Genomic DNA, 144179 nt, shown 5'->3' on the forward strand with positions numbered 1-144179 from the left:
CCTGCAGGGCCAGGCAGGAACAGCACAGCCAGGACAGAGCTTTGGGGATCTCTGGGGCTCCTGAACACATCCCAGTCAGGGTGCAGAGCCCAGGACAGGGAACTGGGACTGACTGGGAGCAGGTTTGGTTTCCGTGACTGCTTTGAGAAGTCACGCACGAACCCCTGGCAGTCAGTGGAACACAGGACCAAAATCTCTGATTAGATTTTCTGCTGAGTAGGGGGAGGACCAAAAACAAAGGCAATTCCTGTGTAGTGCTCCCAAAAGAGCCAGAAGTGCCCTGCGGAGCCAGGCTGCTGCCCAGGGTGAAGGGCACACTCCATTTCTCAGGAATATCGAACATGTTTGGCAGTCAGGTCTTTTTCTGAGCTAAGAGTGAACTGTTGCACTTCATGGATGGTTGCTAGTGCAGATGTCTGGGGTTATGAAAGAGCAAAGACAGATTCCTGATCTTTAGGCACGGCAAAATGGAGAACGGAGGAAAAGAGAGCTTCTCTCAAGTGTAATAAGGAACAAATGTGAAGCAACTATTTGAAAATTGCTTCAAAGCTACTTAAGTCAATGAGAGGTTTGATTTCCCACTCATTCCAGTAAGCTTTTAATCAGGCCAATAAAGGGGAGACAGAAACAGACTGGTGGAAATTAGAGAGGTGTAATCAAAACACGTGTATCCATTTGGAAATGGGACATAAAATGGACTTTTCCCTTTACACCATGTTTAATGCTCATGCTTCTGAAGATATTTATTTAGAAAACCAATCAGATTCTCGTTGGCAGTGAACATAATAATCTAATAAGTTTTGCAGACTTATATGGAATGGTAGCTATAAAAGACACCACCTATAAATTAAGGTTCAAAAGGTGAGACAGAAACAGAATATTAAATAACAACACCTTTCCCTAAGTTGAGTTAACTGTTCCAGCAAAATTTATTGCCAATCTGGCTACAACATCTGCAGGACTAAAGGAATTGTTAGAGAAAAATGAAACTTGTCTTCCTGCCAAAGTTTGGAGAGGCTTAAACAGAAATTAATATCCATAAGAGATCCTGGAACATTTTTGAAAAATTATCTGCCTGGCAAATCCTGCTGCTTTTCAGAGAAATAAAAGCATTTTAAAAGGCATCTTTCACAGTGCAGCACAAACTTGCTCCACAGAAATGATGGTGCTTTGATACAACTGCTTTCAAATGCTGTCCCTGTGGTAAGGTAAATTTATGCTAATCACTCTTATTTCTGTCAAAACAAATCGGATGCATTCTCTACAGAAACATACACCAGGCCCTTGTATCCTCCCAGAACGTGGCACATATTGGTGCTGAAGGTAAGGGATGTGGATGATAATGCAGAGGCACATCCACATGAGCAGGTTCAAGGTGACACTTGAGGACAGTGCTCTCCTCTGGGTCATAAATCCTCTCTCTGGTTTGTATTCTGGAGAAGAGCTACCAGAGCAGCTGAGATGCGCTGCAAAGGCCTAAAAACTCATCAACACTCACCCATTTTTGCCTATAAAATATCCAGCTGCTTATAGTTAAACATGCTAATGGCTCTTCCTTTCAAATTCTGGAATTCTCCATTTCCTTTTAATTACTAGATTGTAAGAGATAAATGGCACCAAGAATTCAGTCACTTGATGAGACGCTGCTTCTCTTTTATCACTGAAATCTGATGCCTACAGCCTCTACTATTTGTGATAACACACCATGGAAAAGAAGATAATCTATACTGTTACATTTTTAAATCTGAATTCTCTCTCCTCTCAGGGCACCTCTCAGAGAACTGGGCTCTTTGGGCTGTTCCTCATTAGCAGGAGGCACATGTTGGATTACCAAGCAACACTGCACATCACTGAGGGAGATGCCCAAATTCCTGCCTTGGGGTGCAATGCCAGCACTGCCTGCACTGTTGGAAAACCTGGGTTTAAAATGGCAAGGCCCAGAGAAGAACATCAGTTGCAAACTGAGATCCCAGTATTGGGCAAGGGTAAGGGGCTGAAATGCTGAATTCATGACCTAAAAAAGAAATTTTCATTAAGCAGTAGTTGGTGGAGGACCAGAAACCAGGATTAAATCAACTGATGGATGGCAAAAGACACAGCATTTGGACAGCATGGACTTCAACACACGGAGCACTCTTCACTCCTGCTCAATCAAACTGGGAGAAATTCTTGCACAGCATTTGAGGATCGCCAGGACTGTGAACAATGATTCCTGTTCGTAATGCTTTGGTTGTTATGACACCTTCTGGCTGTGGATTTCAGCTAATTACAGTAATTACTTTATCCACAGCATCTTGAGCTCTGGTAAAGGCACCACCATCCCATTATCCATAAGCATTTCTGCACAGGGCAAGTTCGAGTCCCCTGTGCCCACAAGGACCGACATGTTTGGATTTTTCTTGCCAATAGAGCATCAGGGATAGATCCAAGGTGCTTCTTGATTCTGGGATTTCAAACTTGCACGGTCCTCATCTGTGCATAAGTCCCTCATGCATATTTGATTGCTGCCTTGGGTGGCAATATCCCTGCCTTTAATGTATGTGCACATTGTGCAGTTGCTGTGGGAACTGTAACTTTGAGGTTTCACAATTTAAAAAAACAAAATAGAAAGAATGTATTTATAGCCTTTATTTATTTGGCTTATGAATCAACATGTTAATATTGATGCAATGGAAGAAGAAAGGAAAACAAACTTCTAAACAGAAAGCGCAACATCAAACACTGATCTGTTTGTTTCCCACTTCTGCAAAGTTCCCATAACAGCAAAATCACAGCAGAAAGGGAAAGAATTATAAACCAAGGGCCAGACTAAAGAGAAGAAAGCAAGCTGCAGAGAGGTGAGCAGCTGAATTAAGCTCTTAGAGATCAAGTTTTACCAGTCACAGGTGACACTGTGCCCAAAGATGCTGTGACACATCCCCAGGTGTTCTCCCGGGAGCCTCGAAGCTCAGCCTGCTCCAGCTGCTCAGGTAATCACAGCACTGCTTTCCACAGTCATCCCTGAGGTCTGGCTGGGCACAGAACGTGGATCTAGGTTTGCTTGTAGGTTTGGGCTTATCTGAGCTGCCTTGAGGGGTTTGTCACAGCAGCAGCCACAGCCCAGCACTGCCCTCACTGACCGTGGGACTGGGACTGGAGCTGGTCCAGCCGCAGCCTCACCACAGGGCGAGCTCAAATCACAGGAGTGCTATGCAGGGATAGAAAAGTCCCCTCTCAGGTGGCTCTGTGGGGTGATCCTGTTCTCTCAGAGTCTGTGGTGAAGTCAGAAAAGCAAAGCACCATGATTAATTTATTACACCAGGGAATTTCAGGGAAGGATCCAGCTAGATCCCTCTCTCCCTCTCAGGGCCAAGCCACTTTAGCACTTCCCTCTCAGATGTCCTTTACCTGCATTCCCACCACAGGAGTTACAGCCACAGAAAATGCCTGATTTCAACAAAATGGGAAGGAAGGGAAAATCTTTCCACTCTCACTTCACAGAGGGCTGGGATTGTGCCAGAGACAAGGAGCTGGGCAGAGGAATGGGCCAGCAGCTCTGGTGTGTGGATAAAGTGGAATGAATGTCCATGAGATCCTGATTGAACCACATGTAACCAAGAGCCATCAAGCCCTGGGCACTCTGGCTAATTGCTGTGACCAATTAATAAGTTGGAGTCCACTTAGTGAAGCCAAAACTTCCCCATGCAGCTCTTTGCAGAAGCAAGAAATGAACTTGTCTGCAACACTGCCTGAAGGTGGAGAGTGGTTACCAGGCTCAGGGATGGAGATGATCATGGCAAAATAATTGGTTTTCTTCTCTGAGATACTCTTGGGATACATAAAAAAAAAAAAAAAAATTTGCCTTCCACTGGTTCACCAAAGACACACAGTAGATTCCTAACTTAGAATATTAAGGGAATTTTTTTTTTTGTCCAGAAAAAGGTTCTGCCATAAAGCTAAACATGTTTGAAACACAAAGCAGTTCAAAGCAACAGTGGTACCTGAGACACTAATATTTACTCCTACTGTGACAGCTCAGCACAGAGAAATTGGCAGAAAGAATTGTGCTGTAAGCACGAGTCCATCCTCTGCTTTCTGTGTGATTACAGCTCATTTGGGCAGTGTCGTTTTCTCCGGCAATGAAGCCCTTAATAGCAGCCTGAGATTTCTGAAGGCTGACCCCGTGCTATTTGTACCCACCTCATCTCCAGATACAGGTCCTTATGAATAAAGCCACTTAGAGGGGACATGATAACTTAATTCTGTGATTAATGATTTGGATTCTGCTGGTAAACAAACTCTTTCCACTGCAGAGGGACAATGCTGGAGCCAAAGAAAGGGGCAAGAGTACACTGGCCCTTTCATCTGCTGACTATTAAGTTTTCTGGGATGTAATTATTTTTTTTCTTCTCTGATCCGTGTGCTCTGGTATCCATTTAATCTGCAGACTGTAACTACATTTTACAGAAGGTGAAAAATGAGGGATCTGATGTGTTCCTACAGGCTGGATAAAAGTGTGGAGCTGGCTCCCAGCGCGGGGCTGCTCCCCACAGCTCGTTCAGATATGAACATTATTGCCACTGTGCTGAATGGCTTCCACTTTATTGCATAAATCTGTCAATTAGGATTGCAATTAGCATCCCTGACTAATCCTGCCCATGCTGGGAAGTTGCAGCACGTGAGTTCCTCTCCAAAGGGGATGGTTTTGTTTCTTCATTATTCCATTTTAATGCCAGCTGACAACTGCAGCAGTGGGGGATAGGACAGAAAATCGAGTTTTCTTTTAAATGGGAGGTGAAGGGTTGATTAGAAGAGTTTCAGCACAGGTTGGGGTCTTGCTCGTCCTGTATCACATGAAATTCTATATTCAAATTCACATTATGCATCAAACCCTACAGATTTCCTTTAAAATGAATGCTCCAGATTTTCTTTAAAATGAATGCTCCAAAGTTGCTCTGAACTTCCTGAAAGACTTTGTCCCACAGCTTTGTTCTCATGGTCTCTGATAGCACAGCTCTTGAAAGTCTCATAATAATGAAGTTATTCTTAACTGTGTAAACACACTCTTCCTCACCATCATATTCTTCTATGGCAAAGCCGTTTTATACTCTCTTAACAGTGCAAACAGATTTTTTATTTTAAAAATAATACTTGTAAGCATTTAATGTGCTAAGATTTAATGATGAAAATAATCCAGTCTTCATTTGTGACTAAAACATAATTCAAAAAACCCCATGGAACAACAAAAAGTCCATTTGAGCACTGTGTTTTGGTACAACATCTGGAAACAAGGGATTTCTTTCTCTTTCTTCATGACTTTCTTTATGCCAGTAGAGGGCACAACTGTTTAAATCACATTTATTTCACACACAGTGGGACATAATAGAGGCAATTTAAAAATTCATGGGAAAAAAACCCCCATATATTTCCAATAATGAAAATTTTGTGGCATTTTCCTATATTATCCAGGAACTGCTAATAGCAAAAAGAATGTTATTTAAATGATTTTGCATTCCACAACTGCAAGAGTGTTTGAGTGTTTTTGTCGAGTTCACTATCAGAAAGCAAATTTTTGGGCAATGGGATTAAGGGAACAAAAGATAATGAGATGGAATTGCATGAATAGAATAAAACCAGTATTAATTTAAACCCAAACCCCATTAATTTGCTGCTTTTAAATAACAGGAGTTGGAATGTTTGTGACTTTTTAATCAAATTTTACATAAAACTTGGTAAACTTTCTGTACAAATCACCTCTGCAATGGGAAACAAAATCTTGGGGTAATTTTTCATTGTATTATTCCACCTGACATCCATGTAAAGGGAATTAGAGAGGCTTGGGATAAACCATGGGCTTGAAAATGACAAAACAGCAGTTCTACTTTTCATGCATAGCTTAGGATCCTTTCATCCCAGAGTTTATTTCTGGAAAGGCTTTGAAAAATCCTCAAGTCAATAGATTAATAGCTTACCTGGAATTGCAAGGAAAAATTAATTAACAGAAAGAGCATCCAGTGGGACAAAGTTTAATAAAACACAGAAAAAAACCAGTAACTTGTTTTCTTCCACTTTCTGGCCAACATCTCTAAATTTTTGGAGCCAGCTCTGAGCAGGGTTTCAGTGAGTAGAAAACCTGATATTGGATTGATTCTAATGCTGAAATTAGAGATGTTATCTTCCAGCCAGCCAGCACTCTGCTGTCAAGGAAAGTTTGACAGAATTATTGAAGAACGTGGAAAATTGCCAGCCACGGATGGAATTGGTGTTTGGGAGAGGGGCACAAGAAGAATCAACAGCAGGGACTGGGAAAATAATATATTATCAACTTGAATTCTCTTAGAACCTTCCTTTTATTTTAACATTCTCCAAGTATTTTAAAGTCTGCTTTCAATGTGTTAAGGTTCACTAGTGCTCTACTCTGAGCTGCAGGAACATTCTGGCTAGAGGTCACCGACTTGCTGTTTTCCTTATTTTTCCTGCTCAAAGACATTTGCACAGGGTCATTTGTATTCGTTACTAATGCAGAGTTCTCCCATCAGGGTATTTATAGATCTCAAAATTATTAATATTTGATTTAGGGAAGTATTCTTAACCTGGACAGGCATTAAGGCGTGTGTTTTCATGGAGACAAATGTAAATAGTGGCTGAAATACTTCACCAAAGCCAAGCTCCTGGGGCCCTTTCTTTGCCTTATTTATCTCTCAGGTAGGCTGGTTTTCATTTTGTTCCTTTCCAGGTCACTGTTATTTATGCTCCTTGTTTTATCTGGCTGCATCTGATCCTGCTGGCAAAGGATTAAATGCATTTACCTTCTCTTTCCCTCAGACATGTTTGGGATGCCTGAGCTAACTCATGAATGAAACTGCATAATGGTGAAGCCTGAACCTACTTTATTATATTAACATTTAAAGTGTCAGATTATTTTAAAGTTCTACAGAATTGCTCCTTGGCTGCATGGAAGGTGCTGTGGAAGAAATGGCTGAAGGGATGAAGACAGCTCCTGGTGTTTGGCTGCCATGAATTCCCCAGCTAGGAGGGAAAGCTTTGGAAAAAACTAAAATCCTGCATCACACTTGCAAGCAAATATTGTCCCATTACAGAAATCACTTTAAAAATATGAGTTAAGCTCTTTGGAGTAGAATGAAAAATCCCTGTGAGGCCAAGAAGAGAAGGAGGAGGAGCTGCTGTTTCCTCCTCTCCTCACAGTGCCAGTGATCACATTTCAGAGCACTTTTCAGGAGTATTTCTTTGCTGGTCAAGTATTTCCTAACCACATTTCGCTGGCAATGCCTTCCTGTGCTTTGGTTTCTGTCTTCACCACCTGAACAGCAAATTCAGAGTCATTTTTTGGATTCATTTATCCTCTGTGGGTTCCCCTCCTCAAAAGTCAGTTTGAGCCCAGGAGAGGAGTAATTTCTCCTCCAGAACCTCCTGCCCTGTTGAGAGCTCCTCAGCACTCTAAACAAAATATCTCATTTCTTTAATAAACTAAGCTGAGATTTTGGTGGAATTAAAACCTCTCATTAATAAAATGTTCCATATTTAGCAAACTTGAATAGTACATCAGGCAATTTGTTGCAACAAAGGATGGCAGGGGTGGTGGGAATACAATTTTGTCTTTAATTGGATTTGATTAGGAAATTTACACAGCCCATCACTCAGCTTCCAGGACAGCCATAAAATGTCTTTGCCTTCCACTGAACTGCTGGCCAGGCCTCCAGGCATCAGCCTGGTTCCTGCTGAACACTTCAGCTCAAGGTTGCCAGTTAATGGGTAATGATAAGAACTGATCCCTTGCATTTTAATGGGTTTGACAAAATCAGGCAGAAGTACAGCAAAAAATGACTTGAAATACAGGGGAGTGATGGTATTTTAATGTCTGGTAGCTGCAGATGTTCAAATTACTGTAATGCTATTAAAACAGTAGCTATTAATACACAAATATTTCAACAACACACAAAAGCAGAGTCAAAAAAACCAAGTCTGAAATAATGACAAAACTAAAATTGCCTGTTTATTGGAATTAGCCTTCAATCACTTCTTTCCAATGGGCAAGAGGCTGCACATCTGACAGCACCACTCTCATTGCTCTCCCTCCCAGAGTTCATAGATTGCTTTTATGCCTCCATCTACCTATATGTGAAATCATTTCCCCATTTTAATTTTCTTTCTCTGTGATTTCAAGATATTGTATATCAGTTTGCACTTGCTGGGCACTTAACCTTCCTGTTATCATTTTCTTTCTGTGAGATGCTCTCCAGCACAATTGCACATAATCCACTTTCTTTGATGGCTTTTGGAATAGTCACTGTGGCCTGCTGCAGGTCCTGCCTGCATAAAGGACATTTCCATCCACAGAACACCACTGGGGTTATTACAGAGGTGTAAACCCTGAAATGCAGATTCTGTCAGGGCAAAGTGAGGCTTCCAGTGCTGCTCTTTAATCCAGCCACAGAATTAATTTCCTTCATACAGCCAGAGCCACTCATTAAGCCTCCCCTTCTGGCCCTTCCCTCCTGCTGCTCCCAACACCAGTTGCACTCTCCATTTATTAGCACGAGCAGCAGCTCATGGAGGCAATGAAATGGGAATTTTAAGATGCTTGGTGATTTAATCAATTGGGTTCGATGCCAAAAGAAGTGTTACCATTGAATTCAGGAAAATTGGACCAGAGCTGTGCCGGCTGCTTCTGAGAACAGAATTATTTTAAGGTAACACCTCCCAAGTCTGTGGGGAGCAGGATTATCCAAAATCCACCTGGCCATGGGCACGAGGAGCACGGCTGATGTTGGGGTCAGTGTTGGTGACCATGGACCAGGCAAGGGAGTGAATTCAGCACCACCACACCAAGGAAGCTCCCCTGGGCTTGTGATACAGATGAAAAAAACCAAACAAACCAATGCCCAGTTGTTACAGCTGACCTCAATGTTGAAATAAATGCACAATCCCTTAACTGTGCCTGCAGATCAAGGCCTCAGATTAGTTGGTATCAGTGTCAGCTTAAGGAGAGAAGTGTCACTTAAAAATTAGGAAGATTAAATTGACATTAAGCAGTTTTCTGTAAATAAGAATCCCATAAATATTACTGGAAAGAGTCGATTTTCTACTCATTTAACTGCATCCAAAGGATCCTATATTGTGACCATATATTTTTGCCATTGACACAATTATGCCTGAAAGTGTGATGGGAAAAGGTGAGCTACTCTAACCTTTATGCCTAGAAGGACTGAAAACTAAATTTTCAAAAGGTTTTAAATTTATTTTTAATATTCTACTTTCTAGGCTGTTTCGGTTAATTGAAACTGATGGTGATTGTCAGTGGTAAGGTCAGACTAATGGTCTTTCACTGAGCCCCATTGGCAAAATCCCACTTTGGTAATGTCCTAGAGATGTTTTACAAACCAAGTTCTGCTTAAGCTTGAGGAGAGTAACTTGATATTTCTGCCAGTGGTACGAGAAACTCTTCAAAAACTAAAGCAGCTGGGAGAAAAACACTGATTTATTCTTTTTTTTTGTTTGTTTTTCTGGAAGAATTTATGGTGTATCTGAGTCTCCTTGTTAATGGTGGCTAAATTCCCATCTCAAATTTGAAAAAACAAGGTTTGTCAAAGCAGGACACAAAAGTTATGTGGGCAATCCATGTGGTGAAAACATGAACATGGAAAAACTGCTGGGAAAAGGACACAGCAACTAAAGCAGAGAACAGAGAGAGGGTGTAGTTAATAGGAACAAGAGCTCAATTGATATTTTAAGTCTACAGCTGCCATGAGGATGGACAGGGTTAAGCCAGGTCTTCAAAACAAATTATTAATTGGGAAGTTTAAATATGATCTTCATGTACCTGCTTACACCTGTGCAGGGTGTTTTTTCCCACTTTGATTCTTAGGAAGCTTTAATTAGACAACACTGGAGTCAAAGCATTGCTGTTCTTCACATTTAATTTCAGAGAGCTGTTGACAGTGATGTCTGAATGACAAGTGGAAATGGAAAAAAAAAATCATTAGCTGGAAGGAGCATGAGACTGATAATTCATTTGTTATTATTGAAGGTGAATATTGCAGTGGGTTCAGAAGCCCCAGATGGCAGAAGGGCAGCACAGGCTCAGGGGCTGTGTGAAAACATTCCAGGTAACCTCAGAGAATTCACTGCCTGCAAATTGCTTCCCTTCAGTAAGTATATGGTGATGCTGCACCTTTGCTGTGTGTTCTGAAATGAATACAGGAAAAGCACTTACAAACCCACTATTTCTGCATGCCTGGGTTGCTGGAAAATAAGTGAGGGGAAGAGTAGGTTTTGTCCTTTTTAACTTGTCATCCTAGAGTCATCTCTTCAACCTCACAATCTCATAAAGTGCCTTTTTGACAAACTTAAAATAAAAGTATATTTTATGTGGCCGAACTTGATACCTATGATAGGAATTTGAAGACCTTGACTTAACTGAAATTGAAAGAATATATTAGTTGGCCAAAGGAGTCCAAAGATGGGGCTGGGCTGGAGGTGACAAAGGACACCAGGCAAGGCAAGATGCAGGATGCATTTTTAAAATTTGAACAGCCTCTGTGGTTGGTCAAGCATAAAAATACAGGCTATCCTTCTCACGCTGGCCTTCCCAGCTAAAGTTGCTATTTCCATGTGCTATTTCCATGTTCAGAGCCACAGGTCCCCGACCTTGTCAGCTCTCATAAGACTGGGGTGTTGTGAGTACGTGAGCAGCACAGCTCTGAGGGAGCCAAATCTGCATTTGGGGTTTGCTCCTGCCCCGTGCTCAGCCACTGCCCCACACAGGAGTTCACAGCCCTACCTGAGCTACAGCTTGCTGGGGAACTAAGGCTTGACCCCAGTCCTAGCTAAGGCTTAGTGCAATAATAGCCTGAAGTTAGTATTATCTTCCAGGCAAAAGCCCAAAGTGGAGTTTCAGAGATGTGATGGAGTTATCAGATTGTGCTACACCAGCCCAAACAGGCTGGGAGCACCCTCCTGCTCCATGCCAGGGCTGAGCTGGACCTCGCTGCTAAAAACCTCTGTGCTCAGCTCATGGTAGCTCATTAAATCCCTGTAATTCTATCATCTCTATGAGTCCTATTAGATCACACTCTGCCAATTAAAAATGCATCTTGTTTTCCTGAGATAATTTATTTTTTGACATCCCTTCCTCAGACCAGTGGCACATTTCATTACAGAAGTGGCTGCACTTCTGTGCTGGATATTTCTTAATTATAAACCTGCACATGCATGGAAAAGTAAGGACATCTCTTCAGGTCAGGGTTCCTGCACCAAGTCTGGGTCAACAGATGCTGTGTCAAGTCTCTACTTTCCCCAGAGGAGATGTCATTGTTTCTCAGCCAGCACATTTCAATAATTCATGACACAACTGGACAGGAAGGGAAACGGAGGTGGCACTGACTTAAATCTTACTTGCTGAAGAAGCAAATTGTTTTCCTCACATCTTTCCTCCTTATGCCATGAGAGCAGAGCTTCACCACCCTGTCCAGAATTCCTCTGTGTACAAAACAACAGCCATTAAGTCCCTTCTCCCTTCTGGGAAGATCCCAGCACAGGGAGGAGCTGGAGCTGCTGCAGAGAGCCCAGAGGAGGCTCCAGGGGGATCAGGGGATGGAGCAGCTCTGCTGGCAGGAAAGGCTGGCACAGCTGGCATTGTTCACCTGCACAGGAGAAGCTTTGGGCTGAGCTCAGGGTGGCCTTGCAGGGCCTGAAGGAGCCACAGGGAACATGGAGAGACAATTGACAAGGGATGGAGGGACAGGACACAGGGAATGGCTTCACACTGCCAGAGTGGGTTTAGATGGGATATTGGGAATAAATCCCTCCATGTGAGGGTTCTGAGGCCCTGGCACAGGTGCCCAGAGCAGCTGTGGCTGTCCCTGGATCCCTGGCAGTGCCCAAGGCCAGGTTGGACACTGGGGCTGGAGCACCTGGGACAGTGGGAGGTGTCCCTGCCATGGCAGGGGTGGCACTGGGTGGGATTTAAGGTCCCTTTCCACCCAAACCATTCTGTGGTGCTATGATTGACTCTCCTACATCAACACTTCACTGCGGCTCTGACACAAAGTAATGTCTGGCAAAATTTGAGTTAAACTGAGGCACAGGGAGCTAATGCACACTTTATTATAACACACACTTCACTGTGCTTCGGGATGCTGAAAGCTAATACAGGTTTCAGGAAATTTAGTACTACCTGCTAAGAAAAAAAAAGAAAAAAAAAAAAAAAAGGGACTCAAAGGAATTCTGCTCAGCCTTAATTACACCACACAGCTCTAATGCTGCGATCAGCTGGAGCCAGATCCAATAAAAGCTCCATCCGGCTCTCGCACAGCGCCCTACGTGAACCTGACTCTTTCCCTGGGCTTGCAGCCCAGAAACGAGATGCAGTTTTTATTTAAGCCATAATGCCTCAACTTTCCCCGGCAGCGCATCCTCCCTGAGCGGGTGGGTCCAGCGGGGCTCCCGAGGGAACCGCGGCCGCCGCCAGCGGAGCATCCCCGGCGCCGGCGGGCCCGGCCGTGTCCGGAGGGGCTGGGCCGGGCTGGGCTGGGCTGTACCGAGCTGGGCTGTCGGCCCCGGGGCGGTGAGGAGCCGTGAGGAGCGGTGGGCGGGAGATCGCGCCGGGCCCGCCCCGCCGCCGGGAGCGCGGCCAGCGCCGCCGCTCCAGAAGAGGCGCCGGGAGCCGCGGGAGCCGCAGGATTACGGTGCTGGCTCCGGGGGAAGGACAGCGCTGCGGCGGCTGGAACGGCTCGGCTGCAGGTGGGCAACTTCGGGGAACAAAGTTGGGGAGCGCAGAGCAACCCCGCATCCCTCGGGGGGGATGGAGCGGGGGAGCGGCACCGGGGACACGGACACCGCTCCGGGCGGGTGCTCGGAGGATGCAGCGCCAGGCACGGGCGCTCGGTACGTGCCGCTGCCCGCCTGGGTGATCCTGGCAGGTGCATTTGCGAGGCTCCTCGCCCACCTGCAGGGAGCTGCTGACTCCCCCAGCCCGCCTGTCCCGGGGGCCAGGGCTCCGCCAGGTGCCCGTGCTCCCCGGGGCTGGGGATGCGCTCCGGGTCCGAGCGTGCGGCTGCCGGCGGTCTGAGCGTTTGCACGGGGTTTGGGCTTTTTTCCCCTGTAAAATTGTTCTGAGTCTGGAGTTGCTCAAGTTCTAAGGCTGAGCGGCTCTGGTTTTGATTTTAATTAAATGCTAATTGTCTCTATTGCGAGAAGGCGCGCACAGAGCTCGCCCCCCGCTCTGGTGGCGGCGGGGCTCTGCCGTGTTGGTCTCTAACATCCCCCGCACCACGCCAGTGAAGGCTCGTTCAAAAGCTTATTCCTTTCCCTCTCGAATGAGAATTTCTCTCTTTCTGCACGTCCCTCGCGGCCGTTCGGGTTCGAATGAGTCGTGGGCACGGCGGAACTTTGCCGTCAGGCGGGCAGAGCAGAGCGAGCCGGCCCCAAGTTTCAGCCGTGGCTCGGCACAGCCGCTGCCTCCGCTCCCCGCAGAGCCCCTGCAGCGCCCGCCGGCTCTGCTGCTCCTTCTCTGAGCGCTGATCTGCCTTCTCCGGCAACTTCATGGCTAGTACCAGGCTGGCTGCGAGCTGCTGGTGTCCCCAGCATCGTGTTGTGTCACCTTGTTGCCAGTCCAGCGTGGTGCCTGCTGTGTTTAACCCAAATCCAAGCAGCATTTTGTCGGATGCGCCGGAGGGAGATCAGCCCGTTCCTGATGGGGAATGATCCAGCGATAGCCTTGGGTGGGAACGGGTTAGTTAGGGTTATCTTATTGGTGCCACTGGCACGCACACAGAATCAATGCTGATTTTTATTTGTCGTGTTTTACACGGGGGGAAGAATGTCAGTATTTCTGTTGAGTGCAAAAATCAAAACCAAGAGCTCATGAAGGACAAGAAACTCTCCAAAGTATTGACTGCTGTATTTTGCAAGAGAAACTTGAACTCCAGCTTAAGCTGCATGCCAGGCTTGTTCAGTGATTTATTTTTGAAATGTATGTGGGAAATTATGAACAAAACTAAAATCAGGAATGGAAATACTGAACTTGTAAGTGCTGAAAGTGTGTTAGTACCCATGTGAAATTGTTCCAGAAAGTTGTTTATCATGCAGGAGACTTCCCATAGTAATCTGGCAAATTCACTTGAGGGGAATTACTGGTGAAGGTGCTTAACTCTTGCCAAAACGCTGCTGACTTGGTGTTGGGGCTGCAGCTAGAGGTGCTGTGAGCTCTGTCCTGCCACGCTGGCTCTTTCCAGGGCTCCCAAAGATCCGTGCTACTTCTGCTTCTGTCTCTCGCTCCCCAGCAGGGGATGGGTGGAAGCACTGCTGGAAGCTGTGCTGTTTTCTGGAATAAAGCAGTGGGAGGTGCTGCTTGGCGCACAGGATCTGTGACAGGCTGCCAGTGGCTGTGGGGTTTTTCCACAGTGGGTTTGGTGGATGTCACCTCCATGGATAGAACAGGTAGGGGATGTCTAGCTGATCTGCAGCTTGGTTTTTTCTGTCTTAAGGAAGTTAAACTACTGGATTTTGGGGGGTTTGGAGTTGCTATGGGGTGGTGGCAAGCTCTGATGGTGACTCCTGTGGCTCTGTCACTCACTCAGCTCCAGTGTTGGTCACCTAAGTTGGGGTCTTGTCCAGAAATCTGAGCATGCACCCAGCTGGCTGCACACCCTGCAAGCCCTTGAGCTGGATGTGAAATATGGACCTACCTAAATTTGTTCTTTAAATTCCTAAAGATCACGTCACCGTGGCTAAGGAGCAGTGCCATATTTTCCTGTCACTTTTCTATAATGCTTCTGAAGTTTCCACCCACAAATGCTTCCAACCACTTGTGCAGGGGCGGTGGTTTTGGTTGTTTGTTTTTTTTTCTGAGCTAGCTTTGCTGTCTTTGATGTTGTTTATGTTTATGTTCTTGTGGGAGTTTTCCCATTGCAATACCACAAGAACATCTTAATGTTGTTGTGATACAGCAACAGGAGGTTTCTCCAAATAGATTCAATCTTTTTACTGTTCTTCCTGGAAGAGGCTGAGTCTTACAAGTGATATAATCCAGTGGTTTTCTATGTATGGAAGTGATCATCAGGATTTACTTTGATACCAGAAGACACAGATTAACTGCAGTCTGCAAACAAGATTTTTTTGTGTGTATTCACAGTGGTGTGAGGAATTCACCAAGCCTGCAGGGACAGGGAAATGGTCAGTGATGAGGAATGACTGGGGCTGGAGGTGAGCATCCCTCCTGACTTTGGATGACTTGAGAAATAATTATAAGACTGGTCTTGGTTTACTAGAATATCAAGGAAAAAGGGAAGTTTGTTCATTTGTAAAGTAATTTTTAATCCTCCTTGGTGCTCAGCTTGGAGCCAGGTCTGTCTTGTTCTGCTGTCAGATCCATAATCTGCCAGTTCATGCTGGGAAACCAGGGAACAGTGGATTAGAGTCCCCTGGGATGCACTGAAGTTGAACACTACTGGAGATAGAAGTGATGAGAAATGACTTTTTCAAGGGACCTGTGTGATGCAAGCCTTGCTTTAAGCTCCTGTTGTGCATGGGTGATGTCAAGATGGGTTAAATGGCAGGATACTCTGAAATTAACTTTTGTTTGGAGAAGCTTAGGAACCTGATGTTTTGGTTCTTCAAAGCTGAATGTGCCACAGGAACAGGCTCTGGAAATGGACTTGCCTTGGTGCTCTGCTGCTGCTGTCTTTAAAATATATCTGCAGTGACAGCAGTTCTTGTTCCAGGTATTTTTGGTTGGTTGGTTGGTTTTGCAGCTCTACAGCTGAAGTTTCCCTCTCTCAGCCAAACCAGGGAGAGTTCAGTCAGTGATTAGCCCATTGAAAAACAACTGGAATGCAGAAAAATGAAATTGGAAGAGCTGTAGTTCCCTCCTGTGCCTACATCTCCACCTTTGATTTAGTGAAGCTGTTTAGAATTGTAGCCCAAACTTTTCAGTGGAGATTTGATAGTCCACATTTTGTAGGACGTGGTGTAGGAAAATGAATTGCAGGAAAAAATTAAATAATTATCAGTGATACGTTGTGATGTGCCTGGTTAACCAGGCAAGGATTAGGTAAAGGCTGCAGGTTTGCATCAGCTGAGAAGTGCTTTCCTGATTCAGAGCTCAAAAAGCCACACAGTTCTCTGGTCCACTGAGACAGATGAAAACCAGATCAGAGCTGATGGCCTTTTAAACAGAAATGTACCCAGGAGAGCACTGCTGGGGTAACAAGAGTGGGAAGGGGGGGAAAAAAAACCTTTGAGCTTTGACTACAGTCAACTGAAATTTATTGTATATTGATTTATTTTTTTTTTAGTGTGCTGTCTAATACAAAGAAAAGACTTCATACAGAATGAGGGGAAGTGGCAGGAGTTCAAAAATCTTATAGATTCTCAGTCTTCTTGATTCAGTGAAGGTGGTGGGCAGCTGGTGAAATAATGGAGTTAGGTGGTATTTTATTAGTGTAAAGTTAAAATCTGCATGTTGAAATTTGGTCAGTTGAAATGCAGGTCATAGTGTTTATAGCATTGGCTTTATTTTTCAAGAGTAGTTAGTTTTATACCCCTAAAGTTTCACTTTCTGAGTGTAATAAAGTATAATAATATTATTTAAAATAAGTAATAACTTTCATTTGGCATAGCAGATGTAGGAATTTTTCCTAAATGATAACATCCAGGTATTTTTCTCTTGAAAAAATTATCTGTTAATTATTTTAAAGAATAATTAATTGACTGGCAAAGGCGTTGTGCTTCCACCTACGGGAGGCAGCAGTGGGAGCTGCTGAAGTTGTGCTCAGCCCTGGACAATCCCACCTGCATCTCATTCTCTTCTGGAGAAACCCATTTAATGGGAACAGCCAGGATTTGAAACCTGGACATGTATTTTAGTGTTTTCTTAATCCTGGTTACACACAGGAGGAATTTTATCTGTGTTTGACTGAATCATGAAATGCTTAAAATCTGGGCTGCAGAGCTGCCAGGCTGGGGGCTCCCAGAAAATGAGCTGTGGGCTGTGAAAGGAGTGAGTGGTGATAGGAAGAGAAAAGAAGGGTGCCCAGACTTGTCTGGGGGGGTTCTTTTTGTCAGGCAGCTCTTGGTTGCTGGCAAATACAAATAATGCATTTCTGAGCTGCGTTTGAGGGGGAAGCACTGCCTGTGATGGCAAGGGGTGAGCAGGAAAGTTCTGAAAAAAGTCTTTTTGCAGGGGAAATCTGACTTAAAGACAGTGCCACCAACCTCCCTGAGACCCTGGGGACCCTTGTGCTCCCTGATATTCTGTAGTTCCAGGATGGAGCAGGGCTCCTGCAGGCCCTCACCAGGTGTGTGAGCAGCTGTCTCTGCTTTCCTGAGCCCAGCTTATTCACAGAACGAGTCCAGAACTGCTAAACTGGTTCAGCTGTTCCAGATTCGTCCCTCCACACTGGGTTTAAATGAAGTGAACAAAATAAAGCTGATTTTAACCCTAGTAAGTCTCTAGTGTAGTGCACAAAGGAAGCTGTGGAGTGCAGAGCTGTTCTGGCTGAGTGAGGGGTGATGGACACAGCACTGCAGGAGGCACCAGGTAAGGGCAGGTCTCCTACCATTCCTGCAGATCTGTTCCTACAGAGCTATTCCTATATCCTTTTCCCTTGGTTTTGAGATGCATGGTTGAGGAAAGACCCATGTGTACATTCAATTTTAACAGAGAAGTGAGAAATCGTGAATTTTACTGTAGCTTTGAAAAAGTGGTTTGAGCCTTGTTGAAGCATTATGGTTAAATCCAGATTCCTTTTCCACCAACATTACAAGTGGTAATGAGCTACCCTGGTATTAACTATTCTAAAAACTCTCGCTATTCCTGGTTTTTGTCCCTGACTCTCTGAAAAAAATAAAAAAATCCTACTGCTTTTCTAGCGCTGCTGAAATCACAGTGCCATGTTCCTGATGTGGGAAGCATATTTCACTTCAATAGGCCTTGACAATTCTGAAGAGTATTACTGCTCAACATGTTCAGGCCTTTTGTGAAATGTAAAATATAATAAATTACAGCTGTTTGTAGCTGTAAACCTCTCATTGGAGTAAACTAGGGGGGGAAATCAACTGGTTTTCCACAGTCTGGCTTAATGTGAAGCATGTCCAGCATCCCTTTTGCTTGTGCTGAGGTCAGGACAGTAATTTCCAGTGTGCTGCAGTACTTGACTACATAAGGAGCAATTCCTGTCTAATCCAATCCAGGGTGGATCAGTAAATGATAAATTCTGTTTAGCTTGCAAGCATACAGATTTTCATAGTTCATTTGCAGAAGGATCACGCATCTCTGCATTTGAAGACATTCCATTTGTTGAAGTTGGCATCTCTTAGCATTCCTGGTGAAATGTGCAAGATGAAAAACACTGTTCTAATGACGTATTACTGTGGAGTATTTTACAGGGAGAAACCAGCAAATTCAGCTGGTATGATTGTTGCAGAAACCTCTGTTTATTCCCCTGGATATTGCAAAATATTTTGATTTTATCCTGCCTTCTTAAAGCTGGGTGCAGTCACCTGGATGTGTCTGTCCCACCCGTCCATCTGTCCTGCTGCTTGAGGAGAGTTGGATTGTAAACCCATGAAAACAGGGTTTGTTTTTGCCAGACTGGTGGGAATACTTGATTTTTGTGAGATGCTGGAGCAGGTAATATCCCTTGTTGTGGTCCTGGGTGGTGCAGTTTTCACATCAAAGGCTCATGACTAAAATATTAGCGTTTCTATGATGACTTTTTCTGTGTTTAATAGGAAATCTTTGGTGCTTGCTGCTGCGAGTGGGGTGCAGCTTGTTGTGTGGGCAAAGCAGAGTGGGAGGAGAGCTCTCTGCAGCACCCTGGGTAATTTAACATCTCAGCCCAGTGTGTTGGTGTAGCTTGTAAATGACAATAAAAAGAAAAGGCTGTATATGCATGTTTGCTCTGCCAGGGTAATTTATAAAGCAGGGTGTAATTGGGAACATTTCTGCCAGGTCACTGCTTGACCACCAGCACCTCTTTACCTCTGAAGTTTGTGTGCTCAAGCACAGGCTGCAGGACAATTAAATAATAAATGACCTTTTTTTCACTTTTTAAAAACAAATGTTCTAAAGAAGGAGGATGAAGAACCATTAGCATGTCCCCTGACATAGATGATTTCATTTCCACTGTTAGGATCAGCAGAAGACCCCAGGTTTCTATGGTTTGCAGTCCTCCAAGTGCATCACTTGAGCATTTAAGAGCATGTTTTCAGCAGTGTGCACCTCCTTGGGATAAAGATTTATTGATGCTGCAGAGCTGTTGTGTTTGTGTGAGAGTCAGTGGTGTATGAAAAGCACCTGTTTGCACACTGAGCTTTCCACCCCACAGAAAATGTTTTGTTTTTTTAGACTCAAGATCTCATCATTGATCCTAAGAGAAGATGTACCTTCATTTACCTGCCCTAATGTCTTCCTGCTAAAGGTGGTAGAAGTTGGCTGGCTAAATTCATGCCGAAAACTTGAGTTTTGTGTGTTGGAGTGGAATTCCAGTTTACCTGGACCTGTGTTAGCCCAGGGCTGAATTCACAGCCCGCAGGAGCTGTGTGCCATCCCTGCCTGCCTGCAGGGGAAATGCACTGAAATGGGTTTTTATCCTTCTGGGCAAGATGAGGAGCAGCAGCTTCTCATGTGTAACCCTTTGCCATTCTTGGGCATTGACTTCTTTTCTACTCTTGACTAAGCAAGAGTTAGCTTTCCTTCTAGAATGAGCTAAATTAATGTAAACCAGAGTTATTTTCCTCTTCGCCTCATTTTTGAGGGGCTGCATTCTCACACAACACTATTCCTCTCATTGATTGTCACATCTTTCCTGGTCTAAAAATTCTGTTGAAATTATAGTGGAGAAAGCAGTGAAGCCTTACAGAGAACTGTTTGTAGAATCAAATGCAGCTCTTGGAGTGGTTGCATACATGTGGTAGTTTTCCTTTTAGTTGTGGAGCTTAATCTGGTTATAGATCTTTCAGTTTTTCAATTTCTCACTGTAATTTTTGTAGCTATTTGATTCTGAATCTCACATTGACTATTTTTGCTATTGTATTGCTAAAGAAAATAAAAATTGCTATGGCCCTGGTGAAGAGCAGTGTTTTTGATGCTTTAAAAGCTGTAGTTTATAGTCTCTGAGCATCTCTTTTCCTCAATAAGCTTAAAATGCAAACAGAAGAGGTGTTACATCTAACAGTGCTGTTCTTCTGCTACTGTTAAATGAAGGATAAGTCAAGTTTCATGCCCTCTGCTCCTGGAATAAGAGACTGTGGATTTTGCTTGGCACTTTTTTCTGCAGCAGGTTCTTCCCTGCCACAGAGCTGTGCTTCACACACTGAAATCCCAAGTTTAGAAAGTTCCAGTCTTTCATCAGGTGCACTTGGAGACTGGAAAATTACTCTGCAGATCTGTCCTCCTGCAAAACAGGTAAAATAAGCTGGACCTTGATGAGGAAAGGCCCCTGGCTGCAGAGGGGAGTGGTGCCAGCCCCTGGGGTGTTTGCTGGGTGACACCCCTGGAAGTGGCGGTGGTGGCACTTGGTGCTTTCCAGAAGGCACTGAGGTGAAAGAAAGGACTTCTCCAAGCTTTCTTCAGCACCTGCCAAGGAGGACTGGAGTGTCTCTCTCCTGTTTGTTACTCCTTCAGTTCCCAGCTTGGATGGAACTTCATCAGCCTGTTTTAAGTCCTTAGGGCTTTGACCTCGTCCCTGTCCTGTCCCATAAATGGCCTTGCTGAGGCCCATTGTGGGTTGATAGGTTTATTTCCAGATGAAGAGTCTGAACAGCCCTCAGTAGTTGTGTTTGGTGACTGGAATGGCTGCAGAGGTTAAACTCCTTTCTGAAGCTCTTCTACTTTCAGAAGTACCACCATAAAGCAGCTTCTCATAGTCGGGCTCCACTTAGAAATGTGAAATAATCTCTGGCTCAGAAGATGGGCTCACTGTGCCATTCCCCAAGTCATGCAAGGGAAACATCAAGGAAAGCAAACATGGAACTCATCTCCTTACTAAACCATACCTAACTTTTCCTGGACAGATTTTTTTTTTTTTTTTTTTGAGGGGACTTGGTTTTTTTTCTTCTTTCCTTGCTCAAAGGGCAGGATGACTCCTGAGATGTCTGTCCCAAGTGTAACTTATCCTGAGCACTGTTTGCCATCACTTGCTGGATGTGCTCCAGAGTTAAGAAAGTTGCATAAGCTCCTTATCTGGAGCTAAGCAGCTTAAGGAAGTTGCAAAGCTCCACCACCACGTGCTTCTCCTGTGGAGCTGTTTTAACACAGTCCTCTCTTCCCCCAGCATCTGAACATCCTGATGGTGCAGATTTTGATAACCTGCTCAGTTATCTCCTCCTGAAAGAACGAAAAGCTCCCAGACCTTTGTGCAGCTGTGGATACAGAATGAAAACATAACAGTAAAATGTGTGAAACAGATAGAAAACTGTGCTGTGGTTTGGGATTAAATCTGGAATTTTCTCCAGTCTGTTCTCCTTCTGAGATGGGCTCTTGATTACTTCATGCAGAATAGGCATCAGTTCTGATCTGGGTCATTGAATCCCTTTAATTCCTTACCTGGTACCTGCTGCCTTTTTGAGAACCTTGGGCATTGTCACAGTAGGTGTTTCCAGCCTGAAAAATTGTATGCCTCAAACTTGTAAATCCCTAATGACATAGACATAATTACTTCTAGTGTCCAAGGATGTTCTCTGTCCAGCAGAAAATAGTCCAGAGTGACTTTTTTAAGAGAACTGGGCTTGGAATTTTTATTTGGAGCATATAACAACACCCTGAACATAAAAATGATTTTTTTTTCTCTGCAGTCAACCTAGCAAAACAAGCAGAAGGAAAAAAAAGTCTCCTGTGTCCTGATGCTCCTTTACAATATTGTAAAAAGGGCCATCTTCTGCCAGCCCTTGGCTCCCTGCAGCAGGGAGAGAGGAATCAGCAGTTCCTCTGTATTTTCAGGAAAATTTTGAAGTGCATTATTCCCCAGAATAAGTGCTGCAGACAGTTAAGTGCCTGTAATTCTAATGCAAATTTCTTTTAATTCTAGATTGGTAAAGATCCACATTTTTCTTTTCCAAAAGGCTCAGCAGCTTGTCCAATAAGCCTAATTAAAGATGGTAATGGACATTCCGTTCTCAGATTGATTTATTCCTATGCAAAGTGATTTGAACTGGTTAAATGGCACCTGTGCAAAGGGGTTGAGATACAAGCAGGGATGGCAGCAGAGAGCTGATGTGGTTTTCTTATTGCCACAAAAGAAATGTTAATGTTGCACTGATGGAAAACCCATTTACTCTTTCCTTTTGTAAAGTTTAACTCACAATGAACTTACAGAGAATCCCAGAGTGGATTTGGGTTGGAAGGGACCTTAAAGGCCATTGCACTCCCATCCATGGGACATCTTCCACTGTCCCAGGCTGCTCCAAGCCCCGTCCAGCCTGGTCTTGGACACTTCCAGAGATCCAGGGGCATCCACAGCTGCTCTGGGCACGCTGTGCCTCTCTCCAGGTGCAGGAAACTGCAGTTATGGGCACACTTGTTATTTGTTATTTATCTGGTTCCTTGCAAACCCTCCTGAGGGATGCATTGTTCCACGAGTTTTCTTTGCATTATGTGGAGGATTTATAAAAAAAAAATGCAGCCTTTTGTTTCACTGGGATATGTTTTATGTGCCTGAGACTTTCTTGACTAAAATGGTTTGGTACTTCTAGAAACAAAATCCCAGCAAGGCTGTATCATCAATGGGCAAAGCTCTATGATTGTGTTCTTCTTCTCCATAAGTCAAATATATGGAGATCCAATTAATATTATAGGAAAGTGAAAGAAGTCTTGAAAGTCTCCTTTAATATTAGGCTTTGAAAAATCCTGCTTCTCTGATTCATTGTGGTCAGGTGAATTTAATGGTCTGCTTAGTCAAAAAAGAAAAAAATAAAAAAAGAAGAAAAAAAGCTAAAGGCTCCAAGAGCCTTTGTAGAATTAAAATTCTTTTTTTCTGAGTTAAAACACACATTGCAGGCACAGCTTCAAGTACTCTTGTGCAGGATTTTTTTGTTGATGAGTTTATACTTTGTTCTTGTGTTAATGGTACCAGTGCAAGCCAGGCACAGTGTGTTCTTCAAGGCTCTGATTTTTACCTTCACTCCTGTACAGTGAAGGATGCAGAGGTGTCCCAGATATTTCAGCAGCTGCAGCCTCTTTCAGGCCATGTGAAAAAAGATGTGACTCCTCAAATTCCATATTCAGCTTAGAGTAACTTCTCCCTGTGAGGAAGATGAGAACCCATCCAATATATGTGACACGCACAAATATCCATTCTTCAGAGAGGATCTTTCCTCCTGATGATGGTAAAAATGAAATGCAGAAGATCTGGAGTTCTCTGGGAAGACATCTGGAAGGAGTTCAGGGATGCTGCTCCTAGATCTGAGAGGTTTGGGGAGAAGTATTGGGTAGGACTGTGTTTTAGCACAGAAAAATTCAGATTTAGTAGTGGATTGAATTTATGTTGCACATCTCTAGTCTCTGTTTCTAAGGGACCTCTGGTGTCTTCTGGCCTCTTCCTTTGCTGGCTCAAAACACAGGGCTGCTGTTAAACCACATAAACAGTTTCCACTCTGTGCTTTAAATCAAGGTGCTGGTGGATCTTGCTAAAGGGAATAAAGCAGCTTTGTGTGCCTGTAGCCCAGTGCACAAGGGCTGAGCTCTCTGGTTCAGTGGGTTTATTGGTTTTTAAAGAATTATGAATTTAGTTTGAGGTCATTTCTGGAAAAGCACTTTCTCTTGGTCTGTAGTACACGATTAATGGCGAGAGCAACGCCAAGTGCATTAAGACATGAAGTGAACCTTGGAGATCTGAAAGAAAAACAGCATCTCCTCAGGCCTGGGGCTTGCTGCTGCTTTCCTGTTAGACATGGTGCAAAAGAATTGTTGCTTTCTGAGGGAAAGTGATATTTGGGAAGTGGAGCTTTTTGGTTAGTAAAGCTCCCAGTGTAACTTTTCTGGAGTTGTACCTCAAACTCACTTCGGTGCCGTAATTAACCTCACAACAGTATCAACATCATCATTGTGAAATAAAGCTCCTAAACCTCAGAATTTAAATTTGTGCTTGTTTCTCCATCCCCCTGCATGGGCTCTCTCTGCGTCACCCTTGTGCAGATTTGTTTTCCTGCCAGGGCAGAATGCCAGGGCATTTTGTATCTTGGTACTTTCAGTACTTTACAAACCAATTAACCTCTCTCCCCATCTTCCTTTCCTTCCTTGTTTTTCAGACCTTTGTCAGACAGAGATTTTCTAATTTGAATTTAGTTCCTAAGTCAAGAAATTGATTTTTTCAGCTCTTTAGATGCTCTTAGGTTCATCACTACTGAACCTTATCTTGCTGTAGCTCTCTGCTCCTTCCAGTTTTGTTTGGGTTTTTGGAGTTTTTTTTTTAAACCAAAGCTGTCAAACTTGCCCAGCAAAGCCAGTGGAGTCTTTATCACACCTAACCTTGTACTGATATTTAAAGAGATCTTGTTAAGTAGTTTAAATACTTGGTTGTTTGGGGTTTTTTTTCTCCCTGAAAGTGAGGCCTCATTACATGGGAAGGCTAAAAGAGGTGTTCCACAGTTGTTTGGCTAAAAATGCTGGTTTTCTTTGCTGTTTTTGGTGGATCAGCCACATTTGCATGCATTAATCTTGGGATGGGCTGTAACATTCATCTTTTAGTGTCAGTAGAAGAAAACTTACTGGAATTTAACCTCTAATTTCTGCTTTTTCCAAATCATGGTCTTATGCTGAGACTTATTTTCCTGAAGAAACAAGGAACGATTATACCCAGATAATAACTGTAATGTCTAGATTGTACAAAACTGAGATGAACTTTCCCTTCCTTTCCATCTCAGGATACTGGCCTCCTCCAGCAGTGAATTAATGAAGCACGTGTATCTAAACTAATGCTGGAGTGAAGTGGATTAATGAAGGGGAGCAGGGATGTGGGCAGCAAAACACAGAGAAAGTGAGGAGTGGAGGAGGTGGTGAAGTGTTCATTAAAATGAAAATAATAATTGAAAAAAACATATTCTGTGTTATTAATAATAACCATAAAATGGTTTGATTCTCTTGCTCTCCTGTCATGTGCACTCCAATCAGCCGCACTCATCCCCTGAACATCTCTAGTGGGATTCTCATGGTTTTGTTCTGCCTCCTGGTTGGGTGTTTCTTCTCTTACAATCTCACTTTTTGATAAATATCTCTGCTGCTGGTTTGAAATTTGGCTGAAATGCAGTATTCAATTCTCAGGCAATGTATCATAGTTTCCTTTGTTAAAAAGAAAAGCAACTTTTTCACAAAAATATTTGAGCATTTTATTCCTATTCATAAGAGAGGAAGCTCTCAGACTGAAGAACTTTTCAAGTGAAACTTCATAGACATCAATGCAGATTAAGCTGCCTTGGTCTCAAGAAGTAGAAGGGGGAAAAAAATGTGCAGAAATGGGTTCAGCTCTAACCATTCAGCTGTGACTTTGAGCTTTTCTCTCCTTTCACATCAGTGCTCTATGCTGCAGGGGATTATTTTCCTGCATGTGACTTGGAGGGAGATAATCACAGACAGGATAGATTAAGGGTACCTGTGGCCATATCTCCCAAAGCTCAGTTCCTTCCTGAAATTGGTGAATATTTCTATCAAGCTCCTCCATTCCCACTCTCTCTCTCTGTGTGTGTGTATATATATTTGAAAAGAAAAAGCTGGAAAAGCTGTATATAAATGTAAATTTCACATTTTTATTCCTCTTGTTTGCTTCCCTGCTTGAAGCATCTATCCCATTTTTCTCTCTGACTTTATTACTTCTTGGGAATGAATTGTTCTTTTCTGATTAAACACAGACAAAACATCTCCTTACCTGTTGCATGTTGGGCTGTAAACAGATGTGGTGCTGGAGCATCAATTTTATGTCAGCTTTGGTTTGGGGAGTTTCACTGATGTTGGTCAGAAAGAAACAAATGTGTAATAGTAATAAAATATCAAATTCACACCATGTGTAGGATCCATTTAGAGGAAATCATCTGCCTTTGTGTCATGTAGTACATTTATTTGTTTGAGTTTTTGATGGATTAGACTCCCTAATGTTAAAAACCCAAAATAAAACCAGCCCAGTCATCAGACATCATCTGCAGGGCAATGGAAAAAGGCTGTCCTGTCTTGCTCTGAGTAAATTGGCCAGAAAAGTCTGCATTAAAATTCATCATTTAAGAGTTTAAAATCTGCTGTCTTGGAGGCATTTTCCATTTAAAAGCAAAGTTGAGGCCAAAGTTTTTGTGGGAAGTCCCAATTCATGGTGGCATTTGGGTGGGAGAGGTGCAGCTTCTCATCTTCACATCTGTTAGGAATTCTTTTTAATTTCTATTGAGAAAAAGAAGTGACTGTACTGCTTTTTCTGGAAAATTCCTGCCTAATGCAGTGCACAGGTCACGTTTTGAGGTTGGATTGGCTGTTTTAAAGATGTGGTGCTGTATGGGGGGATCTCTTCCTGTATTGTGTTGATCATATGACAGAAATGCCATTTAAATGGAATAAATTTTCTTGGCACTTTAGCATTAATGAGGCTTGGGAAGAGGAAAGAGAGGGTGAGAAGGAAGAGGTTTTTCTGCTATTCTCTCTTCAGTACACATTAAACTGATACATACATATATATATATATCTGTAAATACATGTGTGTATGTGTAGGTAGCTACACATTTTGCTGTTTACCTTAAAAGGTCTCTGGAGTTTTTCTGTCCCAAAGTGTCTGGCTGTTTAATTTGTCAGCTCTAAAGGATTCAGCACAGAATGATTTCCTCACGTGTTGCAGTCTAAGTTGTCAGTGTAAGGGAAGTTCAGTGGGTTGGAAATGTTGTTTCTGCCTGCTCTGATGGAGTTTGAGCCTCTCCTGTTGTGAGAGGGACCAGGCAGGCTGGAGTGCTCATTTTGATGAGGATTTTTGGCACTAAGAGCAGCAATAGGGAGCTCTGAAAATCAATGTAACTTCTTAGGAGAAGTTAAACACTGCCCTGCTGATGTCAGTTTTGGTACATTTGGATGTTGAGAGTATCTTTGTGTTGAGTTTTACCTTCTTTTAAGTTGCAGAGTAATATTGTCAGCAGTTTTTAAGTGGAGTGTCAGTGTTGCTGTTTTGTGGTGTTTAATGGGCTGTCTATGGTTGGTTTTCATTGTCTCATTTTTAATTTGTTTTCAGTCTTTTTGTTGGGAGGGAGTTGAGGACAGGCTTTAGGTTTGTGTCACATTTTTTGTTCTGTTTATTCAGGTGCTTGCTGGCCTGTTGTCACTTTGCTCCCTGGATGCCTCAGTTCGGGATCTGCTTGAATTTTATTTCCTGGCATTTGCTCAGGTGTGGGATCTTGTCCTATCCTGTGATTTTGAGTAGAGATATGAGGGAGAACAGCTCATTCTGTTAAAAAACACGTTTGAGGAAGACTGTTTTACCATGGGATGTAGCATCATTGGAAATTCAGCAGCCTGTAAATTTTTGATGAGGAGGGAACTGTTGACAAATTGCTACAGGTGACCCTTGGAGCCAGGGCAGCCAGCATGCATCAGCATTCCTGGGGATCCGTGTGGGATGAGGGTGTTAATTCCAGCTGGACACCAGAGAGGCACAGAGCAACGTTGTTCTGGCCGAGGATTATCAAAGTGGAATTATGTATGCAGGGGAAAGTGATGAGTTTTTATTGGGGCAGCCGTGCAGGATGAAAGAGGCTTTTGAAGCTGTGATTTGTAGTGGATGGCACCGAAGGTGCTTGCAGAGAAATGCTGATTTTTGTGCCTCACCAGGGACATCTCTGAGTGTGCTGGTAAAGGTTCTGGACTCGGGAATGAGGGATGGGTCATGAAAGTGCCCTGGGCTGGTCCCAGCAGGAAAGGGGGGATCCTGATCCTGCCCCTCCCAGGTCCTGTGAGGGTGGGCAACCCTGGCTGCCCCTGGATCCCTGGCAGTGCCCAAGGCCAGGTTGGACACTGGGGCTGGAGCAGCCTGGGATGGTGGAAGGTGTCCCTGCCATGGCAGGAGGTGAAATGTGACCTTTAATGTCCCTTTCTACCCAAACCATTCTGATTCCAATGGTCACCCCTCTTTTCAGGGACTAAGAACTGACCCAGCAGCAGAATCTCCTCCACCCCATGGCTCCCTGTGCTCCTGGCAGCCCTGGAGAGTTTGGAACACAAATGCAGACATGGGAGTCATTCATCTTATGGAAATAAAAATCAAGTCTCACCCTTTCCCCCCACTGCAGCTGCACAAGCCAGAGTTCACCCAACTTCATATGTGATTTTTTTTTAAAAAATTCCAACAGCTCTGATTTATTTATCATAATTCTCCAGCCCTGCATTGTTTTGAAGTGATTTGTGACATGCTGTCATGTGGGTTCACAGAATTCCTGACCTCTGGAAATACCTGCCTTGGGATGCCTGGTTGAAGGTGTTGACCCATAATGTTGTTAAAAGGGGGTCTGGAATTGGTATGTCACAGGGGAAAGCCTCAGGCATAAAAATTACAACAACAGGGGTCTGAAAATCGCAGAGGAAATACTTGATTTTTGTCAGGTCACTCTTCTGGGGAAAAAAAAAAAGAATTTTTCAAGTTGATTATTGATTTAAAATACTGTTCTAAGAAAGGAAGAATTAATGGGCAGAGCATGGGTCGTGTCATCAAGGGTGCATTGCAATTTTAACATTTTTGTGTTCATCAGCATGGGTTTAAATGCACAAGTTTGTGCTGTCACTGGTTGGGAAGGCATTTAATAATCACTGAAGTATAGAGATGTATCTGTACAGAGTAATAAATGGAAATATTTAAAGTAGCAGCTGAAGTTGGCTTTTGGCACTGCGTGGTGAATATGATTATCTGGTTTTCAATTTTATTAACACTTGTGCAGAATCTCAAACTTTTTTTTGTGCTAAATATGCAAAATTCTGGGTTGCCACAGGTAAAGAATTCTTCCTGCAGGTATTTGGTTTTTAGCACTCTTCTTTCCTGTGTGTTTGGGAAGTACAATTTTGGTGCTGAAGGAAGGTTTTGGTTGGAGCCTGGGAGTGAGTTTGGTGTTAAACACAAAATCTGTGTGCGGATGAGATAAAGCAGATTTCCACAGCAGTTGAGTGTGTGGATATCTCACTAAGTAATGCAGAAAAGGGCAATATAATTCTGATTTAATTAAATAGCTGCATGAAAAATTAATCTGCTCTAGCAGTGTAACACCTTCAGTGCACCAAAACTAAAAATAGTTTCCAGGACCTACACGTGGCATGAGATTTGGGTCACTCTGGTGGGAATTGGTCTTCAGTGTTTGCTGGGTTTTGAGTTGCTGTTGCTTCAGACTTACTAAATTTAAATTGTATCTCATAACTGATAAAATGGCAAGAGTTTAAAGGGAGTCTGGTGAACGTTTCCCAGAAAACTTTGGGAAGAAAGCAGAGCTGGTTCTTTGGTGAAGTGTTCCCATGGATGTGCCAGGATTGATGGAGCTGAGCTGTCTCCACAGGTGCTGAAGAGTAAAAAACCTCTGGCAGGATGTGAGGGGGCTGATGGTCTTAGAGCAGGATTCCCGAGGAGTTTAAGATAAATACCACTCCTTAATTATTTTCTTTTTGCTACTGCGCTGCTTTTGCTGAGGTGGAATAGCTCCTGTGGTAAAGGCTGAGCTGAGCTGAAGGTGTTTTAGTGGTCACAGCTCTGGGGTGGCAGAACTGCAGCAGGGAGCTCAGCAAACCCTGCTGGTGTGTGCAGGGGCTGGGCTCTCGTGAGGAACCAGAGAGAAAAAGCAGAAATGTTCTGTGGCACTCGCTGCGGGCAGAGTGGCCGTGCAGTCACTGCAAATGTTCCTTGCTGCGCTGGGAGCAGCAGGGACTGGAATGGGTTCCAGGGCCAGGGAGGGTGTTCGGCAGCAGAGACACCTCTGTGAGCCGAGTTCCAGGAGGTTTGGATCAAGTGCAGAGGATGGACGGGCTGGGCAGGCCGGGGACCGTGCCTCAGAGTCCATAAATGCAGCCAGACAGGAGAAGCTGTAATAAAACTCTCCACAGAACAGTTGCCGCTTCTTCCATATTAAGCTGTTGTAAATTAATTTTGTATAAATTGATGCTTTTAACTAGGCCTCTGCTAATGGCACACTGGAGAGAGCTTTAATCCTGCTCAGTGCTCGGGAAATGGAGAAGTTTCTCTGGAAGTTCCTGGCTGGTTTTTGTGCTTGCAGTTTGGTCAGGAGGGTTTGGCTGCTGCCAGTGTCCCTGCAGGGACAGGAGGCTGAGGAAGAGCCAGGGGCAGCTCACAGGGGCCACCAGGCCAGCAGCTTCCTAATGAGTGCTGCTGCCCTGGAACAGGCATCTAATGAGACCCCAGAGGAGCTGGAGCAATCCCATTTTTCCTTGGAGCACCATTTTAAACTCATCTCAGGAGCAGGGCACAGCATTGCTCAGCAGGTTTTGGTGTACTCTGTGCTTTGCCTTGCTGCTGAGGCTTTTAACTGGTCAGTCCTTTTTTTATTTGCAGCCTTGCAGGTGTAGTGGGTGCGTTTGTGTTTCTTTCAGAAGTGTGCTGCCCCTGCTGCCTCTGTGCTGGCCAGTATTGCCTCTGTGTTTTGTTTTCCAAAGCCTCTCCAATCTCTCACATGAGTTTACTCTGATATCTTACTCTCCAGCCTGGTGGATGGTATCAAATTGAATTAACTCTTTCCTTCAACTGACAAAAATCCCCCTGAATTCTTAAACTGGCACTATCTCTGCTTCAGTGCAACAAATGACAGGTTCCAGTTTGATTTTAGTAAATAATTAGTGGCCAGCTGTGGCATTGCACAGTCTAACCTTGCCTGGATATTTGCAGATAACCTTTAGCACTTTGGAGTTGGGTTCACCTCCACACAGATCCAAGTGAACTGGCTGTGTTAGTATTGAAGCAGAATCTGGGGATTCCTGGGTATTAGAGAAAGATTGGATGGATAAATCAGGTCCACATGGGACATACCACAGGGGTTTAATTCTCTTTCATTGGAGTTTTCAAAATCCTGTGACTGTAGCGTTTTTCTAATTATTTTTTAGTTGACCATGGAGAGGTAAGTGCGGCATTGCCATGCAAAACTGGAATATTTCCATCATGGCACTGGTGCCTTCGGGCTTGGACAGGGACAGTGGGAGGCAGAGGTTTGACTCAGTGGTGAGGAAATTCCCAGCTCAGCTGTTTCCTGATGGAAACCTGGTGGATTGGGTCACTTCTCACAACTGCTGATTTCATCCTGAGGGTAGTTGGAAATGGATAGCACTCCCCTCCCTGAAAAATAAATAAAATGAGCTGCTTGAGCTCATTGTGGAGCATTCAGCACCTCATCTTTCTATGCTGTGCTGTGGAGATTACTTCAGCATTAACTGGAGGGTAAATATCCTACTTTATTCAGATGAGTCCCTGGCACAGGGTGCCCAGAGCAGCTGTGGCTGCCCCTGGATCCCTGGAATGCCCAAGGCCAGGTTGGACATTGGGGCTTGGAGCAGCCTGGGACAGTGGGAGGTGTCCCTGCCATGGGCAGGGTGGGAGTGAAATGATCTTTAAGATGCTTTCCAACCCAAATAATTCCATGATTTTATGAGATTTTAATAATTCCCTGCCTTAGCAAAGGTCTGCTGACCTCTAGTGTCAGGACATCACTTGATTTTCTGTGCTGGGCTTTGTGATCAATACAGAAAAATAAGTTCTGGGTCTCCACAGCTCTCCTGAGCTCCAGGAAATTCTGATTAAATTAGACTCGATGACTCTACAGATTCCTTCTGCTCAAACTCCAAGTTTAAAATGAACTTGCCAGCCAGCCCTGACAAGTTCCAGTTCTGTATATATAGAAATAAAAATTCCACCTTTAGGGAACTACTTCTTTTTATGTTTGACTCTGTATAGTAAAAATTAAGGTCACTGAATAAAATTACTGACTCTTGAACCTTTCCAAAACTTTTTATTTCTTTCAGATGTTCATGTGTATCGCTTGCTATATTATATGATCTGAAAGTTCAGAGGTCTGGAGGGTTAATTTTATAGGAAACAAAATGAAGCTGAATTTTTTTATATATGTGTGCTCCCATCCTACTTAATTTTTTTAGCTGGTAGTTTGGGTTGTTTTTTTCTGGAAAACCAGTTGTTTCCATCAAGAAAATGGTTGGAGCAACTCATGAAAATTGACTTTTCTCTGAAAGTTGAAGAAATTCATAAGAAAGAAATGTAATTTCTGTTAATTTTTCCTGATGTTTTTCTCACCACTTCACAGCTTTGCTTTTTTACTGCCTTGAAATAACTTTGGCTTCTGAAAACAGAGCACTACCTAATAATAGGAAGCTCTCTGATTTAAAAATAAAGTTCCATTTCCTTTTGCATATTCTGTGGCTATTACTTTGTTTCTTTACAGTCTTTTCCAGCCACATCAGGTGCTGTTTGTCTTTATTCTTCCTGGCCTTTACATACAAAGTGCTGAATTTTGGGGGAGCCAGTTTTTTAAGTCTTATTTCCAAAACCCCCCAGATGTTGTGGCTCTGCCCCTTTGCTTCTGTAAAGGGAGACATGAAATGACTCTTAAGAGTAATTTTATAATAATTGACACTTTATTAATATTAATATTTTAATATTAATATTTTGCAAATTAAATTTTAATATTGATATTTTGCAAATTAAATTTTAATGTAATATTAAAATGGGACGTTTTGATCACAAAATCCAGAGGCAAGGGGCTGGGACCTGAGAAACAGCTGGGGCTGTGGAGGAGCTGTGAAGGTGACAGGGATGCTCAGCGTTGTCCTTGGATTTTGGATCCCTGCATTAGCAGTGGATTTCTTTGATGCAGGCTATTTCTGTCTCAGAAAAAAATTGGAATATGTATATTACAAAAAGCCAACTCACTGCAGCCTTCCTAATACAATATTTGGGGATTTTACCATCTTCATCTTTAGATCATCGGGGTAAGAAAGAAAAGGTTACAGTGAGGCTGAGCTGCTGTGATGTTCAGAATTTTTTTTTTTTTTTTGTTTTTTTTTGGTTTTTTTTTTTTTTTGTTTGGAGCAATGTCCAAGGCAGCAGCTTTCTCCAGTACCAGGCATTGACCAGGGCTCTACAAAGAGCCTGATCCCACTGCCTTGGCCAGGGGCAGCTCTGCCTGCCCTCTGCACATAAAAACTTCTTTGGGCTCCTTTTCTTTAGAGGAAAGCGATGAGCTGGGGAGGAACTTCAATAAATTCATACTTTGGGTGTACATCTGGGCTTGCATCTTTGTAAAGAACAGATATTATTGAGCACAAGGATGCATTTATCTGGCTTAGAGCTGGAAATCTCAGCACTCCTAAGTGTGCTGCTTTTAAAATGAAGCAGTGGTATTCAGGATTAGATCCTAGATTAGCGAAACCTCACAGAACACAGGCAAAATGAAGTGTTTAAAGTCATTTAAGTCTTACAGTGTTGGCTGGTACCTACTATTTTCTCTTTAGATATTAAAATTTATTAAAATATAATGCAGCCAGAGGTTGAAATGTATTTTTATGATTTTATACCCACATACAAAGCTTTCAATTTTTAATTTTTTTTTTTCAGCTTCTACCAAGGCAGTTTTTTTCTGGCCTGAAATGGATCTATCACGTTCTGCTTTGCCCAGAGCACTTAGAGAACAAAACCAAATCAATTTAGCTTCCCCATATTTTTCTTTTTTTTCCTTGCAAGACTGCAAGAAAGCTGACACACAAGAGTGACCTACTTTAATATTGATGCTCACCTCCTCCCCTCTCCCCTGCCTGCCCTTCTGCTCTGGGCAGCTGTGGAATTCCTGGGTTCCAGGGGCTGGGATGGTGATGAATGTCACCCATGGATAACATTCCCTTGGCAAGGCTTTGTGGGTGCCCCTTGGAAACACAGGGTGAGGAATGGCCAACTGCAAGCCTACAGCTTCAACAAGAAGCTTTTTATGTTCTTTGGTTTCTTTTTTGTTGTTTCAGTTTGCCCCTTTTTTGTGGGGTTTTCTTTTGATTCTGTTAGTTTGGGACTTTTTTTTTTTTTTGTGGTTTTGCTTTACTAAGGAAAGGAAAAAAAAAGCAAAAACCAAACAGAAGAGGAGAAAAGTAAAAAAGTAAAGCCTTGAGGTGCAGATCTCCCACAGAACAAGTTTCTTTGTGACCTCACTTTTTATTTGGCTCAAGTTTGGACAATGCTCTGAGGCACAGGGTGTGTCCTGTGCAGGGCTAGAGTTGGATTTAGGATCTTTGTGGGTCCCTTCCAACCCAGGATGTTCAGAACTAACCTGTTGCCAAAGCACTGTTCTGAGGTTTTTACCGTGCAAGATGAACAGAGTTTATTGTACTCCCACCGCTCCTTTTGGAAACCAATAATATTTTAGTTGTTTATCACCAACATTTTTCAATATGAGATCTGTGAGAACCTGGGTGAAGCTCCTAAAATTGTACCCAGGGAGTGCCCTGGGGTGGGATATTCCCATTTGAGGTGCCTGGGAATTGCTGCATCCCTGCTGTGAGCCTTCCTCTGTGCCAGCTTTGCTGGGGATTCAGTACTTGATATTTGATAGAGATGTGAGGGCTTGGATTTGCTGATTTTCTGGTTTAGAAGCACGTGGGAAAAATGAGAAACCAAGAACTTCAACACTGGATGGATGGAGGATGCCACTGCCAGCTCTGTGTGGATCCCAGGAGCCAGGGATGGCAGGATGAGGAAAAAATACTGTCCTTGTGGCAAAGGGTGATGTGTTTTGGAGGAAAGTAAATTCTCATAGCTGATCACAGGCTGGGGATGTATCAGAGAGGACCCTCTGTTTGAATTTTTTCTGGGGAGCTTAGAAATTCAAACACTTGTTCTACAGCAGTATTAAACCCTTAATTCTAATTTAAAAAAAAAAAAAAAAAAAAAAAAGGTAGTTCACATGCAGACATCAAGTTCAGAAAGCTCAGATGTGGCTCCCTGGAGTTAGCGGTTGTTTGCTTGACCTTAATATGGCCATGAAGGAATCTGTAGGCTAATTCCAGAAGGAATAATTTAGTCTGGGCTGTGTCCTGCCTGGCTCCCCTTCCTCTGAAGAAAGAGGATGCTATGGAAGTGACATGCAGAAAATAAAAAGGCCAGAGTTGTCCTGCAATTAAACAAAAATTACTGTAAAGCTTCTTTAGGAAAAAAACCCAAGTGAAATAATGTCATAGCCAGGTTGGTAAGGCTGGGCACAGGGTTTATCATCTGGCCAGTGACAGAGGTAGAAATTGCAGTAAAATTGGCTCATTGCACCTGGTGCAGAAGTCCAAAGATGAATTAAAAACTAAAAAAGCCACTAGTGACACATCACACTCCAGTGCATCGCAAAAAGGATGGGTTGGACATGGCTTTAATTAAATCAGTCACAGGTTTGTGTTGTTGCCAGCATGGCTGGCACAGGGCAAGTGCAGCACAAGCTGCTGCTCCCAGATGTGTTCAGCTGCTGAACTGTGTGTGGTTGCACCTCATCTACTCCCTTCCTTTAAATCCACTGTATTTCACAAATTAATCAGTGCTGGAGCTTGGTGGGAACTGCAGAATCAACTTTGCTATCAGCTCTGCTCCTGCTGGAGAATAAAACTTCCAGCACCTCATGTACATGAAAAAATGTGAAATATGGATGCACCCTTGTGTTGGGGGATTAAGTCCTGGGAAAAAAGGAACATTAAAGGATATGCCAACTTGGTATTTATCTAAAAGTGTGTTATCAAGGAAGCCAGTTCCTAAGGACCATCAAGGCATTGAGTTTTATGTCTGTTCTTTTAACAGGTTAAACCTTGCCACCTGAAAGACTCAAACACACAGTTCCTGTGAGACAGCCAGAATTACTGAATTCAGGAGGCTGAAGATGCTGCTGCTGCTGTGGGAGCAGCTGTTCCTGGTGTCATTTGTTGGCTGCCTTGCAGGTAACAATAATCTCTAACTTGTCTTGTAGAACTGTGCATGAGTTCCCAGATTCAAGGTTTCAGCTGCGCTTGAGGAGGAGAACTCAGAGGCTTTGAAATGCACAAGTTATGTAGAGTTAAAAACCAAACAAACATGTTAAATAATGCAAAATATGAAAAGTGAGTGAATGAAAAGAGCCTTTGCTACGTGGGGCTGTGCTTTCCAAGCAAGCAGAAGATACTGGAATGCATTAAGGGTGCTGTTGGTAGCTGTGCTGATTGAAGAGCTGCAATGTGTGTTTGTCTTTAACTCCAGATTCTTGCTGAGGCTGATTGCTGCAGTTTTTCTCAAAACTCTGCTTTGGAAAGGGGTTTATTCCTGAGGAGTAGCCCTGGGTTGTTGCTGAGCTGCCGAATTGGTGCAGAGATTTGCTTTTCTTGCTGTGCCAGACAGCTCTGGGAGTTTGGAGCTGGTGCTGCTGCTGAGTCTCCTCTGTGCTGCCGCCCCAGCCCTGCAGAGTCATTTTCCCTTCCCTTGTGGAGCTCAGTGCTCACTCCCAGCAGCACAAGGCTCGCCCTGGTGATCTCCCTGCTCAGCTTCTCCTGCTCCCCAAGGGTGTGAGGGGAGAGGAGCAGCTCCTCTCCTGCCCTGGTGAGTTCTGTGCCCCTGGCTTTGCCAAGCCTGCCAAGAGCAGGGCAGTGCCCAGATGCCCGCTGTGCATCCTCTTGAGGATGGCCAGCACAGCTCTGGGGAGCAGGGCAGTGCCTGGAGCATGGAGCATGAAAATGGAGTGCTTTATCTCCAAGCTCTGATGTGGATAGATGAGTTTGCTTTCCAAGAACTCCAGGGGGAATGGAGGGAAACGCTGTGGCTGCCCCAGGCAGTGTGCCCTGGCTGGGATCTCCTCCTGTGCCAGCCTCTCCTTCCATCCCCTTCCTCCCATGAGCAGTGCCTGTGTCCTGGCTGTGCTCAGAGGGTTGGAGTCCTGGGCACAGCTCCAGGGTAGATGGATTCAGCTTCTCATGGAGGCTCAGAAGGCCAGGATTGGGTTTTGGCTTAGTCAGGAGTTTTAAAGAAAGGGAAGTGATGTTGTTAAACCAGTGTCCATCCTCCCAGCCCTTTCTCTGCACCTATTTCAGTCATTCCCTGCAGCTGGGTACTTGCCAAGTGTCAGTTTGGTGGCCATGGGGAGTTGGTAGATTGGAGAACCAGCAAGAAGTCCAGTGAAAAGCTTATTTTCGTTTCCAAAAGCCAGCTGGCATGCTTGGGAGCCTGGAGCACCCATCAAGGATGTACATCCCAGATTTAATGTTGGATTGCTGTCGCTGAGGAGGTTGTGTGGAGTCTCTGTCAGCACTTGCAGAGACAGGAGTTGAGCCAGATGCAATTTGAGGAATTTCTGATTTCCAGCTGCCTGACCCATCTCCCTCAAAACTCTGCAGAAGGGCTCAATCCTGACATAAAAACCTCTTATTTGGGCATGTGTTCCATGGTAACATGACTTGTTTGCTTCAACTGTATGAATCTCTTCAGTGGACCTTTGGAGCAGCAGGCTGCTAAAATCCACTTGGGAATCCTGGAGCTGAATTGATTTCAAAACAGGTTTTAGTAAGAGCAGGCTGTAAATGTGGACGCAAGCTAACAGTTTGGAGAATTTTATTTTAACCTCTTATTAAGACAGATCAGCAGGTATTCTGCCTGCCCATAGAAAACCATTTTTCTTTTGCTTTGCCTATAAGCAAAAAGACAGTTCTTGAAAGAGCTGTGTGCAGTTCAGTGTTGTGAAATAACATCACAGCTGCAGAAAAGGAGATGATGCTGATCTTGGCTTATGAACCCTGACATTGTCTGTCTTTGCAGATAATGTGTTTCAAACCATGCCCCTTATTGCAGTGTCCTATATTGAATTGCTTTTCCTTTATCTGTTGTGAATCTTCATAGTTCATCAAAGAGGAGAATGTGAGAGGATCTAATTAAAAAAAACAGTGGCCCTTGGGTTTTTGTTTATTGAAGTGTGATTATATCTGTATGACTAATGATCCCATGGTCTTTTTGTCCATTTACCTTGGGGAGCAAAAAGGTGATTACTGAGTATTAAATATATATATATGTGGGGTTTCCAAATGTCTGCCTTATTAGGAGAGGAATTTCAAAACACACACTTTAGCATTTTTATCTTTAAATTACTCTGAAGACCAACTTCAAAGATAAACACGAGTAAAACATGCAGAACAACATCAACAATGAAAGTGCCAGACTAAGCTGTGGTGAAGTCATGAATTAATTCCAGGTGTAACTTCCTGCAACTTCTGATTCTTGTAGAGCCTTCACCCCTCCTGAACGTGCGATTGTCCTTGGTCTTTGGGGAACTGGGGTAGAATTCCTGTCTGGAATGTGTGAGGAGGAATTTGATGAGCAGTTCGATGAAATGGTGAACCCCCATCTCATGAGTGTGTAAAAACTCCCCTGCAGTTTGTGAGGCAGCAGCGTTTTCTGAGCACTCTTGTGCATTTTGGCTTCACTTTCCTGCTCCTGGAGAGCAGGACAAGGCACCAGGGGCAGTGTCTGGGCTGCTCCAGCCCTGCAGGGCACAGGCTCTGCTTTCTTCACTGCCTCACAGAGCTCTGCTCTTCTCCTCTCTCCTCCCCAGATAGGGATGTTCCTAAAGCTCCTCCTGAGGTTTAACAGGAAAAACAGCTTCTGAAGGGTGCTTGAAGGGGAAGGAAAGCTGTGAATAAAGAGAGAGTTCAAAGAAACGAAACAAGGAGGACTCTGTGTGTAAATACATAAAAATTTTCTCCTTCAGGAGATGAAGGGGCACATTGCAAACATCGTGTCCAGGGTGAGACCTGCAGACGCCACTTGGGTTAACTTTCTGTCCTAAAATTCTGACTCCTTGCCATCACAAACTGTGTATCCTAACACTGGCTTTGCTGCACTTTATTTAAATAGAGAAAACAAAAAAAATAATTATTATATTTTTTCTTCCAACCATTGCAAGCCTTGGCAAAAAAAACCCAAATAATACCACAAACAAAAAACCCAGCCAATGCACTGCTGTAATATATAGAAATTATTTGGACACTGAAGCCTGGCTCCTGTTCTGTCACTTTATACTAAAATTTGCCAATAGGGAGATTTTTCTTCTAATTCCTTATTCAGCAGTCCATTTGAGTTTAAAACTAGATCATATTCTATGTATTTCTTTATGTCAATTCAGGTGTTTTTATTGCCTTCATTTTCATTTTTTCATTTTGTTTTCTCAGTTTAATACAGAAATAAACTGTTAAGCCCTCAGGCACAGCAATGTCATGTATCAGATTCACAGTTCTCTTTTTGAGTATCAAGTTTAGGAGACTTATGAAATTGGAAAGCATGATTCTTTATTTTCCAAAGAGCAGGAAAGCAAACATTCTGTGTTTTTACTGCTCTGATGTTGGGATTAGATCATGCCACAAGGAGAGCAGAAATATCCCCTTCAGATTTAGTCTTTGGTGGGGAGTTTCTTTATGGGTAAAAGTCCATTTGTAAGGAAAAAAAAATAAATAACATCATTTAGTACTCTTGTTCAAATTCAGTTTTCATTAAGAGTTACAGCCTTCAGACAGAGCCAGCCTGGCTTTTGATGCATAATGCTTTTGCATATTAATAGTAATCTCCTTTTTGTGCATTTTACATATCCAGCCATCATGTTCAAGTGCAGCTATGCCAGTTGAGACTGTCAGAATTGTTTAGCTGGGATGGCTTGTGCAGCACTACCAGCATTCACTGCACTGCCAGAAAGTTTGGCTTCAGTTACTTACAAAATGAGAAACTGGTCTTGAGAGTTCTGCTTTTTTCTGAAGTGTTTGGGGAGCAAAAAGGTGATTAGTGAGCATTTTATATATTTTTTTTCCAAAATGTCTGCCTTGTTCAAAATTTCAAAACACATACTTTAGCATTATTATTTTTAAATTACTGTGAAGAGCAACTTCGAAGATAAAAATGAGTAAAACGTGGAGAGCAACACGAACAGCAAAAGTGCCAAACTAAGCTGTGTTACAGTCATGAATTAATTCCAGGTGTAACTTCTGGCAGTTTTGATTCTTGCAGGGCCTTCACCTCTTGCTGTGGCCCAGGGTAAATCTCACCTTCCTCTGCAGCTCCTTTTTTCCTCCTGTAGCAGCCTTGGGCACTCCTGGGTGAGGTGACCACATTTAATCCATTCACTTGGAATTAGGTGAGGTGAAAAAAGAGTCTCCTTCACGAGGATCTGTGTTTTCTGGTCAGCTAAATGTAAACTTGGAGCTGGATCTAAATTTTAAGTCCAAAGCCCATGAAAAAACCTTTGTTGACATCCCAGCCTTTCTCCAAGCTGATGGATTTCCAGGAGTCTGGGTTTCCATGGTGGGTGTGCTGTTACCAGTTATAATATTGAATTCCACAAGCGCAGAAAATGCTGTTATATTTAAATTCTTTTTGAAGAGAGACCTTTAATAGCTTTTGGTCTCTGCTTTGTCTTTCAAGCTGAAGAAAGCCTCCTCTAGAAAAGGAGCTCCCTCGTGCTGCAGACACTGTCTAACCTTAATGCTAAATCCTCACCTTCAGACAATTAATGCCTCATTTTAAGGAGACAAATGCTGCCTTTATCTTCATTAATTAAGCTCATTGCAGATTTGATGACATTTGAATGGAGAAATTTTGGCTAGTGGCAATTCTGATTTTCACATAAATTGCCAGGAAGGAATTTTCAAGTGGTTTGTCTTGCAATAAAATTCTGTTATTGCAAATATTACTGTGCATGAAGGCTGTACATTTGTACTTCTACAGTTCTGCCTGCTGCAGTTTGAAGTGCAGTACAATAGAGCAAATAATTCCAGTATATTTCATGTAAAAGGTTATGAAGCTTGGGCACATTGACTAGTAATCCCTACTGGAATACTTACTCAAATCCACAAATAAATATCGATTTACTAGCAATTGTGGTAAATCCCAGTGCTTTAGGACTCCTGTTTGCTGAATTCTTTTGGTAGCTAGATCATTGCCTGGTATTTTGTTTATGGCTACTTATTTGCTGTGTGACTTCAGCCTTTTTTGCCCAGACACCTTGGAAAAAGTGACTCTTGAAGATTCCCAGCTTGCTTGCCTTGTGACAAGGACAGCACAGGAGCCTCTCCATGGGTGTTTTTAGGTTTTTAGTGTGGAATAACACAGAGTTTCAGAAGAAGTGAGGTCCTGAAAGTTGTTGGAAGACTCTTTGCTTCCATGCATTCCAGCCCTTTACTTTGGAAGCTCAGGATGCTGTGGAGTTAAAAAAGTCAGATTAAAGAGGCTGTGAGTGACAGTTGAAAAACAGGGGAGGTACACTGGGTTGAAATCTAAAGCTGAATAATTTTGCAGATGTTCAGCAAAAACAGCAGAACTGAGAATAATTCAGTTTGTTTTTAAAAAAGCTCTTCAGTAGAAACTGTTCTGATTTTTCTTGTTGTTCTTAATGATGATGTTCAAAATGAATGCTTTAGGGTTTTAATTTTTTGTGATTTTAAATATGTGGCTGCCAGTGCCTTGGACAAAAGCTTTATTTGTGCCATAATTAACCTCTCAGTTTTTTGTGTAATAACAAATGTGTTAATAGTAGCCTTTAGCTCCTCCAATACAGGATGTACATATCAGCAGTGAGATTTCAGGGATCAGTATTTATCAGGGATTAAAACACAATTTACACACTGTTTTTTCAGTAACAAAATAACCCAACATTGTAGACTATAAAGCTTAACCTCAACCATATTTGCTAAACGTGTTTGAAAACCTAAGCGAATAAAAGCTCATTTATATTCCTGTCTGATTAGCACAATCAGAACTTATTGATGCTAAAACGAGCCAAATTTCCATAACTATAAACAGAATATTAAAATACAGTTGACTAGCAGAGCATGATGCTTTTCCCCTCCTTGGATGGAACGTGGAGTTATGACTTCTTGGTGATTTTTTAGGGGTCTTTCAAGAAAATGAAAGGCATTTCAAAGCCAGGCCTTGGGGCATGGAAGCAGAACCTTTTCCAGGCAGGTGGAAAAGGTGATGTGTAGGTAAATATGTTTGTGCTTGGCTGTCCTTAATTTCTGCATAGTTGGGGGTCAGATGTTCAGGAGCATTTGAATGTAGAAAGCACTTTTTTTGAAGCAGCCACTACAAGTATTTGTAGTATTCTACTCAGTAGATGGGGTCAGAAAACCTTAGTGAAGAGGGGGAGATGTGGAGTGACTTTGTGCAGTGCTGTAAATTAAGGAATTCAATCCTGGAGCCAGCTGGGTGTTTCCCTGTGGTGTAAAATGAGAATGGCAGAATGGTTTGGGTTGGAAGAGACCTTAAAGATGATCCAGTTCCACCTCCTTTCACAGGCAGGGACACAGAAACATGGAATAATAGCACAATAAAGGAGTTTTGGGGAGACCTGGGCTTGGTTGTGATGGCTGTGAGCTTGTGCAGGTGACTCAGGTTTCCATTTCATTGCCAGGAAAAAGCCCAGTGACACTTTTGGAAGTTTTTGTGTGGTCCCAAGGGTCTGGATGAAGAGTCCCAAAGCTGAGACTTGTCACGTTATCCTAAATACACATCAGGGTTGGTTCCCCTCTCTGAGGTGTCATTTTGTTAAAAAGTACCATGTGAGGAATGAGCATGGCTTTTATTCAGCAGACATAGCAGAGTGTACCAGGATCCTGTTGGAAATAATCAGAAAATTTTGCATCTCCAGTGGTGCCGCTCCACCCTCACAGACTGTGAGCTGCAAAATCACACCTTGCACCTGCTTTGCAAAATAATTCGGGGCAACTCGAGGTGCTCTGCATGCAGCAAGGAGCAAGGGACTGCACAGAGAAGTGTGGCATTCCCTTGCCTTTGGCAGTTGTTGTGCAAGGAGAACTTGAAAATTATTTACACCTGAATTAAAAATAGCTTCGTTTGCATAGACAAGGGTAATTAGTGTGTATTTTATCCTCCTGCAGCTATTTATAACTCTGAGAGCAGTAAAGAAAATCCTCAGGTAGTTTGGTGTTTGATTCAGTTAAGGATTCTCCTGTAGCTCAGGGGTGGCACATAAAGATCCCACTGTTGGTAAACACCTGAGTGGCAAATTTTGACACTGGAGATGATGGGCATAGCTTGGGAGAGATAAGGTGCAAATAAGAGTTCCTCTTCCAAAGCTCTGCTGCATGTCCAGGAATAGTTTTTAGCTTGATTATTCCAGATTATTTCCAGGCTTTATGTTGCCACAGATCATCCCCTGGTAGAGACTTTATGAATTGGGTATTGTAAGGTTTCATCTCATTTCTCATTTTTAAAGTTTGCTGTGCAGGGAGATCACATGGCCCTGGATTTATTGAGTCAGGGCAGCTCTGGGGGTGTGGAATGGAAGAAAGACATTTTCCCTACGCTCTTCAAAATGAGAAGAGACATTTATCCTGTATCAACAACTTGAAAATAGGACAGATTCATTCCTTGCCACGATGTTTTGTGCTGGCTGGGAGATGATTCCAGCAAGCACTGATAAGAGACTGTTTTCAGAGATAAACTACTGACAGTAATGGTGCCTTGGCTTTTTGGGGAGAGGGGGTGTGTGACAGTTCTTTCTGCCTTCAGAGTTCAGAAGAATTGCCTTTGATTGCAGCTGTGGAAAAACCCTAAATCTGAATTTGCTTGCTAGCCTCTGTAAAACTTTATTGTAGACCACAGGCTGTAGTTAAAAGTGAGACAACTACATGGCTGAATCTATTTTTTATACATAATTTATATATAAACTCTGAAGATTCATCTCCAGTTTCACATCCACATCCATAGCATTTCTGCAGAGGGGACATACTTCAGCTTTTGCAAGAGTTTGCCTAGTGAGTGACATAAGTGAGCAACATATTGGGAAATATTACTTCTAATTAATTTTTTAAAGTTTTTTGAATCTTAACGTGAAATATTGTGTTCTGTAAAGAGATCCTGACGAGAAGATGAAATTACATAAAAGCATAGAGGAAATGAGGGAGAAAAAGCAGTTGTTTCAGATCATAACCTTGTTGGTTGGGGTGACACTTTCAATTCCATCTGAGTTCTCTCCAGTTCTCATCCTTTTCATGTTGGATTAAGTAACAGTTTTTGTCTTCTTATTCCCATAGCAACCTTATCTCTCTTTATTTTTTTGATGTAAATCTGCTTTTCTCTTACTATCTTTCAAAGTATGTGCATGAATAGCTTGTGAAGGAGAGGAGTGTGGCAAGGAGAGAGCAGAGACTTTCTGGCTTAGAAAATAAGGGAAAGAATATTTTGGAGCAAAAAATAAGAGAGCTTAAAAACCACTTTTTTCCTCCCAAAGCTATTTATTACATCATTTTCCATACAGATTTCCATAAAGGCTAAAGCTTTAGTGCTGTTTATGATGTTGTGTGTTAACTCCTCCAGTTTAGGCCAGCCCACGTGCTCAGCCAGAAATACAGATTTAATGCTCTGTTTTAGCATTATGCTTTCTATAATTTGGGACAAGTGCTACTCTGAGCAGAGGTAAATCTTGCCTTGCCGTGATTTTGCTCCACGTGGAATCTCTTAGGAGAAGGTTGAGTTTTGGGCAGGAGCCCTGGGAGAATCCTGGTGCTTGAACCCTCAGAGTGCCAGGGACCAGGCTGCAGGTCACAGCACCAACCCTGTCCATGCAAAAGGCTGCACATCCTCAGCCAGGCATGGCTTCAGGCATTAAATGAAGTTGGAAAATGCAGCTGTTGCTTTGTCTCCCTACATCTTTTTCTCCTATTAAATAATTCCCTTAATTGAACTTGCTTAACACAAGATGTGTCTGAAGTGCAAGGGAGACAGTGGACACCAATGTGATTTTAGATTTTTTGACTTCATGCCTAAGTTCTGAGATCTTTTTTAACAGGAGCCTTTTGAAATGCTGGCTTCATTTCTGTAAAAAATATTTATAAGTAACAAAAAAACCCTGGCATTTCCTGCACAGCTCCCCTCGCCTGGTAAAGCTTTAAGTCAAAAATACTTTAATTCTTTTGTGTGTGTGCTTTGTTTCTTTGTTTAAGAGAAGTAGTGACGTTGCTTAGGATTGTTTGCATTGCAGGACTGTTCTTAAAATTCTGAAATATGGGTTATTTGGGAAAACACAGCAAGTATTCACTAAAAAAATCAAAGCAAGTCCTTGCTAAGGAAAGTATTTCACCTCTTGATTTGTGTGTCAGATTTACCCTAATGGAGTCTTGTTAGCCCATTTAACATGCTCCTGTTAATATTAAGATAATACTTAAAAATGTTTACATTACATTAATACCCCATTAAGGGCCTGATCTAAAGCCCATTGAAGTTAATAGGAATGTTCAGTAGGAACTGAATGCTTTGATCTCTCAACTGTAGCTTTTGCAAGTTAGAAGAAAATCAAACATGAAAATTGTTCCAGTCAACAGAAACACGACTGTGCTGTGTCCTACCCCACCCTTCATGGCTCATAAAGCTATTGGATTTGGATCCTCCTCAAACTGAAATAAAGATTTAAAATATCAATTTGGAACGTGTTTGACAGCACCAAGCTGATATTAAAAAAAGGGTGTTGCTAAAAGGCTTTGGATGAGGAGCAGAAATAAGGGAAGGCTTGGCTGGGTGGCTGAGAGAATTTGACTTCATCATTTAGTAGATGTAGGGTTTGTTTTTCTGGCTTTTCTTTTGAGATGTGGAGTGCCCTGGCGTGGTTTTAGACAACATTACATTATTTGAAGAACACCTGCAAGAAGATAGAGCAGATGTCCTTTTCTTTTGAGGTCACTTGGAAGATGTGCAGAGGGGGATTTAGGGATGTGGTTTAGTGGGACTTGGCAGTGCTGGGGAATGGTTGGACTCGAGGATCTTGGAGATCTTTCCCAGCCTAAATGATGCTGTCATTCCATAACAAGCACAGTATCTTGTGATGTACAGAATTTCTCTGGCATTCAGTGAATTTATAAGAAATACACAGCAAAGTTTGAATTAACCCCTGGCTGCAGCCCAATAAATGTGGACAGATTGCAAATAACAATTTCAGTGCCTTCACTGGGTATCACCTTACTTTAAAGATACTCTTTCAGAGCTGCAGTTTGCTGCCAGCCTGTGTATTTTGGTTTCTGATGTTCATTGCAAAGCAAAGCAGGCATCTTAAAACTGAAGCTGTGGAAGTTAGAGAGCTGCTCCTATTACACTGCACTGCTTGTGTCTCTGTTCTGGTATTGATTATATATTTATGTCTTGTTTCTCATCCAGTGTGGCACTGAGTAGTTACAGAGAGCACAGGCTGGGGCTTGTGGGGAGTCTCATTTAATAACCAAGGAAATTCTCTGTACTTATGAGAAGAGATGCAGTACCTGATTTTATTTTCCTGTTATTGCTTCTCTCAGCCCTGTGCGGCGAGACATCTTCTCTCTATTTTTTATGGAACTGTATTTTTTCAGCCCATGACTTTTTATTCAGTTGTTAAGGATATATTTCTGAGGATTACATCACCCTGCAAGGAGCAGTGTGGCTTAGGCTGGGGATCAGCTGCACATGGAGCATCTGCCACAGAGCAATTCTGCTCAGATACCAGCAAAAAGATTTGAGGTCCCCCTGTCTTTTGGGGGTTTTTGCCTTACTTACATGTCTCAATCTATTAAACTCTCCTCAGCAGCACTGGGATTGTATTTGTTTCACTAAATGGAGTAGCAGAACTCAGCTATTTCTCAGGAGTTGTGTTTTTTTCCACTGCTGCAGCCTCTGTTGTTGAATGGTCTGATGCTGAATTTATTAATCTATGCTGTTGCTTGCTCAGGTGTAATCCCTTGTTCAGCCACATTTATTCATCCACTGAAGGATGTGCACATTGGTCCATCATGGCATATTAAAGGTTTGCCTCCTCCTGCCACAGCTGTCATCTCTTTGACCCCTCAGTAAACTAACAGTCTTCCACATAATTTTGCTTTCATTCAAGTGTAATGCCATTACTGTGGAGGCAGACAGAATGCAATTCTCTAAAGATCTTGTCTCATTCCCTTCTCTTCCAGGGAGGTTAATGTGCTCAGATGATCCCTGCCTTTTCTTTTTGCTCTCTTGCTGCAAGAAGAGCAAAAAAACAGTGCTCCTGGATAATCTGTTTGGACTGGCTTTTGGGGGATGGAGCAGGCTGGGAAGACGAACTCACCAGCTGGGTAGAAGCTCTCTTCACCACTTGTCTTTCAAATGCCTTCATTTGTTTTCTTAGCGCTTTTTATTTCCACGGCTTTTTACAAAAATGTTGTACAGATGTTTTTCTGAAATGGAAGTAACTGAGTCAAAACCTCTTTACCCAAAACAAGCTAAGCCAGGTTTAAATATTAATGATGTGTGGGAATCACTTCAGTCTGAAGTTGAAGCAGTGTTTTGTCCACAGCCATTTGTCACTTACAAGTGGTGCCATTGCAGAAAACCCTCAGCCTGCAGGGAGTATCTGCAGTGGCAATGCTGTTCCTGGGGTTAGTGATCCTGATTTTGGGAATGAGAGCTGGGAGAGGATGGCCAGGAAGGAGCCAGCCCCAGCAGGAATCCTGAGTGCAGGTTCCCTGGATGAACTTACTGTCATTGTCACATCTAATAACTTGGAATGGCATTGATTGCCTCTACTGTACACACTGCTATTTTATCCACTAATTAAGTTAAAAAAATCAAATGAGCCAGTGATTTGTTGGGTGTATGGGCTGGTTCTGCACTGCCACAGCCTCTCATCTGCTGGCTGAACTCTTGTGTGTGATTTGCCAGAGCTTCCCTGGGTATCAAATGAGTGTGATATGATGCTTCTGATTTTTAATAATCCGATCTTAACAGTGGTATTTTGCATTTCCTTATCTGTTGTTAGCACTCCTTTGCATTCAGCTGGTTTTGAACCTCTGATTTCTTACTACATCTGTCTTCCTTATTTTATTTGAGATTCTTTTCAGAAGAATTTTTATGCTGCTTTGGTTAGCAAAATGTAGAATTTTTCTCCTTAGTATTTCATAACTTCACCACTTAATAACACATGCTGCTCTAACTTACTCTTTCATCTTTTTGTGTATCTCTTTCTTGCTTCCATTTAAAAGTAACTTTAGCACCTCTTTTAGCCAATTGCATCTTTTCCATCCCTTATTCTTCTGTCTTTCCTGATGAGGATTCAGTGGAATTACTGTCTTCTTCAAGAAACCTTATTGCCTCATAATAAATCCTTCTTTAGTGGAGGGAGAAAAAAATTAAAAAATAAACTTGTCTTGCGATTGCAGGTCTGAGCTTTGTGTCTAAAGTTGTGGGACCTGAACATCCTTCCAGCCTGTGGTATTTACTGACTCTGTGGCAGGCTGGAGTTGGTTTGTGTCATCCCAGGGTCTGGAGAGGCTGGCAAAGGGCTGCTGTGCTCCCAGCTGAGAGCCTGGCTCGTGGGCACAGCGAGCTCCTCGTGTGCCCCACGCCCCGGGGCCACTGATCTGTCTCTGTACAAGGTGACCCTGCAGGTCAAGGCACTGACTTCTGGCCACAAAACTTTGTGTAATGAACTTAATTTATTCCAAGTCATGCTTGCAAGGGTCTCCTGCTGCAGACACTGCAGATCCCAGTTCAGTCTGAGCCAGGCCAGATGCAGTTTTGTCATCTATTTACCCCTTTGTTTAATTGTGTAACGATTATCCTGCAGAAAGCAAAACCTGGGATTTGTTATCTGCGTGGGGATTACACTGATTGCGTTTTCAAAGTGCCTCTGTTACATCTGGGTCAGAGCAATGATTAATATTGAAAGAGAGCTTTTGTAACCAGGCTGAAGCTCTAGCACATGTCCTGAAAAGGCTGCTGTGATTTTTACAGAGGCTTTGAGGGGCACCAGTGGATGTGTGGCAGAGCAGGGGGAATTTGGGCTTGGTGACAAGCAGGTGGAGTTTGTCACCCTGGTTGGGCTGATCAGCCTGGGCTTGTGTGGCAGGGGCAGTGGGATGAAAGGTGGTGCTTACAGTGCTGAGACTGGAGGAAATAAGCTGTTCAGAGGGTGTTAGTGTCTCCCTGTGGTGAGAGGTCAGGAGGAGCTGTGAGAGGTCTGTGCTGCTCTCAAGGTATCACAACAGGGTTTTACTGCCTGACCCCGGTGTTAGCCCTTCCCCACTTGGCAGTAACTGACCTGGGGTTGTCATTCTGGCTTGGGTTAGTCTGGCTGCAGCTTTTGGGTCTGTCCTGCCTCAGAAATGCCACCAGTGCTTTGACCTTGTGGTGGGAGCATCCTGCAAAGAGCCGCTCTGGGCATCTCCTGGAGCTGCTCCCAAATCCGTTCACCTCACACCACGGAGCCTGTGCTGCCTGCTGGGAGCTGCTGATGGCAAGTACAAATGTGAGAAAGTTGTTTACACAGCTCCACATCAGTGGGACAGCAGCCACGGGTCCAGCTGTGCGTGCTGGAGCAGCTACAAGTGGCCACTGCTCCTCTGGTCCCCCCAAACATCCCACCAGGAGCCAGAGCTCAGAGCCTGGGTGCACAATAACCTCACACCTTCCACTGAGCACTCAGGCTCTTGAAAACTAATTAAACACACTCAGCAGCACTTCAGAGGTTTCCAGGTAAAGCAGGGAAGTGGCTGCTTTAATAGCAGGAAGCCCTGGTGTGAGCCATCAGCCATCCTGCTGGAATCTCACTGATGGGGCTGTGGCTTTGTTCCTCTGCCAGTGTTTGTGGTCTCAGGCAACCTTAATTCTGGGATTTTCTGCCTCCAAATAATTGAGTTTGCAGCCTCAGTGTGTTCTTTTAATTTTATTAGGGACTAGAGAGCAATAAGTTTGCACAATAGTGAATTAGGTTATGCAGTGGTTTTCTTCTGCTTTTCATTAAATAATTAAGAGCTCGTGCACAGGTTGGAGATGTGACTTCGCTGGGAAACTTCATCATTTGGCTTTCATCTTCAGCACTGGAGAAATGATTTTGCCTCATGGACTCTTCCATGGTCTGTCTCCTGGAGATAAAGTTCTGATTTTCATTTTTGCATTTTTTTGTGAACCTGGCAAATAAGGATTGTTTTAAACATCTCCACTGTCCGCATCACAGTAACGTGGGATTTCTTTCAATTTTTCTGCCTTATCTGCCACAGAAAATACCTGTTTTCCTTGTCAGCTGCAAATGACATCAGGGTAAGAAATGCCTTTCCCTGCATTCCTGTTCCCTGAAGTCTGTGAGGAAATAACTCCAGACTGTCTGCTTTAGCCACTTTTTGTTACTGTGAAGGAAGTGAACAGAATCTCTTCTGCTTTGCTTTGATGTGCTCCTGAACATCCATTAAGCTACAACTGCAGTGTTGCTGTACAGTGCTGGGATAGAAATAGATCATTTTTCTTATCTCTGCTGTCCTTCTGAGCCTGTTAATGTAGTCTAATCCCAGGGAGCAAGCCCGGAGATTTACAGTCAGAAATGGTTGCAGCAATTTTGCAGAACCTGTTTTCTGCTGTGGTGACACCTTGGTGCTCGCTCAGCTCCTGCTGGGGTTGGAGAGGAGTCCAGGGAAGAGCACGTTCCATCCCTGACTCAGAAATGGTGGGTTTGAACTTCACAGCAGCAATTAATGTCAGTCCCAAGTGCTGTGTTCAGGGTGCTGGGTCTGAGGTGCTTTATTTGTCAAACGTGGAAATTCGCCCACCTCTTCCTTCAAGTTATGATGTGAAAAGTTAATAAGTGAAATAACTGTTCTTCCTCTGCATGAGCCAGGCAAATGTGCTCTGAAAACACATTACTTTTATTTCTGCCTCTTTTTCATCTTCAGTAATAGAACTAAAAGTTTAAATTTCTCCTAAATTCCTCTGTAAATATTATTTTTGTTACGGTATGAATCAATCCTTGCACCTTATCCTCTCTACAGCTTACTTCAAGTGGGTTATTGAATTCAGTTTTGTAGAAATAGTCACCGTCTTCAGGTTCCCTTGTATTTCTTTTATTAAAGAGTTGAGGCATAGCATACCTGAGGTTGAGAACCAGTAAAGAGGAGGATTACTAAAATAAACACAAAAAATAAAAGTCCATTAGTGTTTAACATGTCCAGTTAAAAATACTGAACAGCAGCTGGACCTGGAAATAAAACCCAGCTGATTTTGGAGCAGAAAATGGCACAGGTGGTTCTGGCAGGGTGAGTAATGGGTTAAGGTTGGATGTCTTATTCTTGGCTTATTATTTCACTGTTGTGAAATAATTATTATTCCACTGTTATGTATTAATATTAATAACATATAAATATATTATACAATAATTTACTAGATCACATATATTACATATCTTACATAATATATTGATTTTTATATAGTGTAAATTAAATAATATTATTCTACTGTTGGTGGATAGAGAGATGATGTGTTTCCCTGCACATACAGCAAAATATTTCATATTATTTTGCACATTTGGATGAGAACCCAGCTGTCTGGAATGGCTGTGAACATTGGATTTTTCTGCTGACTCAAGTTGGTGGTTTGGAGTGTGGAGAGCAGCCGGGGTGGGACATCTGTGGGCAGGACACTTCTCCATCTGCTGTGTCTGTTCTTTGTCACTGTCACATCTGTGCTGCCCACGTGTCGGAGCTGGGATCTGTGCCAGGCACTCCACACCTTGTGAAGGAGGAGATGACAGATCCTGGTTATCCAGGAATCCTTTCTGCTGATGTTTTTTGCAATGCTTGGGGCAGAATCTGTGCATTTCTCTGTGTGGAAGGTGCCATCCCAGGAAACATGTAGGGCTGAAGTCATTGGCAGGAAAAAAAAATACATCCCACTGTCATCAGCATGTTCCCAGTGCTTTAAAACTGAGCTGTTGTAGGATGGTTTTCATTGATTTATTTATTGAGGAAAGGCTTTTTGGGAACATTGCTGCATATTTAATAAATAAACAAACCTTCAGATAATTACAGCTAGCTCTGGCAGGGCTTTAGCCATCTGTTTAACTATTAAAATGTGAATAGCCTGGTGTTCTTCAGCACTAAACCTGCTTTGTGCTTACCAGGGCTGGTGCTCAGTAGACTGCCAGGATGTTCTCAGGGCTTGTTTTGGGGAAGTGTTAGAGGGAAAAAAGAAATCTGTGTTGCATCTGAGAAGTCGACTGTAGGATAATTTCCTTGAGCAAACATCCTTGCCTCCTGAGATATTCCTCAAATTGCTTGAATTGCTTTGTTCAGTGCTCTGTTTGCCTGGAGTTGAGTGGTAATTCCCAGATAATACGAATTTATGAAAGGCATATTTTTGGAAAAGCCTATTGGAGAATATTTTTCTTTCAAAACATGCATTTCCCTAGTAACGCTGTTAGGGCTTGGTTTGGTTTTTTTCCCAGTTCTTTCAGTGCATTTTTGCCAGTGCAAAACATGTTTTAAAAAATACTCCCTGTTTATCAGATGTTGACTCAACTATTATGGTATTAATATTCTCTCACTGCTTTTTTTTTTTTTAAATCTCTGCTGTCTCTGGTCCTTCAGTTTCACAGAGCCCACAAATCACCTCATCCCTTTCTTTCCCCTCATTATTACAAACTCTTCTTCCTCTTCCCATGCTGGCATCTCCTGCTCACCACACTCTGATACATCCGTGCCAATTTAATTTTTAGCTTTTCCTGTTTATATGATACAGACTTTTGAATTATTCTCCTTTAATTGGTGTAAGAGCATTTAAATGCCTCCTGTTTCATATTCTCCTGCACCTCAAGTTGATTCAAGGGAAGGGGAAGAGTTTCAAAGATTTGTGGGGTTTTTTGCTGCTGTTGGCTGGTTGTTCACTGCACCTGGCTCCAGCAGCCTGTTCATCCCAGCAGGACTCACTTGTGAGATATTCAGCATTTCATGGGATGGAAACAACCTGTTCTGCCCTGAGGTCTGCTGCATTTTATTGGCAATATTTCAGTGGATTTCTGTATTTCCAACTCAGTGGATTTCTGTGGTGTTCTGTGGACACTCAGATTCTGTGATGTGAGTAGAGATGGGGACAATATTTCAAACTCAGAAGTCGTCTGGGTGGCATTTTGGGTGTAAAATGAGCCTTGAAGGGTGGGAGGTTGTTCAGCTTGCTCTGTCGTGGAGCTTTCAGGGTGTAAAATGCAAGTTGAGCCACGTGGCATGGAAGAAAGGGATTTTGTTGCTGTGGAATTCTGTGATTTCCCTGTAGCACCATCCTGACCAAGTGAAACCCTGGAGATGCTTCCCCAGCAGCCTCCTCAAGTGACAAATCACCCCCACCCTGCCTGCTTTGTGTGATGTTCACTCCTGCACTGTTGGTATTTCTGTCCTCTCTCTCTCTGCCCAGCAGAAATGACTACAGAGATAATTTTTGGTCTCATCCCTCACTCCTTAGCTCAGTGTGATTCTGCCAGGCTCCATCCAGGCCCTGGGAAGGCAGCAGAAGGTTTTTCACTGGCTCACGTGCAGTCCTGGTGTGCTGTTTCTCTGTTGGGATTAACATGCTGCATGTCCCAAATATCCTGGTGGAAATTAATTATGCAAAATGCACATTTAATTTTGGGTGTCTGTCTAAAGAAATACCAAGGTCGTGATCACAGAACTGCCTGGGTATAGCAAATTTTGGGGTTTAGGGGAGTGGGGAAGAAGGTTTGTTCATGCACACAGGTGAGTTTTAGGGGATGGTGGTGTGAAGGTTGCTGGGTTTTGTTGTTGCTTGTGTTTGTTTTTTCTTTTTAAAGGAACAAATTGGTGTTACTCTGTTTTCTCCAGCAGTTCTCATTACCAACATAGCTATTACAACGTGCTGAGGCTGTTATTTGCCCGCAAGAGCTGAGAGAGTGGAATTTCCGTTCTTTTTAATAATGTGACTTTTACCAGGGCGAGTGGGCTGCGAATTAGTGCTTCATTATGGGCTGACATCAAACAGAGTCCCCACTTCAGAATTACCCACTCAAGAAAACAGCTTAGATTTGGTTGTCTGACTCATTTAGGCACTTGAACATCCTACCAATAGAGAATTACACCTAAAGTATATTTAACAAGTTCTGCTGCTTTGAATAACAGTGGGTCTGATGCAGCAATACAATACGTATTTTCATGGCTATTAAGGGACAATTATGTTTGTAGTGCTTGAATCCTTGTTCTGCAGTTTTCAAAACGTGGTAGAATTGCTAATAAACATGTTGACAATAAAGAGCAATTGATGTAAGTGTGATCAAGGGTGTTGCTGGATTTGCAGTTGGAAACCTGAATTTAAAAAAAAAAAAAAAAAAGAAGAAACAGTTGGACAATTGAATCCTGCTCCTCTCACAGTCAATGTGTTCTGTGTATTACTTAAAAAAATAAACAGGATTTGGTGTGAGTTCTAGCAGTGCCTGCAAATCTTACAAAGCTCCTGTGTACAGAGCTGGTGTCTGGGGGTGAAATATCACACAGGTTTCTTGATAAAGCACCACATAACTCAGCATTGCCACTCGCCAGCAGCTCTGTGTGTGGAGCAGCTTTGTCATCAGGAATGCTCTGAATTTTTCATAGCACCATGTTCTGTGTCTCTCCAGAGCATGGCTGTGCTGTTGGATGTGATCTTGACCTGTCCTTTGTCAATTACACGAGATCACAGAACAGAAACCTCTGGGAGCTGCTCGCAGTGAATGTGGTCAGCAGGCTCTGAGATGGGTTCTGATTTATTCTTTTATTAAAATGTCACTGTTCTCAGTCTCATTTAGCTTACAGAGATGCTCCAGGTCGTGTTTTCCCCTCCTGAATCCACAAATTTTTATTTTATCTTCTAACTGTCCTGAGTATCACAGGAGTGTTCCAATGCTGCTGTTACAGGTTTGATACTCACATCGCTGTCACTCCACATTTTGGAATCTGTCTCAGCCACTTGCAGTCTCAGTGCTTGAGACTGAAAATTTGGCTTGTTGAACAAAAGGAGGGAACCCACTGGAGTGTGCAGTTTCCACATCCTTTTTGTATGGGTAGGAACGCCTTCTGTTGCTCTCACTTTGGGCAGAATCAAAGACTTTTCAACAAAGCTGAATTGTGGTTTTTCCTCCATTTTATTGCAATGGTGTGTATATTTCAGTTGATACAACTTTATGGACTTGGTACTAAAGCAATGAGGCAAATACATATTAGCAGGGGAAGGGAGAAGAAAATGCTGTTTCAGGAGACAGAAAGCCTCAGTTGCTAATTTTAAACTTCCTTCTATATGGCAAACTATAAACAGGCAATAAAAGCATTTAATTTGCAAATTACAGTTCTAGCTTGGTTTTTATGTTGGATTTTCTTCTGTTGTAGTCAGGATTTTTGTAATATTTTTACCAAAATATTTTCAGTGGCAGGCTTCGAGCCTTTGCCTGGTAGGGTTAAGTAATTGTTAGTTTTGTCCATGAATAGTTGCTTTTCAGATGAAAGGAGATGAGAATTGAGGTGTAGTAAATGCAAGGAAGAAGTGAAAAGATTAAGGCAAGAGAAACTAATGAAAGCACTTCAGTTTGGTGACCAGTTTGAGAGAGTTTTAAAGCTCTGCTGATTAATAAACCAGTCTTTAGTCCAGCAGATAAAATGCAGAAATACTTTGTGTGTTTCTGGCCTTTTCTTTCACTGATCAGTGGGATATTGGCATCCCATGGGTGCTGAAAAGGGAATCCTGTTCTGAGTCACCACTCCTCAGAACCATCTTCTGTCCTGATCTCTGGTCTTTGTTTGCAGTTATATTTTATCTATTGAGACATTCCAGCAGGATGAGAGCCTCTGATTTCACAGGGATACAGTTCAATCTGTAAAAGTAAACAAGCTTTGCCATTATTAGTCCACCTTTTAAGGGATTTTATTTACCCTGAGGACTTCATGTCCCTTCCCAATGAGTTCATGTAATAATAAGTTTTGTTAGAAGACACAGCTCTCCTCCCTGGTGTTATTGTGCTTGGGATAGTGGCTGTATTAAAAATCAAACAAAAACCTAACAAAGAAGCTCAAGGATAAACAATCACTCTTGATACACTTCCAAACAATGAATTTGACCTTCAGTCCTCTGAATCTGCTGCAGGAGCACCTGAAAATCAGACCAGCTTCGTGTTCAGGAGCAGCCAGAGCTCTCCAAGGTCAGAGGTTGGGACTTCACTGTGTAATGCTAATAAAGAGCCCTGCTCCTGTTTTGCATGCTGATTTTTCATTATCAAAGCCATGCCAGACAAGAGAATACAGAAGTTTGTAGAGAAATTAAGTGCTGTTATTTTGGCAGGTGTGTGATGAGTCTGGTGGTTGAGCTGCTCTGGAAGGTGGGATGGGGAACTTCCTGCTAATTTGTGGGAAATTATTCTTTTATTGTAGCATGGCTCATATTCTCCATTTTTGGATGGATATGCATTGCTGCTTGTTTCCCCAAAAACTGTTCTTGTGTGACAACAGGCTTCACCTGTAATCGGTGATTAACAATTCCAATTTTTACAGGATTGCAGCAGCTCAAACAGGGCTGTGGTGGGTCCTCCTTGGGTACCTCTGGGCTGATTGCCTTCCCAGTCCTCCAGCATGTCCCACATCCCTTCCCAAGGTGCTCCCACCCAATCCCATCCTGCCCATAGGATTTGTTGGACAACACAAAGACAAGGAAGGTTCTGAAGATCTGTAGTTGCAATAAATGAGCACGTGGGCTTAAAAACCCATTTCAGTTATGGAAATTGTATTATTTAAGATTAATGACTTTTGATGGTTGTGATGTAAGAGGGCAAATTGTGGTCTAAATGAATTTTTTTTATGTAAAATATTAATTCTTTGGGTGTGATTCATCCTGGAATAGAACAGTGTGTGTTCTCTGAGGTGCTGTCAGCTCCTGGTTTTTCCTTGCATGGCTCTGAGGAATGGTGTTGGGGCAGCTGATGAATGTACAATGTTATGGCAGAAAGAGCAAGGTGCTGGAAAGGCCTGAAACAATCATTTAAGGCTGTGCTGTTTTGATCCCTGAGTGAAATCACTTCGGCTGGGGTTTTATGTGACTTTTCCATCATGTCCAGCAAAAGGATCTGAGTTTATTCTGAGGATACCTGCATGGGAATTCACTTGGAAAGCTGAAAACAGCCTAAGAAACATTCCTATGAGCTTGATGTACACTAACAAAGGACTGTACAACGCTCTCTTACTGCAGCATTTTTTAAAGGAAGCATTGAAATTCTGATCGCTCTTATTCAGTGTTCTCGCTGTAACAGCTGTTGCTTTGCAGTAATAAAAAATGCTATATTTTGGGGAAATAGCTGCTGTTGGTCAACTCACTGCTCCTATTAGGCTTGGTTATAAAGGCAGCCTTATTTAAAGACTGTGTTAGTTTAGTATCCTATGCAAGGTTATAAACATTTTTTTTTAAATGTCTTTTGTTAGGGAAAAATACATGGCTTACTTATGGAGAAGCCTTTCTAAGTGTAGGACTTGGATCTTGGCTTATATTACATGTTGTATTTTGCTTAGTTTAAGGGTATAATGAGGCCAAACTTTTTTGGGTCTTGACTCACCAGTTAGAAAACCAATATAAATTTATGATAAAATTTTTTCATTTATGGAAACTGAAGTTTTTGCTTCCCCCCAGGAAGTGCTGGACAATGCTGTGTGTGATTTTTGGGGTGTCCCGTGCAAGGCCAGGAGATGGACTCAGTGATCCTTGTGGATCCCTTCCACCTCAGGGTGCCCTGTGATCCTTTGAGAGTTTAAAATCATCCCAGCGACCTGAGGCCAGTCAGAGCAGAGCGCTGGGTCAGCGCACCGAGCTGCAGGGCTCTGGCTTAGTGATGCTCCAGGGGATTCTCCTGCAGGAATGTGCTCCAGGAGGTTCCTTACTCATGGGAAAGATCCATGTCTGTCTTCTGAATAGCTGTTATTAATGTTATTTTACATTGGACATGGGAGCTTGATGCTGTGTTCATCCTAGCCTTGACCTCCAAGGAAACAGTGGCTTAAGGACCTATTTTTAAGTCATTGGCTCCTTTTTGGTTATCAAAGTCAGGGTATCAGAAGCCAGTCATAAGAACAGAATTAGCCACAGGATCTGTTGAATTATCTCACTGCAGATTAGGTCCCTTCAGCCCTAATTCTGTCATCCCCCCTCGTGCCAGGCAGCCTTTTCTTCTGCATGGGCTGCGCTGAGTCTGCCGGGTTCAGCTGCAGGAGACGGGAGGTCAGGATTTGAGAGTGTCAGGGTTTCAGAATTCCAGGATTTCAGAGCGTCAGGGTTCCAGGGTGTCCCTGTCCTGTCTGTTGGTGTTGCTGATGCCCTGCTGGCTGCTGTTCCCCTGCAGATGTGGAGAGCTCCAGGATGAAGATGAGGAGCGCGGTGTCGGTGCGCGAGGGCCAGGGCGTCGTGCTGCTCTGCGGGACCCCGCCGCGGGCTGGAGGTAAGGGGGACCCTCGGGGTGATGGGGCTGGGCAGCATCCCTGGAAATGCTAAAAATCAGAATTGTAACAAAATATGAGTCCTGAGTAAAAGCAGAGAGAAAGAAACCAAAAACAAAGGAGAGGGGAGGGAAGTGTTTAGGAGGATTTACTTTTATCTCAAAATGCCTTTCTCATTCGTAGTAATTTCTGTGCACTTAAGATGTCTGATTTTTATGGGATTTCCTGTAATTAATGGAGTATCTTCTAGAGTTGCATTCTGCCCAATTTCACAATTGCTGAGCCTCAGTGAGTCCAGTTCTCCCTGTGAGCAGAGAATTGCAGGTTGTCTTGAACAGTACTGGTGTCTGCCTCTGTTCCTGCAATCAAGACATTCTGTGGTGGGATGGAATGATGCTGTGTAATTTAAACCACTGCTGCACTGAGGGGTGAGAAAAGTGGATATATGGATTCTTGGTGGACCAAAAGTTGCAAGTACATTTCTTCCCTCATTCTGCATCTTCAGTCTTTGACTAATTGCTATTGAGCCTGAAGTAATACCCGAAGGAACTGGGTTTATTGTTTTTAATTGATACGGAGTGTCCTTATTGAAGGGCTGTGATGTTAAACATTAGATCTGATTGCAAAGACAAGGTAATAAAAGCTAGACATTATATTCAATAATATAGGTGTTGTGGCCTCATAAATTTGGCAGAGTCCAAGCAGACACAGCCATAAAGTGGCAATTTTACAACTGTCTGAGCTTGCAGAATTTTTTCCCCTCTAAACTGATACGTAGTCTTAAATCATCTTTATAGCCTTGCAACAGCTTTGTCTTTCAGCAGCTGAGGAAATGGGTCATTCTTCCAGCTATCTGTAAGAATTAGAATGATTAAATTTTCCTTCTAGATGCAGCCCAAGGCCTGAACTGCCCCAGCTGTTCCTACAGCTGTGTCCTGTGTGTGGGTTTACACCCAGAGGTGATGGCCAAGCTGAGGCAGCACTGGTTTAAGGTTTAAGTTTGAGGTGTGGAGCAGGAGGTGATGCCAGACGTGCTCATGGTGCTGGGAACAGTGGTTGGAAGAGGTGAGAATTCCTCCTGCAGTCAGCAGATGGGAGATGATTGACACCCCCACACTAATTGTGGCATTCATGCAAAAACAGAGCTGAGCTCCCAGAATTACCAAATGGGACTGAGAACTGGTACCAGAAATACTTCAAAGCCTTGAATCTGTCTGAGAGTTGGAGGATTAACTGTTGAAGTTTCCAGGAGACGTGGAGCAAGGTAGAAAAAGCCCCTCTCCTTTCATCACTGAAATAAAGCTGTAGCAGGGTGACACAAAACACGCAGGGTGGGATACAGGGCAGCAAGTCTGGGATAAAACATCCAGCCAGGAAGCAGAAGTGGTTTGTTAGGAAGAGCAGGGATGGTTTAGGACCAGCTGACCTGGCCTGAGGGATGTTCAGCCCTTTCCAGATCAGTGATCTGACTCTTCTTTTTTTTTTTTTTTTTTTTTTTTTTTCCACTTGGAGTCTGTATTTATTGTGCTAAGCTGTCAAATAATTCCAGACAATACCAATTCTAAAAACGTGCTCCACCAGCTTGTTTCCTCTCCCCCTGTAGCCCCCAAAATACTCTGCTTTTGTTTTCTGGTGTGTTCTGCAGTTTCTAAGATCTTGCTAACTTAATTGCACTTATTTCTTGCATTCTCTGTAAAGAGTTTGCAAGAAGAGACTTGATTAAATAGTGATTATTCCTCCATGTACAGCATCCCAGTTACAATAGAAACCAATGCTCATCCCCAAAGAAATGCCAGCTCATAGTATGGAAAAAGAAAATTGCTTCCCTTCTGCAATTTATCATATTTTTTTCCTTGCTTATCTTAGACACAGATATTTACATAAATCATATGAATGTCCCTTTTCAATGGGGAGCAAATTATTCCTGCAGTGAGCAGTGGCTTTGTCCTTTTGAGTGTGCAGTTCCAGCTCCTCTGGGCTGTGGGCATCCAGCATTAAACCAACAATGAAACTCCATTTACAAATCACAAACCACTCCAATACTTTCTTTAGAGTTACCACATTTCCCCTTTCTGGAAATGAAATAAAGTTCCCTTTTTTAGCGGTCTTGTTAGGGATTTAATGAGTGGAAGATTTGGTCAATGACTGGATTTGAGTGTGAAGACATTTTTCCCCAAATATTTTTCTGATCCAGGCTGGTTTTATGTTAAACCTAGGTTGTCTCATAATTGAGCAGTGATGTTTGGATAATTAAGATGGTCATCTGTCATCGTTCTGCATGGCCATACTTCTGGATCTTTGAATTCTGTTGCAGGGAACCTGTTAAAATGTGATCCAGGCTGGTTTTATGTTAAATACCCTAGGTTGTCTCATAATTGAGCAGTGATGTTTGGATAATTAAGATGGTCATCTGTCATCGTTCTGCATGGCCATACTTCTGGATCTTTGAATTCTGTTGCAGGGAACCTGTTAAAATACCACTTTTTTACCACCAAAAATCAGTAAATCATCTCACCTGCATACTCAAAAGGTAAAATAACATCAAAAATGGATTTATGTAGCTCTGCTGCTACTTTTCCAGTTGTTACAACCTTTAAATTTCACTGAAATTTCTACAGCTATTTTGACTTTTTACTGTGTTACTGTGATGTCTTTAATGGTTTTAAAGGGCTGTCGATCAACAAACATCTCCATATCCCAAACTCAGTGTTGGGCACAGTTAATGTGCAGCTGGTTAAAAAACATTCATGTGATGCTAATTTTTGCCCATTCTGCCAAGAATGGGAAAAGCTAGACATATGGAGATCTAAAAATGATTTTTCTCTGCTACTGATTTTGTTCCAGAATTGGTATCTAACGAGTGACAAAGCCCTCAGTAAAGCAAATCTGAGTTCCTGTAGGGTTTTACCTCCTGTTACCACTGTACTGTGTTGTGGTTATTGTGTAGCTCGTCTTCAGTTGTTATTTCTGTTCCTATGTATTGTGATTTATATTTGTTGAGTACAGTCAGTTTTCCTCAGCTGACATTGATTTTGGATTTATGAGGTGTTTCTGCTCTTCAAGAGAGGAGCAGGCAATGAGGCATGGTCCTTTTGTGTTGTCGGGGGTGGTTTAAAACTGCTTTACACACAGAGAAAAAGATGATTTTTAATGGTAGAAGTGAAGATTTGCTTGATGGTTACTTGAACATTCCAACAAATTTTAGTTTGCCTGGAAAAACACGACATTAGTTTTAGATTGGTGTTCTTCCTGCTGCATTATTCCCATGGGAATGTGACCATAACCCAGGAGAACTTAAGTAAATAACAAGAATTTTGTGGAGCTGATGAGCTGTTACTTGGAAATTGCAAGGAAATTCTGCTTTATTCCTAATTAGCCTTGTGTGCTCTGTGTTCCTGTTTCATGCAGTATGAATACATGGATAAAGCAGCAAGGATTTGTCCTCCCTCTTCATATAACTCCCTGATAAATGTAAGTTTAATCCATAAATGAGGCAGGATTTGAAGGGCAGGGATCAATTCAGCTCACAGCATATTGTGTCAGAGTTGTGACATGCTGATAGGAAATAATATTAGATCATGGGAAAAATAGATCCCAATTTATTGCTCAGTGTTTGATGTGACAAATCCTTCACTGAATAATGTCATGTCTGTTCCAAATGAGTGTTTAGACTTGCAGATTTTTGCTCGTGTCTCTTGTATTGCCATTTGGAGACCTGCAAGTTCCAGCAGGGCTCTGCTTCATGAATAACATGGCATGGAAAGAGTCTCAGATGCCAGAAATATTTGGATGCTCTGATTGCTTCTCTTCTGCCGCTCTTGAATAGCAGCGTGCTGCTTTTTCGGGGAAATGGAAGTTGAATTAATTGTACATATTTAGCTTTGGAAATATTTTATACCTTTAAAGCAAAGCGAAGTTAAACAGGTGCAACTCCAGAATAGGAATTCTGTCCTGCTGTACAGCAGTGTTTTGGTTTGGGAGAGACATTAAAGATCTGATTCCACCCTGTGGGCAGGGACACCTCCCACTGTCCCAGGTTCTTCCAAGCCCCAGTGTCCAGCCTGGCCTTGGACAATTCCAGGGATCCAGGGGCAGCCCCAGCTGCTCTGGGCACCTGTGCCAGGGCCTGCCCACCCTCCCAGGGAGGAATTCCTTCCCAATATCCCATCTAAACCTGCCTTTTCCCATCCTGGTTTTGCACCTTTGCTTCCTGCTGTCGTTGCAGGCTGTGGATGACACACGTCTGGGCATCAGCAATAAATCACACGTGCAGAGCTTCTTGCACAAAAAGTACTTTAAGGAGAGTGGTACCTTGAATATTGTAAGAGCACTGGCCTTAGAAATGGCTCCGTAGTGTTCCTGTGCTGTTTCAATCTGCCAAGGAGAAATGGCATTTTTATTTAAAAACATATTTTTCAATAGTCCTGCTGGTGTCATCATCATCATCTGCACAAATTTCAGCTGACAGTTTGAAATCAAATGGTACCTGAGAGACACTTATGTTTGTCCATGTGAGGGGAAATAATACATGTTCTCAGCTGGATCTTCCAGTGGTTTCTGTCTGCCAGAGCATTGTTTTCACCCCCAGTACCAAACCAGTGCTGCAGACACACTCTGCTGTACACTTGGTCAAATGCAGTCATTCTGAAGCACTTTTTTCTTTTGATAAACCTGTTTTCCAGGCTGAGGTAATCCAGGCTGAAATTAGTACATATTATTTATAAATGATAAACTAATTAATATATCTTTTTATAGATTGACTAGTCTCATAAATATTATAATTATTTTATATATATTTATATATTTGTGCACCATCTTCAGTTGCTTTATAGTGCATGTTTTTAAGCTGACAGAGAGGTGGATAAATGACCTTAGAAGCTTTCAGCAGTTTCTTACCCCAAAATCTTACAGAACTCTTGAACTCTGTATTCCATTGTGGGGTATCTCTTGGAAAAATGCAGGGATGGAAAGAAAAATGGAGAAGTCGATTAGGAAGAACCAAATTGCAAGAAAAAAATTCAGGTTGAACCTTTTCACTTACCCAGTCCCAGGTATCTCAGTTATGCCTTGGGGGGAAAAGGAGAAAACTGGAGACAGTAACTGCATTTGGCTCTCCACCTAGTTTATTTTTATCCCTAAATTGTGACTGTGGGGTATTTCTCCTCCAGCTCTTTATTATCTTCTCTACTAAAATATTTGGGTTTTTCTTTGCAAACAGGATAATTGTTTAGAAGGAGGCAGGAGGGAGGTGGCTGCAGTCCCAGCACTCAGAGCAAGAGTGCTGAAAGGAATTTTTGTTTTTCACAAGGGTTTTATCAAGTACCTTCTCCTAAAAGAGTGCAAGAGTACCAAATGAAAGTGTCACTAAGTACTGCTTCCATGTATAAATATTGGTGCTTCACTTTGAAAATTGACTCCTGGGTTATTTCCATTAGTTTCCCTTGGTTTATGTCCCTAATATTTAACATTCACAAGAAATCAGATTTATTTTAGCTCAGCAATAAACTAAACTATCGCCTTTTTTATCTTCAAAATTATTACAGGCAGGAAGCAATTTTAAAATACTTCCAGCTATTGAAAAAGCACAACAGAGTTCTGTAAAATGCTCTCAGCAATTAAATGTAAAGTTCTAGGGAGGTGATTAAAAGAACAGTTTGTCACTTGGAATGGATGTGGCTAATGGGGATGTATTTACATATTGCTTCCTAAAGCACTTTCCAACTTCTCTGCCTGCTTCCAGAGAGTGGGAGCAGCGTGCTCAGAGCCGGGGCTCTTGGAATGACCCAGCCAGTCTGGAGCAATTAGTGCAGAAATGTGATGAGGAGGAACCAATCCGTCTCCTGCGCAGCTCCAGGGGAAGCAAAATGTGGATTTTTATTCGGCCCTGGATGCCCAGTGCAGCAGAGCTGTGCTGTCAGGCTCTCAGTGACATCTGGGCTGCCTGGGAGCACCCAGGGGTGTTTCACTGCCAGCTCAGGAGCAGTTTGGGATGGAAAATCATGTTCAGGCTCCTGGCTAATTGTCCCTGGCCAGCAGGGCCACGTGCTGAGCCCCTCTCCAGGGAATCTGTGGTATTTTCGGGGTTCCCCAGACGGAGGAGGAAATGAGAATCTGACACTGTGTTCTTAGAAGGCTAATTTATTATTCTGTTCTATTCAGAACGCTATACTAAACTATACTAAAGAATAGAAACTATACTAAAGAATAGAGAAAGAACACAGAAAGAAGGCTACCAAGAATGATAATGAAAACTCGTGACTCCTTCCAGAGTCCTGACACAGCCTGACCATGATTGGCCATGAAGTTAAAACAATTCAGTGAAACCAATCAAACAATCACCTGTTGGTAAACAATCTCCAACCACATTCCAAAGCAGCAAAACACAGGAGAAGGAAATGAGATAAGAATTGTTTTCCTTTTTCTCTGAGGCTTCTCAGCTTCCCAGGAGAGAAATCCTGGCAAAGGGATTTTTCAGAAAATGTGATGGTGACAGGAATCTTTGGGGTGGCACTGACCAGGAGGGGGTTGGTGTTAATGAAGAAATCAGCTGCCAGTCTGCAACATCTGTTTCCCAGGGTTGAGCTGGGAAATGTTGGTGTTTTAATTACAGTGGTCAGCATTGCTTGTGATGCTGCTTGGGATGATTTAGAGTTATTATTATCCAGGAATTATTTCGTGGCTTTAGGCACCTCCATTGGCTGTGTGACATCCCTGTGGCAGCTGAGCAGAGGTGACAGATCATTGTGTGCAGTCACCTCTTGGCCACTCCTGTGGCTGTGCTCTAGGTTCTGGGACAGCAGAAAAAAAATACAACTCAGTGTTTTTGAAGAATTACATCTGTTTTTGCATCAAACTAAAGCTCATTCCAAAATCAAAATAACAAGTGGACTCTTACCCTGTTTCATTTAAAAATGAAAATCAGGTTTTAGCCTGAAGTAGGAGCCTTGCAGCTTCAGCTGAAACATTTCAATATTCTCATTTAATGAGTAGATTGGAATTGCAAGATACCGTGTGTGTTTGTGTCTCACTGCTCTCATTGTTCTGGGCTGTTCCATACACACAAGTTGCATGCCTGATTACCTGCACAGCAGGCTGAAAATTGATCTGGTATATTTTAGCTATAAAATAATTCACCTTTTATGCCAAAACAATTAATGTTGTACATTAGTTTCAAATCAGAGTGTTGCCATTGTACTTTGGAATAAAATTAATTTCTGGGGATGCGTTTTTCACTTTTTGTAGCTGGACTTGCATTCCCATCACGCAGTTTACATTTGGTATGAACAAAGATTCAGCCAGAAGAGTTCTTCTGCAGAGTTCAGGTGAAATCCCAGTGGCTGGGAAAACACTGCACCTATTTTAAGCAGATCTCACTGTCTCACGTCACTCCTGCAGGCCACGGGTCAAGCCCTGCTGCAGAGGTTTTGTAATTGTCATTATTTTTATATAGAGAACATGAACAAAAAGTAAATAGCCAGCTCAGGAGCAGTTTGGGATGGAAAATCATGTTCAGGCTCCTGGCTAATTGTCCCTGGCCAGCAGGGCCACGTGCTGAGCCCCTCTCCAGGGAATCTGTGGTATTTTCGGGGTTCCCCAGATGGAGGAGGAAATGAGAATCTGACACTGTGTTCTTAGAAGGCTAATTTATTATTCTGTTCTATTCAGAACGCTATACTAAACTATACTAAAGAATAGAAACTATACTAAAGAATAGAGAAAGAACACAGAAAGAAGGCTACCAAGAATGATAATGAAAACTCGTGACTCCTTCCAGAGTCCTGACACAGCCTGACCTGTTTTTCCCAGCTGCACGCACCTAGGATAGTTTTTAATTTCTAGCATTGAATATGTGCAGAAGTATACCCCAATCCCTTGAAATGATGTACAGTTTATCTCAAATAATATTCTAAACTGGTTTTTCCATTGCCAAGATGCTGCCATTTCTGAGAGAGGCACCTTGTGACATTTTAAGCTCCAGTTTACACATACGTTATGGGAGCACACAAACACCTTGTCCCACGCCTCCGGGGCAGAAGGGTTTTATTTGGAAAGCAACCTTTAACGTTTGCCAGAAGAAATGAGGGAGATGAGGTGAAATCCCAGTGGCTGGGAAAACACTGCACCTATTTTAAGCAGATCTCACTGTCTCACGTCACTCCTGCAGGCCACGGGTCAAGCCCTGCTGCAGAGGTTTTGTAATTGTCATTATTTTTATATAGAGAACATGAACAAAAAGTAAATACCAGCCCCGTTTGTTCTCTGAAGTGTGACTGCAGCTAAAGACTTTTTCATTATCAGTGATGGAACTGAATGCCAGCAGCCCGGGCTCCCCTTGGAAATGCATCTGAGCCTTGGTTTGGTTTGTTTTTCCCAGCTGCACGCACCTAGGATAGTTTTTAATTTCTAGCATTGAATATGTGCAGAAGTATACCCCAATCCCTTGAAATGATGTACAGTTTATCTCAAATAATATTCTAAACTGGTTTTTCCATTGCCAAGATGCTGCCATTTCTGAGAGAGGCACCTTGTGACATTTTAAGCTCCAGTTTACACATACGTTATGGGAGCACACAAACACCTTGTCCCACGCCTCCGGGGCAGAAGGGTTTTATTTGGAAAGCAACCTTTAACGTTTGCCAGAAGAAATGAGGGAGATGTTAACTTGGTTTATGGCACAGGGAGGGCAACACCAAGAGCAGCTGGTGGTGGGGCTGGCCCAGGGGAGGATGGGGTGCTCAAGGTGCTGAACTAAGTGCAGGAAAATTGGCCCAAGGGAGAAGGATTAAGGAGAAGCTTGAAGTAATTGATGTAAAATAAAACCAGTTATTCCCCTGGGAGCACTGACATTCCAGTATCCCAGTCCCACAGCAGTGTAATCCAAGGATTTGCCTGCAGGGAGGTGAGGACAGTTTGCCCCCCAGAGCATCCTCTGGGACCTTAATGCACTTTTACCTCATTAATTAATTTCCTGCTTTTAGGTAATTTGTCTGCACTCTCCCAGAGGTTCCTGTGCAGACAGCCAGGGCTGCAGCAGTGGTGATAAATGGACATTTTGGTGGGTGATTGTCCCACAAAAGCCAGCCTGAATGCTCAGTGTGAGCTCTCAGAGCTCCTCCCTCCTGAGGGATGCTCATCCCCAAACTGCTCCCTTTCCTGCCATTTGGTCACACTTGGAGCTGAAATTGGTCCAAATGATGAACTAATTGGTTTCTGCCTTAATTAGGGAGTCTGTTATTATCCTCTCAAAATCAGTGTTACTTTTCCATCACTTCTAACCTAAGGTAGATCATTCAAAATAGCTGTTTGCTGCAGATTTCCATGCTTTTAATTGCAGTTTCTGTCATTGCTAAATTCTGTCTGATTACTTTCTTGAAAACAGTTTTCCAGGAGCCACGTGCCATCCTGTGGGATAGGCAGACAGCCACTGGGAGACACAAAATTCCAGGATATTTCAGCTTCTCCTTGTGTCTCTGCTGCAGAATATTGTAAAATCAGAGCTGGAGAAGTGCATTAAATAATTGGGATTTGGGCATCAATAGTTGACATGAAACCTGTTTATGTTTTGGTGATTGGTTTTCTCTGTTTGTTTGGTTTTTTTGGATCTGGGGGGTTATTTTTTAACCTTGAAGTATTACTCCATGCTCCCCAAAATCAAGAATTTTCATTTCTTACCATCTTTATTTCTGGAAACACCCACCTGGCTAATTCATATCCAGTCATTCTGGAACATTTTAAATCTGGTTCAGAAGAACATTGTTCACATCACTTACTTGTGGCTGTTTTAGAAGTCTCATTTAGGTGTGAATTATGGGGCTGGCAGGTAGGTATTAAGCAGGTATAAAGACGTGATGGCCCAGAAGGAGCAAAAGCTGACATTAATTATGCAAAAAGTGAATAAAATGAACTTTGTGAATTGTCCTTCTCCTTTGGATCTGTGGTCTGTGTGCCTTTTATCCCCCCCTAAACTTCTGCTTTTCCATCTTCCTGAATTTAATTACAGATTGGGATTTCCAGCACTGCTGTTGTCACTTAAATTCTGTTCACAAGAAGTAAAATCACCCTGGTTCTGTAAATGATCTCCCAGTGAAGTGTTTCAGTCCCACTTAGAAGAAATGTGTCATTTCTTTAAATTCTATAGTTATAAAATACTTTTAAGCTTAATTTGAAGCCATATTTTCAAAAGGACGTGCATAAACTTAAGCCTTGACTTTTAACATAGTTAAAACCAATAAATGTGTGGGGTTTACCCCATTATGTTCAGTAATTTGGGTTTTTTTAAGGTTCATAAATAGCAGGAAATGACCCTGGTAAACCCCAAAGGCCATGGTGATTTAATTGTTGAATTTCATAAAGAATTCAGGTTTAAAAATGACAGGTAATTTTATAAGCATTTTTTTTAATTGAGCACTTAGGTGCACAAAAGGGCTGGAACAGTGGGAACATGCTGAGTGTGTTGGAAACTGCACAGTAAATAATAATCAAATAATGCAAAATAAAGAGAAGCCGCCAACCAAGACGCAGTAAACAAATAAAAATTGAGTAATAACTGTAATTTCCAATACCTTATCCATGTATGGTCGCCAAATAAGGAAAAAATGCATTGGAAAGCAAAGGCTTAGAACTCAGAGGAAGCCCAGGAGAGACATATTACTTCCATTTATAACAGAAAATCAACTGAAAACTTGTAATTGACAGAAAGGGAGTGAGTTTGTGTCCCTGGAGGTGCCCTAAGATCAGCAACAGGCAAATGGTGTAAACATAATAAATCACACCACAAGTTGTTTAATATGATTTTTTTTTTATTTTGGAAAATAAGAGTGCATTTTTGTAAAGGACAATAAATATAAAATGAGGTGGTGGGGCACAGGGATAGAAATCCCCCAGCCTTTTTTAAGGGAGTCAGTGAAAATAAGTGTTGGATGGGGAATTAGGTTTCCAGGAGTGTTTATTCATGGGTTGAAGGACCCAATTAAACTGGAATCCACTTTGCATGGCTGCCATAATCCCAGTGACAGATTTCAGTGGGTTCACTCTTGATTTACTTAACCCAATATCCTAGCAATGAAATGAAGCTGCTTCTTTTCCTGCTGCGTTTCCATCTTCTTTCTTTTTATTTTCTCCTTTTTTAAAGCATGAAATAATATTTTGAGCAAGGAAACACAGGTGGTTCAATAAATACCAGAAGCATTAAAGCTTGGTGTCACCCACGGCTGCCTTGTGGGTGTCTGAGTTTGGTGTGGAGGTGAAAATTGGGTTTTTTTGGTCCCTAACTTGGTGTGCAGCCCCTCCCTCAGCCCTGAGATCACTGTGCCCACCCAGCTCTTCTGCAGAAATAGTTCTTCTCTATTTTCTGCCTTTCCCATTTAGAAACACCCCGAATTCCTTGCTCCCTCAGACCATGTAGTCCCCTTCAAACTCCTCAGCTGTGCTCTCTTTTTTCTTTATTTTTGAAATAATTTAATGCTTCCCACTGCACTAATTCCCCCATTGTTTCCTGACAAATCCTTGCTGCCTTCCTTTCCATAAATGAATTGCACCTCTGACTTCTGGAGGAAGGGATTGTGGTGAAAACCATTGGTGCTCCTGGGGAGATGCTGCAGGTCCACAGGGGAGATGGTCTTGCAGGTCTTTTCCTCCTTATGGTTCTGATTTTGGCAAAAAATATTTCTGATACTCATTCATTTGCTTATTTATTTATCCTATTTATTTATTTTTTATTTGTTTTCATTTATTTCTAATATTTCTAACTATGACAGGAGTTTAACTCCTGAGCCTGTTAATGGTTGGCACAGGCCACTGCTGCAAAATTATCATAATGAAAGAGGTTTAAATATTGATAGAAGAAAATTAAATGCAGGTTAATGATCAGCCGTTTCATTTGATGCCTTTTTTTTTGCATTAGGCAGCCTATAAATATCTTAATAATTTCATTTATTGAGTGTTCTTTTCACCTGCAGAGTCTTACCTTGTGTCGAATTGTCCTGTTGGCTTTGGCAGCCTGGGGAGGGGTGGAGGGTTCAGGATGTGTCACCTTTTCATTTCATGCTGCACCCAAATTTGTGCACCCTCAAATTAAACCTGTGCAGGAAGGGCTGATCTCCATTTGGTGGGGGCAGTGCCAGTGCTGCAGACACTGCCCCACAAGAGAGGTCAATCAAGCTGTAATCATTGCTAATTAGCACTTCCAGAAGCTGTAATCTTTGTATAAGTGCCACGTGGGTGAAAAAAATTACTCCTTGCCTAGAACACCATTAAAAATTTATTTTCCTTTGATCCTGCAGGAAATGAATGAGACAAACACGTGGCCTGGCACAGGAAGGGGCTTTTGCCAAATAAAATTGGCCACACGAGGCTCAGAGGATGCTCAGGAAACAAAACAAATTCAGTGGATTTTTTTGCCAAATCTCTTGGTTTCTCTTTCGAGCTGTGGGTTTGTTTTTTTCCCTTTCAAATAATCATAATGAATAGTAGTGAGTGCTACTTTGCCGCATCACACAGAAACGCTTTTAATGGAGTTTTTATGGATTTTTGTATGAAAAAAAATAGTTTTGCTGTGTGATGAGCCCTACTGGGAATTTAGGCTGCTTCTGACATCCTTATCACGTGGATACTGCTGTCCTGTTTCTACCTGCTAATCATCTGGCTGAGGAGTTAAGTAGCTACTGAATGAATAATCTTCCCATTTTAGCAAAGTTTGCTCTCATTTTTTCTGCCTGCTCCTATTTCCGTGCATGTTAAATTTAAAAAAAAAAAAAAATAGAAAAGGAGATTTAAACAAACCTGCTAATATTCTGGATTTCTTTTGCCTTTTTTTTTCCTTATGCTGGAGGATATGGTGAAGAAAAAATGGGGGGTTTTGCTAGTGTCTGGTACTTTTTAAACTGTATGTTTCTTAGTCACTGGCTCTGTTTGTCACACAGTAAAGTACTGTAAATAATGCAGTGTATTGTATTTGCAGGGATCCCTGTAGCAGGAAGGAATGATGAATCTGACTCCATGTTCTCAGAAGGCTAATTTATTATTTTATGATACTATATTATCTTAAAGAATACTATACTAAACTATACTAAAGAATACAGATAGAAGGCTAAAAAGATAATAATGAAACTCGTGACTCTCTCCAGAGTCTGACATAGCTTGGCACTGTGATTGGCCATTGAGTCAAAACAATTCACAGCAGAATCCAATGAAACAATCACCTGTGGGTAAACAATCTCCAACCACATTCCACATGAGCAAAACACAGGAGAAGCAAATGGGATAAGAATTGTTTTCCTTTTCTCTGAGGCTTCTCAGCTTCCCAAAAGAAAAACCCTGGGTGAAGGGTTTTTCCAGATAATGTGAATGCCACAGCAGTGCTGTCAAAGACGTCTCATGTGTTGTCCTGTCGTTGTTGCCTTTGTCGTGAAGGGATGTTGTGAAGGGAATCCCTTGTGGGGATAAGATTGATTTGTTGCTCAGATGAACGTCAGGCCCAGTGGCTGTGAGGTTTTGGAGGAGCAAGAACTCGGCCGTAGCTCAGATTAGTCGCAAGTTCTTTGTTACGAGGCAGCACAGAACTTTCTAAACCAATGGACAGTTGCCACAGGGTTTATTTTGCTTTTCTAACCTATCACTTTTACTTACTTCTGCTGCACTGTGGATGCTTTTATCCAATGGGCTATTATCACATGTACACACATGTGCTTCTATTATAACTTCTAAACTCTTCATTTATTCCATTCAACCCCACATTTAGATTATAAACCCTTCACCATTTTGTCAATACCATTTCTCACTTAAGGCATATTCTCACCTACATCTGTAGAAACATAAGTTTATTATTTTCCTGCTTAATGTCTGTGTATTGTGTTTTTACATCAGTCCAAGCTTCTCTCAAGGCTGCAGATCAAATCCTTCAGTGTCTGTGGAAGTTTCTGTTTTTCCAATTCCCACAGTCAAACTTTCTTAAATGTCTGTGTACTGTGTTTTTACATCAGTCCAAGCTTCTCTCAGGGCTGCAGATCAAATCCTTCAGTGTCTGTGGAAGTTTCTGTTTTTCCAATTCCCACAGTCAAACTTTCTTATAAGATAAACTTTGTTGCATCCTATCTCTGTCTCTGATCTCACTGTGCTTCCCTTTATAAGCAGATTGTCAGAGAAATAATCTTGAATTGCAAGAGAGAGAAAGAAAACCCTTGGAAAATCACCTTCAAAATTTGACCTTCTCAATTGTCTGGCACAGGTGTGATGGGGGAATACGAGCCCAAAATAGAAGTTCAGTTCCCTGAGACGCTGGCAGCAGCCAAAGGCTCCACTGTGAAGCTGGAGTGCTTTGCACTGGGAAAGTAAGTGTTCCTCTTCCCTGGAAGCTGAAGCACCTTTGGGTTCTACCTGCACAAGGGTCTGTGGGGTTCTGGTGTTTCCCTGATTTTGGTCATCACAGCTCCTGCCTTGAAATGAGAGGGCAAAGACTCTTGGAGTGTATTTTGATTTTGTTTAGAATTAAGATGTGTATGTTGGCAGCACAGGAATTTACATTTCATTTCAAATTAACTCCAGGGTGGTTTTGCATATGACCTTTGAGCTAAGTCTCTTTTCTTTGTTCAAGGAAATGATGCTGAAGTCTGTGAGAATGTTGTTTGAATTTTCCTCTTAAATGTACTTGATGCTTTCATAATATTGTTCTTTCTTTATAGCTAAAATAAAGATTGAAATGCAGTTCTCCTCTGAATGATGCTTCACTCACAGCTGATACCTTTTCTCTTTCGCAGATGATCTGAGGATGCATTTGTGTTTCTGTAAATGTGGGGTTTGTTTGCAGGCAGTTTGTCAGGTGCCCATATCAGATTGATAACTTGATCACACACTGTTGCTTTGGCTCCCTGCAGAGGGGAGGGAAAGTTTGCAAATCAGAGAATTAAAGGCTGCTGGAGGATGGCAGTTCCAAAAGACTTGCCTGGATTCTTCCTCCATGGAAGAAGCCACTGGTAAATCTCACCCATCCTCTGGGGAGGCCAGTGCTGATTTACGAGAAATGTTGCAATTATTGGGCGTTCACAGAGTTACTCCTGACAAATTTGGGACCACAAATGCAGCGTAGGAATCAGCAGGGAATGCAAATCAGGTGCCTGAGTGTCTGACCATCTGTCATGTACAGTGTGGTTACTGCTTTTAACACAGCCTGGAAGTCACTGCTGAATTTAGTTTGCTTTAAGTATCTCATTATGACAATCAAGGGCTTTAAGCAAAACTGTTTAAAATCTCATTACTCTCTCTTTAGCCCTGTGCCTCAGATTAACTGGAGAAGAACTGACGGGCTGCCATTTCCAAGTAAAATAAAGCTGAGGAAATCCAATGGCATGATTGAAATCCCTAATTTCCAGCAGGAGGATGCAGGGCTCTATGAATGCATTACTGAAAACTCCAGGGGCAAGAACATTGCAAGAGGACGTCTCACTTACTATGGTAGGAGACCTCTGTTCTGTCTCTCCCACTTTTCTTTACTCATGAAACTCAAACTGCTCTGGGGTACTCTGGGATTTCCACTTTTTGCAGTTCCATTTGGGCATTTGGGCTTAAAAATCCGTGGTATTTAAGTCCTTCCAGAAAACGAGAACTTCTGCAGCAATTTCTTGGTAAGGTCTCTAAGAAATGGCTTAAAAGCTCACAAGGATTGCTGAGAGTAAAGCAGAGTGTGCTTGTGCTTGGATTTTTCGCTGGTGGAAAGACTTTTTTTTTTTTTTTTTTTTTTTTTTAGAACATTTCTTCTTGGTCCATTGGTGAAACCTTCAATTTTCAGTCAATTGGATTTATTTGGGGGATCATTTAGACCTCCCATTTATGGGAAGTACAAATTTTGTCTTGCTTTGTGAAAAGATTACTGATGGATATTCTCAATCCTGTGCTTTCAAAACAGCCAATTTTATTTTAAAATGAGTAAATAAATGGGAGGATATAATCCAGTATAGGAAATGAAATAATATGAAATTTTATAGCTGGGAAAAAAGCAGTCTCTTGTGCATTTGAGGCTATAGAGTGAAATGAGTATCAGCAAAGCACACTGGTGGTGGTGTTAAAGCGAGAGTGATTTGCAACAAAGTGGTAATTGACAATTTTTGTTAAAGCCAGATCTCAGCAAATATAATTTTCTTTACTTCAATGGCAATTTAAACAGTGATTCTGACTCTGCCTTGGAATGTTTCCCTCATGGAGGAATATTTGAGCAAGGAGATGGGTTTTGAGTTGGGTAAAGGCACGGAGCACAGCTCCTCTGCAGCTGGGAGCAAGTTCTTTACTGCCTCTCCATGGGGAGCTGCTGCCTGGTAAAACACACAGATTTTGGTCCTTGAAGATTTTAGTTTAAGGCACAATAGATTTTATAAGGAGGAAGGAAAATTCTTCTCCTTGCCAACTTCCAAATTAATCTTTACACTGAGTGAAGGCCCCTTTGTTGGAAGTTTTCAGAGTCAGGTTGGACAGGGGACTTGAAGCAACACAAATTTCCCAGGCACTGATTGTAATTATGACTTTTTGAGAAATCCTATGATTGACATAGGGCAATAAATCCAAGCTGCTTCACCTGCCAGTGTCCTCTGCTATGACAAACTTGGCACTGTGAGTTTTATTTTTAAATAAAATTTACAAGTTTTTATTAAGTGACCTTAATAAAAGGTCACTTTTGTGTGAAAGTTCCAGAGTTGGGTTTTGTACATCATTTTGGCTCAACATTCCTGTGGCAGTGTCAAATGGGGGCAGTTGTGAGACACGTCGCAGTAAATTAGAAATTAGAGTAGTTAAAAAATAGATAGAGAAATTAGATATAAAATAGAGTGGATTTGTTCATCAGTCCCTGTAATTCCAGGTTCATCAGTCCCTGTAATTCCAGGTTCATCAGTCCCTGTAATTCCAGCAGTGGCCATTCCTAGGGTTCCTGCCCTGCTGCCCAAATTCTTCTTTGCTCATTAAAATGCCCCAGAGCTGAAATAAAGGATGCTGCTAATGAACAAAAGCAGCCCAGCTGCAGGAATCATTGTGAATGTTTTCAGTGCAAATCTAGACAGGGATTTGAACCCTCAGATGGAGTTCCTACTCCAGTAGGAATGGCTGCCCATGTCAGGAGTCACCCCTGGTATGGATGTTTATCTTGAGAAGAGTAATGAGAGCTGTAATGGCAGTAATGGCACTCCAACTGTTTCATTTCATTTGTTCTGCTTCGTGGAACCCATTCTGCAGAATTAAATAGATTTAAGTAATCTTTCTTATTTTGGTGCTTGCTTTGTTGTTGCAGTTAGAATTCCAACAAGCCTGGATTTGGGATAAGAGCATTTATAACTTCTTTTGATAATTTGAAGTTTTATAACTGAAGATAATATCTTCTGATAGATTGCCACCTTGTCTGGTGCCAAAGCCCAGAAATCTGTCTGGTGAAGAAATCTAACCACATCCCACTCAGCCTTCCAATAAAATATCAATATTTAAGGAAGTTGTTCTAAAAGCAGATGAGGATTTGGGGGAAACTAATGTAATAAACTGGAGACATAGAATAAAAAATCACCCATCTGCCAGAAAGTACCAATGCTGTCAAAAATCCACAAATCTGCTGTTTTTAGGGAATGGTGGCTGCTGTTAGAACACTTTACTGGTAGAAGTTTAAGGCATGTCTGCTTATCAAACATAGAAAAACATAAACATCACAAAAGTACAAATGTCTTTTTATTTCAATAGTGACAACATCCATTTTCTTCTGGACAGAACAAAGCACATTTCTGCCTGACCCCAAAAAAAAAAAAAAAACAGTATGAGAAGGATTGGGGTTAATGTTTTGCAAGTTGTCATGGTGAAATAATATGAAAAAGAAATCTATAGGCAGAAAAAATATTGATAAAAATCGTTGATGTGCCTGAAAAATAGGTTTTCCTTTCTTTGCAAACTTTAAGGATTCTTTGTAAATGTAACATAAAGCTGGTCCTAAACCAAAGCTTGAAACATTCATTGCTCTGGTACAAAGTGAAACACTTCTATTCTGATTTGTTTTATGAGCTGAAACTGCAAAGTTTAAAATCTGAAAATCAGGTTTTCCAGTTCATAAATAGTTTGGTTAAAAGCCTTCCTTTTTCATCCAGTAATGAATTATTGGATGAATTATTATGAGCCTTGAAGCCACAAAGCCCTGAACACAGGCTCAACTTTTCTCCTGTCCATAGTCAGTTTCCCAAGAATTCCTATAAATCTGTCACATCTGTGACTCCTGAAAGAAATTAAATGAGTCTGTTTCATTATAGTTATGGTGTGTTTTAAATACAGCTCTTAACCCATAGTTGGCATTGATAATTAAAATAGATATTCTAAACCATATATTCTGGGTTCATGGCAATACTCACAGACTATTAATCTTCCTTTTCTCTCCTGAAGGATTTTATCAAGAAAAGCCTGACATCAAATGTTCCGTTTTTTTGTCCTTTTTATAGTTCCAACATTTGTTAAATGCCAGTTTTCTACTCAGGAGAGTTCAGATTTTGCTAAAAATAGGAGAAGATTTTCCAACTTCGATTGAATGTAGAACCTGAAGATTTAAATAATTTGCTTTCCCTTTATTAGCGTGTTCGTTTGTCATCGCTTTTAGTTTCCCACAAAGAGATAACAGAAAAAAAAGAATCCACAGAGGTGTTTCATGGCAGAGAAAAATGAGAGGAGATGAAACAATTGCATTTTTTTGTTTTAGGAGCAATTAAACGTGAAGCACGGTAAAGACATGTAAAGCAATTAATTTAAAGTATAATTGAAGGAAGTATATTCTTAATTAGCCCATGCTGATATACCAGAAGTCCTGCTTGGCAGTACCAAGGTAAATGTTTGACAAAGAAAACATTTGTTTTTTTTCTGGAGAAAGAAATTCTGCTGCTTTTCTCCTTTTGCTTTGCAGTGCTGGTCTGTGATAACAAAGACAAAATCCCCCAGGAATCAGTAGGATCTGCCTCACTTTTTTAGTGTGTTAAGAAATACTGGTATATTTTGGGGTTTTTTTTTAATATTCTATCAGTAAAACTAAACTGAAACTACTGTTTGTGTATGTGGAAGAATATCTCTGTTTAAAGGTTCTATCTGATAGTCTTGTGCTTGGCATGTCTTCAGAACATCAACAGCAAAGTTACAAATGACTGAATAATACCAATGAGTTGCTGAGTTTGATCACTTAGAGTTTAATTGTTAATGCTGTCTAATAATATAATTTTCTTGCTGCCCAGACAAATAGTTTTTCTTCTTTTACATACTAAAGCTTTGCCCAGTGATTTGGAATTACCTGTTGCTTGAGGGCATTCTTATTTTCCAGTGGGAACCAGAAAATGGACATTTTCAGAGATGTGTCAGCTGCTTCTCCAGTCCCAGCTGGCTCAGCAGAACAAAAGTGATTTGTGCTTGAAGTCCTTGGAGTTTTGAGATGAAATGAGGATTCATCAGTGGGAGTGTCAGAGCCTGTCTTTGAGGCAGGAAAACTGCAGGTTACAGTTTGGGGGTGGGTTTTTCCCCATTTGATCACAACTTCCCCTCTTGTGCTCTGCGAGTTTCTTTCTGCTCTGATTTTCTTGCCCAGCTGCTGAGCTGCACAGAGGTGTTTCAGAGATTTCCAGCCCAGCTTTCATGGTGAAATGTCAAAGTGCAAGAGTAAAAAGGAAACGTCTTGTGTGAATCTTTGTTCTGGAGGAGCTCCCCAGGGCTTTGGCTCCCAGCAGAACACAGAACTCCCTGCAGGAGTCATGGCCCTGAAATTCTGCCTTCCCTTCACTCCCTTCCCCTGGCCTGTAGAATTAAAAACAGATTTTTGTTGGATTCTCTCACTCTGAAGGAAATAATACATAAAAATACGTGTTTTGATGCACTGTGCGTGGTTAGCCCACAAATAATTCACAAATCCCAGCACAGCCTCTGGTAAGTGTCACTTCTTCAGCCAAAAGCATCCCTGCAGTTGGTCTTCCTTCACATCAACCCCCAGGACATGACAAAGGATTTTGTGAAATCTGAAAAAAATGGTTCTTCTTTCCCTCTTGGCCTACGGAAGGCCTGGAGTGTAATGAAGCAACAGTTGTTTCCTGCAGGCTTAACTGGCTGGGAGAGCAGGGTCATCATAACCAGCAGAAAAGATGAGAGAGGCCTCTCACTGGGATGCTTTTTATGAAGTTACACACTTGTTCTCTCCTTGCCTCTGGGACCGTGAGCACTGCAAGGAATATTTTAGGCTGAAACAACTGGAGCAAAATCCAGGCTGGTGCTTTTCCAAGTGACTGGCCATGGAGCTGACGGCTAACCTGCTTTAGAAAATCACTTACCTACAAGCATTTCGTCCTGGGGGAGCTCCAGATGAATCTTTCATGAAGATTGCACAGCAAGTTCCCAAGAATTCTTGATATTATCCCAAAATACAGATTCCTGTCACAGCCTCCAACCCTGCACTGTGAACTCCTTTAAAATTAACTTCCAACCTCTCGGCTTACAGGACAATATCTTTTTTTTTTTTTTTTTTTTTAAATCTCAGCAAGGATGTGCTGCCTGCTTATTCCTTGCTTTAGGAAGAAGTGACTCCTTTTTCTCTCCTCAGGAAGATCCAGGTTTCACAATTACTCTGCAGTAGTTCCAGGAGAAAATGAGGCTTTGTTACCAAGTCTTCCTTCAGGAGCACGGTTGTGGCAGTGGTGGTGGGATCAGATCTTCTGGGCTAAAATCTGCCTGGCAGTGACTAAACCTTGAAGGGAATAAAGCTGTTTATTCAGAGTCCTTCAGGTGTCCTCAGGCACAGCTCAGCAGAAAGGGGCAGCGCTGGGCTTGGCAAGTCCTGCTCCTGTTTTGGGAGGGTGTCAGAGCACCAGAGCAGTATCAGAGCTGCTTTCTGATTTTCAGACTTGCTTTCTGCACATGAAGCACCTTTATCCTGGCCAGGACTCAGAGTATTCCCAGCTGGAATTGCCCCTGTTAAGCTGCCTTTTCAATTTTGAGCTGGTTGATGGAATTGTTCTCTTTCAAAGACAGATTGAAAATGGTGTTTTTCTTCCTGCTCAACTCCTCTGTAAGGAATTGGAAGAGAAAAAGAGCCTTCCTCCAAGAAATCACTGAAGTCTCCATCAGCACTCTCTTGTGCACGGACAAGCAGCAGGAATTCCTCACCCTGTGCCTTGGGAAGCTGTTCTGTGCATTTCTGCTTTATTGTCTTGTGTGGGAACTTGGGAAACCCTCCTGTGGAGACTGCCTGACGCATCCTGAAACAAGATTAGACAGACAAAGATTTTTTAATTGGTAGAATGGAATCCAAGATCTTTAGACTTGAAAACAGATTATATTTAACCTACTTCCAAGTGGAGATGGGCAGCAGGTGTTAAATATTCCACATGTATGGATCCATCAGTAATTCAGGCACTGCTGAATGTTGCATGAATATTTAGGTGTGCAAAGTGCTCTTTACATGGAGCCCTGAGCTTTCATTCCCTTGACACACGTGGGGCAAATTCTCCCAGTGACAATGTGGGATGAAGCAAGGGCTGGCTTGAACTCCAGTGTTGTAACATGGACTTTGGAGATTTAACCTCACCTAATACCAGTGAAATTGTACATCCATGTGACACAAAGGTCATCCTGTGTTTTGCAGCTGACCTTGATAAAGAGGGCGAAAAAAATGAATGATCCCCAAATCTGTGAAAGGTGTTTATCCTCATAGGGATGTGGAAAAAAAGTAACATTCAGAGGGTGTCAGCAGATATTGGTTGAATTCCAATATTTATTAGTAGTTAAAACTTCAGTGAATGCATTTTAGGAAGTTCTTATGTAAGGAGTTAACCCTAAATATGGATATATAAATCATAACTAGATTAATAATCATTATCATAAAAGCCTGGTGCTGTGCATGGTCGTGTTGAGGTCTTTTCACTGCATTGCAGAGCCTGGGATTGAGAGGAAATTTCCATGCTAGGAAAGAAGGAATCTTTTAAAATTAAATTAGTGCCAGCCCTGATCCAGGCCTGGCTTGGCTGGTGCTGTGGCATGGAAAGGTTCAGCTCTCAGCTGTGCCCACCTCCCTCATGCCCGTGGGCAAATCATTAATTTCCCTGGCCTGAGTTAATTGCTGCTGAACTCCATTGTAGTGGGAGGTTCAATGGGAATTAACCTGACCTTCTGTCCTTCCTAAACTCATGCAGTAAATAATGTTTTCCTACATCACCAGGGGCTTGTTTTCTCCCTGCTGTTTCCATATGAGGGTGGTAGGAGATTTTCCTGAATTATTGACTTAAGATAAGCAAAATTCTTTGCCCATAGCTGAGAGTTTGCAGCCAAGTTTCACCCTGTTCTTTCATCTGTTTTTTCTGTACACACTGTCCAGAATTTGTCTTTTCTTGGAGAAATAGCATAGGCTGAGATCATAAACTTTCTAGTAAATTAAATAAATTCAAAGAAATTTCACAAATTACCTATAAGACAGTGTTGAACTGATGTGTGAAACAGCACTGGAGGAATAAAAATAAATTACTGTTGTCTTTCATGCATTGATGTGTATATGCCAAGTGAGCTTTCTCCTTCCTGTGAAAGCTGTAATGGATGTTTTAAATATCTTTACAGTTTTAACGGTATTTTGGGTAATTTTGAAGGATGTCTGGTATTGCTGCTTCAAATTTTGGCTTAAAAAAACAGTGATTTTTATGGACTTTATTCTACTGGTTTGCATTACCCAAATTCTGTGCCAAGACTTCTGCTTTCAAAAACAATCTCATATATCCATGTTTTCATGCAGTTAAGTGCTGCCTTGCATTAGAAAGCAATTTAAATGGTATTTAGCACTAAGGCTGACATACCATTATTTTTTTTTTAAGACTTAAAGGATTCTCTTCAGCATTAATTTGCTGATTTAGCCACATCACTTATTTAATTTCAGTCTTGCCATTAATGTCTTTTCTCTTACATTTGCCTCGATTGCAAAGTGATGTTGTTTAATCATTAGTGATTTTAATATTGGTTTCACTAGCCCAGCTTTAGTGATCTGTACTCTCCGTTTTCTTCGGGTTTAGTGCTCATAATAAAAACATGTAAGAGGAATAATAAGTGATTTGTTTCATCAGGGGGCTTGGAGCAGAAGCAGTGGGAAGCTCTGTTGGTACAGACGAGTCTGTGCAGAAAATGGATGAGTTCTGTGCCCATTAACCCTCTGATTGCCATCAGGAGCAGTAACTTGTGGGGGTCTTTGTTGTGTGCTTTCCCTGCAGCAAAGCCCCACTGGATCCAGAGCATAAAGGATGTGGAAGTTGCTGTGGAGGACACTTTGTACTGGGACTGCAGAGCGAGTGGGAAGCCCAAACCATCCTACAGGTGGCTGAAGAATGGAGAGCAGCTGGCAATAGAGGTAACATTCTGTTGGGAAGAAGTGGTGCTGTGTAAAATTAACAATATCCATGCAAATAAGAGAATCCAGAGTTCCCTGGTATTAATCAATAGAAGTTTTGATACAGGGTTTGTATTTTTTGAGAGCATCTTGATGAAGCCTCAACAGCAGCAAAGACAAATTATGTTGTACAGAAATATTCCAGCTAAAAGCAGATTCAAAAACAACAGAACCACAGAAATAAAAGTGTAAGGAATAACTGGAAAAGGGAGTTTAATAATGTTTTCAATAAAGAACTATAAATAAGGGATGGAGAGCTTGAATTATTTTACTGTATTTGCAGCCGACGTTTCATTAAAAGTAGTAAGAAAATATTTTCCAACTTCTTGACAAAACTCCTGAAGATCCAAGAGTTTACCACTACTTGTTGCAAAGAATGGAATACAAACAGCAGCATAACACAGATATTTGCTTTAATGCAGTTGTCATAGGAAATTAAATGAAATTAATGCATTTGGTAACAAGGAAGAGAGGTTGACGTTAGAAGGGGAGAGGTCAGAAATGCAGAACAGGATCTGATACCCCTTATTTATGGATTTCAAGTCTCACTGCTCTGTTGGAAAGCAGCCCTGTTCAGGTTATCAGGAATTTGAACTCCAGGCACTTCTGCCCTTGGCCAGTGCCTTGTGCTCAGCACAAGTGAATTCACTGGATGGTTCTGAGAAATGAGCAGAACACTGGAAAGCGTTTCTTAGATCCATGCTGGCTAAAAGGAGTGGTGGTGTTTTGTGGACGGGTTAAATGAGGGAGCACAAAATCTCCTCTGGGTGATTTAAGAGCATTGTTGCTGTGTCATCCAGAGTCACTGAGGCAATGGGCTTTTTTTACCTCAGGAGGTACAAAAATACCTTGGAATCATTCAGTCTCCTGTTTCTCCAGTTTGGAGCGTTGCTGTCCAGCCTTTTGGCTGTGACTTCCCCTGGAAAGAGTGAGGGAGCTCTGTGGGAGCCAGCACTGGCAGGCTCCAGAGGAGTTCTGTGTGCAGTGGTCCGGTGTCCTCTGCTCCTTGATGCAGTAATCCCTCCTGCTGGGTCTCCTTCACAAATATGTTCCACTCAGCTCTCTCCTTCTCCATGGACAAATCTTCCTTTAGAGCAGCAGCTTGGGATGCTACAGAGGAGATCAAGACGTGGACACTCAGCCTTCTCCCCTTTGGGGTTGTTGTCTGTGTGTCTGGATGAGCCCCTTGCGCTCAGGAGCTGTCAGGGAAGGAGCTGAGCTGTCCTGGGGTCTCCCTGTGCCTGGGTCAGATCCAAAAGCAGCCCTTAGAAAACACTCCTGGGCAGGCAGTTTGGGGTTTTGTGCATTCCTGTGTCTGATTTCCCCCAGAGGCTGTCCCCCAAAGCTGCTGCTCCTTTGGTTTTGTCTTTCTCACCGGTTCCTTTTGTCACCAGTTCTGCCTCTCAGACCAGACACTTCGTGCTGTAATTGAGCTTTCCAAAATAAGCAAGGTGAGGAGTCCCAGATACTTGAGTAGCTGTGCTGGCTCCAAGCCCTTCAGTTTGTGTCTTTGCTTTAATGGCTGCTGGAATTCTCTCTGCAGTGTTACAGAGAGCTCATTAGCAAGTGGCACATGTGAAATCTCTTAAACTGTGTGAAATGCCAGGGCCATCTGCACAGTTTGGATACTCTGGTCTGTCTGAGGGGGCTGGTAGGATTCTGTCAGAAATAAAAGGGCGTTTGAGATTGCCAGTCCTCAGTGCAAGTGGGAAAACTTGAAGAATTACTTCATACACTGCATCAATCTCCATATCTGATCACCATTGCTCTACCATGCTGCAGTCCTGTCACTTCTTTTAGAACTGTTCTCATGATTGTGCTTTTGCATTTACCCTATCCATTGTATTTATGCTGTCCTATTTCTGTTCCTTACTTATTTTAAAATTTTCACAGGAAATATATCATCAATAAAGATATTTTTCTTAATATTCAGGGAAGGATCCAAATTGAAAATGGTGCACTTACAATATCAAATCTAAATCTGACAGATTCTGGCAGATACCAGTGCATAGCTGAAAATAAACATGGTGTCATCTCTTCGAGTGCAGAGCTCAGGGTTGTAGGTAAGATGTTCCTTTTTTCACTAAAACACAAACCTCATTATCCCTCTCCACACCCCCTCAGATTGCACCTCAGATTTAACTCACTCAGCTGCTGTCACTGAAATAAAACATTTTTGTCAACCTGATGTCTTTATCTGCGGAGCTGAGGAGTTGAGTCATCTGCTGCCAGAGGATTTTCAGGCCAATCATCCATTTAAAACAGAACAGGATAAATTATTCACAGGGGAAGAGCAGGGATGGGGGGTTTGGGATTAAACCCCTGGCGTGCTGTGGAGGTGCTGCTGGCTCCATCAGCTGCTCTCACTCCTGTGGGGGGCTCAGGGACACCCTGGGCTTAAAAACCTCTGTGTGCAGCCATCAGGAGCCAGGGACAGGCAGTGACACTGAGCCACCCCCGGGCTGGAGTCGTCACAGCTGTTTGTTAGAGGGAGCACAGCTGGGGACTGACTGACCTGTGCCATTTCTGCCTCCAGCACAGTCCGCACTGAGCTGTAGCTGTGCTTTGGGGACACAGGTTGTTCCCTTCGTGGTGTGGATGAGCACACCAGGCTCCTCAAACACTGAATTCCCTTTCCAAGTTCAGTGTTGCACAGGGAGAGGCCACGAGCCTTCTCCAAACTTAACTCATGAAAACCTCACCCAGAAGGAGCTGCACTGGCATTTCCTGACATCTGACACTCCGTGGCACATGGAACTGGGAACATTCCAGTTCCCTGAGGTTCAGGGAGACTCCTGGTGTGATGTTCATTAGATTCATTAGGTAAATCTGCTTCCTTCAGCAGAGCATTCACCTGGGCAGGTGCTGAACATGAAACTGGGTTCATTCAGCTTTGGTGGCTGTGATCTTCTGTGCTTGCCTTGTTGGCAAGCTGAGACCTTTGGTAGCAGAATGAGGTACAGGAAAGGAGGACAAAATGCCTAATTGCCCAATAGAAGATCTGTCTGAACTAATTAATGGTGTTAATTACGTTTGGAATGTGAGAAGTGCTCCTGTAAGTGCTAACTAGTAGTATCATTAATGTCATTAAAAGTGCTTTATTTCACTGCTACTACCCCTTCTGTTTTAGCTTCTGCTCCAGATTTTTCCAAGAGTCCAATGAAGAAACTGATCCAGGTTCAGATAGGCAGCACAGTTGATTTTGAGTGCAAACCCAAAGCTTTCCCTAAGGCCAAATGTTCCTGGAAGAAGGGAGGTGAGAAGCTACAGGAAAATGAAAGGTATCACGTTACATTGGTTTATTTGTTTTAATCTTACAAGAAGCTTTTGTGTGTCCTTTTATGCAGTAGTGTCAGCTGTGGATCCAAACACTTGTCAAGTCTCTCTGAAGTCTGGCTGGCCTGGGGTTTTTTGCTTGTTTTTTTGTTGTGCTGGTATGAGAGCACTGAGAGGCCAAGTGTGCTGCTTTCTCTAAGGTCAAGGGTCAGATTTTGTTTTCAGTTTAATGTAGAGTTGGGCCTGATTTAGAGAGAGCCAGGTACTGATAGAAAACTGGGAATGCAGAGCCTGTACAAAAATACTAAAAGGCTTCAACAAAATGCTCTGAAAATGTTGGCAAAGGGGCAGATGAGATGTGTTACAGCCATGGGGATGATACAGCTGGGAAAAGAGAGAAAAGTTAATTTGGAGGTCAAGAGTAGCAGATGAAAACATGAAAAGGCAAGGAAAATGCACTTCCAGGTTCTTTCCAAGCAGCCATGATCCTACCAAGGATAACAGATGCCATCATTGTTCATGTTTATTTGTGAGGGTTAGGGTGATCGTGGATGTGTTTTGGGATTGTAATTCTCAGAGGGGAGTTTGGAATTCACCCACAGCCCCAGCTATTGATTTCCAGCAACATATAAATGGTTTTTTTCCAGCAATACCCATTAAAGCATTATTGAATTAGTCATAAACTGAAGCTGCACAGGTGTGCTGGTTAAACTGTATAAAAAGACAACACAGGGCTCTCCCATCTTGTATTTGCAGGGTCCCCTGAGGAAGGAAGGAATGATAGATCTGACCACATGTCCTCAGATGGCTAATTTATTATTTTATGATACTATACTATATTAAAGAATACTATACTAAAGAATACAGAAAGGATACAGACAGAATGCTAAAAAGATAATAATGAAAACTCATGACTCTTTCCAGAGTCCTGACACAGCTTGGCACTGATTGGCCAAAGAATGAAAACAACTCACAGCAGAATCCAATGAAACAATCTCCAACCACATTCCAAAGGAGCAAAACACAGGAGAAGCAAATGAAATAAGAATTGTTTCCCTTTTTCTTGGAGGCTTCTCTGCTTCCCAGGAGAAAAATCCTGGGCAAAGAGATTTTTCAGAAAATGTGAATGCAACACTCCCACATGGGCATTGCTGACTTCCCAGCCTTTCTGTTCTCCATTTCAGTATTTGCACAGGCTGGGAGTTGCAGGGAGGGAGCTGGGGCAGCACAGGAGCTCCTTGGAGGGCAGGTGTGGCTGAGATGGTTACAGGTGAGATTTGGCACGGGCGCAGTCAGTGTGGCACTTCAGGCACTCCAGCTGCAGCATTCAGTGCTCAGGGCAGGCTGTACACGCTCAGAGGAGCCAGAATTGTTTTTTGGGAGCTCAGTCTGGGCCAGGTCAGCCCTTCTGCCTGAGCTGGGCACGGGCTGCAGTGCCAGCAGCAGCTCTGGAAGGTCACAGTGTGAGCTGGGAGCAGTGGGGGCACTCGCTGTCCTGTTCCTCTGGTGTCACACTGTGCTTGGCAGGATAATTCATGGACAGAGAGGGTCCAGAAGGCCAGGCATGACACTGAGGAAAGCAAACGTGAGGGTCTGAAGGAGGATTGCCATGGCACTGTGATGTGATTTAAGGAGTGTGTCCCTGCTCCTCTAGGACTGGGTGTTGATTTGTGGAAAGCTTAGCCTGGCATCAGGAACCTGCTTCTAAAACTAGACAAAATTCTTCTGGTCCTACTCCTGTAAAACACCTCCTTCTGCTTTTCTTCTGCAGTTTTTAAACACAGAAGTTGCTCCCAGATAGATAAAACTTGGAGAGATTTCAGTGGAGAGCTTTATTTGTGCCCTCTTTGTGCCACCTTTATTTGTGCCATTTATTTTGTGGCTGGAGCTGTCTCCTTGTACCCAGAAGCTTTGGGCACTGCCATCTTTGCCCTGGCTCTTTGTTCACAGGGGCCTCAAGAGTTTTCATGAGTTCTGGTGTTAAGTGTTGTCAAATGTGACCATTTGGCAGAAGTTGGGGCATCTGTTGCTGCAGAGCTGGATGTGGTGCCACAGCCTCACTGGCTGCCTGCCTGCAAGCAAGCCAGCACAATCCCTTTCAAAATAGCACTACTTCTAGCCTTTAATTAAACAATATTAACGTGTTAAATTAAACAGTGACCTCTAAAATTTATGTGAAACTTGTTGCCTTTTGATGGATCTCAGTTTTATTTTTATGACTGCTTTTGTGAAGTGTGTGCAAAAACCACACAGCGCCTGATTTTGTATGTTCAGGAAAATTCCCAGCTTTTTTCCCCATTCTATTTCCATAAAAAGTAGAATGGTATCAGTTTCAGTTGGTGTGATAGTACCAGGCTGAAGAAATCAACACTCAGTTTGCAGAAATGAATTGAATGTGATGCTGCCTGCTTTAGGTTTATGAACATAAATTACAGCTGTTACTTCTGCCAAGTGCAGGTAATTCCAAAATATGACCCAGAGCGTGTATTTTTGACAACATACTGTAAATGGCTTCCAGAGGAAGCACAATAACAAGGCAGTAATCCTGAATTAATCTAAATGAAATAAACTTGCCTTTGGAGAAGAGCAGAGTGAGGCTCTTTGCAGAAAACCCTGGAGTTCATTACTGTCTGCTGTGAATAATTGCAATTTGTGAATTTCATGCAGTTGTACAAATTCCTGCAATTCAGGAAAGGGTTTCGAATTAGCAGTACATTTTTCAGCCCTGAACTCCATTTCCAGTGGAGAAGTCTGATGGGGGGAGGGTTTCCTCTTCTTTAATTGCAGCAAGCAGGAGGAATGAGATCCTGCCACAAGGGAGGTCCAGCATGGGCAACACCTGGGAGAGGTGGGGAGGCAAAAGGAGCTGAATTTCAATTACAATTGCAGCAGCATGGCTAAGAAAACTTCAGAAACATGTCTTAAGAAAACTCCTATTTGAATAATAAAGCACAAATACTTGGATTTCATGTCATCAGAGAACTTGGGTTTCACTGAGGTACTGACCACAATGCTTTAGTAAAGCCTGAGAGAGTTTCATTTTGATGGCGCTGTTGCTCGTGTTCTTAATTTATTTTTAAATGGTGCTGCTTTTTCCGTATGTAGAAGACTGGGATAATGACTCAGTAAATTTTAATTAAATGAGCTGAATATAGTGTGTCTTGTGGAGGGGAGAAAATATAATTCAAAATGGATTCATGAGCTGTGGGCTGAGAAATCGCTCAGCATTGAAGAAAGCAATCTTGTTTCTTGTTAATTTTGCGAAGTACGTGATTTTTTTTCCCCTAGAATATCTTTAATAAAGAGAGCTAAATATTAAAGAGCAGTGGAGTGCAGAAAGCAGTGAAAGCATAGGATAACATGCAGAAGGGAAGACAGAAAATGGGAATTAAATTCATCGGGTGTCTGAGACACCTCCACCTCTGGATGGATGAATTTTTGTTGTCTTTTTATCCTCCAGAAAAGGAGGATTAGATGTTTAACCAAGGTTAAATGCTCCTGATACTGGTTTAACTCACTAAAACCAGAATAAATACTAAAATAGCTGTTGTCCAGACATAACCCCTTCCAAGATTTCCTTAATGTTTTATGTATGTACATGACTTTTAATTTTCAGTTTGTGCTTGACAGTCACTGCCTGTGGGCTGTAGTGGGTCTCAACTCCTGGCTCAAATACCTGACTGGAAAAGGTTTAAAAACCAGGATTTGTAAAAATGCAGAGCAGCATTTAAAAATAATTCACCTTTAAACAAACTCACCTTTATTCCTAGATATTTCTGCATTTACCAAGACTAGAGAAAGGTGAGAAGATGCTGCAAAAACTTCACAAAAAGACTTCCCAGTGGAATTCCCCTAGGAAAACTCCAGTTTTAGCAGCTTTCATTGTGGGCAAGTGATGGCAAATTAAAGGGGGAAAGAAATAATTCCAGATAAAAAATTGCACTGTACTTAGAAGTATTAGTTAATGGTTTTAGCTTCCTTGCAATTTGAATTCAATATTTTTATTCATTTTGTGTTACAGTTTGAAATGCTGTGATGTGAAAAGTAATGCATTTACTTACCAGTACTTGCATAGGATTTTATTTTGCTGACTTGCCTGTTAATTAATCTGCTTTAATTTAGTTGGAATTTGATTGATACATTAAAAGACATCTTTGACCCACTTTTCCACCCTTCCTTTGCACTGAGGTGTTATGAACTGGAAAGGAATGTGTTTGTGTTTATTACCATATCAATAAGGATCTAAAATAGTTGGGTTTTTTTTTTTTTTCTGAATAATCTGAGAAATGAAACAGGCAGTGATTCCTGAGTTTGATGGTGTTTGATAGTTCAGAAATGAACCATTGCCTTGGGAAGATGAACAGGTTTGCAGTCGTCAACAGCTGCATTAATGACACCAGGTTTCAGTGGAGGCACACTGTCTTCTCTCTCTAAATACCAATATATAAAGAGGTATAATTTTTAAATAGGTGTATAAAGAGGTATAATCTCTCTCAAATTGGGAACCCCAAAGTCCTGAAGTTGTTTAATCCTTCTCCCCATCCTGCTGACCTCAGTGTCAGAGTGTGAGGGTGAGTTAAGGGGGTTTTGTTTGGCTGTAGAGAAAAAGAATCTCCCCAGACATCCATTTCCCCTAATTTTGCTCAGGAATTAGTGAGAGATGATGAGTTCGTCAGTGATGCTGTGATCTGATGACCAAACAGGTCCTAAATCCATCTCCAGCTGGAATTGAGGTGGATTTAGGACCATCACTCCCCCCATGGTCCCTTTTGAGGGGCTGAAGGTTTTGTGCCATTTGCCAGGGTACCAGCAGGGTGCAGCTTATGGAAAATGGAATTTCCATGGAAAATTGCTGGCTTTAAGCAAAAAGTTTTGGGGAAACACCTGTAGATACAGGAATGCCAAAGGCTGGATTGTTATTAGTGTGTGTCACAGGTCTGGGTCTCTCCCTGGCAGCGTTCCAGCACTGTGTGTGAATATTGAATAATTCCAATTAAACTGAAAGCTGTGGTTTGTCTCCTGTTTCAGCAGGAGGGGCAGAGCTGGTTTTGGGGTTGGGGTTTCCACAGGCTCTGAGCTGCATTTACTGTTTTGTAATTGGAAAAAGTGGAACATTGCTCTTTTTCTAATTTACCAGGAAAGATTTTATTTCAGCTATATTATTTTTCTCTTAATTATTTTTTTCCATGTATTGTTTGCTTTTTGTTTTTAATTCTAGAAAAAAAAAATCTTAATTATATGAGGGTTTTAATAAGCTTTCTGTTTAATTATTTTAGGCAAGCTGGGCTTGCAGGTAGCTCAGAGCACTCTAAAAGTGATTCATTTTAATTAAACAATAGACATTTTCAGGTTTATTCCCTGATCCTGCTTTTTCCTTTGTTTGATCTTAGGCTTTGTCAACACTTGGGGTTTCTTTAGTTTTGTGTTTTTTCTGTTGGAAATTGCATCAAAGCAGATGAAGCCTGAGCTAGAAAGTGCAACAGCACTTGCTTGTAACCATAATTGATATATTTTAACACCTTTTTTTGATGTCATTCTAATTACCTATAAAATGTATTACTCATGTCTTTAACACATTTAAAATACCTATAAACCATATGGCACGGTTTAATTAATTTTAAATGTTCCATCTAACATGAAGTGCAGCCAAATATGACTGAGGAGTTTTCCAAAACAAGTTAATGAACCCCAGGGAAGTCACTGGTGAGGCACATCCTCCCTTGAAAAAACACCTCAAATGCCACCACACCGGCTGAGGTACCTCGGGATGCTTTGTGGTTATAAATGGATTAAACTGCCTATTTATAGCTCTCTTTCTCACCCCAGTAAGATGCTTTTGTCTGTTGTTCTAACAGGGTGACTTGTTATCTCTTGTAATTTGCATCTGCTAATTTCATTATTGCACCACCTCTGCCCAGGGGAAGAGTAGCTCAGCTACAGCTCTGAGAGCTGAAACACCCTTTTTAGGGAAATACCAAATGCAATTTGAACTAATTAAGGGAAAAGCGTTGAAAAGCGGTGTATATTTCTGGGTTGTAATTCCAAAAACTCTGTTTTCCTTGTACAGAATAGTGCAGCTGTGGCAGAGGGCACACTGCTGCTTTCAGGGGGTGGAAAAGCCTCCAGGAGGCTTTGAGGATGAGGAGGATTTGCTGCTGGGGGAGTGGGGCAGTGGAATTCCAGAGCCCTGGAGTTCTCCCACTGCTGGGATTTGCCTTTAGGGAATGTGGGTTTGGAGTTAAGAGTGCAGGAGAAGATCACTGAACCCTTGCATGAAGAAATTTCCCCCAAAATCCAGTCTCAGCCTCCCTGGGCATTCCTTGTCACCTGGGAGGAGACTGAGCCACCCCTCACTGCAGCCTGGTGGAGAGCTGATCCTAACACAGCTGAATTTAGCCACAGAACTCAGCTGGGATGAGTGACAGGGATTTACTGGCACCATTTTACCTCCAGAGTGTTGAAAATAAAAGGAGCAGCAGAGGTGTGGGATGAACTCACTCCTTTTGTACTGAGTGGAGCAGCAGGTGGAACTGAGCAGGCAGAGCCCCCCCAGCTCTTCCGAGGGAGGGAAGGTGGCAGGGTCAAGTTTGGTGACATTTTGTGCCTTTTCAGCTGGCACTTCCCCTAAAAGGGAGCAGGACTCAGCTAATGCAGGCAGAGCTTTGCCTGGAGAGGGTTTGTTTGCTGCTCTGTTCATTCTGCAGCTCAGTTCCCAGATTTCCAAATCACCACCCAGCCAAGGTGCTGTGCTGCAGTTTGGTGCCTCTCAGATGGGTTGATGGGCTGTGAGAGAAAAGCTCTGAAGCTCTTTTGACTTGGGCATATCAGGAAAATGGGTAATTTTTCAAATTGGTTAATACTGTGGACATTTTTTTATATATTCGGTTATTTTGCTGCTGCAGGTTGTCTTAGGGTAGAAGTCCCTGAAGCTGTGAATAGAACAGATGGGAGGACAAGAAATAGGGAAAAAGGGAGTCAAATCAGCCTTACCTGTGCTTCAGCAGTGCTGCTGTCTGGGATGTCACCTCTGCTGTGGGGACATTCCTGTTCCTCTGTCCCTCTGTGGGTTTTCTGCAGTCCACATCTTCTCTAAGCACTTTCCTGCTTTTCCATGCTCTCACTGTGTGGGGTGAAGGGAATTTTCTGTCCTGCAAGTCCTTCCACAAAGGAAGTTCATGAACAACCCAGTGGAGTTGTCATGGTAATCACAGTGATTTCGAAGTTGCTGTGCAAGACTGCTTGAGGTAAACAACAAAAGAGCTGAAAATTATTCCAGTTTCAATTGGTGCAGCTAAAAAAGATGGAGCTCACTTGGGATTTCTCTCTTTCACACCCATACATGTGCCCACATCTCTTAAAAAATTGGTTCTGCTGGTTTGGTTCACAGCGGTATGTCCCAAGTAATACGTGGTTGGGTTCCAATTTCTTGTGGATGGTCACAACATTTTCAAACCCCAGGCTGGTAATTGCCCAGGTTTCAGCTGGCATGGAGCTCATTTTCTTCCTAATTGTTGACAGAGTTTAATATGTCTGAGATAACAGTAAATCATGAAAGCATTTTGTCTACAAATGCTGCGACTTTGAAAATCTCCTCGTAATTTTTCAGGATCAGTCTGCTGAAGGATGGAGGACTGAGGATAGCCAACGTGACCAAGGGGGATGCTGGCAGCTACACCTGCCTGGCCACAAACCAGTTTGGAACAGCCAGGGGCTCCACCAGCCTGATAGTTACAGGTGGGTGAGCTGGGACACAGGGGCTGCAGCTGGAATTGCAGCCTCAGGAGCCTGCAGTGGTGTGGCAGAATGTAAAGGCTATGAGAAGTTATTTTTTTAATGTATAAAGATAAAAGGATAGCTGTTACACTCTTTTATTAGTGTAAAAGACACTGAGGGATTTTTTCTGTCTTTGACAAAGATATTTCTCACATGTGAGGGAGTTCTGAACACTTCCTCCCTCCTCTCACTGCTCTAAACACTAAATAGTGCAATTATGCTTTTAAGTTCGTGGGGGTTTTTAATTTGTTATGAAAAAAACATGTCAATCAAAAAAAAATCTTTGAGGTAATTTTGTATTCCAGTCGAAAATCTTTTGCCCAAAAGAGGTTTAAATGCTGTTTGCTTATGGAAAAAAATGTGGTGGAAACTCCAGCAGCAGGGAAGCATTCAGGGACTCCATGGGCAGTAGAACACAGTCTTTGAAAAGTAAATTTTATACAGAATTGTTGTTCAGAGGGATCCTTCCTCCAAGTCATCCATTCCTGGCTGCTGGTTGAGATACAGGATGAAAAGAGCCAAGAGTTTGTGAAGTTTATCTGAAAAATGTCTTCTCTCATAATGTTCTTTTTCAAAGATTTTAATATCTGAAACATTTCTCAAACTCAGAATTATCTAATATCCCACTGCATTACATATCCTATAAATCTTATAGGTCCAAACAGAATTATTTTGTTCAGTGAATTAACAGCTTTGTGTTTTCAGCCTGTGCTCCTAAATGATTCATATCCCTTTATATACAAATAATAAAATTATATGCAGAGAATTCCTAGAATTAAATTTTATTGTTAACAGTATTTACAGTAGCTGAAATTTCTCTCCGTTAATCTGATTCTGGGATAACAAACAGCTGTTCTTAATGACACTATTTATGTTCTGTGTGATGTATGGACCCAAATATCCAGTGTGCTCCTCCTTAAGTGTATTTCCTGCTGTTTCTGGGGTTTATTAGGTTCTTCCCTTACTCCCACCGTTTCACCTCCCCAGTGCCTGCTGCTGCTTCAAAACCCAGTGGGGTTGCTGGGAGCCTCCCATGGCAATTCCTGCCTGTGGATTCAGCTTGGTGCAGTGGATTGGCTGCACCCAGCAGGCTCAAATCCACCTTTGAAGCAGCTCCTGCTGGGAAATGCCAGGACACAAAGCTCCAGGCAGCATTCCCAGTCCAGCTGTACCTCTGGAAGTGGCTGTCACCCTGTTCTTCTAAGTTCTTCTAAGACTTCTGATGTTTACATTTTTGGAATGGAGTTTCTCGCTCACTTTTATGTAAATACTTATTGTTTTGTTTCCTTTCTGGAGGAGGAGAAATCTGATGGACTGTTGGTTTCTCCAGTGTCATTGGAGAGGTGGCACTTTCATCCTCCAATCTGCTGTCACTTTTGAAAGTCTATAAATGTTGGAGTCAGAAAATAAACTTCCCTTCTTCTTACCTTGGAGTTCCAGCATGTGTGTTATTTTATTTCGTGTCTTACTGCAGCAAGTGGCTGTCACTGATCCCAGCTGAGGAATGGGGGGATATCAGTGGCAGGCAAAGCTCAGCAGAGCAGAAAAATCCAATAACCAATGTCTGTGCTCCCTGCAGAGCCCACCAGGATCACCTTGGCACCTTCCAACATGGATGTCACCGTGGGGGAGAGCGTGGTGCTGCCCTGCCAGGTGCAGCACGATCCCCTGCTGGACATCAGCTTCACCTGGTACTTCAACGGGAGCCTCACGGACTTCCAGAGGGATGCCTCCCACTTGGAGAAGGTTGGAGGGGTGAGCTGAACTCTTGTCTTCTCTTCTCTTCTCTTCTCTTCTCTTCTCTCTTCTCTCTTCTCTTCCCTTCCCTTCCCTTCCCCAAAAAACTCCCAAAAGAATTGTCTTTTCCTCCACAAAGAAACTGAGTCCCATCTGCTTTACTGCAACACAGGGGAGCTTCCTGCTGCTTCCCCACTCCCTTGAGACTCTTCCCAACCCCCCACAAATAACTGAAATGCAGAGTTAACATTTTGCTGAGGTTTATTTCAAGTAAATCTGCTCTGTTTGAAGCCCCCCTCCCCTTTGGTGAGATGTCTCAAGTTGAGTTTGCTGGAATTCGTGTAGGGTGTGATTTGCTTGCGTTCGCTGCTGGTGTTGGGCATTCCCTGAATATCCACTTCCAATCAAGGAGATGGATTTTAGATTGCTTTTGACTCAACTTTTAATTTATTGTAAGCAATCAGCAGTGAATTGTCCTGCAAACAACTTCCATCTGTGCTTTCACAGAAGACCAGGCACACACATGGAAGGGAATCAGGCAGAATTGGCTTCAGCTTGTGTTGAGTAAAGAATTGAGACATTGTAATGCTGAAACAAAGGAAAATAATCAAATGTTTTGAAAGGTTCATGTTTTTTCCAAGACTAAAATAAACCTCAAAGTCATGGCTTTGCCTTTCTCCCAAACTGCTGTTTGCCAATGGATCAGTGGCCAAAGTAGCTGAAAATACCCACAAATTAGGGTTCTGTCCTTGAAGAAAATGCTGCTTGTCCAGAAAAAAATTGTAATTTAAAAATTAAAATCTGACTGAGGGGTTTTTCACCTGGAAAATTCAGCTGGAACTGAGTTAAGGCAGTAATTGAGCTGACACAAAGAGGAGATTTTTGTTATTATTTTTAAGGGACACTGTTTAGCAAAGGTTTAATATCAAGTTCTCTGTTCAGTGGTGTAGAAAACAAACAGTGCACAAGGAGCCCTAACAGCATAGGAAGTTACAGTTTCATTCAGGTTTTATTTCTTTTCCCATGATCCAGGAAATAGCCACATGCTGTGATCTGAGAGAGAGAGCAGTGAGGAAAAAAGACTAAAGATTAAATACTCAGTGAATAGCAAAGAGTAGAACTTGGGCTTGTAAAATGAGAAATTCAGCCTAGAATGTGCAACCTTTAAATGAAAGTGCTCACAATAACCTGGAGAATGGACTGAATTCATCTTTGTTTTTTACACATTTGAGCGCCTTGAAAACCTGTCATGACTTGACTTACAAGTTCCAGATAAAACCTCTATGAATTCTGTCTAGAAATCAAACTGGTAATGGCCACAGAAAACACATTTTTCTCTTTTTAGGGCTTTGAGACAAATGGTCACAGGGCACTGAGGTTACTAGGGGTTCCAGGCAGGAGATGTCTTCCCAGTGTGAGTTCCCCATGTTGGAGCTCATTTCTCCCAAAAAAGAGACATCACCCCATCTTTTTTGGTAAGATGCTCCTGGACAACCAGCCTGGAGCTGCTGATGGGCAGGAATTTGCTGTCCTGCAGTGCAGCTTTTGAGCAACCTCACATTTTTGGTGGATTTCTTTTCTTTCCCTTTTCCCTTTTCAAAGAGCACACTAAACATCGAGGGAGGAGCGCTTGCATTAATGAAGGTTCTGTGTTCCCCAGAGCGCGTCAGGGGATTTAATGATCAGGAACATCCAGCTGAAGCACAGCGGGAAGTACGTGTGCATGGTGAAGACAGAGGTGGACAGCGTGGCCTCTGCTGCCGACCTCATCGTGCGAGGTACGCCCCAGCCCAGCCCCAGCATCGTCTTTCCCACCTTTTTTTTTTTAAATTACAGGCTACAGAAGTGACTGATGGTAGAGGTCACGGAACCAATGCATGGTTTGAATGGCGTGATGAATGGCTGTGAGATGAGTTATGTCATTCTGACCTGCAGCTAGGGAGAATTACAGCTCAGGTTTTGGGTGAAGCCTGATTTTTTTCCCGGAGAAATGAGGAGCTGGAGGTTGTAATAGTGACTTCACATCTTTTTTCACTGCCAGTCCTTCAGGTCACTGCCAAGAGGGAACTCACTGGCAGCCCTGAGGCAGCTGGAGTTGCTGCCTCTGCAGACTGAAGGGTTGGGGACTCCAGAATCCTTCCTGTGAAATGGGCAATTCTGCCAGAGCCCAGGAGAGGCTTTCTCCTAGGGTTTCAAGCCTATAATGCAGGATTATTCCTTTTCATTCTGAGTTGGCATTCTCACAGTTGAGCCAGAACTGTGGCTCTCTTTGCTGATGTTACAGCTACATTTACTGCAAGGTACAAGCTTTGATCTAAAAAAGCACATTATGTGATCAGCACTTGCTCAATATATTTTAAAATATTTCAGGTAGTTTCTCATTGTTAATGCACTGTTACTCATTTCAACCCCCTTTGCTGGTGCAGGTGAGACAAAACCCAGCATTTTGGCCAGGAAATGCCCAGAATGAGGATTTCCAGAAGGCAGCAGGAAGTTTGACTGAATTGCTGCTTGGGGTGCTGGTCAGATGTGCTGAAAATTTGTTCCAGTGACTTGTACAGTAAAGAAGTTGTAGGTAAAACATTTCCAGACTACAGAGATTAAAGAGGACATTTAGGACTAAAGGAGAAGACATTGGAAAGCCAGAGGGATGTGCTGAACAAAGGTTCTTGGTAAAAAAGCCAAAACCCACTCATCAGTTCTGCCCTTGAGAGCATTTCAGGTTGAAATTACCAGAGTTAATGAGTGTAAAACCATAATTACGAGTGTTCTGATTCCAGTCTGAATTGTTTGCCTCCTCCCTGAGGAAGGAAATAAACGGGAAGCCATCCTGCTGGAAGTGATTCCCAGGGCTTCACCAAACTCTGCCTGGTTTCCCACCCCATTCCAGGCTCTCCTGGGCCCCCTGAGCACGTGAGGGTGGACGAGGTCACGGACACCACGGCCCAGATCTCCTGGCAGGAGGGCACGGACAACCACAGCCCCGTGACCACCTACACCATCCAGGCCAGGACTCCCTTCTCCGTGGGCTGGCAGCGAGCCACCACAGGTCAGCACAATTCCCAGCCCAGGCTCTGTGGGAATGGCTCTGGCACCCTGTTCCTGAGCTCCTTTTTCCCTTTTCTCTTGCACAGTTCCGGAGGTGATCGACGGGAAAACCTTCACAAGCACAGTAGTGGATTTAAATCCTTGGGTTGAATATGAATTTCGTGTAGTTGCCAGTAACAAAATAGGAGGTGGAGAGCCTAGTTTGCCCTCAGAAAAAGTAAGAACTGAAGAGGCAGGTTAGTGGGTCCTTCTATTTGTTTTTAATTCAAGAATCTTGAATGTTAACAAAGAAAAGGAGCGTTCATATCTTTACCTTCTTGGCTCTTTGCAAACAAGCTTGGAATTGCCGTTGGATATAAAATCCTGTAACAAGTTTGTTCATATTTTTCCATTTAGCTGTGGGACAGTTTGTGTTGCATTACTGAACACCACAGAAGCATAACATCTAAATCCATTAAAACTGCATTTACTGTGGCAAAATCTGCCAGTTCAGGCAGTGCTGCAGAGTCTGAAGGTATTACTGGATGGAAAGAGGTTCATTTTGACAGGGATTTTTCATTCCTGGTGTTTGATCAGTGAAACCCTTCCATGTAGCAAGCATGTGGCTCAGAAGAGCCCATCAATTACAACCCCAGTTCACTTGGAATGAGGCTGTTTCCCAGTTTATCTTCATAACATCCCTGGAAGTGTTCAAGGATGTGGAATTCGGAGCAATGTGGTCCACTGGAAGGTGTCCTGGAACAAGATGATCTTTGGGGTCTCTTCCAACCCAGGAAGAGTTAACTCTAGGAAAATTAAGGTTGTCTCCAGTTTTGGAATTTCCTAAACACAGCAGCAGTGGTTAATGAATAATTAAGTAATCTGTGAGCTGCTGAGGTTCTCCAGGTGCTCAGAGGAGCCCCAGCCTGGCCCAGGGGAGGATCAGTGTGGGTCAGGGCTGGGGCTCCCAGTACTGCCCCTCCAACCCCAAACCATTCCCCCTGGTTGCAAAAGGAGTATGAACATGGGTTAAACTCAGAGCATGAGGGAGATGTGGTGTGTTCTCCTGTCTCTGCTCTGTGCTGACATCTCTGCATTTCCTTCCCACAGTTCCTGAAATTCCCCCCTCTGAGGTCAGTGGGGGAGGAGGCAGCAGGTCTGAGCTGGTCATAACGTGGGATGTAAGTTTGCTGGGGAGAAGTTCTCATCACAGAACTTCCTCCTTTCTTTTCTTTCTGCTCTCTCTGAATTTCCCTGGCTGCAGCAGCTTCTCCTCTGGGACGTGCACGTGCTCTGGGCCCTGTGTGCTGTGAGCCCTGCACACTGGCCTTTGTTCTTTAACTCTCATGTGTCCCTGGGCTGGGTGCAAATCCCCAGGGAATTCAGCTTGGCTGGGATTGCTTCTGTTCTCAAGCAAATGTTGATGCTAAAAAGGAGGCAAGAGGACAGGGCAAGAGGGTTAAGCCAAAGAATTGGGCTTTGCAGTGCAGATTTGCAGTTCTTGCTTTCCCACCATTAAATCTGGATGCACATGCTAACCATTTTCTATTTATATTATGTATCTTTTTTTAATGATTTAAGGAACTTTTAATATTCTGTTGCTAGCATTGACTACTCTGTGCGGTTATCTAATCATAATGACATCAGAAGAAGGTTTCAGCCACTCTGTGATGGTATTGGATTCTCTAACAGCTGACCAAGCAATCATTCATTTTTTATGAATTGTGGATTGATGAAAGAAAAGCTGTATTTGCTGAAGAGCATCTTGAAGCAGAATACTTAGTGAAAACCAGAGATTATACCTGAAAGTTTATTACTAGTCAAAAGTGACTGTGACGAAGGGGAGAGAATGATGCTTCTGACTCCATCTTATTAGAAGGCTAATTAATTAATTTATTATACTATATTGCATACATGTAGACTGAATCTGCCATGCACTCACTGTGCACACAACTGCACGGAACTCCACTCATCCCCTGATTCTCTCATGACTGTCTCGTGACAATCCTTGCACACACACACACATTCTTGGCCCTGAAAGGCCAAGGGAACAAAACATCCTCACTCTGGGTAAACAATCTCCATATTGCACTCTACTTTGGCACAACACAGGCACAGCAAATGATGAGAATTGTGTTTTCTTTCTCTGATGTTCAGAGAATGTGAAACCCAGAAACATTCTTGGGACGAATTGTGCCTTGCCTTTTCTCTGTGAAGAGAAATGCGGCAACAAAAATTGTTCTCTTCTTGAAATGCAGACCTTAAAAGAGATTGTAGGGAGCACATTTTGCTGTTCTGTACCAGAGTTAATTGGCTGGGGGCTTGATGCTGAGTGCAGTGCCAGCACCTGCATCATGCCCTGAGTTTCTCCTGCCCAGCCTCCCCAGTTGTTGTTCTGTCCCAGCCCGTCCCTGAGGAGCTGCAGAACGGGGAAGGATTCGGCTACGTGGTGGCCTTCCGCCCCTCGGGCACCACGACGTGGATCCAGACGGTGGTGACCTCCCCTGACACCCCCAGATACGTCTTCAGGAACGAGAGCATCCTGCCCTTCTCGCCCTACGAGGTCAAAGTCGGCGTCTACAACAACAAGGGCGAGGGGCCCTTCAGCGCCGTGGCCACGGTGTTCTCAGCTGAGGAAGGTACAGCCCTGGGTGCCCCACACCCCTCAGGCCTGTTCTGCTGCCTGGAACACACTTAAAGGAATAAAGCAGGGATTTATTCAAAGGCCTTCACAGGATTCACCTTGGGCCAAATACAAAAGCTAAAACTTCAGGCATCAGTTCCAGCAGCAGCTCGGGGCAGTGAGGTGGGTTGGGATGAGGATTTATTTATTTATTCCCAGGTTTATTCCCAGTCACCTCTCTCATGTTGATTTCCCAACACAGAGCCCAGCACGGCCCCCTCAGGAGTGTCTGCCACCAGCCTGTCCTCCTCAGCCATCCAGGTGTCCTGGACAGCCATTCCCTGGAAGATGAGCAATGGGAGGCTGCTGGGCTATGAGGTGAGTCTGTGGAAATAAAAAATATTTCAATGAATCAACCCTATTTATTAAATAAAATCCACTCCTCTTCATAAAGGGCCATGGGCCAGAAGGGTCGTGCAGGCTGCAGCACAGCCACACAGATTCACCCCAGGTCTTGCTTTTCCTGCCCCACCTACGGCCAGAAGAAGAATAATTTTTTCTGTCTTTGTTAAAAAATCCCACAGAGTGAAGTTGTGTTTGGCTTCTTGTGCTGATAGATAGTCACGTGTCTGACAAAACTCCAAGCTAACATTTTTTCAGAATTCCATTTACTTTCAAAGAAACTTCTTTATAAGGTACATTTTTCTGAGGTTAACTTGTCTCCTTCTTAATGAAGTAATGGTTTTCCTCTTGTCATTCTTTAGTTCAAGCAAGATCTAATATTTCAATTGTCTTTTTCCTGCAGTCACACTGTAAAGAGCAGCAAGCGTGAGAAGCAGATGAATAAGAGTTTTGGGGGTTTTTTTGCACAGTAAACATATTTCTGAACCTTTAATGTATTTCTACCTTTTTCAGCTGAAGGGGAAAAAAAAAATGCACTTAAAAAGAGTCGAGTACAGCGCTGTGGGTGAACAGCCCATTCCATGCAAGATTTAAATGGCTTTGGTTTTTATCTCCTAGGTTAGGTACTGGAATAAAGGCCAAAAAGAAGAATCTTCCAACAGAGTAAAAGCAGCAGGGAACGCAACATCAATAAAAATCACGGGGTTGAGGAGCAACTTGGCTTATTACACAGCTGTGCGTGCCTACAACAGCGCTGGGGCAGGGCCCTTCAGTGCCACCGTCAATGCCACCACCAAAAAGCCACGTGAGTACCTCAGCTCGGGGTGGGCAGAGGCACAGACGGTGTGGCAGCACGTGAAGGGGAAAGGAGAGCAGTGGAATTCCTGGGAATCACAGTGTGGGGGACCTGAATTTCCATGCAGTCACGTTGGTCAAGCACGGAGCTTCCGCGTTCTTCTTCAGCAGGGTGGGTGAAGGCCAGAGCAGCCCAAGGAAGATCTGTAATTTCTGCTCTGAACCTCTGTTATGCTGCTAATGACTGGAAGAAATTGAAAAGAAAAATCTCAGTTATTTAGGAGGGGAAAAAAAAAGACTTGTTGAATTTTTCAGTGTTCTATAACATATTTATAAGTTCTCTAGGGCATGGGTTTTGAAATGCAATGAACCTCCTGGAGTTCATGCAAAGCAATCCTTCATGTCCACTGTTTCCCCTTCAACAAATTGCACGAGAGGCCACTCTGCTGCTGCAAAGGCAAAATTAAGCTGGAGAACAGATTGTCAAAGGCTGCACTAATTTTTCTACAAGTGGAAATATTTTTAGTGTGCTCCTCCATTGTAATACAGCTCAGAATCAGGGTCATCAGTCTTGAAGTGTTTCTGTCAGAGGCACAAGAACAGACAATTAAATCTGTCTGAAGGGTCAAATTCCCTGCAATAGTCATTAACATCCCCCGAGCAGACAGAGTTGTAGCATTAATATTATGAAATAAGCTAGTTTATCAGAAATTATTCTATGCAAAAATGAGTGTCAGTCTGTCACTGAGGACTAAACCAACTCAGAATTGCCAGAGTTTAAATATATTATATGCACAATTACCATGAACTGGCTGGTCTGAAGTGACTCACTGCCTGCAGCCTGGACAGGACATGGGAAAAGGAATTTTTTTTCTAATTAATCATCTTTGTGGCTGCTCAATAGAGGTGATGCCAGGCTGGTCAGCTCAGGGATTTTTTCAGTCCTTTTTTAATGTGCCCCGTGGTTCTGGGGTGTGTGACAGAACTGGACAAGCCCCTGATCTCACTGGTGTGAGCAGGATCTGGGTCAGGCCCTTGGGCAAGACGCTGCTGTTTGGAATAATTAAAAAGGAAAATTAATTGCATTATGCCCATGGATCTTTCTGGTGAATGAGGAGAGCAAAGCCATGTAATGTCAGTCTGAAGATTTTGATAAATTAGTTGAATTGCTGAGAGAAATAATTCTCCGTGCTACTGCAGTAAAAACTGATTTTTCACTTTTCATTCAAATTTTTAATCAATCCCAGTTTGTAATTTAATTTGAGTATTTGTGATTGGTGTGGTTTTCACTGAGAAGGGCTTGCATTCCTCCACAGGACCTGCCAGGTACATCTCAGAAACTCTCTGCCATATCAAGGAATACAAATAGTTCAGTTCTGTTGGCAGTGTATTTCAAAACTGAAAGTGAGCCTTTGACAATTAAAATATCTTTGCTTTAAAATTTGAAATATGCATGTTTACAGCCCAGAATAACAAGTGGAGGTTTAAAACACTGCTATGTAAAATGCCAAGTGGGTGGGGAAGACTTGCCTAAGTTGTGACAATTATTTCATATTTCGAGAGCCTTAAAATAAAACCCAGTGTTCTGTCCATCAGCTCTTAATTGTGAGAAATGCTCCTGCCTGATTTCAGCCTTCTGAGCAGCTCAGAATTCCCTGCAGCTCCTTGGACATGTCCTGACGTGACTTGATGGATCAGGACCTGCCACAAGTGAAGTTCTGAACTCTGGTGATTGCTGGGGATTTTGGTGTCTGCAGCAAATGGAGCTTCTGAATCCCTCAGACAGAGGCTTGCAGTTTTTATAGATAATTACTCTTCATTTTTTTTCCACGTGTCATCTTAATATTTTGTTGTGGATTTCAAGGATGACTCATTTCCTTTGAAATTCAGCTGTAATATCTCAGTGTGAAAACGATTCATACATGCTGTACCACTTCATTCTCAGGAGTGAAACAATCTCCTCTTACATTTACAAGGATGTTATTATTAGAACATCAGGTTAAACCTTCCTCAGTACACAGAACAAGACAAATAGTAAAAGAAAATAGCTGTGGGTGGTTGGTTGACTTTGGAATAATTCTTTTAAGTCTCAGGGGGTTTTTTTCTGGTTTTTTGAGTGTAATCAGGTGGGTTTGGATCTGACTGCTTATGGAAAGAAGGCAGAGAGCTTCCTGTGTGAGAGAATTGAAAAGAGGAGGGGGAATAAAAAGAGAAAAAACCCCATAAGCACATGGATATAAGTGTTCAAAACTACTGCCAGTGCTTAAAGCTGGAGCCTCCAGTCTCAAAGCACAGCTCAGCCCACCTCAGCAGCAGTTGCCTCCACTAGGTGACAGCAACAGTAAATTGTTTTCCTTAACACATTTAGAAAAGATTTTAATCATTGATTTGTGTCACTGCAGGACCTATTTTCTGGGAAACCAACCTGAGGTATTTGAGGAGGTTTGTACTTCCCTGAAAGCTTGGCAGCTCCAAGGTACATGAAAGGGGCAGAGCCCAAAGCATGCAGCTGCTTTGCAAATAACAGCCTTGGGTTGCTAATGAACCAAAAATGCCAGCAGATTTCCGTGGCCAAAGCCATTTTTGGCACAGGCTCAGTTCAGAACCACAGCTCGAGTTGGAAGAGCCAACAGACAAAAAAAAAAAACCTGCAAATATTTTCCATAACATCTTAAATCAATATCGTGGGCAAATTTGAATATTCACTGAGACTAAATTTATCTAAATATCTATTGTGAAGAATTTTCTTGGCACTGTACTAAACCTAGAAATTGTCTGATACCATCATTAGAGTTTGTTCTAATTAATCACCCGTGTCCTAGGGTACATGCTTTTGTCTGGCTGTATTGAATGAAGGACCAGCAACAGATATTTCCGCTTCAGAAACAACATTTATGTGCCATTCTGGCTTTTTCCTTCCTTCTCTTTTTGGAATTTAGCTTCTGAACCACAACGTGCACAGAGAGGAGCCTGCACTGGAGCTGGCTTTGCATCCCAAATGCAGTGACAGCCAATTACCTGAGCTGCTGAATCAATCACCAATGCCAATTAAATTAAAGTCGTGCTTTTGTTGTGTGTTTGAAGCACCCAGCCAGCCTCCAGGAAACGTGGTGTGGAATGTGACAGACTCCAGGGTTGTGCTGAGCTGGGAGGAGGTCAGAGCCATGGACAACGAGTCCGAGGTCACGGGCTACAAGGTCAGTGGGGACAGAGCTGGGGACAACCCAGGGCTGGTATTTCCTTGTCTGTTTGCATGGTCAGAGCATGCACAATCCCACCCCTAAACCATTTCACTGGGGTCTCCTTTTTAGGGATTTTAAATGGTGTTTTGACAGTGTCTCACCATTAATGTCCCTGAATCCCCTTTCCTCCCCATGCTGGCATTGCTCAGCTCCTGGGATCCCACCCACACCTGGATCTGAGAGCATTTAAACATGTACCACATCCATAACTCTTATTTTAAATGTGTAACACTTACCCAAATGGATAAAACTTTGAAAGAAACCAAAAGCATTTAGCCTGATGGACGTAGCTTCCATTGCTGGCCAGGTGTATTTATTATATTTATTATATATTATCACATATATTAAACTGATATTTTTAAACCTTTCTCCTCTTACCTGCTGTGGGCCATGCTCATTTCCCTGACAGAAATTACCCAGTTGCACTTGCTCTACATCTGACCAGCACACAAATGTAGAAGTGTTTAAAAATGTCATGTAAAGTATGTGTAAAAGAACAGCTGAGGATGCTCCTGCTAAGCTCTGTACAGCTGTATCCCACATGATATAATCCTGAATAAAAGGTTTAGGCTGAAGATCTGATCACCCATCAAGTTGTATTGGCAAGAAGTACATGTTTACAGCTTGTTCCAGTGTCCCGTTATTTCTGATTATTGTAATAAAAATAATACAGAATACGTGTTAGCATCCGTTGTGCCGTTTGAAATCAAATCTGGAATAAAAGGCAAAAAAAGTTGGAAAATTAATGAAAATGAAAAATGAATGAAAAACATTCCAAAAAAACGTTTTGAGTCAGTGTTCAAAAGAGAACACTGACGTTCCCTTCTTCCCTTAAATACAACTCCGCCCTGGAACACTAACCAAAAACCCCATCCTTTCCTCATGCCGCCACTGTGAGGGCTGGAGCGCGCTTGGCGGGGCAGGGCGTGCTGAGGCTGTGCTGTGTCGCAGGTGCTGTACAGGAGCGGCGGCCAGAGCGCGGCGGAGGTGCTGACCACGGCCGGCACCACGGCCGAGCTCTGGCTGCGGCTCAAGGACGATTATTTCATCGAGGTCAGAGCCACCACGGAGGGGGGAGATGGCAGCAGCAGCGAGCAGATCCTCATCCCCAGGCTGGCCAGTAGGTTGAACCACTTCCCTTGGTCCCAGCTTGTCTGTGCTTCCTTTGGTGATGGGAGGGGGGAAAACCTAAAATTAATGTTTAGATGTGTGTGGTGATAAGGTAATAAAAGGAAAGCAATTAAAATCTTCATGCCCTTATGGCATGGCAAACTCCATTCTGCTGAACTGGTGAATTGCCATGTAAATTGGTATTGAAAATGTTACCTTTTTTTTAAAACTATTACCTTGAAAGCAGACTCACAGAATTATTAAGGTTGGAAAAGACTTCCAAGATCATTGAGTCCAAACTTTGACCAAACACCATCTTGTCAGCTAAACCAGAGCACCAAAACCATCTCTGTAATTTTTAAATATTTCTCGTATTTTTATACAGAAAATCTCTAGTGCTTGTAAGAAAAAAATTACAGTAATTTTTGCTTGGCATCCAGGAAGAGTAATAATGTGGCACAGCAGATACTTATGCTTTCATTTAATCCTGAATTCATTTTTTTCCTTTGTCACAGGTATGGATGCAAGAGGTTCTGGCCCATCAGTCTTGAGTATCTTCAGTGTCTCCAGCTTCTTAGCAACAATATTTTCCTTGACCCTTAATTCTGTGTTGTGGTGATAACATTTGCATTTGCTGGGGGAAAAAAAAAAATGGGTTACTAAAGTGCTTTTTTAAAAAAAACTGCAGTGGTTAATGCATGGTTTTTTTCTTCTATCCTGACGTGTTTTTAAATTCTTTATATTTCACTGTAAGTTGAAGTAAAAAATACCATGTAAAGTTTAGCAAATCCTTTAAAAGAAAAAAAAATTGGTTACTAAAGTGCTTTTTTTAAAAAAACTGCAGTGGTTAATGCATGGTTTTTTTCTTCTATCCTGACGTGTTTTTAAATTCTTTATATTTCACTGTAAGTTGAAGTAAAAAATACCATGTAAAGTTTAGCAAATCCTTTAAAAAGGAATCTAAAATGCCTTAATACTTGAACCAAAGGAGTTTACATGTTACATACTTCAGATGCAGTGTTAAGAGAGGGTGAGGGATGGCACTGTGAGGTCAGGGCGAGGAGGGCGAGTGAGAAACAACATTTTTGCAGCAGCCCTGAATTGTTGTGCGTCTGTTCTGCATTGCTAAAATAACATTTGACGTGGAAAAGATGAAATCAGAGCTGTGGCTGTTACCAGCTGGAGGGTAACACGACCACCAAGGCAGTGCCATCACCCAGGAGTTGGGATCGCTTTCCTGCTGCCCTTTGTGGGAGTTGCTCTAAATCCCAAAAGAAATCTCCTTCAAAAGAAGGAAATCCCAAAAGAAATCTTCAAATAAATCCCATCTGGAGCAGGGCAAAGGCAGGGCCTCCACTGCTGCTCCTGAGAAATGATCTCCCAGCTGCTGTGATTTGAGGATGTTTTTGTGCACCTTCTCAGTAAATTCTGAAATTCATGTCCTCATCTCCCCACCTTGCCTTTCCTAACCAGGTTCTCTGTTCATAACCAAACTCTCCCACGCTGAGGGCGATGTGCTTGCCCTCCTGCCAGTGCTGCAGGAGCTGAGGTGCCCAGCTGGCAGCCCCGGCGAGCTGCAGGGGCACCATGGCCTTGAGGGACAGACACCCCTTCCCTCCCTCCCTTGTGACCTGGTGCTCCCAGACATGCACCCCAAATTCTCCTGCTCATTTCTCTGCCACACTGCACTGCAAACACCCTGAATTCAGACTTGCAGCCAGACCTCTCCTTCCTGATGCTCTGGAACCAGTTCTGAACTGTTCCACCTGCTCTGGCTCTCAGCTGCACCCCGCTACTGTCACATGAGCCTGGGAAGTTCATGGCAATATTAGGATATTAAAAAAATGATACAACAACACTTCAGACTTGCTATTGAAGAGAAATCTGTGCTTTCTTTCATGGCAGTAAATTAAAGATACATTCAGCCTGGTCCATTTGACTTCTGGAGTTGTGGCATCAGTCAAATCAGCCTTTCAGACACCTTTTAGAGAGGTCACAGCATCCCTGCTCCAGCACGTGTTCACATGACATAAATCATTTCCTCTTAAAGACTGGGGTTTTAAATTTCACAATACTGTTACAACACACAGACATACAAAGGGAGAACCAGGATTAATAAAACTATGGTAGCACTGTAGAAAAAATACCTTGATATGCACTCAGCTGGCAGATGAGCTCCAGATGAGACAAAGTGCTGCTGAGGAAAGCAGGAGCTGTATATACTGTACATAGAGAGCTATAAATGAGTTTAAAATTAGTTGCTTTTCCATGTGGCTGACCAGTGTTGTTTTCAGACACTTGCAAACAGGGGGGTGGGTGGGACATGGAAACCCAGGTGTTCCTAGTGAGTAAATAGTTCTATTTCATGCAACAAAAGGTGACTCTTTCTCTTGTTTCAGAAAATTCTAGTCCAGGTTCCTGTACTGCCCATTTTTCATGCACTTACATTGTATTATTACTTGATTTCTAGTTCTATATCTCCATGAGATATGTACCCAGTACCTTGTTTCATATTGAAAAGGTTGAAATTTATCCTTGAACTTCCAGTTGTGTGTGTATCCTATGGTTATCTGTATGCATTCTTTTCTATTGCTCTAATAAAATATTTATTACATAGAGGGATAATAGAGTATCTCAAAGTGTTATTGCTTGTTCCTATTACATATTTGCACACGGGGGTTTAATAAATCTAAAAATGGTTGTGCTCAAGTTTCTGAGCTCCACCTCTGCCTGCAGGTTTGCAGCAGGAGGGGCAAAAATCCACCTCTACTTCCCATCTATCCAATCAGGCTGTTTCCTCTTCCCTATAATGTAAAAAAAACCCCACTGTAATTATACTGAAGAAGAGTCAGTTTTTTATAATAATGTATTCAGTGTGTCACTATTTAGCATTAAATTTCAGCTCCTGTTTGCTGCTGCAGTTGCCTGTTCCTTACACACTGCAGCTTCCCATAAAACCTGAGATTTTCCAGCACTAAAAACCTTTTTCTTGGGAACACAGGCACAGCACAGCTATTTACTTTAAGCTTTTAAAGTGTGGGTTCTACCTGCATAACAGGGAGCTGATCCAGATGCTGCAGTAAGGGTTAATAATGATCCCAACAAATCACAAGTGTGTACTTACACACAATAGTGGAGTAGTTTTTCTGGAGTAAATCAGGATTTTCCTGTCAGATGGTTGTAGGTGGACACTCCTGCCTTGCTCTGCCTCCCCCAGTGTCCAGAGTAATCTTCCTTTAAACTGATCTCTCTGTCTTCCTCCTGTCATGTAAATGCAGCTCAGGGTTATTTGCATTAATAAAAGTGTCTTGGTTCTCCAGTGAGTTGATAAAAAACAGGCTGGCATTGGGAAGGTGCAGGAGGAGAAGGTGGAGAGGCAGTAAGGGATAATCCTACCTCTTGCAGGCATTTCCAGAGCAGCTCCTGTGACCATCCCACATTAGCAACTCAGTCCTGCGGTGAAAAAAAATAATAAAAGGAAGAAAAATACTAATGAAAAATGTGACTAAAATTATACAAGAACTGCAGGTGGTGGGGAAGGTGGTTCTGCCATTCCAGTGGACTTGGGCTTCCCCGAATAACCAGCACTTTGTCACATCTAATATTTGAAATCTCATAAGAATGGTAGGCTTCAGTCACAGTTTTAAAAATTGCATCCTTTTCAATTCCCCATCCAACATCAGAGCTGTATTCTAAAGCCTGGATTTCTCAGAGGTACTTGGAGAAAGAATTTTTTTAAAAGCCAACTTTTCCTTTGAACAATTTACTGTGGGATATGTTACAAACATGCAGGATCCTCTATGAATACAAAATGAGTTAAGAACTAATATCACTTCAGGCCAAAGAAATATTGGAGATCTCTATTTTCTACTTAATTTGCCTTTCAGTGGTGGCAGGCAGATGTGGGCAGTGCCTGTCAGGTTATATCTGTTATGTCTTAATAACAGACAATAAAGCAAGCTGTCCAGCATGAGGGAGTGCATTCATCTGACAGCTCTGTCTGAAATAAATAACAATGGAAAATTGTGAAAATAAAATGAGTTTGTAAACAGGCCCTGGCTCTCTTAGGGGAAACAACCGCCTCGATTGTTTTATGCTAATGCTGTGAACTGCAAATCAATAAAAAGGGATGTGTTCAGCTCAGACAGACCTGAGTGCACCTTCTGCAGCTTGATCAGGGCTGATGGATGGAGAGAGGCACTTGGAACCTGGGAGCTGCCAGGGATGGGGGATGTGGAGCCTTCAGCAGCTCTGGGAGCAGCCTGGTCCTCTGGGAAAAGGGATTTCCTGACAATCCCACAGCTCACAGCTTGGGGCTCTGAGGAGGAGGGAGCAGCCCAGGAAAGAGGACAGAGTGTCTCATTTTCCAGGCTGAACTCACAGAATCACAGAATCACTGGTTGGAAGAGATCGAGCCCAGCCCAGCTGAGCAGAGGCACCTTTCAGGTGAGGTGTTGGGGCTGGCTTGGATCGATGATCCTGAAGGTCTCTTCCAGCCTGGTCATTCTGTGAACTCCTACTCAGCAGCCCCAGCAAGCTCTGTTGCAGTTATAAAAGCCTTACCTTTGGCTTGGAAGTGTTTCCAGAGGTGGCTGAGGGTGGGACACCCCACTGGCACCGCTGGGCATCCCCTCCAGGACAGTCCTGTGCCAGCTCTGCCACTCTCTCCTGCTGGCAGGTGGTGCCAGAGCCAGGGGACTGTCCCCAGGAGATGCCCTCAGAGGGCACCAGTGTGTCTGTGCACGAGTGCTTGCCACAAACACAGCCCACTGTCCCTCTCAAATAACCCTGCACCAATCTGGGCCCATTTCCCTGTTTTTGTGCCAGTGGCTGTGGGTGCCAGTCCTCTGTCCTGGCTCTCAGATGCATCCCAGAGCTGCCCCCAGAAGTTTGGTGTTTCAATAAACACTCTCACCTTTCCTTTGGCTGCTCTTGCAGAGCTGCCAGGTTGCAGTGTCTGCTGTGCCCTCGTTGGAATTCATACCCTGCTCTTCGCTTGCTTTGGGTTTGAACTCTGTTTTCAGACTTCACAGTTTGTGCATCAGAGTGTTTTAGTATTAGAATTTCACAGGACCTTCATGTGCATCCTTCCTTTGCTTTTTCCATCCTTAAGGGTCAAGAAAACCTGATAAACTCAACTTGGAATTAAATTTCTTTTCTTGAACTCCTCACTGATCTTTTTGAGGTCAAAAAGTGTCTTTGAAACTCTTTTTTTTTTTTTTTTTTTTTTTTTCAAATGCACAAATAAAGAAGACAAGCCTGTAACCCCATGCAGCATTACTGAGACACTTTCTTCCCAATGTACCCAAGATTATTTTCTTACCCTTTAAGAGCATAATTAGTCCTGTGAGGCCTGGACCATGCCTGCTCTTTGTGCTGTGCTCTCCATTCCTTCCCAGTGATTAAATCCCTTGGGGGGAGAGCATCAAGGCACTGGCAGAGGCTGAAAAAGGAAGAATCAAAAGCATCCCGTTGGAGCCTGTGAAAGGATGCAACTTCGGGATGTTCATTGCCTCAGCCTGGGGCAATTTAAACTCAAAACAGCTCCTAGGACAGTGGGACAGCCAAAAATGTCCATCAGGAAAGAGAAACTTCTGGGTGAGCCCAACTCCTTGCTGCCTGCTCAGCCCTGATCCTCCCAAATCCTGCACTCCTCTGGTGCAGAACTGCAGGAGAGGGACAGGGATCTGCTCCATCATGAGCCAGGGGTGCAGGACTGGACTGTCCCAGCACACAGGGAGGGTTGGCATCCCCTGGGGCAAAGGTGGGACCTGAACCCAGCTGCCAAAGCACGTGGCCATGGATGGAAATGCACAATAAAAGTGATGCCTTTGCACAAAAGCCATGGGCTGTCACTACAGGACATGAAACAACATGATGTGGACTTGCTGCTCTTCCCAAGGTAAAAAAGAGACCTTTTATTTTCTGACTCTAACATTTATAGATTTCCAAAAATGGCAGTGGATTGGAGGGTGAAAGTGCCACCTCTCCAATGACACTGGACAAACCAACAGTCTATTAAAATTCTCCTCCTCCATGAAAAAAATGTAAAACAATAAGTTATTTACATCAAGCGTGTGAGAAAGCTCGTTACAAAAATATAAACACCAGAAGACTTAGAAAAACTTAAAAAATCAGAGCAACAATGGGCAGCTCCAGAGGGGCTCCCTGCTCCCACAGCATCCTCCTGCTCAGGGACACGGGGCCTTGGGAGCCTCCTGATGCTGCAAAGGGAGGATGGGACTTCCAGGAGAGCTGCAGGTGGGTTTTGTTTGCTGGGACTGTTCCCCTGAGCCTGGAGCACCCAAAGGCTCTCCCTGAGCCAATTCCTTCACAAGGTGGGATCTGGAAAGGTGTCCATTGGGATTGCTGTCCCTGGGGGATCTCTCTTTTGTGCTGCAGCACAAGCAATGGTCTCTCACATCAGGTAAAAGCACAAAAAAGTGTCAGAGAAAACAGGGGAAAGGCCTGCCTATCCTGCCCCTGATGATAGAAAGAATAAATCATTTTTTCAGCACCTGTAAAGGAGTCTGAAGAGGACATGTGTTTAACAAGAATTTCCCTCATTAGCAATCCAAGGAGGGCCACGCTTAAGGCAGACAAATAATTTAATTTTTGTCACACTTCCTAACATTGCCACCAAACTGAGGCATTTACAGTCACCCTTGTCACAACACTAATTATCTATTTGAATAGCAGAGCTCTCTGCTGATTGAATGAGTTCTGCAGTGAGAGCAGATCATTTCAGCAGCAGCATCTGATCATCATTGCTCTTTGGATATAGGATGTAAATAGACTATAACGACAAAAAATATGGCTTTGGTACCTTTTCAGCAGCTTCAGACGAGATGGGGGAGCTTCTGCAGCAGCCAAAAGCATCAGTTCATGGTCTGGAAAACAATGTCCTGGGGGTTTGTGTTGCCTTGGAAACGTGAAAAATAAAGCACCATTAATTACCTATTTTGAAGCAAGCAGTGTATCCAGGGCTGAGGGCTGATCCCAGGCTAATGAATCCCTCACCCCAATTTCTGCAGCCTTGGGCTGATCAATCAGCCCTGCTGATCCAGGGCAGGGCTGAGGCACAGCAAAGCTCTGCCAAGTTTTCCTGCTGGCTGTGATTCCAGAGTGGCACCAGGAGCTCCCAGGGCAGTGGTTCCTCTTGCCTTCACATCCACGACCTCAATAACAACTTCAGCTGGTTGGTTTTTATAATAAATGTACTTTTTCTTCAAGGAGGCACTGGCAGGCCTGATAAACATCCAGGAAAACACATGTGCAAGCCCTATATAAATCCAATATATGCATACATATATATATGTGTGTGTATATATATAGATATATACGTATATAGATATAGATATAAATATATAATTATATATATTTATTGTAGTTATTTATTCTCTATTGTGTATTTATTGTATTTATTTATTTTCTATTTATTTACTTATTCATTATTAATTATTCTAATTTTAATTTTTATGTTATATTATATTATATATTATTATATATTACATATTATATATTATGAGTAATAGATATTATATTATGTATTTTTAAAATTTTGTTTATATGTATTTTCTCTAGATAAAAACCATTCTGGTAGTCCTGGCTACTGGCACAGAACCAGGAGTTCAGCCAGACCTTCTGCTGTCATTCTACCCAAAATACTGCCAAAATCTTTACTGTTACATCTTCTCTATAATAACTTTTAAGTGGAATTAATAATTTTTATCTACAGACTGGACGTGCTGTTTATTCTCCCTCTAGCACTGGTGCTTTGGTGCTAATTTTATAATTATGAAACATAACTCTATATGATAACTCTGTGAAATAACTCTAATAATAAATAAATCAGTGAAACTGGAATCTGCCTCTTCTTGTAGGAGGTTGAAGTTGTCATAAAAGTTTCTTTTGGGAATGCTCCACCCCCCTGGCAGCACAGCCCAAAGCAATCAGTGAAAACTTTAGGCACAAAAAGCATGGGAGGATAAAAATAACGCCAGAAATTCTGAGATCTTGCCTGCAGGACAAGTCTGGGGCACAGCCACCTCCCTGGAAAAGCCACTTTCATCTTGTATCACACTAAGCAAATGCTATTTTTATATTGGTCCCAGCTATTTTAAGGGAAAAAAAATTGCTTAAAAAGGACACTGGAAGACAACCCTTTCCTTTGGTGAGCATCCACTCCTAAATGAGCTGTTTACAGCATAATTTGCAGTTTTCTTTTCTCTCTCCAGTTTTCCTCAGGACTAATGCCAGTGGCAATCTCGCTGAATCTCCTGACTCTTTCTCGAGGTTAAACTGGCTACAAGAGAACCAGATCAAAGGGAAAGAAAAACTTTGTTTGGGAAGCACAAAAATATTTACATAACACAAGATAATCCAGAACTCCTCAATTCTACCATGCAGACATGCTTGTAAAAGCAGGTTTTAAAACTGGCCATTTTTAGTTCAGCTGGGGAGGAGAAAAGGGATTTTATAGCTCATGTATATGAGCTAAGAGGAGGGAGACAAGGCTGGAAATCAGCTTGTGATGCAGCTAATTGAAAAGATCCAGAGCTTCCAGGGTTTCCTGCCTGGAGCAGAAGAATCTCTTGGAGCCATTTTGATGTACAAGAGGAAAAGAGAATAAAGTTTCCCACCACAGACAACTGACTGGAAATGGCAGCCAGAAACAACTGGATGGGACAGGCAGAGCTTGGGAAGCAAGACAAGAGCTTTGTTTCAACCTCCTCTGAGCTCCTCAGCTGCAACCATCAATTTTGGCAGCAGACTATTAATAGACTGCTAATAGACTATTAATATCTCATGAGAGATAACACAGATTGAACTGGGGTTGGCCACTGCAGTAAAAAATTAGAGACTTTTTTTTCACAAGATATTTCTCAAGAATTCACCTCTTTCTGGCCAGCTCTGGTAAACTCAAAGTGGAGAGTTCAAAAGATTTGTTGATATTTATTCTACTGAGTTCATCAGAGAGGAGAGTTTCTGGCCAGCTCTGGTAAACTCAGACAAAGTGGGGAGTTCAAAAGATTTGTTGATATTTATTCTACTGAGTTCATCAGAGAGGAGAGCCTCTCTGATGTGCTGGAGCCAAACCAAACCATCAATGTTTTGATATCAAACACCCACTTGTGCCTGCCCTGGGAGGAGCAGAGCTGTCCCTTCTGCACTTAATTAGCTGTCCTGTGGGAAGAAAGGAGAAAGGGCTTGCTTTAAATGAGAGCCACTTGGGGAAGGCTTTGCTCAGAAGATGAGAGCTCTGTGATGTTCTGGAGCTGTTGGGGCAGAGCCCATCTGGGCTGGGTGAGCGCTGCCAGGGCTCAGGAGCGCTCCACGGTGCTTGCTCGGATGGAAAAGGTGACTGAGGGCTCAGAGTGCTGCCATGTGAGCATGAACACCGTGAGAAAAAGCCCCCCTGAGAGCCAGGCATTGCTTCCAGCACCTCCTTTTCCTTGAGGAAGTCACTCCTGCTCTTGGAGTCCGAGAGGAGATTCTGCAGCCTGGGGCCACTTCCCTGATTAACTGGAGTTTGTGCTAGAAAGTGTGGGATGGGGTCAGGCCCCTCCTCAGGGGCTTCTAACCAAATATCTCTTGATTTTGTTGAAGCCTCATGGGTCAGAATTCTCCCTCACACCTGGGGAGCATGAACACCCAGCTGCATATTTGGGATGAAAGCCCAGATTTCAGAGACCATGGTTTGATTTCTAGGCCTGCATCATCTGCTCATGGGCTCCCTTACATACAGCCACAACTTCAAGACTGAATTGCTGAAAATCAGATATAAATCCCATTTTTTACCCCATTCCTATGAAGTTTCAATGAACTTCCAATATTCCACGTACTCTTTTCTCCAGTCCCAGCCCAGCTGAGGTGCAGCCACGTGAGTCCTGCCATTCCCAAAGCAGCTCCTGACTCCCTGCTCCTACTGGGGCAGCACAGGGCTGGGACCAGCTCCTAAGGAGAGCAATTGCTGATGGAATTCATGATGTCTCCTGTGGCCAAAATAACCAGACAAGCTTATAAATTTAAGCAGACACTATGAGGGACAATATGCTTAAAATGTTGGATTATATGGTAGTGGCATAGAATGGGAAAAAAATTGAAATTAGAAGAGAATAAAAAGAGAAACAAAGAAATATTGAACATTTTGTCTATTTCATCTGTCCATAATGCCTCATGTGTTGCTTTAAGGATTCAAGAGAGGTTCAAGGGAGATATTTGAAGTGCCAAGAAAATATTATTTGTTGGTGAGCCCCACCTGCCCAGCAGCTCCTGTACATGGGCTTGAAGGGCATTTTTCAGTGGTGATAAGGAAAGAAAGCATTTGAACAGAGAACCACAGAATCATTTAGGGTAGAAAAGACTTTTAAGATCATCAAGTCCAACCATTAACCCAGCACTGCCAAGGTCACCACTAAACCACGTCCCCAGGCACCACATCTATGCCTCTGTTAAATCCCTCCAGGGTTGGTGACCCCACCACAGCCCTGGGCAGTCTGTTCCAGGGCTTAACAACCCTTTCAGGGAAGAAATTCTTCGTAATATCCAATCTAAACCTCCCCTGGCACAACTTGAGGCCATTTTCCCTCTCTTATGGCTTGTTACCTGGGACAAGAGATATCTATTTCCCACTTTGTGTAGAACACTGAATTTTGTGAGCATGGGAACTCGGACACAGAGATGCTCAGATGATCAAAGGGCACTGGAGCTTCACTGCTCCAGAGAGAAAACCTTCCCCTGCACACCTATGGCAGGACAGGACTCCCAGCTCATGAATTCAGGACTTCTTCACTTAAATATGAGGACAAATACATAAAACACACACCCAGAAACCTGAGGGAGTGAGGGGCTGGCTTCTCAACACACCAGCAGCAGAGATGCTGCTGATTGCCAGGCTGCAGATGGACACTGCATTTAGAAATTAAACTGTAAGTCATTGGCTGTTGGGGTTTTTTTACAGCATCAGTCAGGTTTTGTGTCTGTGGGAAACTTTTCCTCAGAGAGGCTCTTTTCACAGACACAGCAGGGATGGAGGTAACAGCATGAAATGAGAGAGCTTGAAAAGCAGCGGCGTGCTGCAGGAAGCCCAGCATTTGCATGTTAAGCTACATCTATTCCCTGAACGCTCAGGCACATGAAAGCAAGCCTGGATTTTGGTTAGCAGCAGATCTGCTCGCCGCAGCCTGAATTTAAAGGTCAGGGATGTTTAGAGCTGGGGTTTTTTTGCACTTAGCTGGAGCAGAGTTCCACGGGAGGAGACGCCGTGCCGGGACAGCAGGGCACGGTCCTGTCTGCAGCACAGTGCCTTGACATCAGCCCCTGCCTCCCAGTGCCAGTGGCCCTGATTCACTGGGATGTTGTAGGAGAGACATTTCTCTGATACCAGTGACCTTAACAAGAGCTTTTCAGCGCTTGTCAGGCTCTGACAGCTGAATCCTTTTAGGCACGTAAATGCCGCGTGAGTGGAAAGCAGCCGAATGAAACCTTTTTCCCCAAAAACACAGCCCTGAGGGAAGTATGAGACATTCAAACTCAATTCAAACCTGTCTCATCTTCAGAAATTAAGCTGATTTTGGACCAGGCTGAAGCTTTCCTACCTGACATGGCAATTCTGCTCTTTGGCTTCTCCCCACGTGGCTGGAGGGGCTGGCACCAGGGCTGCGGGCATGGATGTTCAGCTCTGCCTCCCGCTGCTCCTCATCCTCCTGTGACACCCCGATGAACTGCCAGGCATGGCAGGGCTGTCATCCACACCCCCGAGCTCCCCAGGACACTGTTTCCTGCCTTGCTTTGGCATCCAGGAGCGGGAGATAAAGAATAAAATGATGACCCTTGTCATCGCCTTCCAAACGAGCCACTCTGATGTGGCTGCGTGTTTGAACAGTCAGGGCAGGGGCAGACACACATGCTGGATTTACTGAGATAAATGTTGGTCTCAGCTGTTGAATTCCTGGTGCTGATGAAGGCTGCAGAAAAATTGTGTGTATGCAGAGTGGATAAGAGATGAGGGCTTGCTGTTTCCTGCCAAGAGATAAAGGACTGGAGTGACTGCTGCTTTGTTTGGGTTTGTGATTAGATTGGCATGGCTCGTGTCTTAGAATAGGTGAGCAATTAAACAGCAATACTAGCCATGATCCTTGGATTCACCTGAAATGCACTGGGAGCTGGTGGGGAAGGGCCCCTGGAGGGACTGATCTGACCCCAGGCAGCAGTGCACACCCTCCAGAGGGTTTTTATTTCAGCTCTTCTGGACTGGTCATTTATCTGATGCTGGTGAAGTGGCACATGGCTCCATCTCCTCTGGAGAGGGGACACCACTTCTGAAGCCAAAAGGGAGGGAGAGATGGGCACAGACCATGGAATGACACCCCAGCACTGAGAGTGGAGGCAAAACCCCCTCAGATTTCCCAGCACAGCTGCACTCAGTGGAATTTAAAAGGCCCCTTCCAAGTCCCCTCACCTTCCCCTCTGGGTAGAGACATGATTTCCCACGGAACTGAAGGGAAGGCCAGCCCCAACAGCATCACTTGAAAGGTGAGCTTGCCTTTCTCAGAAGCCCTGGAGGTCCCTGCTCAGCGCTTCCCTGGCGAGCTCGGCTCCGACAGCCGCGGCTCCCGGTGCCACCCGTGCCACACCTGGGGGACAGGGACAGGCAGCTGGCATCACCGAGCCACCAGGCTGGCTCAGCAAGGCAGAACAGCCACATGGGGCTCTGCCAGACTCAGCTTCTGGCCTCGCAGGTCCCTTGCATGAATGCATTTGTGCTTTGCTCTGCTGCCTCCACAAGCACTGCTGGTGCTGAGAGCATCACTTATCCCAGTGAGGGACATGACAGAAATTGCTGGGAACAATTTTTAGCTAGTTGCTGTATCCAAATAAGTCCCTTGTCTTATTTTTGGAGTAAATTTTTTGCCTGTAAACCTCCCACCCAAGGGCAGCACCTTCCATTACTGCAGTCCCTGGGGCATCCCTGCGGGACAATCAATATTGGACATTGTGAAATCTCGGGGATTTTCTCTGCCACCAGCCCCAAAGCACCTTGAGAAATTCCATTTGTCTGCTTCCCAGAGTGTCACTGCAGCAGGTATGAATGTGTACCTCTGTCACATAGTCTGGACAGGCCCTGCTGAAGAGGGAGGAAGGGGAAAGGAGGTTTTCCTTTTCTCTCTCTGCCTTCACACCTGCCTGTGGCATCTGATGCTAATTGCATTCACCTCTTACCTGAGCCTTTTATCTTTTCCTTTTCTGGGACTCCAATCCTACCAAGGACAGCTGAAATCCCCAGAACTCTTCTCCTCCTCAGCTCTGTCCTGTCTGTCCTGTAAGTTACCCAAATTTTACTGCTGCATTCAGGGTTCAGAGCAGAAGTTACATAAAGCTGCAGCACCTCTGCAAAGGAGAACTGATCCCTCAGAGGGGATGAGATCAGTTGTAGCTCTCAATGACCAACTGAAATGGGCTTTTACCAAAAGTTTCAAAATGCAGAAAATAAGTTTGACGTACCTATGAATGAAAATATTGCTGGTTACATTTAAATGCATTATCCCATGAAAAATGTGGTCATACTCCATTTAAACATGTGACTATCTCAGGATTTAGTGCATCTGCTGAAAATTTTCATCACAAAGATAAAAAACATTTAAAGGCTTTGAATGAGAGCTGCTCACCTGTAGCACCCTCATTGCTCAGATTGCTCAGATCTCAGGCACCAACAGCTCCACATCCTCCAACACCTGAACATGGAGTCAGGGAAGGTTTCCTTTGGGAAGAGTTGAGAGAAACAACAATCACAGGTATGGTTGAGTTAGGAACTCTAATGTCTGCTTGATTTTGGGCACATCTGTAATTCATGTTTAGAATTCAATTATTTACATAATTGACAGAAATGTAAAAGCAAATAATAAAACAGAGTGAAAATATTTGTGGTTTCTTATGGCAGTGAAACACAACTTCAAAACAGCTTTAAAAATGAAGGCCAACATTATTTTGATTTAGATTTAGATTATTTAGATTATTTAGATTTAGATTATTTAGATTTAGAGCTTTAGAGCTCTGTCTAATAGACAAGCAGGACCAGAGTCTGAACTGGGAATTCTTCTCCTGACACCACATTGCCTTTGGGTGTGGAAGCCAGAAAATGTATCTGACTTCTTTCCCAAAATCTGCCACAGGCAACAGAGATCCCAGCCCACACAAAGGGCCCCTCAACGACCATCCACCTGATCCTTTTCTTACAGATATAGGGAGCAGGGCAAACAAAAGACAGAACTGGAGGCTGATGTGTGCTCTGTTTCATGATTCAGTGTTACCTCAGTCCTCCCACCACGCCTGCTCTGGTGAATGGAGGAGCACGTGGGGCTGAAAATTACCAAGCAGGTGTTTAAAAGATATCTGTAAGCAGTTCTGCTATAGTCTAATTAGTGCTCTAATACACATTACAGTGCACAGTCATCATTATTTCCTCTTCATTAGCTGCTGAAATATAACACATCTTTAAAAAAAAAAAAAAACTAACCCATTTTCCTTTTTTTTTTAATTTAAAAAAACCCAAGAGCCTGTTTCTGCCATTACCATAACAAAGGCAATAGGAATATGATTAATGCACCCATCCAAGCTATGTGCACTGTACATTAAAGGCACCATCTCAGCCTAACGTGAGCTCCCTCACTCTAAGACATTTGCACTTGCACCAAAGGAAATGTTTGGAAAGGAAACAACAGAAGAATGAATCTTTTCTCCTAAAAATGAAGAATCTTATTCTTTGCAAAGAGGGAGGCCACACACCCAGCAGAATGCACCCAAATTGTTCAAGGCATGGTCTGAGAGGGACAGGAGATCTCTGTCCTGTGGTAAGGGCAGTCAGTGCCAGCTCTGCACAGTTTGGGATATTTTGGTGGTGATGGCTCTCTCTGCCCCAGCAGGCAGCTGCAGGATGCAGAAATTGCTGAAATGTGGCCATTGCCCCCAGCTCCTCAGAGCTGCAGGACTGCAGGGTCCTGGCCAGTCCCACACATCCCAACCCCAGCCCCAGCAACACGGACACAGGGAGCTGCTCTGCCCAAAGTCCTCAGGAACTCCTCCTGCCTTTGGGCATTCCTCATACAGACCCCACTGGGATCACCTGTGCCAAGGAAAAGGTTTTCTCCAAGCCTGTGGGCCAGGTTTCTTTAGTGGTGCAGCAGATTTGGTTGTTCCAGTCAGACAGCTGGGGTACAGCACACTCCCTGCAGAGCCTTTGGGATAATCTGGGGGATTGGGTGGGAGATCCTTTCTTCCATGCCTGTGCACACTGGACACCCTCACAAGTCACCACAGCATCCCTAAGACGAGATATCCCTTTTCCACCTCCAAATTTAATTCTCCATCAAAAGCTGGAAGTCAGGATGAACTCAGCAGAGGGCACAGCAGCTGAGGAAGGAACATTTTTCTGCCTGCTTGGCCTCTGACAGCAACCCTTTAATTACAGCAAGTTTTCAGCAAATCCCTGATCGTTCCCAATCCCTCAAACTCAACTTGAAGCTTCTCAGCAGCTCCACTCTTCACCTTCTGTGACAGAGCAATGACAGATGTTCCCAAACTGATCCCTTATGAAACATAACACCACGTCTATAATGAGCCTTTACTGCAACAACAGATTTTACTCTTCCTCTAGAGATCTACAGAAATCTGGCCAATTTTAGACTAATTCAAGCTCTGGGGAGCAAGAAAACCCCAAAGTTGGTGCTGATGATGAAGCTGGTGAAGCAGCAGAGACTCAGAGCTGTGGGGCTGTGCCCTCTGAGCTGCTCTGCTCCCAGCAGCCAGGCAGGTGGGGATTTACACCTTGAGATAAAAGGAGCGAATTCACACCCAGCTGAGGCTCAGGGGTGTCTCACCTGTGCCTTGGAGCTACAGAGCCTGGTCCCTATCAAAACTTCAATCAGCTGGAAAAGCCCTAGGATTTTCCAGGGATATTTCTGGCCCTGGGCTTGCAAAAGCCCCCAAAACAAAAACCAACACCCCAAGTGATGGATGCCAGGGCAGGGAAAGTTTTGTGTGCCTTCACTTTAAAGACAGGGGAGCAGCAGCAAATAGGTTAAACAATTTAGCCCAGGTTGTTCAATAAGTGCTTTGCAGAGCCTGGGTTGGGATCTGGAGATCTTGTCTCCTGTTATCGACTTGATTTAACATTGCTGGAAACACCTTAATTATTTTGTTTTGTTGTTCCAAAGAGCTGAGCATAGGAAATAGTCTAAAGCCCTGTACAATGCTGAAAAGAAGGCTTGATGAGATTTTGTTTCTTTTGCTGAGAATACAAAGAGCAAAAGGCTGAAAGTAGATGGGCCACTGAGTTCTCATGGTTTGGTTTTACAGGTTGTTTTTCCTTATTTTCATTATTAATCAAAGCCACTCTGAAGTTTCCTAAGGAAAAGGGTAATGGTGTCAAGAAAATTTAGCATGTGCTCGAGATGAATTCAATGCAGCTCTATTACCTGTAGGTCAGCTTGTTTTTTCTTTTAGAGACAAGTTTACATCTCAGCTTAGGGAAACTATTGAACCAGGCACAACAGGAGCTCCGTGCTGCTCCTGGAGCCCCGTTACAGGAGCTGGGAAGAACAGGAGTTTGATAATGTTTTAATGCAGCAAGGACATAGCATTTGATTTATATATTGATCACTCTGTACACAATTAGGGGAGTAAGTGCAAGTCTACAGCTGGTGCAGCTCCTTGCTCTTGTTTTTGGAGTGAATAAAACTGACTGAAGCTGAAGTGAGGGGAAGCAATCATGTTCCCTGACCTCAGCAGTGACACCCAGCAGCAGTCATGAAGCACAAAGGCTTTTTAAAACCATGAAGAAGCTCAGTCCCTTGGAGTTATGCTGACTTCTCTCTTATCTGTGATTGAAAATTATTTTAAATAGATGCTTAAAAAAACCCCCTTATTTTAAAATATTTTTTAATTGAGGTTAACTTCCAGCTTTTAAAAGCCAGAGGAAGAGGACTACTTGCTGAATTTCAGTTCCAGGCACTTTTATATTTGACAGGTAAAAATTGCAAAAAAATATTTCATGCATTTAAAGGCTTTTCTTCCTCATGTCCAGATATTTATATTGTATTCTAATTGCTGATTACTCAACAGACAGAGGTAAATGTCTTTCACCCCAGAGACTTTTGAAGATGTTATTTTGACACGTCCACGCAGACCAACACCCACTCAGCACATCAGGATGTAACTGCAAAATCAATTAATTCAACAGCTATTTCTGCAGCCTGAAGTGTAATTACCCATGAAATGTTGATGGGTTTCAGGATAGCAGAAATTCATCATTTATGCTTAACCTGGCTTGTTTTCCCCTCCCTCCATCCCAGAAGCAGTGCTTGGATGTTCAGGGAGAAGTGATGGATGCAGCTGAGTTGGGTCTCACCCACTCTGGACCAATTCAGGCCATTTTACCCCTCAGCAAGGTGAGGTGGAGCAGGGGCAGCTCTTCCAAACCCCAACAGAACCAACACGCAGCTCCCCCCCAGTGAAACTCCTCGGCAAAGCCTCCTCCTTGCTCCTCTCCCCCCTCTCCTCGGCTTCTCCTCCCGCTGCTGGAGGCTGTTGCTGTGGATGAGGAGTTCCTGCCTGCCCTGCAGGTCTGCAGGAGCCCTCTCCTGCCTCGATGAACACATGCTTGCCCAGCAGCAGCTCCACCACTGCCACATCCCACCTGCAGCACTTCAAGGGCACGCCGTGGGGTGAGGCTTTCAAAAGTCCTCCACACCCCCTGCACGGAGCTGCAGCAAGGAGTTGGCTCCAGTTATGGATGCTGGATATTAACAACAACTCTAAACACAATAATTAATTCATTTATCTCCAACTTACAGTAGCCTTTGTGTAGAAAAGTGTTTTGCGGTTGAATAATTTTAATTTTTTTTAGCTCTATGTAAAACAGGCATCATCAGTATAATCCTTAGAATCTAATAATGATTCCATCAGTGTAAAATCATTATCCTTGGGCAAGAAGGAAACCAATTCAATTATGATGTTGGTTGAAAAATCGAGGGTGAAAAGTTGTAGTACATATTAAACTTGAGGCTGGAAAAGTTGTAGTACATATTAAAATGGTTACTACAAAATTTGTGCATCCAGGCTAACAAATGCTAATATGTTCTTTTGTTACCTTCTAATTTATATGATTCATGTAAGCCCGCAGCAAGAGAAACTTGTTTTAAAATTCATCTACATTAAAAAATAGCAATGCAATGAATTGTAAAGTTATTAGCATTCATGTCTAGTTGTGTTATTAAGCTGTACACATCAAATCGGGTACTACAAGTACAGAAATGTCATAATGAAGTAGAACAGCATTTAATCAGAAGAATTTCTAAAGGTCATCAGAGCATCATATAAATTCATCCATGCATGACAGCACTATGAAATAAATAACTGCAAGAACACTGTAAGAATAAACTTCATTCTGGGAGCTTTGTTTCCAATAGTAGAAGAATTAGCTGAATTTCATGCTGAGAGAACAGCTAACAAAAAATACTGAATTCTGGAGCTTTAATTAATGAAAGACTAATAAGAGGCAGATAAGGAGTTTTCCACAAGGGAGCTAACGAGGTGTGCTCCCTGATATTTTCCTACCACAGCTGATCTCAGGCGTCTCCCTACAACTCAGAGCAAAGTGCTCAGCTCTGTTTTTTCTTCCTCATTAGCCAGATGAGCCCTAAATGATTCCCTTTAAATAACCGACGATTTGTTAACATTTTTGCACTCATAACAACACTTTTAGTGCTCTAGGATGTGTACCATAGGCCTGACAGCTGGCAGCTCCAAGCACTGGAGCTACTTTGATGTCTCATGGCAGGCAGTGACTGGGATGCTCCAGCACGGTCAGAGCAGATGCTGTGCTAGCCCAGGGCCAGGCCCAGCTACCTGAAATCATGTTGAGGTGCACCTTGATCTGCACAAAACCTAATTGATTTCACTGGGTACCTTCCCAGAGCAAAGCTGAGCTCTCAGGAATGAAAGGCACGGGGCTGTGGCTGGGAAGGTGCGCTCCCACAGCCCGGGAGGGGATTCCGTGCAGGGCACACGAGAGTGATGAGCCAGGAGAAATCACTAATTCATCAAAGGCCCTGCATGGATCACTGGCTCTCACCTCATCAGGTGGCCTGGCAGAAAAAGGAGCCCTGAGTTTCCAGCTGCTCCCCAGCCCTGGGGTGACAGGAGGGACGTGTGGGATGAGGAGCTTCCCTTCTTGGAGTGGCCACTGCTGGGCAGGAGCCCTGCACAGGGCACCCCATCCTGTATTCTCTTTGAACAGGATCCCTGGTACATTTTAAAGATGAGGATTGGGGGTTTTGTAATTTTAGTTCTGTGTTAGGATTCAAGCCAACCCTGTTGCTCCTGCTGCAGTAGTTGTGCTGCCAGGAGAGAAAGCAGATAAAACACTTTTCTACCTCCATGGATTTCAGCTGGACAAAGCCCCAAGCACTTAGCAGCCCTTAAAATGGATGTCTGAGCTTTCTCAGCCTAATTGCAAGTGGGAATTTCTCACAAAGCAGCCACTCCTCTCCTGCTGGTCCTCTGAGCTCCTGAGCGTGCCTGAATCTGTGTTGGCCCTTCCCCTCTGACAGGAGCACTACAGCCATGGAGGACTCCCAGAATTTGGCACTGGAGCAGGGAAAAAAATACAGATACTATGTATTTGTACAGTGACAAACCAGCTGGATTATCTGTGTGATTTTGTGCAGCGCCAAGAGGAAAAAAGAACATGCTTTTGTACGTGTCAGACTAATTTGGAGAATCTGCCACTGTCCCTGCAGAGAAATGCTTGTTTGCTCCTCAAATCACACAGAATGAGCTTGTTCAGCACTCCCTCCTCTCCTCTCCTCCCCAGTGCCTGTGCTGGTGTCCTCAGCACAGGGCACTGGTGACTGAACCTGCAGCCTCAGATTTGAATTCCCTTCACCAGAGCAGTTCCTTCTCTGGGGACCAAATCTCAGACACTGGGTCATAACCTGCTAAGGCAGGGCATGCCTCACTGGCACACACACAGAGTGTGTGGCTCACATTACCCCTTTCCAGTTCCTCATTTCATATGCCCCATCAAGAGAATAATTTATTTTATTTTTTCTTTTTTTTTTTTTATTCTAGCAAATTACTGCAAAAAGCAACAGACAACTCCAGAGGATGAGCACAGGCCCATGCATCATTTTCATATCTTTTTTTTAATTAATTAATGTCTGTGCTGAATGAAAGTATTTATAACCACACTCAGGTTTCTCAAGAAATCATCCTAGCAGCATGTTTACTGAATCAGCAGGAAAAACGAATAAACAAAATGAAATCAGAAGAGAAAAGCAGTATCTAAATGAAAGCCAGAGGAGCTGAAAAGAACCATGAGATTATAATCTTAAATTAAAACTGCAGCGAGGGCAATATAAAAGATATTCTAATCACTACATCCAATTAAATGAAGTAAATCACTAAAGCATGTTAAGTGCCTTAACTATTATAATAATTAAGAATCAAACAGAAATCAGGCATCTCTGAAAGACTGATGATGCACATTAGTGCACAGGGAATGCTGGTTCCCATTTGGACGCAGAGGCAGAGCAGAAAACATTTCCTGGTGCCTCAGGTGGGGGTCCAGGAGAGAAAGCAGATAAAACACTTTTCTACCTCCATGAAGGTAGAAAAAAGATTAGATAGATAGATCGATAGATAGATGGATGGATGTAGATAAAGGTAGATAAAACACTTTTCTACCTCCATGAAGGTAGAAAAAAGATTAGATAGATAGATCGATAGATAGATGGATGGATGTAGATAAAGGTAGATAAAACACTTTTCTACCTCCTCCCAGTGGGAGAAGGGGTGTCCCAGAGCATCCCTGAGGTGAAGAGATCCTGCACAGGGTCCAGCCCTCCTGCTCAGGAGACAAGCCAACAGGAATCTGACGAGAACTTCCACAAAAATGAAGGTAGAAAAAAGATTAGATAGATAGATCGATAGATAGATGGATGGATGTAGATAAAGGTAGATAAAACACTTTTCTACCTCCTCCCAGTGGGAGAAGAGGTGTCCCAGAGCGTCCCTGAGGTGAAGAGATCCTGCACAGGGTGCAGTCCTCCTCCCTCAGGAGACAAGCCAACAGGAATCTGATGAGAACTTCCACAAAACCATTCTGCTGAGGCTCCAGGCTGTGGGCAAGCAGAGCTCTGTACATTTTAGTGTCTCACTGTTGGCAAAGCTGAACCAGAACCAGAGAACCTTAGGCTGGTTTGGGCTGGGAAGGAACTTCAATGCCATTGAGTGCAACCCCTGTGCCACGGGCAGGGACAGCTCCAGCCAGACCAGGCTGTGCTGTCCAACCTCATCTTCCACATTTCCAGGGATGGGGCATCCAACACCATCCTGGGAAACTGCTCCGGTGCCTCACAATGGTAAAACAATTCTTCCTTAAACCTAGTTTAAATCTACCCTCTTTTCATTTAAAACCATTAACCTTGCGCCCTGTTGTCTGCTCCCTGTGGCTCAGGGATGGCATCACCAAACCCTCCCACAAAAATGTGGATTATTGTCCAAATCCACCCAGCACATCCTCAACACAGGGATAAAATCCAGCACAGGCAAGAACCCGAGGATCATGTACAGCTCCTCATTAAATTACAGACAGTGATGCTCCTATCTTAAATCCGTCTGAGGCCGTGCATGGGTGATAGATATTTTAATTAGCAAAATTAGCAACCAAGAAGTACAATTTAGACACAAGATTTATCTGCAAGTGGTAATTCCCCAACTTTTCTGCAGTAGCTGGGGCTAAGCCTATTGAATACAAAATGGAAACAGTGAACACATACAAACCTCACTGATGACTTCCCTACTTCCAGAGAGATCTTATATTATTTTTTTTTTTCCAATTCAGATCATTCCTGCTTAAACAAGAGACATTTTAACTAAATCACACACAGCTGGGAATTCCCAGCCTTCAGAAAGACATGCTTAATATTGCAGGATAGCTGAAATCAGGTGAACTCTAAAATTAGAGTCAAAAGTGAGCTGTCTAGACAAAATGTACTCATATTTAGGGAGAAGAGCTAAAGACAGAATCCAGGGGGGAAAACTGGTCCTGCTGGAGTTCTCTGCTGCACGAAGAGGCCCTGAAGGGCAGCAGGAGCTGTTCAGGAAATGCAGTGAGCACACCTAGGAGGGATCATTTGCACTGTGTTTTATCATTTTTTCCTAATAATCTGGAGAGTTAATTCAGCCCCTTTGCCCTGCCCTTCAGGGAGGAGGAACAGTATTTGAAGGATCAAGACATGTTGAATTTTATGAGTAGTTTTTTAAGAAGTTCTCCCTCTGCTTTCATTTTGCTCTCTCGAAAGATGGTAGACGAAAAACTCACTGAGAAAATACCAAACTGAACAACTGAAACATCGATTTTTTTTTTCCCCACATTCTTCTTCATATTTGTTTTCTTTGTAAGAAAAACACATTGAAGAGCTCAGTGTGGGATTTCATGTCTATCTCAGGGAAGAAATCCCTCCCACACACATTGTATGGGAGGGAAGGGAACCCAGGAGCAGCGGAGGGCTGCTCATTCCAGTGTATTGCTGGCAAGGAAATAACAACTGCACACTGAGCACAACAATCCATGCTAAAACTGTAAAATATCCACAGTATATCTTGGTCTGTTTGAGAAAGAAAAGGGAAACCTGTTAGGGAGGGTTCCAGGTTGTTCCGGCAGCAGGGAAGGGTTTGGAGAGGAATATGAGCAACCTGCAAGGACCAGGGCACCACTTAGCCAGGACCAAAAGTTTAATTAACAAGGACTAAAAGTTTAATTAACAAGCACCAAAAATTTAATTAACAAGGTGTAACACTCCCAACTCTGCAATTCCATTTGCAATATCACTTTCAAGAAGCTCGTTTTCCCCCAGTCCAGCTCATAATCACTTTTGTCCCTTCAACCACATAACTATTAACATTCCATAGTGTTGGACCAAGTGCAGGTTATTTCATTGGCAAAACTGATCCTTGAATCCTTCCTATGCTGCCCTCCCAAAGCATAACCTGCTCCATGCTGAGGCATCCTGGCAGCCTTCAGCTCTCTCAGAAACCAGAGGATTCCCCCCAAAATGCTGGCACTGCCCCTCACCACCCCCAAAAGACCCAAAAGCCATCACTCCCAGACCAGATTCTTGGTCTCTGCACAAATACCAGGAGGAAGATGCTGTCCAAGAGCACACCTTGCACTGAAGGCAGGAGAATCCAGCCCTGGGCTGCCCCCAGATGTGTGGTGGGAAGGGGTTTAAAACCAGGGAGCAGCAGGCTCCTTTCCAGGGCAGATGGAATACTGACACCTCATCAAACATGTGCTCTGAGCTGGAGCTTCCAGACCAGCCTAGAGCCCCACTGAGAGGATTTACAGGATGATGCTGCTTTGTAAAAACTGCAAGTTAAAGACAAAAAGCAACAACAAAAAAGTGCCAGCATTAATCCAAAAAGGCTTAGCAGAGGAATCCCCTTCAAAACAGATACCCACAATCCAATTCAGACTCTCTCAGTTTCAACACAAAAAATTGCAAACTACAATGGAGAAGAAAATCCCGGGGCCCAGGAGACAGCCTTGGCCTCCAGTGCTTGTGCCACACCACGAGTGAGCCTCCACTCCTTGGGTTTTAGGGTTATTATTCTGCAACTGGGTGTTCTCCCCAGTTAGCTGCTGCTCCCCCAGCTGGGCAGAGCGATGCTCCAGGCCCTGCTGTGCTCCCAGACCCCCTGACCACTGTGGCAGGTGGGTCCAGCCTCCCACAGGCCCCCTCCCCACCCGCCTCCTGCATTATCTGGATCATGTAAGCCCTCAAATTCTCATCCCCAAGGATTTCTCCAGCCTCCCAGGCCTTTCAAACACTTCCTCTCTCAAGAGCCTCCACTTATCTGTGAGAATATTTTACCTTTCACCACATACAGCTTAGATTTCTCTACCTTTGAACTTCAGCCTGCTTTATTTTATCTTTTAATATATCTCGGTGTCTTTTACAGTTCCTGGTTATATTATTATGCATTTGAGCAGGTCTCCCCTAAGGAATGACCTTATCTATGGGTATTAAAGCCTGACAGCTTTCAGCTGTTCTTTTACTGCTGGATTTGTTCTTTGGGCTGGGGAAGGGGAAGGGCAGGTTCAGTGCAGAACCAGTAAATATCTGCTGAGATTTAACCCCTTGCACAGGCTCTGACTACAAAGCCTTGGAAAATTTCTCTTTTCTTTCCCTAAATTAGCCCAAGAAATAAAAACTTCCATCTCCAGCAATATTTTGGAAGCCTGGCATTTCAGAAATGAGGATTGCTTGCCCAAAAGCAGAGCAGGCAGATTTGGTCATGTGAGATTACTGCCCCAGGTCAGACACACCAACCAACATTTCAAATACAGATGCCAACAGCAATAAGGCAGTACCCAGCCCCTAAATATGCTTCCATTTAAATACAAAATGTTATTTTACATTTAGTATTTGAACTCATCAAAAATATATCCCTGTTAATGGGATTCTGGGCACCCTCATTGCGTATTCTGCTTTTTAAGCCCCGTAAATTGCGATCCTGAACGCTGCTTGGTGACAGAGAGTTCTTTAGGGTTCCTGTGTACAGCACTGCTCTTCCCATTAAATTTCCAATAAAGCATTTCCATTTTTATATCTGAAACCCCAGAAACAGCACTGGAGGAACCCAGCGTTTAACTCTTAAATTTAATACAAACTATTTCTCTTGGCATGAAAGCATTTTAAAATTACTCCAGTGCAGATTGTGCTTCACTCTTGTACTTGGTGAGCTTAATATGTCCATGGCAACTGATGAATATTCCTGCTGCTCCCGCTATAAATAACAAACCTATTTGGCAAAGTCTGAGATGTAAATATTAAATCCAGCACAAAGGCAATTTTCTGTCCCTTCTTTTGCTCCCTTCTGAGTTAGGAGCAGGTTATTTCCAAGCAGATCACAATATTGCAGAAACCACCCATTTTGACTGACACTGCTTTCAACACCAATCACACTTTTGGGGCTGGGGTGATGCTGTGGAAGGCCAGGCTGGCTGCAGCAGCATTCCCAGAACTTTTGGGATCCCAGTGATGCTGTGTAAGGCCAGGCTGGCTGCAGCAGCATTCCCAGGACCAGGAGTCCTCCCCAGTCCCAGCACAGAGGTGGCACAATCAGAGCACAGCTTTTGGAGAGCCACCAGAATTTGTGGCTTTGTTTTTGGAAACTTCAAGGCAGTCTCACCTGCAGGAGCATATGGGCAGCTGGGTCACTATTTTTCATGTGCAAATCAGGCTTGAGGGCATGCAGAAGGAGCCAGTGCCCTTCCCAACAGATGGTGGCATGGAGTGAGAGGCTGTGTGGAAATGCAGCCTTGGGGCAGTGCCAGGGGCTGCACACACACCCAGGAGAGCCGAGCTCGGCCACAGCACTGCTGGGTTTGGGAAGTCACATCCTGTTCAATCTGCACAGATTCCTGCTCCTCCTGGCCACAGTCCCACCCTGTGAGGAGCCAGGCTGGCATGGAGCACTGCAGGAGCAGGGCATGGTGGCAGCGTGCCACGGCTCCTCCTGGCCAGCCTGGTGCCAGCAGAGCTGTCCCCTCCCCTGCTCGGCTGTGGCCAAGGCTGGCTGGGTGATAATTGTGATGCCTCAGGATTTCAGCTTTGATATTTTTCATGTATTTGTAGCCCTGCGGTTCTTTAGTGTGTAACTCTAAACTCCACACACAGTGGGAGCTGCTGCTTTCCCAGTTTGGGCAGACACAACAATTCCTCTCCAGGCCTGGCAATCAAGGACACCTCACTGCCTCAGGCCCCAGAGATGGGAGCAAAAGTGAGTTGGGGGAGCAAACTTGGGGTCAATGACTTCATTAGCTGAAGCTGTAATTGGCAGATTAACCCCAATATGCAAATGGGCCAAACTTATCAAAGTCTGAAAACCCATGACCCATCATCCATTTTTGGGTGCAGCCCCTGGGGCTGCCCTAAATGTACCTGAAGGCCCTTCAATAAATAGAACAACTTTTTATTCCCTTAATTCTGCCAGAGATGGGCACTGAGGTGGATTCAGCTCATCTGAATCCTTCAAAAGCAATTGATGCCTTTTTGGGCTACCTAAAAACAGAGGCCAGGCATGAGCTGTAACCACAGCAAAAGCCATGTTCTCATCCCTGACCCTGCTTTCCCTGATGCCGTGCTGATTTTTGCCTTTTTTGTTTTTCTATATTCTCTGTATTCTTCACACATATATTTGTAGCTCTGTAGTCTATTATTGTAATTTCAGTATTTTCCTGGGCAGAAAGACAGAACACATTCCAGGACCTCTACAGAATCTTGGTTCTCCTTAGAAACCAAGGTTGAACACAGCTCTTACAGACTGATTTTTCCTAAACAAAGTTTAGTCCCCATTTGAAGGGGGAGGATCTAGAAGGTACTGGATGGAACTAGGGGTGAATTCACCAGGTGTGCTTCTAACTGGGGGCTCTTGTCAGATATGGTAATTTGCAAAATCTGTAAGACTTTTATACACATTACCCAGCCTGTGCATCTTTGGGCTTTTCCACCTGACCAGTTGTGCACCTAAGGATCTTTATATAAAGGTAACCCCTTTTTTTCACCCCAACTCTGTCTGGTTCATGATTCTAGGACCAGAGAAAAAGGCATCAACCCCGCCAATCCACTCTCCACTGCCCTTAAAATGGGGTCAGTGTGTTCACCTTCCTGCCACTGCACCAAGACACCACCACTTCCCTGGCACCCTGCAGCCCCTCAGCTCTGCCCCACAAAGCCCTTCCAGATACAGCTGGTACTACAATGGGAAGGATTAAATTGCTTGAGAATACTTATTCAAAGCCATTTTGAAACATCCTTTGGCACAGCATCAGAAAAAATCAGGATTGAAGCTGCTTAGACTTAGAAGGAAACCAGCAGCTCCAGCACAGCCCTCTCCTCCACCCAGGAATTTGGGTTTAGTCAGATTACCCAAATCAGGCTGAGGGGTGCAGCTGTGGGTAAACTAGTTAAATAAATGGGGAGAAATAAATGGGGATGTTGGAGAATTGCTGCTCAGAGCAGTGCTGAACCCCCTGGCAGCGAGGGCTCCAATCCTTGGTCACAAACACATCAATTCCAGCAAAGACCCCATAGATTGTGCCATCAATATCAGCCTGACAGCTGCCACGCAGCTCCTGCAGCAATGTCACCACTCCAGAGCCTGCCACGGAAATATGGGGTTGCATTCTGCAGCTCTCAGCTTTAAAGCCTTGATTACAGCTGAGGAAACTCCTCAGCTACAGAAATAAAGAGCTCAGAACCAGTGCCAAAACCACGCTTGTAGCACAATTTAGGGACATCATTCTCAAGCAACTTAACTAATTCCTAACATCATAATAACAAGTAATGCAACTGTAAAAGAAAAAGCAACTGTGGATTTCTGGCTGTAGGTAAAGTAAGATTTACTGCCAGAATTGCTGGGAACTCCACTGGACCCGTCCATAACCTGGATTCAGTGGATTAATAAAATAAAAAGGGTACTTTTTACACAAATTAGATGGACAGGGAAAATAGCAACTTTTTTTATAGCAATGCCTCTGTAAACTGCACCAGTGGAATGGATGGGATAGGTCAGGAATTCAGATTCTGTTCTGCCTGACTGAGGGTTGCAAGGTCTGGGATATGCTTGGACAGCTGGCCCTGGGAAATCAAATACAACTGCAGATATTGGGATGGAGAAGAGGTGAAAGCTTTCATCCTATGAAAGGGAACAGCAGCTAAAGCCCATCAGGAAAAATACATGCATGAAAAACATGTGATTTGCACATTTGGTTGGTAGTCTCCCTACATAGCATAAACAAGGATAAAAAAAAGTTAATAATTCATCCACATTTAATACCAACTTAATCTCTGACAGGATCTTTTACTAGAATAATTTATTTTCATTTGAGGTCTGCATGTAGGAACCTATTGACTACCAAAATCTGAAAAAATCTCTTCTTCAGCTTCTTCTGCAAGGTAATCCCTTGCAGTAATGGAGCATTCTGAGAAAAATAAAACTCTGGGCTGAAATTTCCCTCAGGAAAATCTGCAGCAGGGCTGCTCTCACCAACGGGGGCTGTGCTGAAGGAGAGGAAACACTGAACAATAAATGGAATATTTCCGTATTCCAGACTCTCTGCCACTGAGTGTGGAAGACTGGAGGTGTTCTGCAGCACAGCCAAAGAAAACATGAGATCTGCTCACTCATTTAATGACAATTACAGGTAATTAATTTAAGAGAACTCTTCCCCTGCACCCAGCAGGCAGCTACAGGCTCAAGGTGAGGATGAGCTTCCTAAATTCTGCTGCACTCAACAAAGCTGCAGCACTTAAATCCTCCTCTGAATTTTGCCCTGGGCCATCTTAAATGCATAAACAGATGCAGAATGAGCCTTTCCACTGCGGAAACACCTCTCAAGAGCACACCCACCTTCCAAACAGCTTTGCATTTTGTTTACTGACTTTTACTGTCCCTGGTTCCCAAGTGCCTGCTTTGGAAATCTCCGCTGCTTCTCCTGCTGTTGCTAATTTCACCTGTTTGGGCTATTTTAAGTTTCTTTCTGCCAGCAAGAGTCTTTGAATTCTCTATTAATGGCAAAATGTTCACATCATTACCCCACAGGCATTCCCAAATCAGGCATTTCCATTCTGCCACATCCCCCCTTCTTCCTGGCCCTACCAGCACCCATTCCCCTCTGCTGGGGCTGGGGTGCAGCTCTGAAACTCTGCTGAGTTATTCCTCTCAGAGTGTAAGGAAGTCTTCCAGAGAAAAGAGATTTTACTGCAACAGTCACAAATTTGTCTTTGTTCTTATCTACAGCCTTACCTGCAAGAAAAAACCAGTCCAGTATTTCAGTATACTGCTGCCAGTTCTCATTGCCTGTATTAAACAGCCCCATTTTTCCCTTAATTGCCAGACTTCAAATATTTTATTGCTCAAGTTGTTTTAAAAAAGGTACTACAAGGAGGAATCATTGCTTTATCAACTGAACCAAGACAGAGAAATTCCCACTGTCCAGAACACCTCCAGCAGAGACCTCATCCCCCAAAGGCCAAACTCAAATCATCTCCATCAGCTTATAATTGGTTTTCTCCCCTAAATTACCAAGCCAGGAAAGAATCTGAAAAGGCAAGAGCTGCTGCTGCCACCTCTGATTGCTGCAGTTCTGTTTTGTGTATCTGGGATTTCCATAGATGTGATTAAGCATTTGAACTCAATTAAAGGGCATCATCCACTGGAAAATTCACAGCCACTGACCAGACTGCTCCACTTGGAGCACTGGGAAAGAGATTTAGATCAGATTTTAGGAAGAAATTCTTTCTTCCTAAGGGTGCTGAGGCCCTGGCACAGGTGCCCAGAGCAGCTGTGGCTCTCCCTGGATCCCTGGCAGTGCCCAAGGCCAGGCTGGATGGGGCTTGGAGCAGCCTGGGATAGTGGAAGGTGTCCCTGCCCATGGAAATGGGATGAACTTTAAGGTCCTTCCCAACCTAACCCATTCTATGATGGTTTCATGACTGTCACTCTTTGCCACAACAATTCTGCTTTCAGCTGGGGAAGGGACTGACAGCACAACACCTCTCCCAGCACAAAACTCACCCACTGCTTTGCATTTCCAGATGCACAACAACGTTCTCTGATCTCTGCACCGTCAGTTCTGAGACTGTTTTACACCCCATAAATTCCATGATGTGCCCAAGTAAAGACTGACAAACCCTGGTTATTTAGGACAATATACATTGAATTTCATGCACTTAAGCTGCTAGCACTTTTTACAGTGCTTTTCCTAGAAAACATCTCAGTGTCATTGGGGCAGTGTGGCTCCTGCCTGCAGCTTCCACCCAGCACGGGGCTGGAGCTGGGCTGGAACCTGAGCCCAGGAAAACACAAACCGTGCCAAGGCAGCAGAGCCACAGCTGCTCACGCTGAGCAGGGCCAGCACAGGCAGGGCTGGATCCCTGCAGGCTGCCCTGTGGAATAAAGCAAAGTCAGGAAGGTCTGAAACAAATGGCCAAGCCAGATTTTTTTTTGTTCTGAGTGGATGAACGTGCCGACAGCTCACGGTGCAGCCCGAGCTCCGGCTGTCAGCCTGCTCGCTGCCCTGCCTGACGCAGGTAAAAAACTCAGATACCAGAGATGTTCAGAGCTGCCATCCTCACAAATGAAAGGTGCTCCCACTCTCCATTTCCCTGGATGCCTTGTGATCATTTCTAGCTGCTGTCCTGGCCGTCAGTGGCTCGGCAGGGTGAGCACAGCAGGTTTCTCCTCCTCCACATCACAGATGCTGCAAAGCCCCTGCCCTGTGCCAGGACATGGCAGATTGGGGCTGCAGGAAAGCCAGACACACTCCAGCCCTGTGCACTCAAAGGACTCTAAAAGCTTCCCACATCCAGCACTTACACAGGCAACAGATCCTCTGTGTGGATGTGTTCCATGTTCCTGTAAAGAGCACAGCAGGAGGATGTGCAAGCACAAGACAAGCTCCTGGTGCAGTCAGGAGTGGCAGAGCTGGGGACTGGGGATGCCAGGCCAGGAGAAACACTGCTATTTGTGTGAGACAGGGAAAAATAACGAGTCCAGACCCTGACGGATGAATGCACAGCAAAACAAAGCCCCAAATCCATGTCCTTCTGCCCTGCTCTTCCTTCTCCTGCACAGCCATTTCATGCACTTCCCCTCTGACAAATCTCTCCTTCCAGCACACTTTTACACCTTCCAGGCCTGACTAGCAGTCAAATTTATTTCCATAAATCCACTGAACTGTAGATTTCTCTGCAGTTAAACATTTCCTTTGCTAGCAGACATCTCCCATGTGTTTGAGCATTCAAAGCCACTTGCAAGCAGGCTTTGCTATCTCTGCTTAGCATGTGCAGCCAAATCCCAGCATGGGGTTTGTGGTGGGGAAGAGTCTAGCACAGAAGGAGGCTGAACAGAGAAATACTGTCACCAAAGAGAGAAAAAGGAAAAAAAAAAAAGGAAAGAAAGAAGAGAAAAGCTGACAAGAAGAAAAACTGACACTGGAAAAATGCCAGCCTGGGACAGTCAGGCTTCAGGCTGGCAGCAGAAATGTCACTAAGGGCAGAAGGAAGAGGGTCTCTGATGACAGATGTGTGTACAGGTTTACACAGGGTTGACTAAAAAATAAACAACAATAAAAAAGCCACATTTCCCTCTACTTAGTGTTAGTAATAATTTATGTCAATTCACAGGCACAACTGACAGAAGTTTATAGCCTGCAGTCAGAGAGAGCCTTCACCTACCCCACAGGTCAGAAAATATGTAACATTACCCAAACACCTGGGGTTTTTCTACCTGAGCTTTTTCCCCTCTCAGGGGTGAATTCTTCTCCTGGCACCAAACTCAAAGACCCCACCTTGGCAGGGTCAGGAGCCTGTGGTGCTCCTCCACCATGAGCATCCCACAGGTGCATCCCTCTCTTCCCATGGCACCTTCCAGGGATGGATCCATTGGCACTGGTGAATCCTAATAGAATTCAAATTAATTTCATTCAAATAAATTCAAATTTGGGGTCTTTTCACAGTGATTATAACCAGAAAATCACAGAATGACCAGGTTGGAAGAAACCTTCAAGACTGAGTCCAACCCAGCCCCAACACCTCAGCCAAACCCTGGCCCCCAGTGCCCATCCAGGCTTTGTTAAACACACCCAGGGATGGGGACTGCACCACCTCCCTGGGCAGCCATTCCAGAGCTTTATCACCCTTTCTATTAAAAACTTTTTCCTGATATCCAACCTGAATTTACCTTGGTGCAGCTGGAGGCTGTGTGCTCTGGTTGTGTCAGTGCTGCCTGGAGACAGAGCCCAGCCCCAGCTGAGCACAGGCACCTGTCAGGGAGTAGAGGAGAGGGTTACTTAACCTTTTTGCAAAAATACCTGTCTGAAATAAGATCTTCACTTGTTGAAAGCAACGTGGACTCATTAAATAATTTCAAACAAATGGGACTTGAAAATTAAGCCTTTAAATGCTAGATATATAGAAGAATTTAAAAGTTTAAGGAGGCAAATTGTCACCTAGTAGGGTTTTTATTCTGAGTGCTTCTGTCAGTATTTAAATATCTATGAAAACTGTCTCACTGCCACATTTTAGGAATAAGAATATGCAGCAAGGTCTTTAAATGAGCTCAATACCCAACTCCCATACATTTAGCCCACAGCTCCTAAATCACTGTGTGGCTGTGGGAAGTTTATCTCCCAGCTAAACAGTATCAGTTGTCTTAAAACCATCAATGCAGCAGCAACCTGCCATGGCAAATTACCCCCAGCCCAGGCTGTGCCCAGCCATGTGATTGAGTTCCAGGGATTAACAAGCAGCTCCATTTCACTAAGCTGGCTGGACTAACCCTTATCCCCATGCAAATGAAGAAAAATGTGTTCCCATAAGTGTATTTCAGAGGGGTGTGAGCCTGTATTTGTCACAGGCAGGGGACCCAGGCCGTCACTCACTGCAGCTCAGCAGAGCCCCAGCGCTCCCTGACCTGGCCTGGGAGCTCCAACAGCTTCACCTGTGGGATCCAGAACCCAGAGAGTGCCAAAACTCTTTCAAGTGAGCACAGAAAAGTCACCAGTGTGCCCAGGTTGCCAGGAAGGCCAATGGCCCCTGGCCTGGGTCAGGAATGGTGTGGCCAGCAGGAGCAGGGCAGGGATTCTTCCCCTGAGCTCGGCACTGCTGAGGTCACACCTCGAGTGCTGTGCCCAGCTCTGGGCCCCCAGTTTGGGAAGGACATGGAGGGGCTGGAGCGTGTCCAGAGAAGGGCACAAGGCTGGAGAGGGGTCTGGAACACAAGAGCTGTGAGGAGAGTCTGGGGGTGCTCACCTGGAGAAAAGGAGACTCAGGGGTGCCCCATCACTGTGCACAGCTCCTGAAAGGTGCCTGTGCTCAGCTGGGCTGGGCTCTGTCTCCAGGCACTGACACAACCAGAGCACACAGCCTGCAGCTGTGCCAAGGGAAATTCAGGGTGGATATCAGGAAAAAGGGTTTTACAGAAAGGATGATATGTCACCCTGTCCTTTTGAGTTTTCTAAGCCTTCGGATGTTTACATTCCTGTAATGAACTTTCTCACGTTCTTTTCTGTAAATACTTATTGTGTTGCATTCTTTTCTAGAAGAGGAGAATTTGATGGATTGTTGGTTTGTCCAGTGTCATTGGAGAGGTGGCACTTTCACCCTCCAATCCACTGTCACTTTTGGAAATCTATAAATGTTGGAGTCAGAAATTAAACGCTCTCTTTTTTAGCTTGGAAAATCCAATGTCCGTGTCTTTCTGTTTCGTCTCCTAGAGTGACAGTGATAAAGTTCTGGATTGTTCTGCCTGGGGAGGTGTTGCAGTCACCATCCCTGGTGTGTTTAACAAAGCCTGGATGTGGCACTGGGTGCCAGGGTTTAGCTGAGGTGTTGGGGCTGGGTTGGACTCGATGATCTTGAAGTTCTCTCCCAGCCCAGTGATTCTGTGATTCTGTAATATCAGGCTCAGCAAAAGGCAGAGAGATGGGAGATGCTCTTCCCATCTGGCAGCTCCTCCCAGCCAGTCCAGCCTGCAGGGGGAGGAGGGGGTCGATATCACACATTAAATAATCTGAAGCAGCCCAGTAATAACGGGCTAAAAATAACTGAGTGAGCACATTGCCTATACAACTCCAAACTGCCTGCCAAGCCTCACAGGACACGCACTCCTCCCCCTTCCCAGGCACCAAATAGATACTGCAGAGGCTTGGAAAAACCCCAAATGAATAGGTGACACATAAATTTCCATGTAGGAGGAGAAAAAATATAAATCCTCTATAGATTTCCCTGGTTTTCTCAGAAGCCACTGCTGCTGACCACTGTGAGGGAAGGGAGGTGTTACCTGGCATTGCAATGGGTTTGTTCCTGAAAATTTGTCAATATTCTGCCTTTGATTCATTTATTGCACCTGGTATAAAACCTAGCCCTGATCTGGGCAAGGTGGCTGCTTTATTCTCACCCTGTTTTCTGCACAGACATTTATAAATGAGGGACTGAGGCTTTTCTGCAGACAATTCCTTCTCTTGCTTTGTTTTCCTCCTCATCTAAGATAAAAGATAAAGTGTATTTGTACAGGTTTTGTCAACAGAGAGCCATAGTTAGAGCTGGCTGGGTGACAAAACCTGGGCTCTCTAAAACACACTCATATTTTAATAGCTGTGATTCTCCTCTGGGAAAGGACCTGGGGGTGCTGGTCAACAATCAGCTCAACAGACTTTCCTCTCACCCACAACCTTCATAAAAAATTATTGTAATCCTTACAGTTTGAATCCTGACTCTCCCTTTATCCTCCTCTTTTCCCTACAAGTTTTCTCCAAGCATTTCTGAACAGCTGGGGCTGCAATGGTGATCCCAAAATACAAAGAAATTGTCAGCTCAATGAACTGCTAGAAGAGCTGACAGCACATGTCCCAAGGGGGAAGAGAGCCTCATCCCAAGTTATCCAAGTGGTGCAGGGGAAAAGCCAAAGTTTTTGTGTCAATTCTCAACTTGGAAGTAACTTCAAGTACAATTCAGACAACACAGAATTCAAGAGAAAACATTAAAACAAACAAACAAACAAACCAGAAGAAAGATTGGGTTTTGGGAAAGAGAAGGATCTTAAACCAAGAGACAGTTTGTTAGTTATGTCCATTCTGGGAACTTCTCAAACCTGCCCAGAGGCAAAATGAACCAACCCAGTTCTTTGCTGGCATTTGGGACACTTAAATGCTACTTGCCCTGGGTACTTAAATTAATATAAAACAAATCACCCTGGAGCAACAAACAGAAAATTTCCTAGTAAACAAGACAGCTCTAATTATTTAACAGTGGAACCCAGAATAATTAAGCCACGGTATGCAGAGCAGCTAAAAGCTAATTATATAATCAAGTATCCAAAATATTTCAGCTCTCTTTTGAAAAACAGAAAAACCAGGTTGTTTCATTTCTAGACCAGAGAGCAGCCAGCATCTCCAAGGACGAGCCTTCAAGGTGATGCATCTTTGCCTTTCCCAGTGGCTGTCTGGGACTTGGACTCCTTCCCTGGAGGCACTGGCTGCCCATTGGAGCAGCTGCTCTCCCTCCAGGCAACTCCTGGCAGCTGGGGGGGCTCTGCTCCCAATTCCCTGCCCTCACTTTTTCCCTGGGATGCTGCCAGCTCTGCCTCTCCACGGCAGCAATCATCCCCCTGCCCAAATACCTGCTCGTGTGGGGTCCAGGTGCAGACACAGAGGGATCAGAGCTTCCCCTGCACTGGTTTTAGGAGGCTACAGCTGTTTGGAGTGGAGGGTTGGGATGGGGGAGTTGGCAGTGATGCCTTTTTGGGGCTGCCTAAAAAGCAGCAGTGGGGACAGCACAGCCCTGGGCAGACACCTGGGAGCTGGCAACCCCCCTGCATGGCACAGAGCCTGGAGCCAGCCTGGTGCCATCAGGCACTTCTGGCAGATCCAGGAGAAGAGCTGGACACTGCCAGAACACGGGAGATGCCAGGAAAAGTCGAGGCTGGCACCTGCAGCCCGGGATAAAGGAGCCCTTTCTCCTGGTGCAGGGCAGTGGGGCAACCAAAGGTGCCAGAAGCAAGGGCTGGATTTTGGGATTGAGCTCTGCCACTTGAGCAGTGCTGGATGTCGTGTGCTCTTGAGCAAGGGAGGTGAAGCACTCAGGAGCTGGGGCCAGCTGGGCTCTGAATCCCTGAGGATGTGGCACTCTGTTCCTCAACAACACCCCCACCACCAACTTCCATTTCTGCAGCAGTCTCAGCTCTGTGACCAGCCAGTGACACTGGATTTGTGCTAATGTCACCCCTGGGGCACCCCGGGGTGCTGGGGGATGGCAAAGCTCTGGGAACGCAGGCACTGGGGAAAGCAGCTGCTAATGAGCACATCTGGCTCTGGATCTCCACCTCCTGCTGCGCCCTGCTCATCAGCAGCCACCACAGCAGCTCTGCAGATGTTTTTAGGTAGCTGGGCCCGGTGCCAAATCCACGTCCTGACCTTTGAAAACAGCTTTTTTTTTTTTTTTCCCCCATGACCGTGCGCAGAGCATCAGGCTCTGCCGAAACCATCAGTCTCAGAAGTGATCATTCAGGCTCTGTTTCCCTTCAGACTTCATCATTACAAGGTCATCAAGCACAGCGTGGTTTAAAACACACATAAAACAGCCACCAGAGTTCTCAGGAATATCAAGCAGCTTCGCTGTCTTTCTGCAATGCTTCAATCTGGCTGCTGATTAACTCTCGCTTTATATTTAAAATTCCACTTGCCATAAGAGTGTCTGAGGGGGTGTTTGAAAGCTGAATGACACGACTGTAATTACAGACAAATGGATGCTGCATGGCTAAAACATGATGGCTGCAGGAAGACCAAAGGGTGAAATTAAATACTTGAGAGAAGAATTAAAAAAAAAATATTAATGAAACCCCTGAATTATGAGGATTTTAGCTAAAAGCTTTTCAATGTCTTTGCCTCCTGGCTTTAGACTGCCTCATTCAGGTTTTTGCTTATTAGGAGACTTAGAAATGTGCTTAAAAATGATCCTGAGTTCCTCAGCAGATCACAGGAGACAGAGAACATAGTGAGAATGTTCAAAGTATCACAAGGCTCAGATTGGCATTATGGAAACTGGCAGCACAACCCTATGGACATTTTGACAGGCTCCCCTGCTCAAAGAGGTGTCACCAAGGGTGATCCCCACCTCTCCCTCTTCATGTCCACTGCTATCTACACTTTGACCAAATCCACTGATTTTCTGCCAAAAGCCCTCCCTTCTTCCCTCTCCTCTTTTTTAAGCCCTTGCTTTAAATCACTGCATCCTCTTTCTGCCAAACCTCGTGGCTTTTCATCTCCCCTTGCAGGAACTCGTGCCAACAAGAGTATCCAAAGTACTTTTTGTTCTCCTCTCCAATTTGAGACCTGTTTGAGCTGGTTTTGAACTGTTTTCATGACACACAGCACGGAGCAGCCAGATGAAGGGGCAGACCCTACATGCCCATTGCTTTTCCCTCACCAAACCCATCCTTGCTCCACATCCCAGTCCTACACAGGACTGGGACCACACCTGCACCAGGGAACATCTGCAAGGACTTGGCTCTGCACCTCCTGGTTTGCTCAGGGCCCTCCAGCCCTTTCCTTGGACATTTCTTTAGTGCTCACTCCATTTCCACAGCTTCAAAAACCACAAAATTCCCATCCCAGGACCGCAAGGCTCTGTGCAGACCATTCCAAGACCCAACTGCCAGCAGCTCAGGGCTGGATATTCACGTTGTGCTGAGCTTCCTCCACCAGCCCCGCTCCTGCTCTGCCTCCCCCGCTGGAGCTGACGTGCTCATTATTTGAGCTGTTAATTTTATGGTTCCATTAAGTGGTGCCATCAAAGCACGTGGGGCTGTGGTTGATTGAATGATTGATTTTACACAGTTGTCTTCTCCCTGCACTGCTAAGGGTTTTTATTTGGGATTAACAAACCTCACCATTTCGCTATTCCACTTCACAGCTCCTCGGCTCCTGTTCAACTTCTCTACCCTACGTGCACTTTATGGGGCAAGGATCCTGTTCAGCCATCTCCAAATAAAAATTCTAAAGAAAAACAGCAAAAAAAGCAGCCTATAAAGGATCAGAGGCATACACACATTTTTAGGGCCTAGCAAAAAAAAAAAAACAAAAAACATACAAACCACACAAACTTGAGGCAAGATACCCCAAATTCTTTATCTCATTTTTAGTAAGAAGGCAACTTAATTTGGTAAATATGGTAAATATTATAAAGTTGCAGTTACAGACACAAACTACCCATATAAAGTTATTTATATATATATATATATATATATATATGTGTGTGTGTGTGTGTGTGTATGATTTAAAGTATCCTGCTAAAACTAGAAGACAAGGTTCAAGAGCAACCAAAAAATGTCACGGGTTTTTGTTAACCTATTGCTGATATAAAAAAAAGATCAAGGAAAGTAAAACACACAACTAATTAGTAGTGTAGTTTTTCAGGAACGAATACCTAAAAGCTGTCCTCATTCCATAAGAATTAGACATTTTGGATTCTTTCTACCTAAAATGAGACAAAAATTTTAAATATTTACATAACTGAGCTGCAATGTTCCATTTAGATTCTTGCTGGGATGATTCTTTTTTCAACACTCTTAATAAAAATAAAATAATTCAATACCAATTGCATTTTTAAAGACAAACCTGCTTTGATCCCAAAAAGTTATGGCAGAAAGACAAGGTCTGCCAAGTCCTGAACCTGCAGCAAATAAGATGTGAGATCTTGGCAAAATGAAAGTGCAGCACTTAAAAAAATCCTTAAAATTGGAGAGGCACAAGATGATAACCCCATAAAGAAGTGAAAGATTGGAGGGCTGCACGATCACCTGTTTGGAGTGTGCAGAAAGCAATCCCAAGTTTTATAGACATTAGAAAACTTTGTACTGCTCACCCAAAAATAAAGCAGTGCTTGGAAAAAATCTGCCCCCGAGTCCTCAGAGAATTTAAGGGTAGAACAAGCTGCTATCTGGAACAAAGATAAATAAGACACTTTATATTGCTTT

At 43.3% G+C, this 144179-nt stretch overlaps 1 protein-coding gene across 1 annotated transcript; it reads left to right on the plus strand.

The window, feature by feature from the left end:
• Positions 1-13663: 13663 nt before the first annotated feature.
• LOC121350554 (contactin-3-like) lies at positions 13664-106212 on the plus strand. The gene is made up of 22 exons (XM_041461973.1): positions 13664-13731; positions 38208-38316; positions 38692-38727; positions 54953-55017; positions 58079-58194; positions 72417-72519; positions 73455-73639; positions 81415-81551; positions 83524-83653; positions 84721-84871; positions 92473-92600; positions 94219-94394; positions 96037-96154; positions 97267-97425; positions 97511-97660; positions 98514-98584; positions 99808-100042; positions 100289-100404; positions 101047-101233; positions 104308-104420; positions 105417-105585; positions 106091-106212. Exons 1-22 carry the CDS (start codon positions 13664-13666, stop codon positions 106192-106194), a joined length of 2826 nt encoding a protein of 941 aa, XP_041317907.1. The 3' UTR covers positions 106195-106212.
• The last annotated feature ends 37967 nt before the right edge of the window (positions 106213-144179 follow it).

This window comes from Pyrgilauda ruficollis, unplaced genomic scaffold, assembly GCF_017590135.1.
Source record: "Pyrgilauda ruficollis isolate IOZ18807 unplaced genomic scaffold, ASM1759013v1 scaffold10, whole genome shotgun sequence".
Classification (NCBI taxonomy): Eukaryota; Metazoa; Chordata; class Aves; order Passeriformes; family Passeridae; genus Pyrgilauda; species Pyrgilauda ruficollis.

What these genes read in the sequence shown, in the direction of transcription:
- LOC121350554 (XM_041461973.1), top strand. Translation starts at nt 13,664, where the DNA reads ATGCGCCGGAGGGAGATCAGCCCGTTCCTGATGGGGAATGATCCAGCG. An exon ending in CACCAGCCTGATAGTTACAG is followed by an intron (nt 92,601 to 94,218) that starts GTGGGTGAGCTG and finishes TGCTCCCTGCAG; the next exon opens with AGCCCACCAGGATCACCTTG. An exon ending in TGCCGACCTCATCGTGCGAG is followed by an intron (nt 96,155 to 97,266) that starts GTACGCCCCAGC and finishes ACCCCATTCCAG; the next exon opens with GCTCTCCTGGGCCCCCTGAG.